Here is a 144,179-nt window from a genome sequence, read left to right as displayed (position 1 = left end):
AACACTGCTTTTCCAAATTATGTAATAGGTATGAACTATTTTTAAACTGGCATGTGTGCTATGGCTAATACACACCACACAGGTATAACACAAGCATCACACACACACAAACACGCGTACTGCACACCACTTGCACTGAACTCCAGATGCATTCACACAGACACACAGATAATCGAGCAGTGTTTCAAAAGCTGAGATACTTTGAACTGTGATGAATAAACAACTACATGTGGGTTGATGTCAAATAAAAAAAAGTCTAGAAACAAAATTAACAAGAAAAACAACTTACTTAACACTTACATGCCGCAAAAATGACACGCGCACACACACACCTACACAACACTCACTCACTACACAGCACACGCACAGCAGATACACAACACACGCTCAACAAACATACAACGCACACACAATGCAAACACAACTCACACAACACACACACGACGCCCACTCGATGCACATGCGGGTCACACAGGCACATAACACATTCATGTGTACAACCACAACAAATGCACACACGCATGTACAAGCATGCATATGCACTCACACGCACTCACGCATGCACGCAAACACATACCACACAAGTACCACACACGCACCACACAATTGCTGCACACTTGGTTGACACGCACTGAACACCATCTGCACACACATGCATTAGATGGGCAGACAAACAGACTGTGGAGCAATATTTCAGACTGCTGAGATACTTTTAACTTTGCAAAATAAACAATTGTGTATACCGTAAAACCTCAAGTTGAATTCCACCTCTAATTGAAAGCCACCTCTATTTCAACGCCACCTCTATTTGAAAGCCACCTCTATTTCAATGCTATGTCTATATGACTGCCACTAAGGTTTGAAAACAGAGCGCCACCCTCTAATTGAACACCATCTCTATTCGACAGTCACTTTGACAATTTGGCTTTTACAAACACATAATATCAAGTGATCATAGAGAGTTGTTCACAACATCGTATTAATAAATTTATACATTAATAGCAATTTATTCTTTTGTTGTCCAAAGCTTTTCGTTTCTCTTATTAAAACTTTGAAAGCAACGCCATACAAATAATTAATAGGCTAATAGTAGTTTTTTCTTTAACACCGCTTTGATTCTTCGAAGTACCACACATGTACATAAAAACATTTACACGCGCATACCTTAGTGTACATTTGATTGACAGTTTTAGGCTAAAGGTTGCATTTGGTAAACAAAACTTTTACGCGTTGCAATTGAGTTAAATGCCACGCCTAAAAGCTTTGCTCTGCAAAAAATAGTTCCTAAAGTTGAACACAAATTTTGACTAGTTCAGCAGTGCAGTAGAAAAGTTGATGTCAGAAAATTTTCCGGAAAGCATTGGACAACCAAAAGATGTTCGTTCCATCGAAGACAACAATCAGAACTCAACTAACCAAACAAATGATGCGAGTATTTCTTATTTATAAATCTTAATTTTTGTTTTTGCATGTATTATCTATAAATATGGCTCATTTATGTCACATTTTCATGATTATATATTTGTAGCAGTTGACAGACTATCATTATATAACCTGCAATTTTACAGATTCATAGCATGTCATCGCAATAATCTCATCTTACAATTGATCAATGCTCATAACTCCTCCTCTATTGCGCATTAAAAGCTAGTTTTGCCTGCAAACCGTTGCAAACATATTAATGTGTAATAAGCTTTTGTGCAACATTGTTGAACAGAAATATAAAACAAAAATATGTCTTCAAATTTCAAATGAAATAAACTCAAAAGCTCCAACTAATTTGCTAAGCATGACACAGGTTGTAGTATTATTGCAGGTTAATTGCGAGCAATGGCTATCAACTGATAGATATGTTTTTCCGCATCTCAATGCATATTTATTAAAAGATTTTTGACAAGTTGAAAGTAAGTTAGCAGATTTATTGCCTCCAAAAAGTTTATTATCGCTCTACTGGAAAAAGAGGGCAAATTATAGGTGACATTTGCTTTGACCGTAAAAATGCTAAATTTATTTTTTCAAAATTATGACAAGCTATTTGAATAACAAAACTTAGCCTTTATTTAAACGTCACCTCCAATCGACTGCTACTATAGACAAAGGGTTTAAAAATAGAGCTTCTTGGCGTTCAATTAGAGGTTATATGGTAGGTTGAGATCAATAGAAAATAGAAGCACTACACTTCTTCAACTCGCAATTGTAGAATTTGTAACACAAGATAAAACACAGATCACTGATGCAAATAAATATTGGCAACAGGTTTTTAAAAAACAAAAACTTACAAAAGCACACAACTCAATAACTAAGAGATAGTCTTACCTACTCAACAAAAATGATAACAAAATTTCATTAATGACGTCTTTTTTTCTCCTTTTAGTTGGCAGAGGAAGTCGTGCCACAGCATTTTTTATTTCTCCGTATGTTTGTTCTGAAATTTCATTCGGACAAGTCACGGTTCCAAGTTGATCGCCAGGAAGTACCAGAAAGTCAGTTCCTGGAGGCTGGCTTGGAGGTAGCGGTGCGCTAAGTATCTCATTAATCTTTTCTCTATCATATTCTATCGCATTTGGATCGGCGAGAAGGTTGACTTCACGAGAAGAAAAGCCAAGGTAATGATAGTTAAAAATCCACCGATTCTGAAACATGACAACAACTTTTTTCACTGTTGACCTTATTATTCCTTTTGTTTGACCTTTGTGTTTTTTATTTATTTTGAAGTAAAAACGACAAATAAAAAAATATTTGAACAAACTCACAAACAGCCATCTGCCAACATAAAACGCGCTGTCCCGTCTTGGTTTTAAAACTTCCTTAAGCCAATCAAGAAGTTTATCAGCATTTTTCGCATTTCCTGATGCCAGCAGAATTTCATTTGCCATAAGTGCTGTTATCTCAATTGCCTGGAATTGATTACAAAAACTTATAACAAGAATGGCGATTTGTCGAATCTTTAAGAATGGTGTTATACATATAAATCTAAACTTAAATTCTTATAGTTTAAAATACTAGTGCTGCTATCACTACTAGTACCCTTCAAGTCTAGTTTACAGTGAAAGATCATCAGGCATGCCGATAAAATGCAGAGAATAGCTATAGGCAAAATTGTTCCAAACTACCACAGGGCAGTTGATTGATGCAGGTGTTGACGTGTCTGGTTACAAAGCTGAGTGTTTCGAGTTCAAATCTCATATTAAGCAATCTATTTTTCCAATGTCCAACCGTGGCTTTGAAGAAACAGATGGCCACAACTCTCATTATAGTAAAGATTGCGTGAGAAGACAACCTAATAATTCTGGATGATCAGAATTATTAGGTCAAAGAGCTCTAGTCAATGTCTCTCAACCTCTGTAGCAAGTAATTTTAGTTATTAATTGGTGGTAATTCTAGTTTAGCTGTTTTACCTGAATTTTTGGTAAGTTATCTTTTAAGATTACTAAAACCCTAGATTACTAGCAGAAATCCTCAGGTGCTCTAATAAAGCGCAAAAAATAAGTATGCGCATAATAATTCTAAATGTCTAGAGGCTGCTGATTAGCTTAGGTGTTACAGTGTCTTACAGTAAGAGTGAAATATTTTTGTTGTTATGAAGATAATTTAGCAAGATTTTACAAAATTTTGAATTTCTGAAATGTTGAACTAAAATTCAATCGAAGTAGACTTTTTCGTGTATACAGAAAAAGTCTACTTCATACTTTTTGCCAGCATACAGAAAAGTGAGTTTATAAAAATTACAAGTTTAGTTTAAATTAAATTTACTCAAATTTGAAGTTTAAGTATTTCGTTTATAATGTCCAGGTTCAAATAGAATCATGCTATAGGGTCAGAACTAACCGCCATGATCCAGTCATCATGAGGAGGGAAATTGTCAGCACTGAGAGGGAGAAAACATAGTATGATCAGTTTCTTGAAGTTGTCTTTTTCTTTATCTTCCATCAAACCGTATAAATCCACATGATCCATAAAGAGTTGTTTTACCTTTTCAAAATTTGGATGTGATTGAATCTTCTTTCCTGAGAGACGTAAAAAAAAAATAACAAAAAAAAATAATCGCACACTCTGAAACAAATTAGTATATTAACATAAAGAATTCTTTCAAAATTATTAAATATTGTGTTACGTCTTTTGTAAAAACATTTTTGTGAAGTTATACTTTTTATTTTGTGCTATCTACATGTTTTAAATATATTACATGTTGAGCTTAGCTAAAGCTATTCCCATAACTGTTTCTGTGCTGGATGCAAAACCTTTTAAGGGTTTTTTTATTGAAAACATTGGCTCTTTCAGAAATGGGTGCTTGATTTCATAAGCCATAAGTCATTCAGTCATCCATTAAAAGTTGTTTGCATTTGTTTGATTTAAAGTACTCATAATATTTGAAACTAACCACAGACTTTAATTCTAGATTTTTCCATTTTATGTGATCCACTAAAAGTTGAACCAAGATAGAGCTTTATAATAATAAATATATAATTTTTACACAATATATTTATAAATATTTGTTAACAGACTGAGGTTTTTAACTTCTTCATTTAAATTTATGATAAAAAGTATGTAGCAATCAAGATTATAAAACAACTAATATTATAATAAACAAATGCTACCTACTATCTAATGCAACCTTTAGAGTGAAATGATGATGACATGATTTTGAACTTAATAGCCGTCAACGTTACAAAACCCTCAAGGCTGGTTCATACTTTATTGCCGTTTGTCAGCGTTTTCCTTTTGGTGTTCATCATCGATTATCTGAACTTTGAACTAATGGCATTGAAAAAGCAACGGGGGCACGTTAGAATAGTTTGCAGCTGTCAAGCTTTCCCGATATTTCGCCGAGCATCGACAACCACCTCTCAATTGTGAACCCTTTCGGCGATTGTAACTCTCAATTGCAGATAGCGTGATTTATTTCTGTTTATGAAAGTTGCTGGGAGACTATAATAGACTAAAAACAAATAAGTTTCTTCGCAAAAATTTAAAAAGAGAAATGGGAAGACTACGTCACGGAGTATTTCCTGTTACAAAGGGATAGGTTTGTGATAGTGTAAACATCATTATCATCACCGATCACCGAAATATTGTGGCATCAACGTCTAAATACATTTCAAAAGGACCTTTTGAAATGTTGACCTTTCTTATACTATCCCTGAGTTCTCACGCAGTCGGGAAAGTAAGGAAAAAGTAGAGAATTTTAAAACCTGTTTTTCACATCGGAATAATGTCAGCCAATTTTATATATATATATATACAATGTACAAAACAAGTAACTTCAAACAATTACATCATAATAAAATATTTTGATGATGAGATAAATTGTCATGATATCACATCACTGTCATTGTATCAGTTATGTTGATTTATGAGAGTTCACAGAAGTTTGTGATTTTATATCTTCTGTATATTGAATTGAATTTATTATATTGTCAATTTTAAACACAAACACATTATTATATTCCATGACTTACTAATGATATTGTTTTATGTAAGATGACATATTTCTGCATATGTCTCAATTCAGAGGTTGTAGAGCTGCAACTACAGACTGCAACTGCAGATCCTACAACTATCCTGATGGATAACAAGCCACTCACTTATTTTGCAGATTTCAAATACCTGAGTAATACTGTATGCAGTAATTCCAAAATTGATAAAAAATTTATTTAATGAATTGGAACTGTCGATTAGAACTACGTTCAAATAATTGAACCAATTAATGAACGTAGCTCTCTAATCGGTCCAATTCTGCTTCCTTTAGAACAATTAAGAGTGGCCTGTGCAGGAACAGACGTGTAGCCATCCAAGCTAAGTGTACAGTATACAGAGCTCTAACTATAATAGACCTGTTATATGGATCTAAGACGAGGATGTCTACCAAACAAAAGTAAAGAGACTGCACACAGTCTGAGACAACTACACAGCATAGTGAACTGTAAGACTGACTGGCCTCTCATCAACCGCAGATGTTCTGATAGAAATAAAGGTGTAAGATAGCTTGGACATGTGCACAAAGTGGGTCATGAATGATTGCCAAGACATTTATTATATTCACCACTTTACAAAGGAAAGAGGAATCAGCGCAGACCATGGCTATGATGCAAAAGGATATAGCTAAACGTAGTATGGCGTCCAGGGAACTAGACACAAACAGATGGTAAGAGAAGGCCAAAAAGAGCTGCATGGAAGTCAGTGATAAACCAAAATACAGTCATTGTCAAAACAATCGGCAGCAAGAAAGAGATTTGTAAATCTAGGCCGGGGGCCAGCACTTACATACATACTTACATACACTTACATTCATACACTTACATTCATACACTTACATTCATACATACTGCGTACAAAACTTATCTATAGAAAAGTCTCAAATGCAGCTAAATTGATTATTGATTATTAGCATCAATAAAAACAAATTTAAAGTACAAGTTTGTAAATATAAAAACTTACCATAGAAATCAAGGAGAACTGCAATAGCCTGTCCATCATACTGATTTGCTCTCTTTCCTCGAAAGAAGTTAAAATAATTTCTGACATTTACTCCCAGATCTGGTGAATACCTAATAATCAAAAAATTGAGCTCTAATGATAAACTTACTGTTAAAGCGGGGCTATTTTTTTGTTTATCATGGTTTTGATTTGATACCATTTGTCTAATTATATCACAAAATTTGTTTTCCAAATAGGTTTAATTTACCGTAAAAAATCTAATTAAATGCCATAGAGCTCTATTTTTAACCCTTGTCTTAAAGAGTGGCGGTCAATTAGAGGTGGAATAAGATTAACTATAAACACTACTTACATTGGAGGCCGAATTAGTATTAATTCGATTTGCTCATCAGATTTTTGGGAAGATACGTTTAACTCTTTTACAGGCCTATATTTTACACTTTTATTTGGATGTATAAATATTAATGCGATCGACTTCAGAAATTTATTTCTAACCATAAAAAGTATCAGACAGAGCTAGACAAGAAACTACTTTGATTATAAAATATCATCACGATAATGTTAAGTAATTTGATGGTGTCACTGACAAAGCTTTAAATAAAAACCTGGAAAGATTTAGTGCTATAAAATGAGCGTAACGTTTTTAGTTTTTAAAATATTTTTCAACTTTCTAAAGTTAGAATACGCCATAATAATGGCTGCTATTATGTCGTACTATGTTATTATGGTATTGTTATGCGTATTATGTTCCTAAAGAGTATTCCCGGCATTCATCAAAAGGTTTAAAGTTTTCAGGCAAGATCGTAAACCACATTGAACAAATCTGAAAACAATGAATATGGTTTAGGCTTTAGTGAATTTGAATCAAATGTAGTTATGATTGTATCGATCAGCTTTTTCAGATACACTGTCACTAAAATCATGGCGGCCGGTTTTGTGGCATGATAAAAAAACTAATTTTTATTGATGTAACCGAGTCATTACTAGTACTAATTTATGGACACTTTTTTACTGATCACTATCTATTATGGGTTTGTAAAGAAATAAGATCTTAAAGTGGTGGACAAATAGAAGTGGCATTCAATTAAAAGATGGTGTTCTATCATTCAACCGTCCTTCTATAGTGGTGTTCTATCAGAGGTGACATTCAAAGAAGGTTTTATGGTATTCTTGTTTCTCTATCTACCTCTCACATTTTTTCATGCATTATCATTCTTTTAATATTTTTATTAGCTCTTTTTTTTCGTTCTCTTTTTTTGGATGTTTTTTTTCTCTCTTATTTTCTTCGGCTTTTTTCACTTTGTTTGCTTACTCCTTTTTCCTCCTCAGTTGCATTTTTCTTTTTGTTCTGCCTCATTTGTTATTTTTAGTTTTCCAATTTTTTATTTTCCTTCTTTCACTCTTCCACTCTTTTTTTTTTGCTTCTCTTTTTTTTCTTTTTTTTCTTTTTCCCTATTTTAATATATTGCGATATTGCTCTTTATCATTCTTTTACTTTGTTTTTTTGTTCCTACTAAAATCTGAAAGTAGTTTGTACAAAACTGTAATTTTTTAAAGTCAATCAAAACTTCCAATCAAATTTGTTGTAGTTCAAGTTTTTTATTGACATATTTTGGAATTATAAATGTCTTTTAGAAAATTAATATACAGTTTATTTATTCTAAATAGTTTTACTTTTGTTAACTATTTAATGTAATTGTAGAGAGATTGTAGAGAGATTGCACATTGTAGAGAGACTAATTGATTATTTGGCAGCCTGTTAGGTTTGTCAAGTTTTCAGTACCTTTAATAAAATTAATATTTAAATTCATTTAAAATATTTAAAAAAAAATAAAAATTTGAAATAAACTGTAAGCCACTTGCAAAGAAAAATAAGAGTTAGGCCTACATTGTTCTGGATAAAATTAATCATAATTAGAGAAAAGAACAGGAATTATCTTTTTATCTGGTTCACGTCTGCAAATTGAAAACATTAATAACTGATAGCTGTTTGAACAAAAGAGTTTCATAGAAAAAGCTAAAACCTTTGACCTACTCAAAGATTACGCTGTAAACAGCATTAACTATTTTATATTTTAACAAGGTTTTTGTTCGAATAAAAGTGTGTTTGTTTAGAAATTTTGTTGGAATTCTCCAAAACCTAATGAATGAGCCTGATAACTTAGATCAGAGGATTTCGCTGGCCAGGTAAAGCCCAGTACCTGACAACTAATTAGAACTTTTATTACTACAAGCAGTATCACTAATAGCTAAAATCCAGCTGAAATACAGTAACTTTTGTTAAGTCAAGCCAAGTCAAAGGTTTACAGTGAAAGAGTTTTGCATGTATAGTATTTTAAATTAGTGATTTTATATTTATTAATTTGTTGTATGCTCTCAAACTTTGGCAAAATCTCTGTTTTGATCAAATCTTTTGTCAAAGTTTCATGAGTTTCTAATTTGGTAAAGTCTTGCATAATTATTCAAATTTCAACAAAAATATAATAAGATCCTCAAATAGTATTATTATAGTAATATTATATTATAATAGTAATATTATCAAATGATCATAAAGAATATAACAACATAAATATATGATGCCGTAAGACCAGAAATGTTTAGATTGGCATCTTAATGCAACCAGAGCTGATTTTAAGACTTGTGATTGTCTAAGACCATTTGAGGTGACAAGAACACACGTTAAAACCGGGTGGAACAATTATTAATTAGGTTACATAAATTATAACATGATGCCAAGATGACTGTAGATTGTGTTTAATAATGCTGCTTGCCTAGTAGTAAAGATCCTATATAGTAGTCAAGCTTTGAGCAGTACCTAGTCAGTGCAGTCCTCCATTATTTTGACCTTTTGACCCCTTAGGTTTCCGACCACAACAAGTTTTATCATACTGAACACACTTTTAACAGAAGTAAAAGTTTGACTGAATGTATAGAGTAGAAGATGTCATGCACATGATACTCTTTGAGTAGGTCAAAGATTTTAGATTTTTCTAAGTCTTTTGGTCAAAATATTATCAATTCTTCAAATTGTCGGAGGTGAACCGGTTAAAAAATTGACAAGCGTCTCAAAATTTGATAAATAAAAAGTCTCACCTGGTTTCTATGTGTGTTCTTATTAACTCAAACGGTTTCAGAAGATCAGGGTTCTTATAATCGGGTCTGGTTACATTAGGATGCAAATCTAAACCATTTTGTTCTCGAGGCATCATATACTTATTATATATTTTTATACAAATTTAATAGTTGAAGCTTTTATAACATTTTTATAGGAATGAAAATAATTTGGCAAATATGTTGAACAATTTAGAATTCCTAAAAATTTGGACAGAGAATTAATCAAAATAAATATTTTCATTAAAATAGAAATTTGTGAGCATACAAAGAACTTGGTGAATAAAAAATTGCAAATTTAGAAAGCTACGACCAAAAATCTCTTCCAGTGTTAACTTTTGAGTTAGCTGGTCTTTTGACTTGTCTTGCTTGTTGCCAGTGATGGAGGACAACCAACAAAAATGAAGGCTATCGCTGTAGAGACCGCAGCAACAAATACTCAACTAATTCATTATTTATGTAGAGCACAAAAAGTTTATAAATTAAAAAGACGCGAACAAATGCCTGAGTAACTTTCTCGATACACATTGCACGCTATTTACCGATATTCATAGACTTACCTACATTATCAATGTTTATGTTGATAAATATTTATATCTACAGATATAATAGATATCTATATTTATATCTATTTACATAAATTATATCTACGAGAGAAATATTTTTGGGCTGAAGCAGACGAGAGTTGTAGAAAGTTTGTTTTAATCACAAACGTATGCTATCAGTATTAAAATTATCTATTGCTGTCCAATATCGAGTTTATCACAAATTATTATCATCAGTTTTTGCTATTTATGAGTGACGTTTCATACTGTCATTGGAATAATAATATAGTTCTCTTGGTAATCTACTAATCACTGACTACACTCGATCGCTAACTTCCGAGTCAGTTGCTGTTAACTTCTGTTAACTTCTGTTAACTTCTGCTGTTAACTTCTTGCTGTTAACTTCTGTGATCTAAAGCATTCCTTTCATAGGTGTTTAGGCAAGACACAGTTGATGTGTGAGTGTTATTGTACCCAATACTACAATGACTCGTAGCATTGTAGCTTGGGTAGGATTTGAAACCTTCTAGAATGTTCTTGCTGCATCATTGATCAAACACCGTATTGAAGCTTGAGTAAGATTTTGAAACTTCTAGAATGTTCTTGTTACATTCATTTAGATCAGGGGTTCTCAATTTTTTTATTCAGTTCCCCCTTATGCCTTTTTATAAGTTTGATTCGCCCGCACTTTTAACTCACATGACTAAAAACAACTGATACAAGTTATAATCCCTTTTTATTGTACATATCTAAACATATAACAAAATATTATTAATTTTTAAACAGCACGCATACAACACACAACAATACATGACCTTTGGCAAGGCGGAGAATTGGTTTATGACTAGGTTAATCTACTATCCAATCAAAATCTGGATGGATGTGTTCACATATATCTGGGTTCTGACTAGTAGCTCATTATTAGCAACTAGTGTTATAGATAAACCAAAATGTTAAATGATGAAACCCAAAATAGCGCGGCACTGCAGGACATAATGTAAAAATTTAACAAATCAGACACCTCTATGCGAGGTGTCTAGAATTATATGTTGTCTATTTTATCTTACTCTGCGTCAACTTGGTATCCCTTTGTATTAGAACCTGATGAAGAAAAATTAGAAATATTTCAAAAATTATGCTTCAGGGTTATGCTACCTAATATCGACAGTTATGACCAGTGTTTAAATGCCCTTAATGCTGAGCAGCTGAATGTGTTTTTAGACATTTGCTGTTTAAATGCTCTAATCATACTTCCAATCTGCCAGACCATCTATAGCTAATTTGTATTGCTACTTCTCCAAAAAAATCCACCACATGATACCAAACACCAAGGCCTTGCAAATTTACATTATAGAACAGAGTTATGCAAAGAGAGCTTTTTTTTCAATACACATACTTTACTTTACTACTTTGGTTGTTTTGGTTTTGGCTTTTGTTTTATGGTCTAAGTTGCTTTAAACAGCAACCGCTATAGATAAAGTTTTTATCTATCTGTTTATTTATCTTCACTTATTAGAACTTTGTTGATGATTAGCTGTAGGCTTTTCATCTTTTTTAACAATCATTTAAATGATTGAAGTTTATATTACCAAATACTAAATGTGTTATGTAACCTTTTGATTTGTTGTAAGATCAAAAAATGAGCTTTCTTTTGTAACAAAAAATCAAAATAAACGTCTCAAAGTATCTTTTAGCTTTCTAGCTGCCTGAGGCCTAAATAGTGTTTGCTTCAGCTGTTTTGCTAGTGTCATAGTTTTTTACTGATGCAATATTTTGAGGGAAATATATAATATATTATTCTTACCAAAAGCTTTAGAACCATATTAAACCATAATGTTACAGTGGAGCCTCTACTTACTGTGTAGCTCTGGATACACAGAAGCCATCTTTATTGGTAAGGTAAACATCAAGTCATCTCTATTGGCTGAAAATAATTTTTTAACATCGCATCTGTTCAACTTAGAGCTAGTTACAACCAGTTACAACTAGTTACGACCAGAGCCAGTGACAACCAGTTAGAGCGAGTGACAACCAGTTAGAGCCAGTGACAACCAGTTAGAGCGAGTGACAACCAGTTAGAGCCAGTGACAACCAGTTAGAGCCAGTGACAACCAGTTAGAGCCAGTGACAACCAGTTAAAAATTAAATTATTAATGAAGGTATCGGCTAAAATAGTTACATACTTATTGTAGCTGACGTTGTAAAAACAGATGAAAACATTAATTTTTTTACGAATACAATAATTTATAATAATAATTCATATAAATTATAAGGTTTTGCTTTATCGAAGTTTACAAAGCTAATCAGTAAACTAAACCAACTTTTTGAAAATACTAAATACACTAATTTAAATGCAAGCATAAGGTGAGAATATTCAAAGCAAAAGAAATATAATATGTAAATAAATAACTGTTTTCAATTTACTGGATAACTTTTAAATACCAATAAACTTTCTGTTGGCTATTCACAATATTTTCAAGGGCATCTGACTACATTCAACATGCAAATGGTAACAATCTGAAACTAACGTTTACTCTATTAAATTAGTGTTAAATCTATTAAAATGGTGTTAACTCTATTAAACTAGCGTTAGCTCTATTAAACTAAAGTTAAGTCTATTAAACTAGCGTCAACTCCATTAAACTGGTGTTACTCTATTAAACTAGTGTTAACTCTATTGCTACTGACATTTGTTGCTGGTGTTGATTTGTACAAAGATAAACTTTATACTACAAAGTAACAGAGTATGTGCTTAATAGTGAATATCTTGAGGTAAAATAAGAAAAATTGCAAAAAGAGTTTGTATTGCGAGATTGTAATGATCACCTGATGAAGCGGACAAATAGTAAAACATTAGCTGTCCTTGACTTTGCTGTATACAAGTATTTTTAGGATTTGATTCTCGATATCATTTCATTTTTTGATCTTACAGATATTTTTATTAAGATTCTGTTCATATTGTTATTATTATTATCCTTATTATAATTAATATTATAATTAATATTATTATTAATATCATTATTATTACTGTTATAATTTTTCTTCACAGTCGTGTGGTGGTAGGTGACTGGTTTTAGTCCGTGTTGAGTCAGGGTCTTAATTCTTAATAAAAGGCCAAAGGATCCAACATCTTCCTCAATTCCACTAAGGAAGGGCCTTCCTCAAAATGTGAGCTGTTCCTAAGACGGCTGTTTTCTGTATAGTCTCAACAGACATGTTCACTCCCACCTCTGCCAAGTATGCTATATGCCTCATTGATATTGTTCCGAGTGCACCAATTACTATTGGTATCACTTCGGTCACCAACTTCCACAGTCTGTTTATCTCGAACCCAAGTTCTTTGTATTTAGCAATCTTCTTATTTTCTTTCTGTACTACCCTTGTGTCTCCAGGTATTGCTATGTCTATGACCTGACACTGTTTGGTTTCTTTATATTGTTATTATTGTTATCACTATTATTATTGTTACTATTATTACTATTATTACTAGAAATTCCACTGTCATACAGCCCTCTGACCAAAGAGATGGCCAGAGATATTGGCAAAAAAATAAAGGGTACTGATGGTTGAGAAATGCAATATTAGCAATCAAATGGCTCTGCAGTGCAATAGGATAACTGCAATGGTAGCTGTAATGTACTGGGTGTGGGTGTTATTATATACAACAATAAGCAATAATGAATGGAAAAGATGTTTATATTTTCCCCCTGCAATAGGAGAAATGCAATAGTGGCCAATATTAGAAGTAAAATGCACTGATATTCTTAGAATAATCAATTTTATTAATATAGTAACAATAGACAAACAATACACAATTTTGTTTACATTCCAAAACGTCATAGGTAGCAATATCGAGAAGTTGTGGTATTTATATAGGTTTTTAGAAAATTTATTTAAAAAGTGTTTGGTCATGACAAACAACAATGCAAGGAAAATATTACACGTTTATATCTCTCCCTTGCAATAGGAGAAATGCAATGTTGGCAAATATTATAAGTAAAATGCACTGATATTATTAAAATAACCAATATTGTTAATATAGTAATACAGCAATAATAGAAAACCTATGAGCGTTCATGCGTCTCGAAGATTTCTGCAAACTGCAGCAAAATAAATGCTGTTATAAAAGTGTTATAAAGCTGTAGGCCTAATTTACTGTAATGTATGTAATTCAACAACAATAAATAAATATGTTTATTATAACTCTGAAATGCAAAATTAGAAGTAAAATGGCAAGCTACTGTGTACTATACACAGTTTGAAAGTTGGTTGCGTTGAATGTAGAATGGTTTTGATAAGCGATCTTTAACAGAAAGCGAGTAAGAATATTCACGCGTATAAAACTGTAGCAAAATAAAAAATGTTCTCGTCATGAAGGGGCGTTGTAGTTCGGCCCTAGCTTGTACATAAGTTGTAAAGAATTTCGGCTAACGTTTCAAATAATGAAACCTTCGGTGATTGGACAAAAAACACAGGCTGATAAACTGTGTACCACAATTTCGTACCTGTAAATCGGTCTACACCTCAAACGGTCTACGTTTATTACAGAAACCTTCGAATAAATTCGATTACAAGTTAAAAATGCCATAGACTGATGAAATGAGCACGGTTTTCTCGTGAAATGCGCACTGCTAAATAGTTCTACTATCTGTCGCACGGCTTTATTGGCGTTTCAATTTTTGGTCTTAACTTTTATTAAACCGAGCTTTTCAAGCTTTTTGTGGCAATTTTCGTTCAAATTAATCTGTCTATTTGTGTATAATCTGATCAGATGGGTAAGTTTTAAGATATTATCGTAGGTTTACAAAGACTTGGTAACATATTTAAATAGGTTTAAATGTGTTTTGTATCGTTTTTATACTTTAACGACTTTAAATTCCGATGCTTAAATTTTTTGATGAAATTTCTTGACGAGGGTTCGTCTCATTGTTGATGAATAATTTTCGTAAGTTGTGTGCACATGCATTTATCATAAAACTCCCACACTTCCGCTCCGCTCGTGTGGTCGTGGGATTACTATTATTATAAAGTTAATCAATTTTGTTAGGCTATAAAAAATTTGTGTGTAAACTAGCTGATCTTCATCTAGTTTAAATCAATTTTTTGATGGCCAAGATTTCTCACAATCATTTTAATTGAGGAACACAGCCAAGAGACATCCTGTCTGCCAATAGGTTGGTTTCTATCAGCTATTTGGGCATTACAGACAAATGATAGAATGTAAACCTATTTGCCAAATAAACCTAAATCTTTTCTAGGTACCAAAGTGAAACTGTTTCTTAGATCCTTTATGATTGGTTGCCAAAATCAAATTGAACAAGCTTAAGCTACAACTTGTCAGAATGCATCAACCAATCAAGATACTGGTATAATCTGTGTGATCATTAGCTAGTTTGTCTACAACACAAAGCTGTTGTTGAAAAGGAAAGTATACAAATTCTCACTCACCTGCCGTGTTATGTCATCACATAACTTCTACTTTCAGACTCTCACCATGCATGTTGAGAACGAGACTTTTACTCAAATAGCCACAAATGTAGGCCAAAACACGAGCTTTTAAAAATTTATCTTTCGTAGCCTTTCATTATGGGGCACAACAATCCGTCTCCAACACCTTATTTTAAGAATGCTAGGCTAACAATCCTCTTGCTGAATTGTGTAGAATTGTTCTATTGAGATAAGCTTGCAATTATCAGAAAGCTTTAAGAAAGTTGGAAACTCGTTGCTACCAACCAAGAGGTAGTATTGAACTAGTAAATCAGCAGAGAATACCATGAAGAGTGAATCAGACAATTTAGAAGATGAAACGGAGAGAATCTTAAACAAGTCGGTTAAAGCTGAGGCTGATCTCAGTCAAAATTTTGAGCCAAAACATAACTGTATGCTGATGGCCATTCTTGGTCTGATCTTCTTCTCGTTCTGCGTTGATACGATTCTCTTTCCATTCTTTCCAACAATTGCTCGGCAGAAAGGCCTTTCACCAACCGAAATAGGGATTGTATTTGCTGTGTTTGATCTCACAAGATTTATAACTGCTCCAGTTGTGGGTTCATTGGTAAGTCAATTTATCTTATATTTGGCACAGTATAAAAATAAAATTCCTTGATTTCATTTATTTTCTTTATATTTCATTTATTAACTTTCTAAAAACTCATTTTAAAAACCTTTCTTAATGGATATTGCTATTGTTTACAATAAATAGGTTGATGCAATGCTTTTTGATCTGTGTTAAAGTTTGTTGCTTAGCTAACTGATTGGAAAATAAAATTGCTTTAAAAAGAAAAAGTAGTTTTTTTATTGAATTCCCACACGCCATAATCTTGATGCTGTTGAGTGCACTTGAAAATTCATTCTAATTTTTGCTGACTTGAATTTAAGTCGTATGATAGAGGAACTTACATGTAAATCGTGGTTGTATTTTTGCATTTTTGTAATTCACTGCTTTTAATGTGGAGAGCATATATATGTATATCTCTAAATAATAATCTCTGCGTTCATCTTCAGCTTTTTATACCATGTGCTATTAGTACGTGTAAATGTAATAATAAAATAAATGAGTGATATCTCACATAAGGTAAGTAAATAAAACATAATTTATTAAAAAAAGATTTTTATTACAAATAACTTTTTAATCACCGATGCAATTTTCTATTTGAGTTACTAATATGTTTTATTCTATTTATTGATTCCTAACCTCTAAAAACATAGAAAATGATCCTTTTTTGAACTATGTAAATATAATTTCTGATTTCATTCTTTGTCCTATAGAAAATAGTTATCTGCAGAAATATTCTGAAATGCAACTTGGGCAAATGTACATGTTTGGGTGAAAAGGAGCTGGCAAGCACTTTTATTACCAATATAACCAACCCATGCTTTTTTATCCAGTCTACTTCAAAGCTAATTAATAATTCGTTTTGGTGGCTAACCCAGGAGCTTGAAAACAAGCCTCCTTGAGTGGCACTCTTATGGCAGTAGAAAAGTATTTCTGTGCTAATGCTACTTAAGTATGAGCTTGAACAGTTAACACATCTGTGTTCTAGTTACTGTATATCCTAAAAATAGTCTGATGTAAAACCTAATTATTACAAAAGGCAAGAGGTCGGTCTATTTTGTGGTCAGTGGGTAGGTTGACTTACCACTTCCTCCAAGTCTGTTGCACAGCCTGTTTCACTCCTGTATTATATGCCATAACAATGGGCTAGCCCGGCACCTATTATAATATTACTATAATACTATGTTATGTAATAATCATCTATTATAACAGTAATATTAGCCATATGAATTTCTTGTTCTGTCATCATGAAAAATAATCAATGTAACAGATTTTCTTCAAAATAAACTGTTAGGTTATTATTTTTAATTGAGTTATTTTTCAGCCTTACTTAATATATTAATTAATAATAATATAGCAATATTAATTAGCGATAACTAATATTGCTATATTATTAATTAATATAGCAATATTAATTAATATATTATTAATATATTATTAATATTATATCAACAATATATTATTGATTAATATACTAATTAATTGTATATTAATGATATTAATTAATATGGCTGTATGAATTAACAAATTCATAAATTAATTAGCATAATAACTATTTATTAATATATTATTAATGTATAAACAGTTAATTATAATAACATTATTGTATTTTGTGTGACAAAGCTAAGTAAATAAAAATCTAGCTACCCACAGGCTGGCGGAAAGCTTGATTTCTTTCAGAAATATACTTGCCAATTTACGTTGTTCATATCACCATCCATTTGTTGACAAAAAAGTGCTGGTAACACAGTCTATTTGGGAAGAATAAATAGGTTTGCTTTTTTGGTTTTTGCTAAAGAATTGGCTGTGAAAACCACCAATTGTATGCTGTCATTAACAAAATCTGATGGTTTACGACCTTTTACAGTAAAAATCAGTTCCTAGCTTTGAGTTCATTTATTGTTACGAGTGGTTACCCACTAAATAGTTATCTACTGCAGTGCTGTTTAAAACAACATGCTATCTCTGTTTGAAGCTGACGATTTGTCACCCAAAGAAGATGTGCACTATTGGAGTAACTATAGCTGCTCTGGCATGCATCTCATTTGGGTGAGTAATACAGTTGTATTGAAGACGGAATAGCCAGAGCCTGGTAGCTGCAGAATATTTCAAGTGGTCATTGTAATTATGTGAACACCTAATATACTTTTTCCTGTACTTTGTCATTTATGATATAACTGGATAAATTCCCAGCGTTGCATGGTTATTAAAAACAGCTTATAAACAGTGGCAGGTAATGTAGTTGTCATTAGTTAATTTGAGTAAGCTAGTATCCGTATTGCTAAACTTACTAATAAGAGCCGTGAGAGCAAGCTTTAGTGACATTTTGCATTTATGCGTGTTTTAACTCAAACAATGACTATCTGCATTCATTGTATACGGTGTAGCTTATTGGGTTAGCTTGTCACCTTGTGAATGAGAAGCTCCGAGATAAAATCATTATTTTCAATGGAATTTCATGGCTAAATTTTAATCACTATAACTGAGCAAGGGGGTGAAACTAAAAAGATAAACAAACAGAGATTCATATAGAAGTAATTTTCTTTGTTATCTTGGACATACATACATACCATACTTACTATTACCCTGGCAGTGTGCCAAGAGTGTGCTAGTGTGCCAAGAGAAAACATCAGGTATACCAATAAAGAGCAAAAAGTAAGAATAGTTGCACAGCTATGTTGTAGCACGAATGTTAGTCAATTGGTCCAAGTGTAAAGGTACGACCAAACATGACGAATTTTTTGTTGGTTCTGATCGAAATTTCGAAATGAACGCAGAAAACAGTAATATTCGGCCGAAGTTCACAGAATAGTCAGATCTGTGCATGCACACCAAAATTGTCGAAAAAACGCTTTTAATTGGTTGAACAAATTATTAGCGATCACAAATTTAGCAGTTTTTGTAATTTATATAGTCCAAGACACGTATAATGACACACAATAAATCTACGATAGCAATTTAACATAGTACATACGATGCAACTGCCTAATTTGCGTTATTGTTGAGCCTTTATCATTTGGACACCATGGCTACAAATCATTTTTTTTATAATAATAACAACTTATTTTTAACAGGAAAAGTTTTGTTGTAAAAAGAGTTGCCATTTTTAGCACAATTAAGTCAGTTGCATCGTATTTGCTATAGCAATATGCGTTAATAATTTTTTTGCATGTCGCGTTATGTGTTTTGTACTATATGAATTGTAAAAGCTGCTAGAACCATGCTCGCTAATAATCCGTTTAGCTAATTAAAAGCGTTTCGTCGATGATTTCGGTGGACATGCACAGCTCTGACAGTTTTGTGAATTTCGACGGAAGAATTCTGTGTTTTTCATTCATTTCATGGTTTCGGTCAGAATCAACAATAAAATTGGCACGTGTGGCCGTACCTTTAAGGTGTCAATCTACAAATCTGAATGTGGAGAGTTAAAATCCCATACTATAGTAATTATTATTTATTAATTATTAATTATTATTTATTATTAATTATTTGAGAAACAAGTTTTGTAGATGATCTGTTGTCCACTAAAAGTATTCTCAAGAAATATAATGTATTTATTGAGCACCTTTTTTATCCTATCCTGTGATTGACTATAAGGGCTGTCCAACTAAAGCCAGGTTTCTATATCAAATGCAAAACCCGGCAGTAATCTCGCGCAGCAAAACACCTGCGGCGCTAAGCTTGCCCGCTAATGTTCACATAAAGCTGCGTCACTGGTTATCGCAGTGAATGCTAACGAAAAAACAACCGCTTGCTATGCTGTCTGAAAAGTGCTGACCTTCACATGTACAGTGCATTTTGAGAAGGCTTTGCCTGCGGCTCTTGGCAAAAGTTAAACAACGCGGAACTCTTGCATTGACTACCGGCGGTACTCGGCACGTAGGTTCACATTTCACTGCTGATAGCTCTGCAGTGCTGTCGCCAGTGCTTGCGGCGTATATGGGAATCAGGAACAATGTTAATAATACGCCAAAGATCTACTATCATATAGCTACATGTATACATATGCTCAGAAGCCATGAAAAATGTGACCAATTTTGTCAACTTACATGAACTAAAACTTAATTGCATCTTTTTGATAATGTACAGATAGTGTGATGTTACACCAAAACCTGAACAAAAGCCAAATATTTGTTGATATTTAATAACATTGATTTGTAGAACAACCTGAGCATTTCATTGATATACATATTTCCATATATCTTCTAATAAATGCTTACAGATAAACTTGCCCAAATGCATTTTTATCATGTGCAATTGTTTTTAATTTTTGAGGTTATATGACTGTCTGACTGTCAGGATGTTTTAAGATTAAAATCGACAAAACTGGGTCGCAGATAAAATTTTCAAATCAGACAAAAGTGCTATTATGTCTCTATATCTGCACAAAGACTGACACAATAAAGACGCCTAATCCTGCAACTCGAACATTAGCAACTAGTGACATAATTTTGGTACATTTTTTTCTGAGCGTTTAAACCGCGATCAAGTTTGTCAATTCTAATCTTGAAGCATTCCCAAAGTCAAATCACCTCAAACATCAAAAACAATCACAAATGATAAAAAAACATCAATAAAATCTGATAAAATCTACAAAAAACATTGTGTATGTTTGTCTTTAAGATTTAATAAGAGCGCTGTGACCCAAATTCCTTATGATTTGTATAATTCATAATTCTTCCACAATATTTTTAACACAACATTACATTATTTCTATTGGAGAGCTCTTGTAACATGAAAGTATACTGATTTAAGAAAAGTGTGTTTTGTGATCAGTTAGCCGAGTGATACATTTATGTAAAGTTACTAAAACAGTTTACCAAGCATCATCCACCTGATGTGACTATCTTTTTTTCACTTGGAAGATTAAATTAAGATTAAATTGAGTTATGCAAGTGTAAAGGAACCGACCAAGTTCCTCTACCTGCTCCACAAGAAACAAACCACTTGAGTACAAGGAAATGAATAACCTATATATTTCACAGTAAATATGTAATGATACAGTTAAACATGCAATAACCATATAAATAACTGTACAGTGTGAGGCTTCCAGGTGCTCTGATTTTGGTCGCTTTTGCGGTGTCTTATATAGCTTCTGGCTTTGGCTTGACTTCCCTCCTCGGTTGTAGGATCGACTTACTACCAACCGAAAGTACTATCGAGGGCCGACTTCAGTTTGGGACTTGGGACTTTGGGTGCTCTGCTCTTGGTTGCTTCTGCGAAATTTTTTAAAGCTCTTGCTAGTTGCTTGGTTCCGCCCCTCAGTAGCTTGCTCAACTCAGCAGCTGACCCTCGGCCAACCGGAAGTATTACTGTAAACTGTGTCATCTGCCAAGTCAGGGCACAACTGGTCATGGCATCGGTCATCTTGGCCACGCCCTCTCTCTTTGACCTGACTGCACTCAGCGATTAGCCACTACACAAGCAATATTATGTTGAATATTTTACTTCTGTAGCATCAAACAGACATTATAAACTTTTGAGTTTGTTGTAAAAGTGAAACGTTTTTTAAGAATTGCATCCAAAAAAATAAAAAACCAAATTAGTTTTTAAAGTAGTTTATTGCCAATTTTCTAATTAAAACTAGACTTTGGAGTTTTTATAGAAAAATTGTTACTGAAACTTTAGCACTGTTACAGTAATCCCTTCCAGTAACACCACAAAACATTTTTAGTTATATCATAAATATAAATAAATATATATGAATATATGTAGTTATCATGATTATAATTATAATAATTATAATAATCATTTTATTCGATGTGCCTTGTTTGGTTTGACTTGAACACCCCTAAAATACGAAACTGTCTGGCGGATGTTATTATTTAATGAAGTTATGAAGTCTTGTTTGCTCTGTATAAATATTTCTGTGCTATTGTGTAATTTGTTGTTTTAGAGTTACAACTCTTTCAAATGAACCTCGAATGTTTCTCAGCATCTGTTTGGTAATACGAGGAGCTGCAGGAGTTGGTTCGGCCATGTTGAATGTCTCAGGAACAAGCATATTGATGAAAGCATCAGGATATGAGTCGGCCAGTATTGTGGTTGGTCACAGTTCTTCTCAAAGTCTTGTAGTCTGAAAATAAAAAATTTTTCTGAGTTAAATTTTGTGAAAATTGTCTTTTCATGCTTATTCGTAGACTAATTTATTTGTGGATGAACACATTTGCAAATAAATTAATCTGTGAATGCAGCTAGCAATAGAGTAAAACCGTCACATGCGTATACCACATGTTTAGGTTTCAATTTAGCTGAAAATTTATGTCAATCATGCCAAGCTATAAAATTTTTGCTGTGTCAAAAGGTTTTCTTAAATAATCATCTATTTAGAGGTCTTGGGTGAACCAACAACTTGTGGTAAGTTATGAGCTTTTTCAACATGAACAATTGGAGAGGAGATTTTTGCGATGACGACGCCATGCCAAATTTCAAATGATTTGTGACAACCTTGAATAACGTTTTTAAAAAGTGTGATGCATTGGCAATGTGCTTAACTCAAAGCCCCAGCGACGAGTTTAAAAGAATTTGGATTTCAGCTATGTTACAAATTTTGCTTAGCGGCTAGTTTTTAATTTGAGGTAGTAGTTATTCTCCCTTGTGCTTAAAATAAAACTAATTATTCGCAGGTTTTAATAATTTATGGAAATGACTGGACACAAACTTGTGAATTATTATAACCACCAAATAATTTTATCCTGTAAGGTAACTATAGAGCTTCACGATTTCCAAAGAATCATTAGACGATTCCATCTGGTGTTGCAAATAGACAATTTGCAATATAACGTGATATAGTTATGAATAAAAAACTTGCAAATTTTAGTCAATCTTTTTTTATGTTATAACTAAAAAGGAAACTGTTTGGTCTTTGTGAAAGTTTGAAACATTTATTTCAAAAATGCAGGTGTACGCGGAAGGCCATGAAATGGGCTTATTACAAGACAAGAAAACCACAGTTTGTTTTAGTTCCACTATCACCCACTCTAAAAATCATCAGGTCTGTGATAAATCTCCATTAGACAATGATATAATTTATATGATTGGCAATATTCCTTTAAATGGTGACAGTTTTAAAATCATATACTGTGAAAATCACCACCAAACAATCATATCATTATGTAGAAAAGCTCTAGTCATAACTGGTAAGAATACTGTAGAATGCTCTGTATAAATAATACATGATTGCGCAATTATAATTATAAATTATAATTAATTATTATAATAATTATTAATAATTAATTAATTAATTATTAATAATTATTAATAATAATTGTATTTATAATAATTAAATAAGAAGGCTTGGCACTTTGACCAAAGATTCCGGTAACAAACCAAAGATTCTAAAATGTGACCAAAGATTCTAAAAGGTTCTAAAAAACCCAAGCGTAAAGCAAAGAGAAAAGTAGGCGCAGCCTAAAAAGAAAAAATAACATATAAAGAGCTCGAAATGATTGTTTGAGCAGAGTTGTACATGCACAATCTTTGCAAGTAATTTATACAACTATTTTATAAATTATAGTTTCATATTATTTATAAATACTCCCACGACCAAACTAGCGGATGTGAAGTTGGGGAGTTTTTATGATAAATGCATGTGCACACAACTTACGGAAGTTATTCATCAACAACGTCGCAAACCCTTGTATTAAAATTTCATCAACAAATTTAACCATCGTTTTGTAGATTAGTTAAAGTGTAATAACGATACAAAACACATGAGCCTATTTAAATATGTTACCAAGTCTTTATTAATTATCGAAATTCTCTTAAAACTTACCCATCTGATCGGATTATACACAAATAGACAGATTAATTTGGCCGTAAATCGTTATTAAAACTTTCTAAGCCTCACTTTTATAAAAGTTAAGACCGGAAATTGAAATGCCGAGCAACAGAGAATAGAATGATTAAGTCTTGCGCATTTCACGAAAACATAACGTGCACTTTTTGCCAGTCTATAGCATTGTCAAATTGCCGAAGGTTTCGGCGATTAACATAGGAGTACAGAAATCATTTCATTTTTGCCGATTTCAATTTTTTCATTTTCATTTTCATTTGCTGATGCATTTGAGTACTTTCGTATTCTAACTGATGTCCAACGCAGTGTATTTAAAGGAAATGACGATGATATTTTTTTAACGGTTCTTATGAGATTATTACAATAATTAATTATAAGTTTAGATGACTACAGAACAATGACTACATAGTAAAGATTTTTTTAAAATCTATATAAATATCACAACTGCGTGATATTGTTAGCTATGACGTTTTGAAATGTAAACAAAACTGTGCATTGGTTTTATATTATTACTATATTAATAATATTGGTTATTCTAATAATATCAGTGCATTTTACTTCTAATATTGGCCAATATTGCATTTCTCCTGTTGCAGGAGGAGAGATATAAACATATAATCTTTTTCTTTCATTATTGCTCTTTGTTGTATATAATAACACCCACACCCAGCACATTACAGCTACCACTGCAGTTATCCTATTTGACTGCTAATATTGCATTTCTCAACCATCAGTACCCTTTCTTTTTTTCCAATACCACTTTGGTCGTGGGCTGTATGACAGTGGAATTTCTAGTATACATTATATATTAGTTTTATTTAATTAAAAATTTCATTTAATTTATATAAATATCAAAATATATTTGTATAAACATTTGTTTACAGTGTCTTTTAATCCTATTTACTTAAAACCTATAATTGCTTAGTTCTAGTTTATATATTTTGCCAACCTTTGGTCATTTTACCTGATGAGTGCACCTACTATGCACGAAACTATTTAGTAGTAAAATGCTTTATCCATTTTAGTAACTTTACTCAAATTTGATTTTAGTCAGCTCTAGTTTTACTATTGAGCACTTTTTCAATCAATGCGATAAAATAAAATATTTAAAAAAAATAAAATAAAATATTTGTATCATTATTTTTTATTTAGGCTCGCTATTTTTATAGGATTCACAGTTTAGGTAAGAATTGTGCTTTGATATGAGCTTTGATAGAGTTATCCTATCTGTAACTATAAAATACTGTGTATTATCTTATAAAAAAGTTTTTCTTTCAGATAGTATGTAATAAAACAATCAATTTTAGAGCAACTGCAAATGAAAGTTATTTTTCTTTGATAATGTTGTGGTTTTTGCATTATACCATGTATAAAACGGTATTTTTGATTGGAAACCAGCATTTTCATTTCTGGTTTTGGAACTCTCCACTACATGACATGATGTTTATTAAGTAAAAATATCAACATGAGACCAACACAAAGAAGTGATACTCTTAAGAAAACTGGAAACCTCATTTTAAACTACATATAACTCACATGACGTGTGGTAAAGTAGGAAAACTAAAAACAAGTGTGACAACTCCAAATAGGCATAGGCGTGGCAAATAAGCAATTCTCTGGCGGGTGACACAATTCACAAACTTCACAAATATCACAACAAGCAATGGTATTTTGTAAATCTACTAATATAAGTTAATTACATGCTATCATGGTTTTATAAAGTAGTTTTTGGTTGACAGCATCGCTGTCAATCAGAATTTTTGTTTTTACGTACTGAAGCGGTAATTGGCTGAATTTTTAGTAACAAGTTTGCTATATTCAGCCGACATTTAAAAAATTTCATACAATATAATTTAAGGGCAAAGCTAATGTAAACCCTTAAAGCTATTTAAAGTTTGACGCGGTTTTCTAATTTCAAAAAACAAAATTAAATATTTTCAATTTCATTTGCGCTTTCTACTGGTAGGCTTTCTCAAGCAACCCGTCACTCTGACTGGTCAGTAATAAACTTATGACAATTTTCTGTGATGTCACAGATCTCATATTTTTAACTTACATTATTGAAATTACTTAGTGCTTTTAGAGATCATAAAGCATTGCTAATAATAGTCTCTATACAGTACTTCATCATTTTAGACAAAGAAAGTCTTGTTTTAGTCTTGGTTGGACCTAAAACCAGTTACACTAATCTACAGTTTAACTTGTTGCATCACCAAAAAATCTCTCTGACAATTTTTTAAAAATAAATCGCTTGAACAAAAATTATTATTCAAAATTTTTCTCACTGTTATAAATGAGTTGACACAAAATTTTAGTTGATTTTATCAGAAATTTTTGGTATTTTTCTACTATTTTCGATAATTTTCAATGTTTGAGGTGTTTTGACTGTCAGGATGTCTCAAGATTGAAATCGACAAAACTTGATTGTGGTTCAAAAGCTCGAAAGGAAAATACGTGCTAATTGATGCCCTGTAGTTGCTACCATAGCTGATATTTGTTATCTGCTATTGCAATCAAGTTGCAGCGTTACGCGTCTCTATTCTGTTGATCTCTTTGCAACTATAGACATCGTAATCACACTTTCTTTTGATCTAAGTCTTTTAACTCTGACTAAGTTTATTCAATTTTTTTAAACCTGGCACTTGGTGAACCTCGAACAGAATGAATCAGAAGTGATAAAAAATACTGACAATTTCTGACAAAATTTATAAAAAATTTTGCGTAGGTTTATCTTTAAATCAGATATATGTTGTCATTTATAATAACTTCAGGGATTTGTGGAGACAGTGAATATGTGTGGATACTCTGTTGGTCCAGCTATCGGGGCAGCACTGTTTCAGGTAAGTCAGCAAAGCAAATTATTAATGTTTCATGTATTTAAAAATAAAACATTAAAAATCTTCTGACTCCATATTTGTGTGGGTTCCTGGTAGATTAAATTTGAAAAATATAAACTAACTATCCATACGCTCGGCGTTGCACGAGTAATAAAATAGTTACCCAATAAATTTCAGTAATTTTGCTAGTAAGCCAGTAAAGGTAATTTCACCTTTACTAAAACAATTACCGTGTTAATTGTTAACTGTTAATGTCAAGTGTTAACTGTCAACCTTGCTAGTTAATGACCCCAAGAGCTTCAAGTGTGATTATTTTTGACATCGATGTCATAAATGCGCTAACGACCCTTAACAGCTTGGCTGTCGTGGTGTACTAGATTATATCGCTGACCTATTGACCGGGAGCTTCGGAGATCAAAGGAATGGAATTCTTATTCTTAGATTTAATCGCTATAGCAAATGATAAATTTTGAGATATATTTTGGTTTAATTTGAAAGTTTAAATATGAGTCATAAGGAGATGAAAAAACTTTGCAGTGAAGTCAGAAAAGATAAAAGAAAATGTATAGATATTTTTTCAACTTTTCAATGTTAAACAACGTCGCTCAACGTCGCTCAACGTCGCTCAACGTCGCTCAACGTCGCTCATCGTCGCTCAACGTAGTTTGTTTGAAAACATCGCTCAACGTAGTTTAAAATTGCTATTTTTAACCAAAAAAAATGAAAAATAGAAATAACTAGTATGTAAAAATGTGGAAAAAAATTTTATGCAAAAAATGGAAAGTGAAGAACTTTGGCAATTAGTATTTTGTTAATCTAACTTTTTTTATTGAGTTAATTTTTTGGTAAAATCATTAAACAATTATATTGTCTAATACAGAAATAATAACATTCAGTGCACTTATATACTGCAACTTGGTCACAATTTATCACATTTTTATATTTCTGTAATTAAATAATTTTATATTTTCAAAAAAGCTAGTATTAGTGGTTTAGTTGCATTTGATTTTAACCATTTTTTTATAAATACAGCTTTTCAAATTAAAATAAATTTAAAATTAGCTTTATTTGCATTTTTTTTAACTCTACTAACCTACTTCATTGCACGAAATTTAATTCCAAACAATATTTTATCAATTTAATTGAAGTATAAGGTTTAAGAATGACCATAAATGTTATGTAATATTGTTCCTTAAGTATGTCGGCTGTATCAGTGCAGTGTTTTGTGTTCGACTAAAATACTTTAAATGCTTCATTTTCAAAGAGGATTCTGTAACTTTCTATAATAGTCAAATTTGGGATGATTGAAACTTCAAACTTTTTAACTCAGTAGTTAAAACTGGTTTAGAAAAAAAATAAAAGTATAAAATAACCAAAATATAATTTTTTTCTTTATAAATGAAAACATTAAAATAAGTTATATTTTAAAATGATAAACTGCATTAAAATATAGTTATATCTTTGGTTTCATTTGGATGTGGGGGTGTCCTTTGTAGAAACTAACGTATAATAAACCAATCTGTCTGAAATTTTGCTTGTGGTTTTCTTCAATATTTTCCTAAGTGTTAAGCCCAAATATTTTTGATGCCACCACCTCTAAGGTGTTTGAGCCAAACAAGCCGTTTCTGCCTGCAAATGAAATTGATGTTGAATACAATTTCTCAATGACACGACTGAAACATTAGCCATTATGGAGCTTGAGGCCCTCAAAAAAATTGAGGCGATGAGAGATGAAGGTTACTCATTTTTATCGTTGTTTTGTTTTTTTGGTTGTCGTATTTGTTTAAAAATTACTAAAATAAAAGAACAAAAATTAGAACTTTATGTTGCGTTTTTGACCCAGGCAACGCTAGGCATGTCTGCTTCTATCAATCTCTATATATAAATCTTCGCAAAGTTTGTTTGTCGTCTGTCTGTCCAAATATGGCAATGAAGTTTTAGCGATGAAAAATCACCTTCTTATTGGATTAGAACTGACAACATTCAAACCACAAGTTTAATAACATACGCACGTAACCACAAGACTAGGCAGCTCTTATACTCTTACCATGCGCTCTATATCCTTTTCATGATTGAAAACACAGGCTAAACTTTCACAATTCGTTATTAATTATAACAGTGCGTCTTTGGGTTACGATGTCTTCGTTATACTATATTTTTGCCTGACAAAATAAAACACAGCGTTTTTTCCGTACTCTCCGTACAAAAACAAAAAATCTTTCAAGTTTTCCGACATATGATATCAACAAAAAATTCTAACGAAGTTCAAATTTACCAGTCGGTGTACTGATTACGTCAAAATAACAAAGATGCTGATATTCTATTTGCCAAATCCTTTTCACAATATGATGCTTGCTTTCTATTTCACTTCAACGTTATTCATTAAAGCACATAAATTACATAATTTTTTTATTATATATTTCAATACATCAATGTCTTGGCTTTCGAATGAGCCTATATTCAATACACAAAAAATAATAGAACTATGGAAAACAGGGTGTCAAAAGTATGTCCTGCAAAAAAACACTTGGTTCAGGTTCTCAAAATGTGATGTCACAATTATTATTTAGCCTTAGGTAGTCGATCCCTTTCGCTGCCATTGAGGCTGCGCTTTTCTGTGACAATCGGTGCTGTTAAACCCAGAGAGCGCTAATAACAAACTAGGATTCTAGATAATCAACAATGCCCAGGATCGTGCTAACCCCCCCCCCCCGACCAATACAAGCACATGGTCTGGGTTAATTAATTATGCTTCAATAAATGTACTGTCGTTGATAAAGGTAATAAAATCACATCGATTAAATTGTGACCTGTGCTTGCGTGGCCTTATTAGTCACAGTCACAACCCTCAACATCACAATAAAATGAGAGGGCTAGTGCATAAAATAATCGAAAAAACATAGCATGGTGCTTGCAATCTGAGTTATTTGTCATAGAAATAATCTGTACATGGAGAACTAACGACGCTGATTCCTTTGTCATCTTCATTGGTTCTCTAGAGTTGTCCTATCTTCGCCTGACACTAGCATCATTATTGTAGTTGATAAATATAAGCGGTAAGCAATAAAATAGACCGTAAGAGCACACAACACCGCTTAAGAAAGTTGTGACGTCACAATTTCCGAACGTATGCCGGTAAACATTTCTGCGGTAGAGCTCTGAGGAAGTCCTATAAACACCAACCAATGTCTGTCTCACCATGTCAAACAATAGCTCATTCAAAAGCCAAGACTCTGATGTATTGAAATATATCATAAAAAATTATGTAATTTATGTGCTTTAAAAGTTATTGCGCAAACAAGACAGAAAATAGATAGGTGATAAAATTTTAGCTGATTACAAAGTTGAAGTTTATCAAAATATTTAAAAATACATACTTAAACTTAGATTTAAGTATGTATTTAGTTAGCTAAATTCATTTAGGTTAAACTCAATTTTTATGTTATACGTCTGTCTTGAAGGCAAAGACTCCTACGTTACGTATTGCATGTAGTAGTACATTGTAATGTTAAATTTTATTGCAAATCACAATCACTAAATGCACTAAAGTTACTGCAGGTAACTATAGTTGCTAAGGTTAACACAATATTTTGTTACTAATTTTTTATATGTACAGTACGCACATAAAATTTTGATAATTTTTACTAGGGCGTGTTTGTATTAGAAAACTATTATGAGTTTGAAGGCTTTTATACCATTTTATACAACATTTGTGCAATGTGATGCCGACACTGAAACAAATATAAATTGTATAACCGTATACCAAATGATTTTTTATTGTAGTCATAGCAAAACAAACTATATTTAGCCATTACTTGCTAATGATTTCATATTTGCATTTCAACACCTTTGCAGTTGTTTTATTTTATCTAATATATTTCACTGAAACGCTATTTTATTCCAAGAACTCTAAAAGTTACAGTTGTTTGAAAAAGTTTAAAAACCTTTACAGTTGTTTTGTTCTTTTTCTCAATTTATTTGAACGGTACAAACACTTTTTTTATGGTGTGAGGTTTGAAAGTTAAAATGGTGGCTGTTGATATTTGTTAAATGAAAATAGATTTTCTGTGCAAAGACCTTTTTATTACCGAGGCAATGTTGCGCATTTACCAAGTCCATATGTATATCTCAAAGTTGGTCTGTGTGTATTTTTTGTAGTTTTGTATATTCAGTTATGGCAGTTAAAATTTTGGAAAGAAAAATCCGTAGCGAGCAAGATTTGATCTCAGAACCTCTCAGTCTCCAGACAATATGCTAAACTATTGCACTACACAAGATTCATAAAAAATTGGAGGATATATGTCGGCATATGGTTGAAAATGCGCTACGGCTTTCTATTACGGCGCAGCATCATTCTATGAAATAGTAAAAGCCAGAGATAACTTACTTTAACTAGTCATTGGCAAAGTGCCAGGCTAATGGCAAGTGGCATTGTTTATAAGCTGAGTTTATAAATGTGGCATTGCTATCACTGCTTATAAGTTGATTTTTAATACCCATGCAACACCGAGCATTCCACTAGTCTTTAGTAAAATAAGAGCAGTGTCTGTCTGTTTGTCTCTCTGTTATGTTAAAAAGATTGCTCTGCGGGAGATTTAACCCGGGCAGCAGATTAAATGGCATTACTATTATTACACCCTTTGGTAGTTGTCAGAACTCTCCATACACTGATTACTCACAATGATCTCTCACAGTTCACCAAACTGGCAAGCGTATTTGTATATATTATATAATATATTATATAATATACTACTTTAATCAGTATTATAATTATATTATGTTATAATTATAATTATAATATTATATTATAATTATATTATGTTAGTTAAATATTGTGTTTTACCCCGGCAACACCGGGTTTGTCTGCTTATATACATTATGTTACTCAGGGTTTCCCTTTTGGTTAAAATGTTACAGAAAGACTAGACTATTCATGTATTTCTTACGTCGAGTGGTTAGTTAGATGATACCATTAATTTGTTTCAGCTCATAGGCTACACACCCATGTTCTGTGCTTTAGGAGCAACCCTACTCCTTATTTTTCCCATTTATGGCTTTCTGGTTCCTAAAGTTGGTAAGTTGGCTTTCTTTAAAACTTTTATTTCAACCCTGCACTAATTCCGAGCTAGCAGGATTAATGAAGGAGTAAAAAAAATAATAGCTCATTTGTCATTAGCAAAAATAGTGTGTCAATCTAGTTTTAAACTCAGGCAAAAGTACTATTAATTTGTTTATCAAAACATATATCACAAAACTGATTAATTTAATAATTCTATTCAAATATAAAACAAAAATGTTTTGTGACTATTTACAATTACAGTAAAACATTCAAGTTATGTCGTTTTATTTTTAAACTCAGCATTGAAAAACACTCATAGCACTGGATTTGATCTCGGGACCCCCAGGTCTAGAGGAGGTGAACTTAATTATTAAGCTACATGAAACACAATGAATTAGACAAATAGTCATTACATTGGTTAAAATACTCATGCTTAAAGTGCTTGCTTGGGGTTAATAACTAGCCCTGTTGACCGTTACACGTAACGATATTCGAGCTGCCCAAAAATACAGGTCTTGTGTTAGTAAAGATTTTAATAAAGATTTAGCTTTTTAGGTAAGTTACACAAATTTATTACAAGTGAAATCAAAGATTAACTGTTTACCAAAAACAATACATCTGCTACATAGCTCAGCCAGTCTAATCTTAAAATAACCTATTGACTTGCGCTTTATATTTGGTTGCATCAAATTTAGCCAGATCTGTTTAGCATATCAGCTTTTGTAAAAAAGTTATTATATTAGTATTGTACATTTTATATTTTATATTTTTTGACCAAAAACAGGCAATATTAATGTCTGCTACAATTAAGCTGTTATAGCAAATCTCATGAACAAAAACTTTGTGTCAAATATAATGTCAACCATCATTTTGACTGTGAACAGCAAGCACTCTACCGTAAATATCAATATAATAAAATTAAACTTAATATAAGAAATTTGAAGTATGTTAATGCAAGTTAGAGTAACTTACACCAAGAATGTTTATAATTTGCTCCAAGCGTATTTGAACCAAGCGTAAACTTTGGTTCTCGTCGTCCTAATATAAACTAATTATTAAACTGTTTTTACTTGATCAACTTGTCTTTTCATTTAATTGTTCATATGATGGAAAAGTGTAAATTCATTTTATGTAGTTTGATATAATGCATTTGTTTTGATTCTATATTTAATTAGTTTTGCTCTTAAATAAGTTTTTTAAAACAACATTTTATTTTTATAAGAACGTTTGCCTCAACAGATGACCAGAGTAATATGCAAAGCAAATAATTGAAAACATTATAACTTTGGTTTGGCTGTAATTCAAATTCAAAGACATTGAAGAGCTATGCAGATCAACTTCCCTTTTGTTCAAGATAACTTACATGTTGATTGGGTACTTATCAGCAAGCCTTCTGAAAGTTTTAAAGAAAAAGAAAATACAGTTACCATTTAAAACCATTATAAAATAAAATATAGTTATCATTTTTTGTAACAACTGGTCTAATCACCTTCTTAAACATCCAGGCTTCTTATAAAACTTTTTCAATAAAAATAATAACATTTAAAAACTAATTTTTGCTACATTTGAACTTGAAATATCCCTAATATTTTGTCACAAGACAGTTATAAAAAAGTTTTTTGAAATTGTTCCAAAATTCTTTCATTCAGAAGAAACAGAGACAGCAAGGAAGCACAGTTTTTGCTCCGTATGTCGGATTCCAGGCATTTTCCTCATGTTCCTAAGCTGGACCTTTTTAAAACTTTCCTCTACTTCAAGAACAACTCAGATAAGCAGCTTTTTCATGTCTAAGGTAAGTTTACACTAAGGTAAGTCATGAAGGGGGAGTAAAAGTAGCGAAAACTAGATGTGAGTTTTGGTTACCAAATGTTGGCATGGGTCCATCATTAGTAAGATTTTGTGAGACTATTGTGATGTCATAACCAAACTCATTGATGCTCGCTCCTCCTTTGACCCAATTACGACGGTTTTGTTAGTTTGAAAAAGTTGGAGTTGTTCTCTCAGATTCAGGTAGTAACAAAAATCATTGATGCTTGCACTTCCTTTGACCCGATTACGACGGTTTGGTTAGTTTGAAAAAGTTGGAGTTGTTCTCTCAGATTCAGGTAGTAAACGCTGAGATGGCAGTTGAGAACCATTTGCATAAAGACATTAAAAATCAATCTTTGCATGATGTAAAAGTGACAGTATTTTGTAGTAAAAACACCTTTATTTTTTTTTGTTCAATCACAAAGTAGCCATAAAACTAATGGTATACAGCCACCCAAGGATAGGTGACAGCTGTCTTATGGGCAGGGTTTAATGATCGTGCTCTGTTAGGATTGTGCTAGCCAGAGTTTCGGAGCTAAAACAATTCCCGCGGGGCGATCGCGTTGCCTTGTTAGGTTTTGAAAAACACGACTCGCTTTTACCATCTCATTAGCTCGTTTAGTCACTAGGCTCCGCAATTCACAATAGCAAACCTTGAATTTATACAATGTAGGGGTAACACCTAACTAAAAATGTGGGTCCATGGAAAATAAAACATTTGAAATTATCTACTTTTACTAATGTTGAAATTGGTAGGTGTCGTAGTATGTGCTTAAAGTTACATATAATTTACCAAAAATCACCTGAACAACGGCCTTTTTTTCCTAGTTTTTGATTAATATTTTGCCACCCCTAGTATAAAATGACAGTCTTTCATCGTTGTCACATTGTTTTACCTGGCCAATAAGATGGGAGTGTGCTGTGCAGCGTAGTTTTCATACTCAAAATCTAAATATAAAACCGAATTTGGGCTATTTTACAATTGTGACTATTAATATCACAAATGCTTGTGAATGGCAACTGACTGATCATAATGGTGACAATATTGGGATACTATATTTATTTGACAACAAAATTTGTATATCATTGATAAAACCCGGTAAACTTTGCTTGGAAAGAACAAATCAATATTAGCTTACATCTACTGAAATATGTTATCGCAATAGAGCGGCATTTTTCGGTTGACACTTCTATTCTGAGCCAAGCTGCTAGTTACAACTTTTACGTACATAGGCTATATAAACTGTTAAATGTGATAACATCAAAGGTTGCTTGCAAAATAGATGTCCTGTAACTGGTTAGAGATGTTGAGCAGTCATTGCAGGGAAAGACAAATCCTGTCATCAAATTGATCAGAAGTATTAATATATATTACTTTATCGTCTCCTTTTTTGTATTTACAAAGTTGTAAGTTTTATTTTCAAAATGTTTTCAGTTGACTTTAAATTAAATCTTACATTTGGATGTAGATGCAAATTTAGCCTGTATTAAATACAAGTTCATTGAGTTTTGTTTGGGGAATTCACTAACTTCTGTTTTTAGTTCGATGTCAGTGCATCAGCTGTTGGATTACTGTTTGCTGTATGGTCCGTAATATCAATTGCCTCCTCTCTCACTCTTGCAAAGTTCTTTAATAAGGTTGGTACAAAACTTTATATTGCACAGTGTGATGTTTCGCTAAAAAGTTGGTATTTTCGAAAAAGTTTTGACTGACAGTTTTGTTGGCAGCACCGAAGTTTGCTGCTTTAAGACACAGTAAATTTTTGTATTCAAAGGTAGGTATGATGTAAATCTCACGAATACGTTGTCCTTATACTGTAGCTATATCAAATATCTTTTAGTAATATCGCTATGGGTTTTATGTGCTGCTAGTAGTAAGATCCATGTATGGTTAAAATATGGTTTAGGCATTGCACTTATGTTTAAAGTGCAGTCCAAATATGATCCACACATTGTTTGTGTATGGCTTGTCTATGGTTTGCACTTAGTTTGCACGTAGTTTGAATTTGATCTACACTTAGTCCGCATTTAGCCCACATATGATCAGGGCAGTAACAGGGTTAATAGGGCACCTTTAGCATAATTTTATAAAGTCAGGGTTATGCATATTTACTCGTAACTAAGAGTTAAAAAATTTATTTCAATTTCTGAAATAAAACTTTTTATAGCTATTTATAATACAAAAAAGGCACTAAAGCACCACATTATTTTTAAGACACCTTGTACAGTATTAAGGAACCCAAATTTACTTATTCAATGTAAAATTATTTCTTTAATTGTAGAAGTATTCTCTGTACCTTTTACTCTTCACCTGGATTATTGAAGTACCGTTTGTCTTGATGACAGTTCCTTCATTTCCCTTCACCTATCTCACCAGTGGTGAAAGGTTGGTATGCCCTCAAATATTTATAGCTTAGTATCATTTACTACAGTAATCAATGCTAAAAAACTGCTTCATCATGAAGGGTATTAGAATAGCCTAGTAATGATTAAAACTTTTTTTCGTTTGGTTGAGATGACAGTATTAGAAAAATCTAAGTCAAGTACAAAGGCTGTAGTTCAGGTCTAAAAATATATCTTAGCTTTTATCTCACCTTGCTTTTACATATTTTCAATCAATAATAGAATTTACAAATCTGTTAAATTACATTGATTTAGATCCTATTATTTACTATAAAATCAATAAATACTTCAAGAAAATTGATTTTTATAGCATTTGTTATGATTTAAATGAAAGGTAAATAGCTTAGGTAGAGTTTATAAATACCATAAAACTTCTATTTGAACACCACCTCTATTTGAACGCCACCTCTATTTGAATGCCACCTCTATTTGAATGCCACCTCTATTTGAACGCCACCTCTATTTGAACGCCACCTCTATTTGAACGCCACCTCTATTTGAGCGTCACGTCTATTTGAACGCCACCTCTATTTGAACGCCATCTCTATTTGAACACCACCTCTATTTTAATGCCACCTTTATTTTAACGCCACCTCTATTTGACCACTACTATGAAGGAAGGGTTAAAAAATAGTGTCATGGCGTTTAATCAGAGGTTTTACAGTAGTCTAGCTTTGCAAGGCAGAGCATAGTCAACAAATAAATAAACAATTGTCTGCACATGATACATTATGAGCATCACAAACTTTGGTTTTTTTTTCCACTTCCCAAACTATGGTAGTTTTGGTATGGCATCAAACTTATGAGTAGACAACCTCTATAATTTAATACCAATGCAAAAGATTTGTTGCTTTTTAATATTTTAATGGTTAATTTTATAATAAAACTTTGGCTGCATTGCTGAACCCTATAGTTGAAAAAATTAATTGAAACCAGTTTACATACATGTGTGTTGCTTGCTGTAAAACTTTGTATTAGCAATTATCTTCTTTTTTATTTTAATATGTAGTGAAGCAAGAACAGACAACTCTTTGCATTACATTTTATTACAGTTTATCAACCTTACACCGAATAGTATTTTTATGTTCTTGGACCATAAGCAGTCTGAAAAAGAGTAGGCTCAATTTTATGTATTATATTTTCATTTTATCTAACATTTTATACTGCGTTAGACTGTGTAAAACAGTGGTAAAATAAACTCTACAACTGTTGCTGGCCTTTAAAATATTTTTGAAAAACCTAATTTTACTCTTTGTCAGCATAATTTTATGATAAGGATTTCAGTGGATGATCAAAATGTAAGATTAAATCAAAAAAGAGTTGAATGTTCAATACTAGCTTTTTCAATGTGTTCCTTTACCATCAAATAGCCATAGTAGACTAGCTGTGGACCAGAGAGATAGATACGGCTCTCATTATAGTAAAGATTAAACATTGTGGACTAGTTATAAGTCTATTTATTACAGCTTTCAGTTCAGTTTAAATAGCTCTAGTAACTCAACATTATTTATTTCAGAGCTAGAAACAAACATTCAAATTATAAATATATCGATTTTTTGGAAATATGTTTAGCTAATCATTTTAAATAATGCTAAAACTCCCCATAAAACGAAAACTCAAAATTAAGCTTAAGTTTAATATGTAGTAGTATTTATATTCTATTATTTTATATTACAATGCATAAAGTTATATTATGTTATAATATATTGTTATAAAATAATATATAATATATTATACTATGCTTTTTAATACTGTAATAATGTTATAATATTATATTTTTTTTATAATATGTAGCATTATATATTATTATATATAATGTATAACGCTATATATAATGTTATTATACTATATATAATATTAAATATTATAACAAAAATTATATATTATATATTAAATTGTACATATAAAATGATATATTATATACAACATCATATATAGTATATTATATAGTAATACATCATGTTACAGCAAAATTAATGGGAAGCATATCGTGTCTTTCAGATTTCAGATTTGATGCTATTTTTAAGTTTTTTCCAATACACCGCTTTATTACAAATACATGCAATGACGAACCACAAACTAAAAGTTTTATGGACTGTTTATTCTACCTTTAGTCATTTTTGGCTGACCTTTGGTGGAATGTCTGGGCTGTCATGGTTGACGATGCCGCTCTATGTGACGCCGTTTCCAGTGGCCTTGCAATTAGCCAGGTAAGGTTTTTACAACTTCATTTAATTTCAGTTTTTATTTTTGCCAAAAAAGCTGATATAAGCTGTCATGGTTTTTATGTGCACTTTTAGCTGTGCTACGTGGCTTCACGGTTAGAATGAATTTTCTAAACTTTTGATTATTGGTGAACAAACTTAAAACTGAAACTTTGGCTATAAAATTTTTTCAATGGATATTAAAGTTATTCTTCGTGAAGGTATTTTGATGTTCCTACTTAACCGCACCCAGCTTTATTTACGTAAAGCTTTACGTATAATTTCACGTAAATGAAATGTAAATAAAGTAAATATTTTATTTGATAAAGATTGTCAAGTAGGAGTGATGCAATTTTGTACATACCAGGCATTCTGGTGCGCTGTGTGTAATAACCATGTGCACAATTATTCTTAGAAGAAGAAAGGTTGTTGAGTAGTAAGGATGGTAGCGTGTGTGGTTGAGAACCCTAATATTCAGATTCAATTCCCGTGCAGTGCAATATTTTTTCTTAAGGCTTCAACTGTGGTTACTTATTGCAGTAAAGAATCTAATCTCAGGCTAGCCTTTAGAGCTTTTTGTTGTGATGAAAAAACCCATCTGCAAAGTAATTCATTCGGCAGGTGATCGATTCCAGATCAATAAACTTCAGTTAACTTTGTGATTAAACATTTTATAATAGATCATAAATGTAATGACCTTTCGTAGGTTAAATGGCCACACAGAAGATAGCCTGCAGACCTATGGCATGTTGACAGGTCTTATGAACTGCGGGCTCTGTCTAGGAAGCACCATAGGACCAATTCTTTCGGGTGTTATTACGAGCTATCTCGGCTTTGCTTGGACCCAATTTATAGCTGCTATCTTAACAGCTTTCATGGTACGTGTAGATAAATACAAGGCTATTATTACATAGAATAATACTCACAGGCTATTGTGTCTCGTTTGAAACAAACTAACTTTACAAACAAAATTGGTAGTTTTCTCAATTTTGTTAAGTTTTTGGCTGTAAAACATGTGAAACGCTTTTCAAAATTTAGCAAAATGAAGAATAGCATAATTCTTTTATATGTTAAACTGGATTTTATTATTGAATGAATTAAACCCCATAATTCAGAAGATCCTGTCAAAGTTGAAAAGATATCATTTGAACAAATAATAGGAGAACTAAGTGTTTTATGAGCCTGTAAACCTTATCAATTTCTCTCTATTCACTGTTTACAGGCCACACTAATTGCAGTCTATTTAGCTTACCTAATATGCACCAATCAGCTATCAGCTATGGTAGGAGAAGAGAAGACAACTACAGAAGCAGTGAGCAGCTAAATTGATCAGCCATGAGATGTGATTTATTAAAATTATTGTTGTAAAATATTCTGAAATTAAAAAACTGGTACTTGATTTTTAATTTCATACATCTCTGTATATGTTTATAATAAATGGATCGTATTTATACATGTTATAGACTTTATTTAAAAACCAATGATTTAAGTTATAGACTATTGGATGCAGAGTGAAATCCTTCATGCGGTGGATTATTTTTGGACTTTTCTCACAAAAGAACAAACAGTAAAAATATTATATATATTATAATATTAATATATATAATATATATATTAATATTATATATATTATATAATATATATAATATTATATAATAATAGTAATTATAGTAGTAATTAGTATCACACATAGTAATTGACTTGGTAATTTAATTTAATTAAAATTTATTTAAAATTTAATTACAAAACACTTTTTAATTATATTGGTCATGAAGCCAAAGAACATGCTGAAAAAAGATGGTTTTGTTTTGAGTTTATTTTGGACAAAGTTGATGAAGTTGTCAAATCTAAATAGAAAAATAAGTTTTGAAAAAGCAAATTCTTGACAAAAAAATGTTTGTGATAATCCATAGAACATACACATGTACATATACAGCATAAGCAAACTGTAGTAAAAACAAGTAAAATAATAATAATAGCATAGCGAAAGTAATAATAATATAGTAAACAAAACGATAAATGAAAATACATATATTCAGTTAACATAACTCTTCTCTCCTACAAGTTTAAATATGAACATATATGAACATTACTGTAAGGCCTTTAACTTTGGCATATTCTCTGACTAATATTATAGGATAATAATTTATTATGTAAACTACTTTTAAATTACACATAAAATGTAATTCAAGTATATTCAGAAGAATGATCTTTAAAACCTTAGTTTTGTAATCCAAGTTACGTTTTATATTATATATATATATTGTATATTGTATTATATATACATTATATTATGTTTATATTGCAAGTAAACTTGCTTTTTCATTTTAGAACTCTGTATCAGAAAATCAACATTTTGAGAATTCAAATTACAAACTTTTAACATAAAAGTAAAACATTTTAAAAAGAATTTATAAAGAAAACCGCACTGCTGTTTGATTGATTAAGATGCCACTTTTGCCACTCCACACTGCCCAACTACATAATGTTTGTATCAACAGTGAAGTGCTTAGTCAGCAAATAACAAAAGGCTTTTGATCATTTTCAGTAACTCTAATTCAAGCAAAACAAATTCCAAATTTTAATTTCTAAATTCAAGTTCTCCACTTTGTTATTGCTTTTTTTCTACAATGATAATGATTATAATTAATTATACTGATTTCTACAGAAACCGCTTTTTTGTTACTGAAACATCCTGTACTTAGGCCACTTCTCGCTGCTAAATGAAAAGATGCCTGCACCAACTGTGATGGTACATCTCTGGCGTTACTGAAGCTTTTAAAAATTTAATTAAATTAATAAAATATAATATATTTGTTCTATTACATTTGTTTCTTTTTATCAATACAAACAATATAGGTGTTAATAACATTGTGGCATAGCATTCGTAGTTTTAAGCAAAACTCTCTTACATTGTAGAGGGATGACAACTCTTAACCTTATTTAACGCATAGGATTGTTTGTGAGGTGACCTTATTAGTTAGTATGCAGGTTAAAATCTTTCATGAATACCGTGACACTTGAAATAACATTTCAGTACAATTTCTATACTAACGTGTTTAGCACAATAAATATGAAAAGTTACAGTATAATAGCAAGTAAAATTACTGAACATCAACTGAAATGTGACAAGAAACAATATAACATGGTATAAACAAATAAAACAGCATATGCAACTAACTTTTAATCTTTAATAAATAATGCCATAGCAATTGACGACTTAATAATTAAGAGTAATGATTCAAGTCTGGCTGCCTTCTACAGAAGTTAGAAAAACGTCACGCTATGAGTGAAACAAAACCTTAGCTTATGACTCAACGCCTAAAACCAACATTGGTCAGTATGGACTAGGGAAATTTGACTAGACATCGGCTCCAGGAATACTAAACTAATGAACTTTTTCTACACATATTATTTTGCCTGTTTTATTTTACTTATTTTAGGTGTTAATTTTCTCGCATTTTCATATTTATATATATTACCTTCATTTACTTCATAAAAAAAAATTTTCTGTTATATTTAGTTTAATTTTTATGGTAATTATTATATTTTAATTATTTTTACTTATGTATTATTTAATTATTAATAATTATTATTAATTTTTTGAAATCTGATAAGAATATTTGCTCACGTATTTTCATTATAATTTGTTTATTTAATTTTACTTATTTTAGTTATTAAGTGTCTGTATATAGATAAAAATATTACTATTATTATCATTATTTCTATTATAATTATCACTAGTTTCATAATTATTTTATAGGTTTTATTATTATTAATATCCTAATCTTAGTTGTGATATAGCCCATCAGAGTGTTGTTCTTAGTGGCCCACCAAAATCCGCTAGCATCTTCATATTTCTTGAGTGTGTTGTGAAGATGTTTGACGAAACCTTCCTCACTATACTTTCGCTCTCTGATAATACGGTTTAAGAATTTTTTTCCATGTCATAGGTGTTAGTTTTTCATCAGTACACAGTATTCTTTCTATCTGTTCTTTCAGCTTGGATGCTCCTGCGCTCATGCCTCCTACGACCTCAGGAGGTGATTTCTTTCCTTAGATTTTGTAAGCCGGTTGCTGATATTTCTGCTGTTTTTTTTTATCTCTCATCTTTGTTTTTGTCATTAGAGCACGTCGTGTATATTATTTAGATCAGCTTCTGGTTTTTGTAATCGTTGTTCACGTTTGGTCAATAGGCAGCTTTTTCCCTTCTCATTCAGTGTCCAAGTTCCCAGTACAACTGCGTGTCTTCAATTTCCAACAGCAACCTTTCTCTGTCTCAATTTGTACCAGCATTGATCATGACTCGGCAGATATCTCGTCGCCCCAGGCAGCTAACAGAACCTATAACACTATAACACCTATTAATAGCACTATAATACCTATAGCACAATATTTTGTCTTGTCACAGATTCGTTTCCTGCATCTCAATGTTAAATGCATCACTCCTTCAGAAAATTCTCCGCGCAGGCTAAATAAACATGATTAAATGGCAAGACATTTTTCCTGCATCTATGCTCTGATCTCAACCATCTGTTCTTGCAGGTTGATAATTGCTGCCACTTTCTTTGAGTTTATATTGTAGTTCCGTTACTCTTGTCCCCTTCTTCTAGATGTTTGTAGAATTCACTTTGCATTCTTTTTATCTTGTGCCCCTCAACTTCGCCCAGTGCCCTCTGCCTCTCAAGTTCAGAATTCAGCCTCAGTCAGGCATCTTTTTACAAAATACGCTCTCACCATTCAAGGGAACTCCTTTTTATCAAAGACAGTGTTGATACCATACACAGCAAGCGTTTCTATCTCTGACAGCAAATAAAGTTTGATGTCATAATGCCATTTATTAAACGGAGAAGTGAGAGAAAACTACCAGTTATAACTACTGCCTCAAAATAAATCCTGTTTTGAAGATTACTAAATAAACTCCCAGGTTCTAATTTGGCAGTTCTTCTGTAACATTGTACTGCACATGCAGTCAATTATCTCCATTCCACTTACTAACTCACTACAGAGGAGTGTTTAAAAAAAATCTACACATAAGATTGTTGGTCAAGAAACACTGATTTTTGCAAAATTATGGCAAAATCAAACCATCAAAATTTTTTTCAGAAAGAGTGATGGTTTAAATCAATAATTTCAATTGATTGATCTTTTTTGTGCTGACTCTGTCACCAGTATTGGTGTATATACACTATTCACTCAATCAAACTGATATCTGTGTCATGCAAGTGCCAAGTATTACTGGTACTTTGCCAACAAACATTATGCTTTTTAGCTAAAGCTTTATACAAGCTAATATTATATAGTACTGTCTCATTATAGCTATTAATAATGCTTGTAGCTTTTTACAAAGCTTTTCTATGACCAAACATATAAATACTTGGGTTTTCTGTTATCAAATCAGTTGTCTCTGGAGTGTGCAATAAACCATTCCTCTAATTTAATACTCTATTTAATTGCTTCTGTGCAGAAACATAACAGAAGCTAATTGGCGACAAGGATTTCTCTTTTGAACAGTTACAAAGAGTTTTGTTCAGATTTTATCATTGATAAAATCGATACAAAGAGTTCTAGTTTATTACAAGAGTAACTGTTCAAAATTGCACCACTACAATGGCAGAAGTAGCAGACCTGATCAAGCTAATGCAGAAGCAGCAGGAGGACCAGAGACAGCAGCAAGAGGAGCAGAGAAAGCAGCAAGAAGAGCATAGACAACAGCAGCATGAGGAGTTCAAGCAGCAACAAGAGGAATACAGACGTCAGCAAGATGAAAGAATGGAGGAGAATAAGAAACTGATGGAGCTACTACTACAAAACCTACAACAGAAACAAGAAACAGCTGCAACCGCTGTTCCAGCCTTCCCAGGTTTTGACCCAACAGCAGAGCTACTAACAGATTACATAGACAGATTCAACACATTCATTGCAGCAAATTCTATTCATCAAGACAAGATTGCTGGCACTTTTCTCACCAACCAACAGCCTACACTCTACAAGCAGCTTAGTAATATGGCAGCTCAGCTTTCAACACCCAAGCAGATCAACGACCTCAACATGGATGAAATACTGGAATTTCTCAAAGACCAGTATGACCCTAAGCGCTTCATTGTTAGAGAGCGTTACAAGTATTGGAGTGACATGCAGAGGAAACCTGGAGAAACTATTCAAGAGTTAGCTGCCAGAATTCGTCAAGATGCAACTACATGTGCCTTCATAGACATTACAGATCCATTAGATGAGGCTCTCAGAACAAGATTTATCTGCTCTGTAAACAATGAAGCAGTTCTCAAATCTCTCTTCAAGGTCAAGGACAATGAACTCAACTTCAACAAAGCTATACAGGTAGCACAGGAAACAGAAGAAGCAGCTAAAGTTGCCAAAGAGACAGTTTATGGAAACTCGTCTAAAGTCAACAAGGTTGCTCAACAGAAATCAAGATACAAACCAATCCAGAAAAACAACTCTACACCTGACAAGCAGAAGGAAGGAAAGCTATGCTACAGATGTGACCGAACTAACCATACAGCGGATGACTGCAGATTCAAAGCAGCCACCTGCAGCTTTTGTTCTAAACAAGGTCACATAGAAAGAGCATGCAAGAAAAAGAAATCATCTGCAGCAGAAAAACCAGTAAAGATGATAGAATGCACATCAACCAAGATGGTGAAACTTGCTGAAAACATCAAACTGGAGGGAGACAACTTCACACTTGAACTGGACACTGGAGCATGTGACAACTTCATCTGTAAATCAATATGGGAGAAGCTAGGAAAGCCAAACCTAAAACCTACTACAGTTAACTACAAATCAGCCTCAGGACATCTCATAGAGACGCTTGGCAGATGTGAGCTAACTGCCCAATTGGATGCACAGAAAGAAGTCAGACTACCATTTGTGATTAGTGCTGTACAAGATCTCAACCTACTAGGAAGAACTGCTATACAGCAACTAGGCATCTCTATTGATGACAAGCTACAACAGAACCTTGTATCAACAATCACAGAGAACCAGCCAGATGGGAGGTTACAAATCAAGTGTAAGGAGATGTGCAAAGAATTTCCAGAAATATTCAAAGACGAGCTAGGATGTCTCAAGAACTTTGAACTAGAGATAAACTTCAAACCTTCAACAAAGCCAGTCTTCTGCCGACCCAGACCAGTTCCTATTGCCTTGACAGAAGAGCTCAACCAAGCATACGAAGCAGGTGTAGCTAAAGGCATATGGGAACCAACTCAATTCAACCAGTATGGAACACCAGTTGTACCTGTACGCAAATCTACAACAGGTCAAGCTGCAGGAAAGATCAGAGTATGTGGAGACTACTCCAAGACTATCAATAATCAGCTAGAAACACATAGGAAACCTATCCCACTACCAGAAGATCTAATCAGAAAACTAGGTGGAGGCTATTGCTACACAAAGATTGATTTAGCAGATGCCTACAATCAAATATTGTTGGCACCAGAAAGTCAACGACGACTAGCACTATCAACACACCGAGGAGTACTACTACAGAAGAGGTTGCCCTTTGGCATAAGCTCAGCACCAGGGTATTTTCAAGAAATCATGGAGCAACTGACACAAGACCTCCCAGGAGTAGCAGTATACCTAGATGATATACTAGTGAGTGGAGCCAATGCAGAGAGCCATCTACAAAACTTACGTCGACTTCTTCAAAGATTAGAAGAAAGAGGGCTCAGATGTAGAAAAGACAAGTGCTGTTTTGCTCAACCTACAGTAGAGTATCTGGGACACAAACTCACTTCAAAGGGAATCACTAAAGGAAAGAAGGCAGATGCAGTACAACAGATGCCAGTCCCAACAGACTTAACTCAGCTAAGATCTTTCTTAGGAGCTACACAATTCTACAGCAAGTTCATACCCAATCTGTCACAACTCACAGGACCATTGCACAAACTGACACGCAAAGGAGAGACCTGGAAGTGGGGCACTGAACAAGAAAAGAGCTTCAACAAACTGAAAGATATGCTATCAACTGATAGTGTCTTAGCACACTTCAACCCAGATCTTGACATTGGAATCTCATGTGATGCTTCAGAAGCTGGACTGGGAGCTGTACTATTTCATCGTTATCCTGATGGAAGTGAGAGACCAATAGCCAATGTTTCAAAAACACTGACCAGCACACAGAGGAAATATGGACAAATACAAAAAGAAGCTCTCTCAATCATATTTGCTCTAAAGAAGTATCACCAGTACCTGTATGGTCGACGGTTTATCTTGGTAACTGACCACAGACCTCTTCTCACACTTCTGGGACCTACCAAAGGAGTTCCAGCTCTAGCAGCCAACAGACTAGCAAGATGGGCACTGGTACTAAATCAGTATGACTACACCATAGAATACAGATCTACCCAGCATCATCAAAATGCAGATGTCCTCTCAAGACTGCCAGTTGGACCTGATAAAGAGTTTGATGCAAGAGAAGATGAGGATGATGTTGATACAGTATGCACTATTCACACTATTGGACAACAGCTCAACTCTACAGACTACAATGTTCTAGCAAAAGAGACAAAGAAAGACACAACACTAGCCACAGTAATGCGCTACACAGCAGAAGGATGGCCTGGTAACAAAGAGATGAAGGAGACTCAGCTGTCACTCTTCCACAAGATCTCAGATTCACTTTCTATCACTGAAGGTTGTCTTCTATATGGCAACAGAGTAGTCATTCCTGTCAAGTTACAACAGGAAGTATTAAAGATCCTTCACCTTGGACACTTTGGAATGGAAAGAATGAAGAAGCTAGCTCGAACTGCTGTCTATTGGCCTCGCATTGACTCTGATATAGAGGAGACAAGCCGACAGTGCACTGCCTGTGCTGAACACCAGAAGCTTCCACAGAAGTATCCTATACATCCCTGGATGCTACCTGAGAAGCCATGGAGTCGTCTTCACTTAGATCATGCAGTGAACTTCATGGGCAGCCAATGGCTAGTGATGATAGATGCCTACTCAAAGTATCCATGCATACACAGGACGTCATCTACTTCTACCAGAGCTACCACAGACATCTTAGAGGAGATATTCGCACACTTTGGATACCCTCACACCATAGTCACTGACAATGCTACCAGCTTCACCTCAGGAGAGTTTCAGCAGTGGTGTCAAGAGAGAAGCATTGTTCACCTCACTGGAGCACCCTACCATCCAGCTACAAATGGCGCAGCTGAAAGACTAGTACAATCCTTCAAACAAGCCATGAAGAAATCGTCACTCTCACCTAAATCTGCACTACAACAGTTCCTGATGCACTATAGAAGGACACCACTTCCTACAGGATACTCTCCCAGTCAGCTGCTGAATGGAAGACAGATGAGATGCAAGATTGACACCCTATTGCCATCACCCGCACACATAGCACAGTTTCATCAATCCAGAGAAGTCAACCGATCGGCAGAAAAAAACAGTTAGCAAGATACACAGCTACAATCTTGGAGCACCATGCTATGCCTTGTATCATGGACCTAGACGCAGCAGACAACCTAGATGGGTTCCAGCCATTGTTACTAAGATATATGGAACTCGTAGTCTCAATGTCAAAGTGGTACCAAAGGGACCTACTTGGAGAAGACATGTTGAACAACTCAGACCAAGATACTCAACAGAAGAAGATCAAGACCCTGGAGATAAACCTGATATAACAGAGGAGACAAAACTGCAACTACCAGCCCCTACAACTGTAACAGAGCAACCTCCGTCTAGAAGAAGACCACGCAACCCTCGTCTACCTGATGGAGATGAGTATAGCAGAGACAAACCCCGAAGGTCTAAGAGAACCAGAAAGAACCTTTAGCTTAGTGAGGAGGTGTCATGCAAGTGCCAAGTATTACTGGTACTTTGCCAACAAACATTATGCTTTTTAGCTAAAGCTTTATACAAGCTAATATTATATAGTACTGTCTCATTATAGCTATTAATAATGCTTGTAGCTTTTTACAAAGCTTTTCTATGACCAAACATATAAATACTTGGGTTTTCTGTTATCAAATCAGTTGTCTCTGGAGTGTGCAATAAACCATTCCTCTAATTTAATACTCTATTTAATTGCTTCTGTGCAGAAACATAACAATCTGCTTCAGCAGTAAGTGTTTGGCATTTATAATAATTACATGCTCTAGCAACATCCAATAGGCTGGAGAAGACAAAGAGTATATTGTAGCTTTGAACACAAGATATTATCAATAAGTTTTATTTGAAAGTGTTTGAATTGAACAAGTATGATTTTCTTCAACAATTCATTCAACTGAGTGTAAGCTAATCCATGAAGCGTTATAGATTTGCAAGAGGTCGCTCTTTGGGTCGGTAGGGGTCATCGAGTTGTGGAAGTTTTTTCTCATTCTGCGAGGGCATGATAAAGGAATCCGAGATAAGAGAATGGTCTTCAAGTAGATCAAACAGTGTTTTCTTTTTGATTTCATCCGTGTATTTGGCAATTCGATACTAGAAACAAAAGCAAAGATTCGTAAAAATATGGTCAGTTTAAAAAAGCTCTGCCTCAATTTTTTGTTTGCAGAAACTAAATAACTGCCTACAACTTTTGGGAACCTAAGTTTGCTTAGGGAGCATTCAAAAAGTTGTCTACTTTTAAATCAACTTTAAAATGACAAAAAAAGAAAACATTAGAGTATAAAATTTGATTGTTTTATTCAAAATGTGCCAGAACTTTGATTTTTTTGACAATTATATGTGTCAAAATTTGGTGGTTCAATAATGTTTTTTTTTATTTTTAAAAAGTCAGCCACCTTTTTTTAAACTTTCTCAAAAAAATGATTTTTTATAAGATTTAGTTTTGTAAGAGAAAATTTAGGAGCTCATTAAAAAAAAATCTTTAGTTATACATTCTTTAGTGTGTAAATTTGATTCATATATGATAGTTTCCAACTGAACTGATTGGCTGAGCTAGTAAATAGAACTAACATAGCATAAACATAGACCAAGTTAATTTACTCAATTTACAATCTAACAGCACACAGGTCTTCTGACAGACACAAGTCACTGTGCAAAAGGTAAAAACATAAACTAATGTCATTGTTCCAGTTTTGGTATTGAAGCAAGATTGCTTTCGTAGGCAGAGAAAAACAGAACAGATAAAAATACAACAAAAAATACTAGTTTCATAGATTGGCTTTACTAAGATTGGAATCATCTCGTTTTAAGTCAAACATTGCATGCTTGCACAATGCTACACCTCAGCAGCCATGGCCAAAAAAATGATGTTGTTTTTATTTATACATGTACTTTATGCTCAGCGGTTGAACGTTTCCAATTCCTAGTTTAAACCAATTGTAAATTTGAAAATCTTTGTTATCAAATTGAAAATTTCAAACAACAACATGAATCGGAAAACAAAATCAACGACATTTTTGTTTTAGATACTAAATGAAAACCTGAAAACGGAAAACTAGAACTCCTGAGATTTGCTTCAAAGTGTTTATAAAAAATTAATTGTACTTTATATATTATATGCTTCTAATGTACAGTTTATCATGTACTATAAGATAAAAACTTGTTAAAAGGCTGTTTCAGTCTTTAAATGGATTAACATTATTTTCATTTCTCATAATGTTTTAAAAATCGATTCAAACTTTCGTCAAACCATTTTTTTAAATGACGATCAAACCATAGTGCTACTGATGTTATTATCTTACAAAGCCTTCTTCGACGATGTCAGACTTGGTTTGCAGAGCACAGACAGCTGCTCGGAAGAGCTCAAAGGCGTAGCTCTCATCTTCTACTACTGCTTCATTTACTAACTCACTTGTCAGCGCACAGATCTGTAGTGAAATATTCGCAGGAATCAGTCTTTAGTCATAAGCGGATGTTTTAAAATAGCGTGTTATACGAGTCGATTTACCAGGTTAATATACATGTAGATGCAGTTGGGATAGCTACTTTGAAGATTCAATTGGAGTTGCCTTATGAAAAAGTGAGTTGCAAGGTTGATAGAGAGGTAGTAGTACTACCCTAAATATCCATTCATAGAGGTACTGCCAAAGAGACATGGTCATAAAGGCCCTGCCATAGAAGTACTACCATGAAGTTGTAGTGATAGAACTACTATCATAGAGATACGACCATGGAGAATGTTACCATAGAGATTCATTCATAGAAGTGATGCTAGATAGATACAACCATAGAGGTACTGTCATAAAAGCACTGCCATAGAGGTACTGCTATAGAGGTACTGCCATAGCCAAAAAGAGTGTAAATGTAATCAATACACCTTTTGGAGGTAATTTTTACTAGTAAGTCTTGTGTGTATTTATATATAAAATGTATTTATCATTATTATTAACAAAAACACCTTCATACAGCTTACAAGAATTTAGTCAAACAATCAGACTAATTTTGGTGTGATTCGTGGGATTTCCCAAAAAAATGTCACCATAAAAATTTCATATTACATGTGCTATCCAACAAGACTTGGAAACAAGATTTAGCCACTCACAAGCATTATCCTGTCATATAGAACTGTAGCCTCAGGAGGGAAGACATGCTGGGTTAGCAAGGATTTGTAAACTTTAACATTTTTATTGTCTTCTAACTTTTTTTTTACTCTCATCTCAATCTCTTTGTACATGTGAGTTTTGAGAATGAGGTCACCTACAACAAGAAAATGAGTTCAAACCCTAACTCAATAGCAAGCAACTACAGTACACTTTACCCAATGAAAAGCAAACAACAACAGGACTGTAGTCTTATAGCCTGGGTAGTTAAAACAACTTTTGAAGCAGGGCGGTCAACTTGTTCTTAACCCATACATAATTAGCTGTATCAACATTATGTGGTACCTGGTCTGCGCAGAGCTTACAAGATCTATATATAAAAGATTTTTGGGAATATTACAATAGAAGTTGACAAACGCTTTGTTTGGTTACATTGGGGGTTATTTGATTTTAGTTTGGCATGATAAAATTTATTATGGCACAATCAATGGTAATAAAAAAACACTAAGAAGCAACCAATAGGAATAAGAATCAACATGAAACAGCCAATAGCATTAAGAATCAGTATGAAACGGCAAATAGTAATGAAAAATCGATATCAAATAGCCAATAATAATGGAAAATTGTTAAAAAACAAAAAATGGTAATAAATAATCAGTATTGAATAGCCAATTGGAATCAAGAATCAGCATAGAACAGCCAATAGTAATAAAGAATTAGTAATGAACAACCTATATTAAAGCAAAATTAGCCTCGAACAGCCAATAGGAATGAAGGGACAGCATAAAACAGCCAACAATAATGAATAATAAGTATTGAACAGGGAATATTAAGGAAGAATTAGCATCAAACAACCAATAGAAATGAAGAATTGACATAGAACAGCCAATAGAAATGAAGAATCGACATAGAACAGCCAATAGGAATGTAGAATCTATTATAAAGACAAACATCTAACATGGATTAAGAGGATCTGAATACAGAGCTACATACTTTCTAATTAAATACTTTTTAAGATCGGATTTGTATGAATGAGATTGAATGTCATTGTTGGAGCTGGCAAGTCCTAATATACATTGTAGCAGTTATTTTACCCGTATTCAAATAAAGCTAAATAAATTTAAGGTCAAAGGAAAGGTCAAAGCTCAAATGTCTCTTCAGTTTAAAAAAAATCTACTTTTATCTTGGGCGGTGAAAATACAAGGTAGTTTGGAGGTGCGATTTTTTTTTTTTTAAATCTTTAGATAGTATTCCAGTGGAAATCAACTTAAGCTTGATTTGTGTATGTAAGTGATGAGAGGTAGGCTTACTCTTTGCTTGCCCGAAAGCTTTGCTAATCAGAGCAAACAGTTTGCTTTCAGAGCAACAAATGGTAATACCGAATTAATAAGAAACAGCCAATAGAAATGAAAAGTAAATGAAAAACAACTTATAGCAACAAAGAGTCAATATGGAACAGCCAATAGTACCAGTGAATTATTATTCAATAGGTAAGTCATTCAGAAGGTGGTTAGAAATGCAAAAATTACTGTAAAAGAAACGGACCCCGATAACTTTATTATGTGAAAAATGTTTAGTCATTGTAAAGCGGTCAGCTATTGGTCCACCAAATACTGTGTACACAGGCAGTGGTACCCCATCAATAATTTTTTATTGATAATATTTGAGCAGCAGGAGACTTGTAAGCCTAAAATGGCTGACGTTAAAATCTCTGTCGAGTTAGCTCAGATGTAAATGTCTGGCTACGTACATATGTATGTACATACATTTGTACATACATAGGTACATATGTATGTATGTATGTACAACTGTATGAATTATATAATTTTTCTTATATTAACACATTTTGGCATGTTGTTAAACTTTAGTAATGTTTTGCCATACAGCTTTGTGAAAACACTACGTGTCTGCAAGCGGTTTAAAGATATTTCGTATGCTTCTGGTTTAAAAAATGTGTCGCAATTTAATACCATACCAGCCATCAGGTTTTATTCTATAGACCTATCGCTGTCCACAACATTATTTGCTTTTATCACAATTGAACTATGTCGTTGGGGTGACTGACAAATACTCTGCCATCTTACCACTGTAACGATCACTCCAAGGCTCCCTATTGGAATTCAGTACTAACAATAATCCTAGAACTAGTAACCTACCATACTCTCTCATGGTCATTCCAAGAGGTTTATCGGAGAAATCTGTGTATACAGAGAAGGTTCGCTTGCTGCTGTATAGCGTCTTAGCTAACATCCCAGCATTTGGAAACCTGTAAGTCAATTTAATAAACCATTTTATTTTTTATTTTACCATTTAACAAAAAAGTTGACAGTTCAAGTAAGGTGCCGTAATACCTTGAGATATGAGCCAGTATGTTAATCAAATCGCATCCCAACTCAGTTTTTTTCATATAAAATAACTAAATGCAAATTAATCCGTTCACACTTTTTGAAAACACCTAAAAACGGAATATTACAGGAAAAATAGGTTTTTAACTGTTCTAATTCACCAACTATGCTCGCAAAGTAAAAATATGTATCTAGTGGTTATGATCTGTAATAAAATGTAACTTTATGTACAGTACAGTGTTTTATGTAATTGGGGATACTTCTCTCAGGCATAAAAAACTAAGTAACAATTCATCAAATATTTTTACGTACATTTATCACTAGAAATTCCCCTGTCATACAGCCCCCGACCAAAGTGATATTGGAAAAAAGAAAGGGTATTGCTAGTTAAGAAATGCAATATTAGCAGTCAAATGGTACTGCAGTGCAAATATGTTCATATTTGGTTGAGATCATTGCAAATTTAATAGTACTAATACCCTAGAAATCTAGTGTACAGTGAGAGATCGTCATGAGTGCCAACAAAGCAGAGAATAACTATAGGCACAATTATTCTGAAAAGATCAGAAGTGATCAACTAGGGTGTTAATTTACTATGATGAGTGTTTTGAGTTTGAGTCCTGTACAGAGAAGTCTTTCATTCTAACCTCTAATCCTGACTTCAGACAAACAGACAGATACAGCCCTCATTATAGTAAAAATTAAACATTTTGGACTAGCTATAGACCAGACTAACTGTAGACAAGACAGCCAGACAGACAGACAGATACGGCTTTCATTATAGTAAAAATTAAACATTTTGGACTAGCTATAGACCAGACTAACTGTAGACAAGACAGCCAGGCAGACAGACAGACAGACAGATACGGCTTTCATTATAGTAAAGATTGAACATTGTGGACTAGCTGTAAGTCCATTTCTTATAGCTTTCAGTTCAGTTAAATAGCTCTAGTGCTTCAACGTTATTTATTTCTCGGCTAAAAACAAACCTATTCAAGTTATAAATAATTATATTGATTTTTTGAGAATATGTTTAGCTAATCATTTTAAATAATACGAAAGTTATATGTTAAACTAAATTTCAATATTAAGCTTCAGTTTAACATTTAGTACTATTTGTATTATATTTTATTATATTATATTACATTACATAACATAACATTACATTGTAATATAATAGTACATAATAGCATATTATATGTTATATATTATGTGTTATATATTTATATATTGTGTGTTACATATTTATATATATTATCCCACGACCAAACACGAGCGAAGCGATTGGTTTGGGAGGTTTATGATAAATGCACATGTGCACACAACTCCCGAAAGATTATCCGTTAACGGCCGTCACCAAACCCTTGTAACGAAATCTTATCAACAAATTTAACTATTTTTCTGTAAAGTCTTTAAGTATAATAATGATACAAAACGCATATAAACCTATTTTAATATGTTACCAAGCCTTTGAAAGGTTACCGTAAATTCCTAAAACTAACCCATCTGATCGGATTATACATAAATAGACAGATTTATTTGGCCGAAAATCGTTATTAAAACTTGCTAAGCCTCACTTTTATCAAAGTTAAGACCGGAAAGTAAAACGCCGAGTGACAAAGAATAGAACGATTAAGCCGTGCGCATTTTACAAAAAAATAACGTGCACATTTCACCCGTCTATAGCATTGTCGAATTGCCGAAGGTTTCTGTAATTAACGTAGGAGGACTGAAATTGTTTCATTTTTGCTGATTTCAAAGTAACTGACATTTTTAGACACTTTTGAGTACTTTGGTATTCGAACTGATTTCCAACGCAGTGTAAGTAAAGGAAATGACGATGATATTTTTTCTAACCGTTTTTATGAGATTATTACAATAATTAATTATAAGTTGGGATGACTACAGAACAATGACTACGCAGTACAGATTTTCAAAAAATCTGTATAAATATCACAACTTTGTGATATTGTTAGCTATGACGTTTTGAGATGTAAACAAAATTGTGCACTGGTTTTATATTATTACTATATTAATAATATTGGTTATTCTAATAATATCAGTGCATTTTACTTCTAATATTGGCCAATATTGCATTTCTCCTATTGCAGGGGGAGAGATATAAACATATACATGTAATCTTTTCCTTTCATTATTGCTATTTGTTGTATATAATAACACCCACACCCAGTACATTACAGCTACCATTGCAGTTATCCCATTGCACTGCAGCGCCATTTGACTATATTGCATTTCTCAACCATCAGTACCTTTTTTTTTCCAATATCACTTTGGTCGTGGGCTGTGTGACAGTGGAATTTCTAGTGTATATAATTTTACGTATTATATAGTATTATACTGTATTACATATACAATATAGGACAAATATAATATATAATATGATATATTATACATAATATTTTATTATAACATAAATAGTATACTATATTGTAATATATTATTTTATGATATTATGTTATGTTGCAGTATATTAAATTACTTTCATAGATAATATAATAGAGATTAAATGCGCAGACAAACGATGCAAAGACAAACCTGTCAAGAACGTAAGAATGTACGATTTCCTCAATCATGCTGTTATTCTTCAATTTGCTCACAGCTGAATCCTTTGGCGCACTCTTAGGTGTTTTTGGTTGAACTGCAAAGGGGTCATGGTCAGGAAGCTCAGAACAGAGTACTGTCCATAGTCTTTGTACCGGTTTCAAAAGAATTGTTTGGTTTTCTGGTAGCTCATTTGGAAGGTCACGCTCCATGATGTCGATGATCGCTGCTTTTGACAGACCTATAACTTGACGGTCATGTATGAGAATCCTTGGACGCTGTGGATCTAGTAGGTCCTCACAGTTGGTCACCCAGCGTTGCTTTAACAAGGTACAAGTTTATATTTACCTTCTATAATCTTAAATACTTCAGATCATATAATAAAATCTTAGACTTGAAAATGTGTGAAAATACAAATTTATGAAACAATTTTGTGATATTTATGTCGCATTTAATCATATGTAAAAATTTATTTGATAATTATTTTATGCAATGATAATATTATAAACTACTTTATTTTGCATATTACATTTTCTTGGAGCACATTAAATTGTACTGCATGGTATAATACCTCATAATAATACGCAAATACAATATATATAATATATAACAGTGTAATAATATGTAACAATATATAATAATTTTTTAACATACAATAATATAATAATATAAGAAGATTTGATCTCAGATCTACCATTCACCAGTCTGACACCCTACGCAATAGGCCACAGAGAATGAGTTGATAGCTGGCCGATATAAGTCGGTATATAGGAGCACATACCCAACGGCTTTGCATACCATGCAGGGTGATTGCATAAGTAAGTGATTGTCATTTGTTAGCTTACTAATATTTTCCATTGGCAATCTGTCAAGCTAATAGTAAGTGGCAGGCAACTCTCATTACTTCACATTGTTTATAAGCTGATTTTTAATACTCGGGCAATGCCGGGTATCACAGCTAGTTACTGTATATAATGGTGACTCAGAGTGTATTGTATCGAGCTTTTCTTTCATAAGTCATTTGTATGTTCAACTGTTTATTCAAGCATTTTTTTAATAAAAATACTAGCAATGGCAACTCCATTTAGCCAAATAGCCTGCGCACTCTAGTTAAGGAGAGACTTACAAAAAGCCATGTTGCCACCCTGAAGCAATCATGTCGACGAGGCTTGGCGACTTGTGCTGCCCATTTAATGAGTAGAATAACATCTTCGGCATTTCCAGAAGACAGCAAGATCTTGTTTGCAAGGTCACTTGTCATTAGGAATATCTAAAAAAAATAGATAAATATATCTTCAAGGAGTGCTGTTATCTAGATGGTATGTTATATAGATATTATGTTATCCATATATTATGTTATCTACTGTAAATATTAAGCACATTATTATTATTCTAGACCATAAACATACTGACACCAGGCAGCCTTTTAACTGTTCATAACCTTGCCTCTTCTTATGATCTAAACAGGAGGGACTAAGAGAGGTTTAGTCAGAGCAATCATCAGCACTTTTCACAGTTACGAGTGTCTCAATAGAAGAAATTTGTGTTTCACCTCGAAAAGTTGATTTTCCTTAGTTGTATATTTATGAATTTTTGTTGCAATTCTGGCATTTTGGTTTTTATACTTTGGGATCTTTACAACCATTAGCATAACTGCGCAGGTAAATTACATACAGTATATATTTCATGGAACCATCACTTTTACATGTCGTAGTTTGGTAAGCTTTATATAACTTAGGAACAGTTTTTTTCCGAACTCAAATGCAAGTTGTTTGATCGGTTAAAACTGCCAGACTCTTGTAGACTATTATTATTAGTATTTTAGACTATATTAGCTATTATTATTTGTGGTCTATTTGTATCATAGTTGACAATGCTAGTATCCACTAACGTCCTTTTTAATGAATTGCCAAGACTGATTTGGGTGATCTTGGTCTATGTCGCCTCAAAACCTTGAAATCTCCTGAGCCAGAGCACAGCTACTACGTATGTCTGAGGGAAATGCCAGTCATAGACACTGCTGTGCAGGACTGCAAAGCCTTGACGAGGCTTCAGCTCTATTTGCATTATAACAATAGATGCTGTTACTGACATCCTGCAGCAGGGTTTGAACTACTGACTTGTCATTTAATACCCAGATTCTAATAATTAACAAAACATTTTTTGACTCAGATCTTAATCCTTGTATTAATTATAAATTAGTACTGCGTACCCATTAAGCTAAATTCAGTTCTCAATAAACTCTAACCCAAAATCTGATAACTGTTATTACATGCCCTTTGACCCATATTCTAGTAACTAGTACTGTATGTCACATGACATATGTTCTAATAATTAGGATCACATGACCTTTTGACCTAGAATCAACCCTTATTGAATGCCATTTAACCCATATTCTAGTAACTAGTATTGCATGTCACATGGCATATGTTCTACTGAACAAGATCACATGACCTTTTGACATAGAATCATCCATTATTGAATGCCCTTTGACACACATTTATAGAACTAGTGATAAATTCTCTATAATCCAAGTTCTCGGATTAATCTTTTGGTATTAGTGAAAGCTTGTCACAAAATTAATTATTTGCTTTAGAAATAGCTAATCATTGTTTGACATGATTTTATGTGACTTCCTAAAAATATCAAATTGTGATTTTTCTAATTGGTTGTCTCACACTTCAAGAAAAGACTAACAAGTGATTGATTATTTTTAATGTAAAACTAATTCGCCTAAAAACCAGGTTTAAATTTTTGAGAATTTCACTACTGGCTGATCTACAGATTCTGTGAGAAATATTACTGCTTACAGAATCTGTAGATCCTACCAATTATTATTGCAATATTATTGCTTGCAGAATTCCGCAGAAGATTTCACTATCTGAAAATATTTTAACTTACCATCATAATATGGTCATCGTGAGGCATTTCAGCCATTATAGGTAAGAAACACGCGATCAGCAAGTTTTTAAACGCTTTCTCTACTTTCCAATTCATAAAGCCGTGTATCTCAACATTCCTCAGGAATATGTCAGACACCATTGGGTACGATGAGTCAGATCTCAGCAGGGTTGCTATAACAACAAACTCAAAAATTATTTTGACTGCTGGCTTGATTGTGAGAGAGTCTATTGTATTAAAGAGGTACATCTTGTCAGAGAATTAAAATGTTTAAATTATCGTGACAGCATCGTCATGCATGCATTTTAGTCAATTAGCTTGTCAGCATCAAGACTTTCAGTGCCTGCAGCATATACATGTACATACATGTATATACATACATGTATGTACATGTATATACACGTATGTATATACATGTATATACATGTACATACATGTGTATACATGTATATACATGTGTATACATGTATGTAAATGTATATACATGTATGTAAATGTATATACATGTATGTATATACATGTATATATATAAAGGTATATACATACATGTACATACATGTATATACATACATGTACATACATGTATATACATGTATGTACATGTATATACGCATATATACTTGTATATACTTGCATATAACATTACTGTAGGTTAAAATACTTACACTTGAAGCGCTTGAGGGTTATTAACCAGCACAGGTGATCGTTATGAGTAACGTAACGATTACTAACCTGACTTAAAATACTGCTAGTATTTTGGTAAGGATTAATACTACCAATGCAAGAGGTAAGTTACTCAAGATTATTGGGTAATTATTTTATTGCCCGTGCAACGCCGAACATTTGGTTAATCTATTTATATATATAGCATTAATTAAGTAATATTTAATTAATGAATAATATATAATAATTAATCAATAAATATTATATCACTTATTTAAACTTTTAGCACACACCGAAATAAGCAAACACTTTTATTTAAAAGGTACATGTAGATGCTAAATGAATGGTGATTTTCTGTACAAAAAAGTTTTTTACTACTCGTGCAACACCGACATTCACCTAGTACAATAATAAAATGCTTGTAAATAATGTTGATGCTTATGATAACAAGTGCATAAAAAAGGTGATTTTAGACCAAAAGTATGATGTTCTATACTTTTACAATAAACTAACAGTAAACCTGGTGATGCCCGAGATTTATTCGTGTTTCTTTGATTTTTTTGTTTCAGATTGCCTGCAGGTGGGTGTTGGAGAGGCTGCTTTACAGGAACCAGGCAGAGTTTTAAAAACAAATATTTTGCCAACCTGGCAGGAGGCACGGAGCATATGCATGTGAAGTCTAAATAAAATCTCACAGAAAATGTGGAAACGCATACTGTTTATGCAGATTAACAGACACACACAATGTCTAAGTGTGATTTATTAATATGGATTCTATAACTCTAGGCTTAAACAAACAACAGGCAAACTTACCGTAATCTTCTAAGATGACACCAAGTTTTTGGTTTTCAAAGGATAAGAAAGAAGATGTTTTTGCTTCATAGTTGTATTTGACAGCGGTGCCAAGCACAGAGGGCAAACTGTGGTATAGACATAGACCGTAGACATAAGGCATCAAAAGAGTTCATACAGCTTGTATGCTTAATATCTCAGTTGCGTCTTTATTAGTCTAATCACAGGATTTAAAAGAGTTTAAAACTTAGGCTAACAAAATGAACACTAATTAAATTTTTTTAATTCGAAGTTACAATTAGTTTAATGAAAACTATGAAAGATAACTTTGCTATTTGGAGAATTAAGTTTATCAATTAACAGTCATTTTAAAATGCCAATGGAATAAGTACATGCTGACATCACTGTTTTTTATAGCCTATTTATCAATGTTTTAGTAGAAACAAAAAAATACTTTTATGAGCAGAGTGAATGTCCATTCAATTTGCAACATAATACTTTACCTATTATTACTAATATGCATATCAACTAGATTAAAACATGCTATGATGATCTATGATTACTAGTATGTATATCATATAAGCTATAATATGATACTCTACCTATGATTACTGGTATGCATATCATCTAAGCTATAACGCTACCTATGATTACTAGAATGTATATCATCTAAAGTATAACATGATACTCTACCTATGATTACTGGTATGTATATTATATAAGGGATAACATCATACTCTACATATGATTACTAGTATGTATATCATCTAAGGTATAACATGATACTCTACCTATGATTACTAGTATGTATATCATCTAAGTTATAACATGATACTCTACCTATGATTACTAGTATGTATATCATCCAAGTTATAACATGATACTATACCTATGATTAATAGTATGTATATCATCTAAGGTATAACATGATACTCTACCTATGATTACTAGTATGTATATCATCTAAGCTATATACTCTACCTATGATTACTAGTATGTATATCATCTAAGCTATATACTCTACCTATGATTACTAGTATGTATATCATCCAAGTTATAACATGATACTATACCTATGATTAATAGTATGTATATCATCTAAGGTATAACATGATACTCCACCTATGATTACTAGTATGTATATCATCCAAGTTATAACATGATACTCTACCTATGATTACTAGTATGTATATCATCTAAGGTATAACATGATACGCTACCTATGATTACTAGTATGTATATCATCTAAGGTATAACATGATACTCTACCTATGATTACTAGTATGTATATCATCTAAGCTATATACTCTACCTATGATTACTATAATGTATATCATCTAAGCTTTATACTCTACCTATGATTACTAGTATGTATATCATCTAAGGTATAACATGATACTCTACCTATGATTACTAGTATGTATATCAGGAAAGCTGTATACTTTACCTATGATTACTAAAATACAAGTAGTCTAACCTTTGCCTGATAACAGTATTGATGACATCTTGCGGGCTGCGGTTAAGCGTACTGTGCTCAGCTTTTAAAACCCGTGGGTCTTTCTCAAGATCGGGTGGCTGCTTATAAGCCATCCAGCATTTGTAGTATAGTACCACAGTGTAGACTAATTTGAGTTTAACGGCAGAAGAAAAATTAGAATTTCCTAATCTCTTTACTCAGCTCTGGTATTTGGTTTAACATATGTGATGAATTCCTTACTACTTTTTTAAATAAACAAGAATTTAGACTATTTCAGAAAGTTGAATAATCTGGAAGAGCTTGTTTATAATTAAAAGTAAAACAAAAGGAATCACTATGAACTTTATTTACAAGCAGTGCACGAAGCCAATAAGATCATAAAAATTATGACAAAGATGGGTCAATGTCATGTCAATGTCAAGTCAATGAAGGACAGAATAAAATAGTGATTTGCCCACCAGAGGAGTGTGGCAGCGTGTATAAAATGTGTCACTCAATCTTTTACAGTGACACTTGGAGGACTGACGAGTAGGAATATGTCAGCTTAAACGATGTTGTGGAGTGTGTTTGACCTTGAGCATATATTTTGCATACATCGACTCTAGATAGGTGTATAGCTATGTAATGTTTGCCATATACAACAGCTCAATATAGGATTCTATATATGGTATGGGACTCGGAGGCAGAGGCTTTGATTTATCCCAAGTGTCTTTCTTTGATAATAATGGTTATTTTAAATGATTGGCTATCATAATTTATGAATGAAAAATAATTTACTGGTTTGTCTACTGGATTCATTAAAATGAATGGACTTCACTCAAGGCCGTATCCTCCTATACTGCAGCTACTGCCATGGCAGTACCATTTTTTGAGGCTCAAAATCGCGGAATTCACGTCATTTTTGCTTGATTTTAATAAATCTTTAAAAAGCTGAAGAAACACAAAACTCATTTATGGGCGCCGCCATATTGAATCAGTATCCGTGGTAACAACAATAAGTCACGCGCTTCGCGAGAGGTATAATTGATGTCTAAATGCACTTTGCAAATTCAATTGCAACCCAAAGAGATCATTGATGGAGCACACTGTTGGACTACAGTGTTTATGCTGCGTGTGGGTCATTAATTAATTCTAAGTATTTGTGTAAATGACTCAGTTTACTCATTCTACTACTTGCTCAGTATTGTAGACTATAGTATAAGTGCAGTATTTTTAACATGGTGTTCTATTATTTTTACTTTTTAACACTACAATATTATTTAAATCATTTCATAGGAGACTACTCGTCTCCTACACCATTCAGCATTGTACCCGGCGATAATTCTACCTCATACTAGTTGTGGCCATCCCCTTTAGCAGTTCTCATTCACATTATATTTTTAATAAGCGTTAAAGACAATCTCAATAAACAGTGTTATATTTAGAAAACTGGATTATAATGTGAAATTTGCTGTTAGAACATGTGCCCCATTGGGAGCCAAGTGTGCTAGATTTGCACCATTTTTACTAGCTATACTAAAAAATTTCCCGGAGAACTTTTCCCCGGACCCCCCCCTTCACCGAGAGTGCGCTCGGCACCCCTCTCGGACTCTCCCCGCAGTACCATTTTCAAACAGGTGGATACAGCACTGACTTCACTAGAATGACTACGATATTTCCGTTCTAAGCCAAAGTTTATGTAATTTTAACTTTCAGGCTTTCACAACCTTCGTACATACTATTAACGAGATAACTAACATGTTGACCAAAATGGGCTTATACTCTTTTGTCTGAGAGGGCAGTTCGAATCGTCTTCTTAGTCTTGGTACTGCCGGTCAATTGTGATGGCTCCCCTTGGCCCGGCTAACATCCGCCACAAAGCTCTTTACTTTGATCAACTTTTGTAATTGAAGAATGAAAAATAATTTATCTATATTTGGTTTGTTGAAATGATTAGTTTTTATTGGACGGATTATAAGTTCCATAGTAACTCCTTTTATCTGAATACAGTTTATTTGAGTATTATTTAAGAGGGCTCACAGATTCGTAGTTAATAGTATTTAACATGGATTCCAAAGATGACTTTTGAATCCATGTTAAATATTCAAAAATGATAAAGTGCAGTATGGATGTAAAAGCCTTTTACTTTTGTGTTCCAAATTGGGCATACTTTTAGGTAATCACAAAATTCCATTCATGTAATCAATTTATTTTCATTTGACTTTATTATCAAGATTTGTTTCCTCTCTGCTGTATGGCACTTTAATCTGAACAAGATTTATTCTGGAATTGATTATACTGTGACCATTTGTGCATTGGGTTTAACACAAGAGCATTTGCTGCTGGATGCTCTTCCTAACACCACTAATGGCCCTTCTGTGATTCGAACCTCTGACCTGCTGATTCGAACCTCTGACCTAGTGCCAGCGCACTAACCACTGAACCACGACTGCTCCTGATTCAATGATTAATAAAACGACTTGCCGATGAGGGACTCAAGCTAATCACATTCAGCTTATTAGACCAACCCTTTAAGTCAATCCTCCACATTGCAATACCTCAGATTAATTGTGTCAATCTTTATTTCCAGTGCTTTGTGACAGAAAGGTGAACAGACAAACAGACAATGGCAGTAATAATATAGGTGTGAAGCCTAGTTGATAACACTTTAATGATATATTGACCTTTTTTGCATAGCTATTCCATTATATTCAGTGTTATTGCGATAACCTCAGATCCTTTTTGTTTAAAATGACTTCTATCAAACCTAATAATAAATATTTATTCCTCTTCATATTTCTGTTATTTATTTTAGCATATTCTGTGCTATTTTTAAGCTTCAACCAAACAAAACCGCTGTAACTTCTGCCCTTTTTAACAAAATTCAACCATATCAGCAAAACTTACTGAAGTATTGAATATTTTAACCACAATTATATAATAATTATTATAGATTCATCCGTTTCATACCTAGTAAGACTTAATACTCATTACCCTATTACAAAAAGGTACTCAAAACAAGGCATATCGTTCATACAATTTCACATAAGAGAGTTATGTGCACCTGTAGCTTTCTGTGAGAATAACGAGACAAACTTTAAGCGCACCAAATTCAGGCTATTACAGCTTAATGCAAGGCTGTATTTTGATATATCTAATGTTTTAGGTTACATTTAAAATTGTGCTGATCCATAGCCTGAGGTGTTATATTGCAGGTAGGGTTGTACTTTAATCTCCATGTCCAATAAGGTACATCGCAGGCAAATCTTATGCCAACTTGCGAAGCTTCATGCTAGAAATAATGTACCAGCATTTCCTACCAGTCCTTATTCAGCTATTTTCTTGTAAACCTGACGTATGTTAACTTACTATAACTTCTAGCAATTATGACGTAAAGGTTTAATCACATACACACAAAAAAGGCCGTGAATTTTCTTTTGGGTATCATATATGAATACGAGTCTTTTACCTGCACAAGCAGTGAATAGGTAAAAGCAGCATGCATCAGTTCGTCAGCGAATCAAATCGATGTAGAGTAAAAATAATACAATTCAACTTTCTTATATTTTATCACCTCAATTAACTCAGTGTGGCAGGTGATTTTAATTAGGCCAACCGACATAATTAAGCCATAAGAAGAGTTATCTTTCCTTCTGTAACTATGGACTAGAGGCCTGAAATGTAAGGCTCTAAATATTACTAAAAGGAAAAAGAGGATGTTATAAAACTTTGAGCTGCGTAGGAGCTAACTGAGCAGGAAGGACAAGGTGACAGCATTATAATAATAACAATGAAAAATGAAAGTTAAGCATCCTGTAGTCTGCTCTGGTGTCAGCAACTGAATCGACATTGACTAAACTGAAAGCAAATGCTATTCTCATTGTTATGCAATAAACAGAAAACAATGTAACAAGTATTCTAGTATACTGTGTCTTACTCTATTAAGGAATTTGGTACAAGCACAAGTCATCACATAATTTCGGAGTTATACTCTTCTCAATAATGAGAGGATAACTGCAATAAAGCAGAACAGCTCTTCTATAAATAATATATATATTTTTCGGGCACAAATATTTAACAAAATTGAAGTGGTGAGCTTAAATGGCTCTAGCAAAAACCAACGAACATCGGAAAGGTTCTGACGACCTGCAAAAAAAACATCGCTGTGGCGAACAACTCCCAGAGTTCAGTCTTCATCGCTGACATCATCAGATCTCTCGCTAGCTCCACTCTCCATCTCATCATCACCTTCCTCTGTTTCCTCCATCTCCGCTCCATTCATTGTCCCTACAATGTACAGTTGCAGTTACTTAACTGGTGATAATTATACACATTATATACAAGTTCATTGTACACTCACATAAGTACTATATACAAGTAGGTACAACTCTATTAGAAGATAACTCTATGCGTACAACATCTCTATATGCAAAGGATGAACCAATAAAATCAAGTACATATATGCTGGTCTCAAGTGACTGTACAAACAGATTTGATGTAACTCCATGCATGCCTAACTCTTTCAACCCTGACAGTCGGTATTCCGACGTCGTGTAGCATGTGTCAGAAACCCTGACGGCCAGTTTACCTGCATCCACATGGCTCTGTTTACAAACACTGTTTCTAAATAACAACAGAGTAAACCAATCAAATTAATTCTTCAATGAAGCGTTATAAAATTTGACTTCCTTGGTTTTACCGTTTCCAAATAACTTTCCCAGCTTTCTTTGTTTGTGGGGAAGATATCGCAAAAAACTTGATACAACTCATTTGTTGGTATGTGATAGGGAATTGTGATGTAGATTAAGAATTATGTGATAATTACTATAATTTTCCAGATTATTCTGATTCAGAAAACGATGATGATGTGTGCTCGATAGATATGACGATACGACAAGAATTTTTAGAATTGTACAAATTTTTACATTTTTAGCTCAAGGAAACAAGAAAAAAAATTTTATTTGATGGCGTTTCCTGTCTGGTGTTAGACTTGTTTTTTAATGTTTCACCAAATATCATTTGATTAGGTGCATCTTTAGATATGTTTAATAAAAGTTTCAAAATTTCTAACTGTTTGACAAATAGCTCAGGAATTCTGACACACAAAGACGAAACAATCTTGACCCTTTGAACCCAGGGTTCAGCGAGTCAAGAAACTAGTAATCCGAGTCTGTAGAGCCTGTTAAAATGTACAATATTGCGCTCTCAAAAAAGGGTAATACACAAGCGAGTTTATCAAATAGGCGCTTGAATTGAGCTATACCACACGAGTGAACGCTGCAGCGACAACAATGCATCTGTGTTAGTGTTTTAAACAGCCCTAGTTCATATTCCTGCGACAACTTACATAGGAACACCTGCACCGTTGCGAACACCTTATTAGACACTGAAAATGGCTTGAATAAACCGAAGCTACAAGATATGACCTGCTCAAGGGGTCATGACCTTCGGAGAGTTAAAATCTGGGTCAAGGTAGCGATTGATTACAATAAGAACTAATGTATGAAAAGAAAGACTAGAAAAACAGTAAAAGTGAGAGCTTTGACCTACGACCTGACCTATTAACTCTTTCACTACTGCATTAAAATCTTACCAAATGAATATTCTGCCCGAATTATTAAAACGAATTTTTCGAAAAGCCGATATACCGCTAGTATTTAAGCAATATCTCGAGAAAAAAAACAGATATCGTTTTACTATAAAATGCATCTTATTCGAAACAAAATTTTCTACAAGATTAGTACAAAGTGAATTCCATTCTTGTACAATATCCAACGTTTTATTTGCGTTGAACGAATGCGGTGTTTTACCTTGCCATGACGATAACGATCTGGTTTTGCCATTTGAAAAACAATTAGAAATGGAATCGTTGAACCAAAAAATTTTCTTTTAGGTGCACGTGATTGGCAACAAGGGTTGTTTCACTGGAGACAAATTTTGATTGGTTTAGCTAATGTGTGGGCTTCGTAATGAAAATAAAAGTGAAACCCTATTGATAAGCTGATACATCGGCTCAAGGTCTGTACTTGTATTACCGCGAAAGCCGATACATCGGCTTACGGTAGCGAAAGAGTTAAGGTCTATGACCTACCATAAGCTTGACCCGGGAAAAGGATGACTTACTAAAGGCCATGACCTACCAACAAAGATTCCTTCTGGGGCCTTATCTACAAATGTTGCCATCTTCCAAAGGTGTGACCTACTGCAGAGCTGACCACCGAAGGTTCAGACCCACCCCACCAAAGTTTGTGACCTACCAAAGGTCAAGATCTAAAAAGGTTATAAACTATCAAGTGCGTAACCTAATGAGAGTGTGTGCTGCTATTGTTGTGACCTACTGAGGATGCGGTCTACTGAGGCAAGAGCTACTGAAGGCATGACCTTCCGAGGCCGTGACCTTCTGAGGGTATGACCTACTGAGGCGTGACCTTCTGAAGGCATGACTTACTGAAGCGTGGCCTACTGAGGGTGTGACCTTCTGAGGACATGGCTTACTGAGACGTGAGCTACTGAGGGTGTGATCTACTGAGAGCATAATCTATGGATGGCGTTACCTACTGATAGCATGACTTTCTGAGGGCATGACCTACTGAGGCATGGCCTACTGAGGGCGTGACCTACTGAGGATGTGTGTGACCTGCTGAGACGTGAGCTACTGAGAGCATGATCTATGGATGGCGTTACCTACTGATAGCATGACTTACTGAGGGAATGGCCTACTGAGAGCGTGACCTACCGAGGACATCGGTGAGATCAAATACAGAAAAAGCTTCATCCTCTGCAGCTGGTTCACTTATTAAGTTAGCAAGATCCGTGAGAGAACAACTCGTAGACTGCTTTAACCTGTGACCTGTCAGCATGTGTATACGCTGGTCTTGAGGCCTCAACACGCCCTTCAACTTTTCAGTCTGAACTAAAGCGGCGAAGTAAGGCTTGGCAAAGTTATAGCCACAATCCTACAAAAAGAAATATTCTTGTTTTACTCACTGTGAGCAGATAGCCTAAAGATAATACGGGATTTAGTGAACAGTTTATTGAATACTTATATTAAACTGTTATTAAAGTATTATACATAAATCCCCAACTTTGTTGTCGTTTGTATTTTGGTCTATCCAGCCATAGCGATTAGTATCTAGCACTGGCAAATCCGTAACGCAGATTTGATCTCCGAACCTCTCACGTTCACCAGGTGATAGCACTCTGCTTTACGCAACGTCACTAAAGTTTGCTCTCACAGCTCTTATTAGGAAGTTCAGCATTATGAATACTAGATTACCCAAATTAGCCATTGGCAATGTGCCAGGTTAATGGCAAGTGGCAGGCAACTACATTACCTGCAACTGTTCATAAGCTGTTTTTAATACACATGCAACACAGGTAATTCGGCTAGTCTTTACTATAACAAGAGCGGTGTTTGTCCGTCTGTCCGAGACCAAGGTTAGCATACAAGATTGTACAGAACTCGAACACACCACATTAAGTTTAGTAGCTCAGCACTCTAACACATGCGCTAATCAACCACATTCCAGTCTTCCAGAGCAATTGTGCAGCTCCTTATTCTCTGTACATTATGATAGAAGCGAATAGAAATAATATGAATGGAGTTCGAAAAAAGACCTATTAATATATTTTCACGGCGCACTAGATGATCTCCTATATCACTCTAAACTGTCAGTGTACCGTATTAATATAACACGCGAGTAAAGGGCATTCAGGTGAAGTATGACATAGCAAGGTTCTCACTGCTTGAAAACAGGGAAACAAATAAAATGAACCTGTAAGATAGAGGTGTATAAAAGGTTAAAATTTGGGTCAAGGTCGCGATTGCTTACAAAAGAATAAGCAACTTAAAGAATAACATCAAAAGTGAAAACTATTTATGTCCATGTCATACGAAGGGAGTCATCTGTTCTACCAATAGCTTGAGCTACTAAAAGGATACCCTCCCAAAGCAATGGCTTACCAAATGTGCAATGTGTTTTTTCAAAATTAAAGTTGATGAGAAGACAACCCTAAATAACTCGTAGGGAGGGAGTCGTCTGTTCTACCAATAGCTTGAGCTACTAAAATGATACCCTCCCAAAGCAATGACTTACCAAATGTGCAATGTGTTTTTCAAAATTAAAGTTGATGAGAAGACAACCCTAAATAACTGGAGAGAGAGTTGTTGATGTTTGTGATTTTAAAACTTGAAACAGTGAAAATTTCATGCGCCTTCCTTTAGGATAACATTAAAGGTTGACTTGCAACAAAATTCACATTACCGTTATTTGATATGAAAAGATTCCCCATGTCTTACTCTGTTGTGTTGTAAGTGCCAAATACGTGGAATTGTGATTACAAGCTCTTAAAATTTCAAAAACGAAAAGCCGCCGTAGATTGGAATCTCTTTATTTCGATGACATAACCACGAAATTTGGTTATCGTCTTGTCACGTATGTTCTCACGTGAATTGAACGGCCAATACAAAGCTCAATATAAAACTTATCGTAGTACTAGTTTATGACAAACACTTCAGGTTTTACTGAAGACCCCGTATCAAATATAGATGCTCGCTACTTTGCAGTTTTGTTACGGCATTATTCAATCGTCAAGTCATAATCTGATCATGTGACCCAATACTTCACAAATAATTTTTGCAGCACTTTTCGATTATCACAGGTGATCAACAGGCTTGTCATGATTATCAGACAATGATATGTACTCCTTCGAGCTAAGGTTAAAAAGTTTAACGATTTTCTATGGTAAGTTATAAGATATCAGTGCTAAAAGTGACAGCATTACAATGACGATAAAACAGACGCGTAAGAACAATAGACATAGTTTTATTGAATGCGTGAAGTATATTTGTGAAAATATTTCAACGAATAAGGTTGCATGAAAGTGTAAACAGAAATCATCTCTCACAGCTACATCACATTTGAGCCGTGTTGGAAAGGGAATCCAAACTATGGCAGTTTCGTGTGGCTGCGATTTTCTGTTCGTTTTTAAGCTTTTAAGAGCTTGTAATCACATTTCCATATATTTTGCACCAACAACACAACAGAGTAAGACATGGTGAATCTTTTCATATCAAATAACGGTAATGTGAATTTTGTTGCAAGTCAACCTTTAAATATGCTCAAAACCAGTCAACTGAACAACTTGAAGGTTGACTTGCAACAAAATTCACATCACAATTATTTGGTATCAAAAGATTCACCATGTCTTACTCCGCTGTGTTGTAGGTTCAAAATATGTGAAAATGTGATTACAAACTCTTAAAAGCTCAAAAACGAACAGTTAATCGCAGCCATCACGAAGACGCCGTAGATTAGATACTTGTATTTCTTTTGTATACTCAACTTTAACAAAACTGTTTGGTAATAAAGCCTGGTTTCCATATGACAACGCAATGATCGCGCGCGGCCCAGTGATCGTGCGCAATGCATTTCTTGGGCCGCGAGGCAGTGTTTCCATATCGCGCGTAAGCTCCATGCTTGCATTGGACAGGGTGGATATTTTCCTTACTTTTTCGTAGGAGAGACATATTTCTTCGGAAAAACTGACCTCCGTTGCGAAATTACGCTGTCATATAAAAATCAGGCTTACTCTTTCGTACGGGAGACCGATTTCTTCGGAACAAAGCCTTTCGCTGGAATTGTGGGATAGGTTGAAAAGGTCTAGCGGTGTATTGTGGGATACATAATCGCACGCACCCATCGCAAGGATCCATTCTGTTGGATACTTGCGATCAGCGTACGCACGTCGCGCGACCGTCGTACGTTGACGTTTCCATATCACAACTGGCCTACGCACGACGTCGTGCGCCTTGTTGCGCGCCTTGCGCTGTCATATGGAAACCAGGCTTAACTAGAAACATTTCATAAATGCCCGAAAGTGCGTGGAAGGCCATGGAATGGGCTTTTTAGAAGGCCAGTACATTTTAGTTTTATTATCGCTCTTTGAAAACCGTCAGATGTGAGATAAATCATCATACGATTATATCGTTTATACGACAGGCAATATCTCTTTGAATGGCAGTGATTTTCAATTCTTCTACCTTAAAAATTGCCTCCAAACTATTAAATCGCCATGAAATTAACATGCCAAGGAGCTTTACTCACTCGTACAGCAGCACTATATGCCATACAACAATCATAGACACTAATAAACACTGACATATACATACAAAGATCTCATCAAATGCGCTGAACTGTAGTGTCCGGAACTTGTCTATTGGAGGACGAATATATTCACACAGACCACTCCTACGAATGTGTTCCAAGTTCTTCTCGCATGAGATATAAGCCAGTCGCGACTGGATCTCATCCATGGAGGGCACGCGCACCTGTAAGAAGAAATGGCATAGCAGGTGCTTTCTACCGTACTGATATTTTGGCATCAAATAACACTTTTGGCTCAAACAATTTTACAGAGATGCTACATAAACACACTACTCTATGGGGGCTTACACTCTCTGAATATCAGCTATTACCTCATTATGAACTATGTTTTCATGTCGCGCATGATAAGCAATCTTGAGCCAATTCGCAAGTTATTCACATCATGGAAACGGCATAAATCCGCAAGCTAAGGGAACTTTGTGATTGGCAAAACTTTATCGAATCCATCATACTTGCGAGTAATGGAAACAGCAGTTGTGAATGATGCGCATTAAAATAACGCGCCAGCTATTCAATTTTAAACATTTTCATCACTACTGTTCCCCCTCTCTCGATCGAGTTTCTAGCGTTTGCGTTGCTAACCAGGGCGTTGCTAATTACTGACTTATAGCGTACAATTCTTTACCTTTTTTCAACAAGGCGCTGGAGTCAATCCGCATCATGCGAATGCCCATAAAAAAACTTAATTCACATGGTAACACAACTCCAAATTTGCGTGATGTGATTCATGGAAACCTAGTGATTGTGATTCAGTTGCGCATGTTAACTTAACACTCAATATATTCTATTAAATTACTACAGAGATAAACCAGGTAAAGGTTCAAGACGTAAGTCACTTACGGGTTGAGCCCATGGATACCATTTCTTATATAAGAGCCAGAAACCGGAAAGGTGGTCTCCATAGTTGGTATAGTTGGTATCCTCGATGGCCCCGACATCGACAGCGAATATTAGTGATGCACCCGAAGACTTCATGACGTCAGCTATAAAAATAAGGAAAAGAGTGTTCCATTTGCTTTAGCTGGAATATGTGAAGTTTGGTCTTGCCATTTCTATGAAAACATCGGATTTTTTTCTCTCAATTTTATGAAAAAATTATTTGAAACTATTTTGAAAATACAAGCATGAAAAAAAATTAATCATCAACAAAAGAAATATGTCAGCCTCTGAATTCTGGTTAAGCAGCTTCTTAAAATAAATTTCACAATTATAAGTTGCACGAATATTTTAACAACTGACGTCCACATGTAATCTCATCTCTGATTGCTTAATATTCGACAAGTTTGAAACCGCTAATACCAGTAAAACTAAACGGTGCTCACAATTTCAAATCTCAACTGTTATGCGTGTCATAACCGATATATCAATATTGAAAGGTTTCAGTACATGATAAAAAATGACGAGCTACGACGGATCAATTTACAATCTATATATATATATATATATATATTTCTTAAAATTTGTGTATATGCGTGTTTTTCCAGGTATAGTTATTGAATTCTTTGAATAACGACTCCGTATCACAGAAGATTTGATCTCGCACCCTCCCTTCGCCAGTCCGATGCCCTACTAAGTTAGCTACACGAGCTTGATATGTTCGCTAGGCAATATATGTCACTATATGGGCGCAAATACTCTACCGCTTTAGGTCACGACGCATGGTGATTGCTCAGTGTCACGAGAAGCTGATAGCTCTTATTAGTACATTTACTCAAATTATGCATTGGCAATGTGACAGGCTAATAACAAGTGACAGGCAACCCTCATTACCTCTTTGTTTATAAGCTGATTTTAAATGCTCGGGCAACGCCGGGTAGCACAGCTAGTCTTTATATGAAAAAACGAAAATGGGGAATTCTCCATTCTTAGCTGATTTCAAAATAGAAAAACAATTTTTATGTTTCAATCAGATATTATATGAAGTATTGCCTTGGTAGCAATAAAATGCGTACATCTCTTCACCACAATGAATGAGAATCAGACAAAGAGAGACAAATCAGAATTTTGTAGAATATCGTATAGTCAAACCTAAACTTTCCAAAATGTGATAAAATTTGAGGGAATATTTGTCTCAACATATAAAATAATTTCCAACATACAAGGCTTGAAATTTTTCAAAGAATAAAAATTGTTGATACAAGTACAAAGACTACCAAATGTTAACATAAAGCATGACAATAACAAAAACTATATTACTCACTATTGCATTAAACCTTCACATTGCCTCTGTTCTGGTATCTTAATAGTGAAGCAATAATAAAAAAAACTCGTTTTACTGATCATTACTTTATTAATTTAATTTTACATATAATTTATATATAATAACTTTACATCGGTTTATATAATGCATTGTTGCAATGCTACAAAACTCAAAATATTTATGATTGTTTTTAGAGGGCGAAACGAATCAAGCCAAACACAATTCATTATTATAATGCTGCAACGTACGACATTATAAATATACTAGGCGGATATTAACTCTTTCACAACTGGGCTTCGCTATTCTGACCATATTAATTCAAACAGATTTTCGAAAATTCGATATCCGCTAGTATTTATGCAATATCACGAAAATCAAAGTAGATACTGTTTTACTGTAAACTGCATCTTGGTGAGAACAAAATTCTCTACAAGATGAGTACAAAATTGTTCGGTGAATCTCATTCTCGCAAATTTCTGACGCTTCCTTTGCATTGAACAAGCGTGGTGAATTTATTTTTGCCATGATGGCAGCGATATGGTTTTCCCGTTTTAAAAAATCAGTGAAATGGAATTGTTTAGCCAAAAACCTTTCGATTGGTTGCACGTGATTGGCAACAGGGCTGTTTCTTTGGCGACAAAACTTGATTGGTCTTGCTAGAGCATAGACTTCGTAATGAAAAAAATGTGAAAACCTATTGATTAGCCGATTCATCGGCCCACGGTCTGTACTTCTATTACCGCATTTGCCGATAGGACAGCGCACAGTAGCGAAAGAGTTAAGACGGACTGACTTGGTGTGTCGAGGTTTGACCCTATTGAACCTGGTAAAACTCTCTTATCATGAAGAATTTAGAATCTAAATGTAGTCAGTAAAAAACTAATTACTTGTTTGGGCGTGTCCCAAATATTTTCTTGGAAAAAATGTCAAGAATATGTCAATCACTCAATGAATTGTCTTAAACATGCATCCAATCAGAATCCAATGTCAATTATAATCAACATACACATGCAAATTTTAAATTAGATCAACGAAGTTTACAAGAAAAAACAAAAAAAATTGTAGAATGCTGAGCCTTACAGCCTGAACAAAGACTGAAGTAACGAGCCTATCAAATACACAACCTAAAGAGTGCTTTATCATGTACAAAGGGCATAACTGTTTTGTTTTAAAAACCCAAAAACTTCAAACTACTAGCCTAGGTAGATGTACACGCACTCCACTTACTCAAGAGAAGAGAGACAATCTGTGGAGATAGTGAGAAACAGAGTTGAAGCGGCAGCAGGCCATGAGCTAGCTGATAGGAATTTGCCATGCTGCTGTCTATTCATAGAGTTATCAGCATTTAATACCATAGAATTAGTAGCTAAGGATTAATGATATAGTAAGTCAAAGGATCATGCTAATAGATGTGTACGGCTCATAGAGTATTTCTATCCATAGATCTATGAAACTGTTTGCATGTATGATGATGAATGAGAACCACTGACATTATGGAAGTGGAACTCTTTTTCTACCACGAGTCGTGCAGCTCGGCGTCAGTAGGCTGCGTACAAAACATTTCTGATTATTCAGTAGTTAATTAACTAAATTAGTTAATTAATTAGTTAATTAAATATGAACTTTCACAAATTTTTGGAGATTTTATTTAAATATTTAAATTTTATTAAATTTAGTAGGTTTTATCAGAAAGTTTTTTTTTTCATTTATGATTGTTTTTAATGTTTGAGGTGATCTGATTGTCAGGATGTTTCAAGATTAAAATTGACAAAACTTGATCATGATTAAAATGCTCACAAGAAGATACGTGCAAAATGATGTCACTAGCTGGTATCGGCTATTGTATTCAAGTTGCAGCGCTACACATCTTTATTCTGTCAGACTTTTTGCAACTATAAACTTCATAATCGCACTTTCAATTGATCTGAGCGTTTTCATCACAAGTTTTGACGATTTTAATTTTGAAACATCCTGGCAGTCAGGTCACCTTAAACATTAAAAACAATCATAAATGAAAAAAAAAACAAAAACTTTCTGATAGTCTCACAAATATATTATAAACTTTCTGATAGTCTCACAAATATATTATAAACTTTCTGATAGTCTCACAAATATATTATAAACTTTCTGATAGTCTCGCAAATATATTATAAACTTTCTGATAGTCTCACAAATATATTATAAACTTTCTGATAGTCTCGCAAATATATTATAAACTTTCTGATAGTCTCGCAAATATATTATAAACTTTCTGATAGTCTCGCAAATATATTATAAACTTTCTGATAGTCTCGCAAATATATTATAAACTTTCTGATAGTCTCGCAAATATATTATAAACTTTCTGATAGTCTCACAAATATATTATAAACTTTCTGATAGTCTCGCAAATATATTATAAACTTTCTGATAGTCTCACAAATATATTATAAACTCTCTGATAGTCTCGCAAATATATTATAAACTTTCTGATAGCCTCACAAATATATTATAAACTTTCTGATAGTCTTGCAAATAAATTATAAACTTGCTGATAGTCTCGCAAATATATTATAAACTCTCTGATAGTCTCACAAATATATTATAAACTTTCTGATAGTCTCACAAATATATTATAAACTTTCTGATAGTCTCACAAATATATTATAAACTCTCTGATAGTCTCACAAATATATTATAAACTTTCTGATAGTCTCGCAAATATATTATAAACTTTCTGATAGTCTCGCAAATATATTATAAACTTTCTGATAGTCTCGCAAATATATTATAAACTTTCTGATAGTCTCACAAATATATTATAAACTTTCTGATAGCCTCACAAATATATTATAAACTTTCTGATAGCCGTACGAATATAGTAAAAACTTTCTGATAGCCTATTGTATCTGTACCTTAACCAAAGGAAACCATCATATGCCTGCGTGGAGCCAATACAAAATATCTTTGCAACCAATCGTGAGTGTAGTTTCACTTTGCAAAAACTTTATTTCTTATTGCCATTTTTATTTAGCAATGACCAGTAGTGTCGGACGCATTACTTCTTTTTAGCAATGACCAGTAGTGTCAGACGCATTACTTCTTTTTAGCAATGACCAGTAGTGTCAGACGCATTACTTCTTTTTAGCAATGACCAGTAGTGTCAGACGCATCACTTCTTTTTAGCAATGACCAGTAGTGTCAGACGCATTACTTCTTTTTAGCAATGACCAGTAGTGTCCGACGCATTACAGCAATGGAGGCTTCACTAATTATAGATCGATGGACGTGGACGATTTTAATTGAACAGTAGTACTACTGAGAGTGATTATTTTATTTTTAGCATTAATAATAATGCCATAAGCTGTAATAATATTGATAACTCGTTTGACTTGAAAATAGCCAAAAAAGCGTTCGAGTTCATTGTGCATCACATTTGTGGGAATTTTCATGGTAATATTTTATGCTGACTAAGTTGGTATTACAAGTTTTTGTAGACCATGTGGTTTAAAAATTATGGCGATCTGAATGTGTTCTCGTCAAATATTAGGTTTTACCAAATCTGCCATTATATCTTAGTAAATAAATTAATTTGGTAGCGAAAGAGATGATAGCTTCCAACATTCAGTGGTACCTTTTATGATGCACCTGTCAGGGTTGTCAGTAAGAGATATTGGTAGTCAACGACACAGAGATACTCTAAAGCTCATGACTTGATAATCATAGCTGATCTGATTATTAGTTGATGCTACAATACTGACCTAAATATGGGCTATGAGTGTTTTACCTAACATAGATATCAGTTTCTCTAAGAGCTTCAATGCATAGCATAACTAAATATTAGTGGATGAAGCAGGGCTGACCTAAATAATGTCAGTGGCCAAGATATTGGCAGTGATAAATATTTCAAGGTGACCCAGGGAACTAAAACTAGTGAGTGAAGCATAGGTGATACTGTCAGTGATGCACAGCGACTCAAAACATACCATCATAAATTACCTAACTTGGCATGTCTGACCTAATTACCTGGAACATTATTAACGTAGCCTCCATCGAGCAGCAAATGTCCATCTTTGGGGTCGCACAACGGAGGGAGATAACCTGCTAAACTCATGCTCGACCTCACATATCTCCACAAATCGCCTGCCAAACAGTAAGAACTGAAAGGATAACAAAAGGCTGGAAGCACTAGGGATACCCATGACTCACACCTCGGGATTTCCATGACATAAATCATGGGAATCCCGTGATTTAAATCATGGGACAGCTGCGACTCAAACCTGGGCAGTTGTTGACAAAACAGCCATCGACGAGGAGATGACCATCACTAGGATCACACATGGGTGGAAAGAGAGTGGGAAATGTCATGCTAGCTCTCACAAGCCTCCATAAATCTCCTGTAGGTATGCACAACTCCCCATTATATCAACTTCATTTCTGTGGCCATTATAGAAACAGAGCGGCTAAGGGAGTACAATTTGAAAGCAATACAATGAATAGACAGACAGACAGACAGACACTGTGACTAGACAAAATTAACAAAATAAAGCAAATGAACTTCAACTTTTGCTAAACAAGTTTTCAAAATATTTTAAACCAATAAATTTTCATTGGAAAGCCCGTATTTCTATCAGCTAAACCCTAATAATCTCCACTGACATTCACTGTATATTGTACTTATTGCAACAGAAGACTAAGACATACTAGGGTAGCATCCACTCAACTAGGAAAGAATATTTAATGTGTGACTCACTACTATGTTGGTAAAAAGCAATATATAATTGAAACAGTTTCACTTAGTGTTATTAGCCCATAGCGGAGAGCCAATAATTATTATTAGCCAATAGCGGAGAGCCAATAATTCATCTCCTTGTATCAGGCTGTTTCAAGTTTTCTGAGATGTGAAAAGGGTTAAACTTCACATTATATTTTATCTATATACAAATATATATATAATAAATATATATAAATGTATAAATATATATATATAATAAATACATATATAGAAAATATATATATAATAAATATTGTTATATATTCATACTGTAACACGTTCAGGAATAAAGAACCACAGGCTAAATAGACTGCTAGAAGTTATAGCTACTGGAAGTAACGGCTACGGCTTAGACGTCTAGGAGACACTAGCCTGTCTTGACAAGCTGTTGTTTTTGCGTAGTTGTCCCCCCGTCGAGCGGCGAGCAACAACAGCTTGTCACAAGACGTACTGCACCTGATGCATCAGCTGCACTTATAAGGAGTTGTTCTCTTCCGTCTACGCGGCTCGGCTGCGATGTTATTTCGGTCGCTCCATTGGTAATCATAACGGATTTCACGCAAAAATTTATGTAGAAAAATTAAGATAAGAAAGTTTAACTGGCGACCCCTCTCTGCAGTAAACTTTATTAGAATTTGAGAACTTAGGCAACAACAGCGACTAAACATGTCGTTATTTGTGCGCTCAGCCAGTTTTATTTCTATTTTTGTATCAGTCAGTTTTATTTGCTCTTATGGATTTTATTTTGAGTTTATTTTATTCTTAAGTTCTACTAAAGTTTATCACAGAAACTGGTCTTTGGTTAAACGTTGTAATCTTGTTTGTTTTTCTACATAAATTTTTGCGTGAAATCCGTTACGATTACCAATGGGGCGACCGACATAACATCGCGGCCAAGCCGCGTAGACGGAAGAGAACAACTCCCTATAAGTGCAGCTGATGAATCAGGTGCAGTACGTCTTGTGACAAGCTGTTGTTGCTCGCCGCTCGACGGGGGACAACTACGCAAAAACAACAGCTTGTCCAGACAGGCTAAGGAGACACGTGACCCCCCAATCGATATATAGTGACCGGAGACAAAGCTGACAGCCTCTTGTAATCTTGAGTTCACGGTGAGAGATTAATTGCTCCCTTGAGCAATATAACAAGTATATATAAACATATATGTATAAATGTATAATAAATACATATATAGAAAATATATATAATAAATATATATCATATACATATAACAACGTATATATATATTTATTTATTAGCATCTATAGTGTATATAGTATATACAATATAGTATATATCATAAATATATATAATATATAAATATATATTTATAAATGTATAATTAATATATACAAATATATATATTGTAGATTTATATATATTTATATATACATACATATATCTATATAATAAAATAGAATAAAAACACTTGCTATAGTCATTTATTTTTAAAAATAAACTCCTTTTCTAAATAGTTACGCTAAACAAAATTTAATCGCTAGCAACAATCACTATCATCTATTAGTAGGTTGGCTGTGAAAAAATCTATTTAGTCATTACAGCATGATTGCTGAGAAAAATCGAAGGTTAATGAAACTTGAACACTCAAACAATTTACATGAAGAGGTTTTGTCATGAACAACTCCGAAGTCACTCACAAAATTGTCAGTTGCAATCGTAGCTTTAAAAGAAAAGCGAAAATGACAAAGTCTGTGCGTTTAGCGAAAATCATTACAGAAAAGGTAACATTACTCAAATCCGAAGTAAATTCCTTTTGCAATAATTTACAATCAATGCAGTAGGTAGAGAGGCCCAATGATACATGTGAATGAATTGTTGTAATGCACCCAGACTATCGACTCAACTAACCAGACTAACATGATTATTATCACATCGTTTTCTTTTATTCAAAGACCTTCAGAACTTTGTTTAAAATCACCGAACACTTGGAATGTAAACAAACATTACTACAATTATTGTTGTAATCTCACACCGATGTCCTGATGTGTATCCAAAATGAGCAGTATTATATCATTATTGTTAAAAGCCAACAAAATTTAATACCTTTAATTTAATTTAAAAGTTGATAATTTTTTTAATTTTTGTCAGCTATTAGAATCTATTTTTTCAGCTCCCTTGAAGCTATAAAAACTGTCCATTTTTGTAAACATTTGCTAAGAAGCAGTATAGCAGAAGCAATATATAGCAAGAATGCTATATAGCAAGAAGTTATATAGCATCCAAGTGTACCAGTAAATAAAAGTATTAAAAAAATTAGTAAATTGAATCCTTATAATAACCTAGTGTCATGCAAATCGGATATTAGAACAGTTATTTTGCTGTCATATTTTCTTGTTCAAGTTATTCAGTTTTTTATTAGGTTTATTTTTCTATTATGTAGAAAATTTAAAATTTAACCAAATCTTTCCATTATATAATCACACAAGCTGGTGGAGTGACATATAGATAGTTGTTTCCTTTTGCCACTTTTGATTGGCCATGAAGGGAAACTTTTTATTTAGCTTGTTCATACAGGAAGCTCTCGCGACACAAGATGACCCTTTGCTAACCGGTGGAGATAACAACCTACAAGACTGGAGCAGACAAGTAAATGACTCTAGAGTTATCTCCCATGACGGTCCAAATGTGAAAAAAAATTAATAATGCACAAAATTTATAAAATTTCCGTATCAAGTAATTTAGTCAGGTGAAATCACGAAGAGCGTCTATGAAAAAAACTCGATTACCAATTGCTGAGATTGTTTAGTGTGTGATCAGTGAATTTCATTAGCGGTGGAGTAGGAGCAAGACACTAAAATTCCTGATTTCATTTTTCTTACCATGGTGAGCACAACTCCCAATACCCTAAAACTGGCAGCCCTATCCTACATGGGCCTAGACAAAATCATTTTGAGAACATTGCCTGTTAATGCTATGTGTAGATAACATTATTAGTAAAACCATAGATGTATCAGACCAGCTTTTAGTCAACATCAGAAGAGCTTTCCACCAATCCATGGTAATGCCATAGACCTAGAAATGATTGACGTAACATAACCAAGGACAGGTGAACTACATTAAAGTGGTAATGTATCAATAAACGGAACCCTCATAGACATATAAAAGAAAGACTGACCACTAGTGTGGACTCTCATCTTGCTAGCAGTGATGTCTGTGGTAATGTTGAAGTAAGGAATCCATAGATCCTCAATCTGTACGTCACCGAACACATCTTCCAGACTCCGATTGAATGAGTACCCTGGGAGCATGCAATAGAGGGCCTTTAGGGCAGCAATGTTCATTGCCAACGCCTTAAAGGTTGAACAGAGGCATTCTGCCTAAGCATAGCAACGTAAAAAATGCTGTTCAGTTATACGCTTTGAAATTTTGACTGGTTCTCTAAAAAAACTTCCAACACCCAAGTTTTGAGCCAGTTGCAATGTAATCACCCTTACAACAGCTCCCAGACCAAGGCTATCCTACATACATATTGGATTTCTTTTACTAACACAACACAGACTGCAAAGTGGCCGCTGAGGTCATGCATTAAAAGCCATGATTCTGTAAAAATAGTGGGCTCTAGTAACTTTTAAACATGACAAAAGTGTGCTTATCTATAACAAAACTAGCCAATGAAATGCGAGTGATGCAGAGGCATTGCAACCAGAAATTAACAATGATCCCATTGGTAGTATGCATCAAACAATTTCCATCAAGCATTCTCTATGATCACCAGACAAGTAAACGGATTATCAAAATGAGAGGTTTATGGCTTTTTGTACGATATTTATTAGGATACAATAAGCAAGTTCTTTGCTAAAAGAATTAGCTAATGAGACAGGAATACGGGTTAAGATGAGCCTGTTATACAACTTTTTTTCGCTCTGCGATGTAGAACGCGATAATTTTTGTCTATATAAAATATTTTACGTCATGCGATATCAACAAAAATTTCATTCAAAATTCAAATTTGGCAGTCGGTGTGCTGATTACGTCTGAATTACAAATATGCCGATGTGCTGTTCAACAAAATCCCTCTAACAACGAACAAAAGATATATGATGCTTGATCTCGCCCAGTTCAGTGTTATTTGTTATTAGTTCTTGTGAAAACAAAACGAAAAACAGATATGTGATGAAATTTTAGCAGTTCAAGTTCAGTAAAATAGTTAAAAAAACATTCAAACTTAGACTGAAGTATGTTTTTAGTAAGCTACATTCATTGAAGTTAAATTCAACACTTACATTATATGCCTGCCTCGAAGGTAAGAACTCCCTACGGTACATACTGCACATAGTACATTGTAATGGTAGAAGTTACTGTAGGTAACTATAGTTACTAAGGTTAACATATTATTTTGTTACTAAATTTTAATATATACAGAGTGTATATAAAATTTTGATGATTTTCACCAAGGGTGTTTGCATTAGATATTTACTATGGGTTTCCATACCTTTCTATGTGACATTTTCAGCAACAGCTGGGAAGCGATTGATCGGTAGAAATGTTTCTAATTACGAAGCTAAATGTATTGAGTTCGAGTCCCATCGCCAGCGAATCTTTTATCCTAACCTCCTGGTCTTGGATAGGCAGACACACCCCTTGTTGTAGCAGAGGTTGAAATATTGGCTGAGCAGGTACCAGAGCATCTTTCATGATACTTAACGAGTTTTATTATTGAGCTAGTATCCCATAGACCTATTTAACTATACTTAATAGTATAGTTAATAGTATAGTTAATAGTATAGTTAATAGTATAGTTGATAGTATAGTTAATAGTATAGTTAATAGTATAGTTAATAGTATAGTTAATAGTATAGTTAATAGTATAGTTAATAGTATAGTTAATAGTATAGTTAATAGTATAGTTAATAGTATAGTTAATAGTATAGTTAATAGTATAGTTAATAGTATAGTTAATAGTATAGTTGATAGTATAGTTAATAGTATAGTTAATAGTATAGGTAATAGTATAGTTAATAGTATAGTTAATAGTATAGTTAATAGTATAGTTGATAGTATAGTTAATAGTATAGTTAATAGTATAGTTGATAGTATAGTTAATAGTATAGTTAATAGTATAGTTAATAGTATAGTTAATAGTATAGTTAATAGTATAGTTGATAGTATAGTTAATAGTATAGGTAATAGTATAGTTAATAGTATAGTTAATAGGTCTTTGTAGTATCCTGACAGTCGGGTGCATTGCCAGATGTAACAACTATACAAACAATTATTCCAAAAAGCAGCAACGTTGGTGAAGATAGTAGTTGTGCCTGGTCTGAGTTTGATTCCTGGGTGATGCAATTTTTTTTCAACATCCAGCAGTGGCAACGAACCGACATGGGCCTTATTATGGTTGATCAGTACTGAGGCAGACACATGCGCTGTGAGAGATCGTCATGTATCGTATGTGCGCAACTATTCTTATCCATCATTTTTTTGACGTCACCAAGTCGTTTGCACATGGTCTCATTCACGAAAAAGCTGCCATATTTGTAGAAAATGATCGTTATTCTTTTATTTAATAGTACTTTTTAGTGTTGTTTTGATACTATAATAAAAAAATTGCAAAAAAATTCATCGTTTTCAAAAATTCATTGCAAAAGCTTTTGTGTTTTTAACGATAAAATTGTCTATAAAGGTGGCCGACAATGATGAAATGACGTCACGAAAAACCGAAGGATAGGAGCATGGTAGTGTAACTTGGCTGGGAAGCCGAATATTTGGGTTCGATTCTCATGTGGGGCAATCATTTTTCCTAATGATCTTAGCATGGCTACGGACAGGTGGACACGGATCTTATTATGGTAAAGATTATCAGAGGCAATCTCAAGGTTGCACCCAAGGTGTATGCCTTCTATAGGCTGGTTCGCATTATATCGCTGTAACTCAACGTTGATGCCACAATACTTCGGTGAACATCGATGATAACAATGTTCACTCTATCACAAGCCCTTCCGTGTTTGCATCAGCAAATACTCTGTGACACAGAATTCACATTTTTCTTATTAATTTTTTACGAAAAAACCTCTTTGTTTTTGCATGACTGAAATCAAATACTAGTCCTGCAGCAATGATCATAAACAAAAATAAATAAATCAAGCTATACGCGAATTATTGTTGTCGAAATGGTTGACATTGTACAGGCTGTTGATGCTCGGTGAAATATCGGGTAAGTTTGACTGCTGCAAACTTTCCCAATGTATCGGCGTTGCTTCATCGATGCTATCGATCTCCAGTGCAGATAGTCAATGATGAACGCCAAAAAAATAACGCCAAAAAAAAACGGCGATAGAGTGTAAACCAAGCTTATGTAGCATATACCTGTGCTCAACATAAGCTTGTGTACCCCAGGCCTTGCAAAGAGTAATACGTATAATGAAATAACAAACCGGTCATCATAGAAGTAATAGGGTAGGTCAGATCATATATTTTCTTCCAGAGTGAATTCATATTGCCAAACCACTGCCTTGCTCGGTGAATCACTGGTGTCAGATTTCTCTCTTCACACCAGAGGGCGCCAACAAACGATCCGATCGAGGTGCCACCGACCATGTCTATGGGAATTCCACACTCAACCATAGCCTTGATTAGGCCTATTTGTGATGCTCCTCTGTAACACAGAAACAGGAAGTCGACATGTTACGAAATAGTGACAGATCATGTACAGATGCATTGAGCATTTCTTCCTATAGTATAATCTGTGGTAAATTGGTAAAGGTGTGACTGTAGTAAATACTTTTTCTCACTTTTTTCAAAAAGGTTATGTTTTAGACGTAACTGAAGAAACATAATGACTGTAGTACACTGAGTCTGGTAGAGAGTGTAGAATTACTATGAATAAAAAAACTAGTAGTTTTAGTGTAAAGTTCGTGTAACTAAGAAGTTTTTTAACTTTGTCTATTTCTACGTTTTTAATTACCAATAATCAATAATCAATAGTCAATCAGAGTGTCATTAGATACTAATATTCGGCCAGCAGCCATTTTTAATTTCTCAGCCGATTAGAAGTGGCCTCGGTATTTTGGCGATATCTCAAGATTTGTTACATTTGTATTTTTTTGTTTTATCAAAAACCTTCAACTTTACTAAAGACCTTAACCCTTTGAACCCTACCCGTCCTTGTCAATGTGTGTCAGTACTCCTGGGCAATTTGTCCAACGATCGCAAGTTCTAAAACTTCCATTAAATATATCTAAATATGCTCATAATGCAATGATATGTGATAAAACACTAGTAAAAAAGTCTAGCAATACACAGCAAATGTCATCAACAAGAAAAAAAGTGTTTCACAGGTCTTCATGCTAAACCATAAAAACTCCTACGATTTTAAAAACTTGTAAAGTTGTTTACAGTAGCATTACATCCATCAACTACAGTTTCATTATCGTTTTATGACTCAAAACGATCTGGAAAATTATAGTTTGTATTATATAATTCTTCATCTGCATCACAATCATCAATGACCTACCAACAAACGAGTCACGTTTTTGTGATATCGCTTCATAAAATTTTCTTAATATATTGAAGGAAGTAGATAAAGATATTTGAAAAAAGTTGAAAATGGAAGAGAAATTTCTGGTCCAACGCTCTGGGTAAGAATTAATTTGATTGGTTTACACAGTTACTTAGAAACAGCTTTGCAAACGGAGCCATCTGAATGCCGGTGTTCCGGCCGTTAGTTTTTCTGACGCAGCCTACACAGTGCTGGAATACCGGCTATTAGGGTCCAAATATACAAGTCAAAATAAAGAAACATATCACATGCAGATTAACACTTGAAATGGTATGACATTTCATTGTAGATTTTTTGCATACTTTTTTAACTGTCTCAGCGTAGACATAAGCAACTGCTAGTTCCATAGACTTGAAAGCAGACTGATGAATAAAAGGTGACTCGATATCCCAAACAATTTACACACAAGCAACTTTTACAAATCGTCTGTTGCAATCATAGCCTTGAAGGAATAGTAAAAACAATGACAAAGTCTATGCATTTAGCAAAAGTCATCCCAGAAAAGGTAGTATTACTTTAATCAAAAGTAATTTGCTTTTGCAATAACTTATAATTACTTGGCATGCGGTAGGTAGCGAGGGCCAATGATTGCAATGTACCCAAACTATCGACTCAACTAACCAGACTAACATGATTATTATCACATCATTTTCTTTTATGCAAAGACCTTCAGAACTTTGTTTAAGATAACCAATTGCTTGGAATAAAAACAAACGTTACTACAACTACTAGCCGACAATTAACGCAGAGTGTAGCGCATATTTTATCTGACATAATGATTCATATCACCTAATGAATGCATTGTGTCTCGCGTAGCTTAATTAGTTAGGTTATTGCCTGGTAAATGGGGAGGTTCTGAGATCAAATCCAGGGTGAAGTGAATCTTTCATCCCTAGATTTTAATAGCTATAGCTGTACACCGAACAACGGCTTTTGAAGTTTGTATATTTAGAAGATTGTTGCAATCATGCCTTTTAACGACCTTCAACCATCAAAATTGTTTCATGAACTTGAGAGAATGAGAAAAATGCTAACAATTATTAAAAACTAACTTAATTAGATATGAGTTTATCAGTTTCCGTTTCACGGAGTTTCAATTTTTGCGGGGGAAATGAGAGACTAACATACATTAAAGCAGACAAATGAAAATACTAGAATAACCCAGCCAATAGTAGTGCTATACCTAGCTCCGCCTCCGCCAAGAACAAGACCAATAGCAGTGCCAGTAAGAAAGCGAGCGATCCTGCACATATCAGAATTGATGTCAGGCTTGCACTTTGTCACATTCTCATATAAGGAAAGAATCTTGTCAGGTGACTTGTTCAAGAAGACTCGGTTTGGACACCTGAAACACAAAAGAGAATAAGTTGGTGACCTAGCAGCAGGTTCTATACTGGCAACCTGTTTTATCTAGCCAAAGTAAAGGATAGCTGCACATGATAAGATCTCAGACTAAAGTGTTTGGCATATGCAGTAGTATTATGCTCAGTTGCTAGTGTTTATTCTAAACTTCTTGGCAATACTTGCACCTGATTGGCCAATTCAGTTGACAGCGAGTCAATTTTTACATTTTGGTATGCTTCAAGAAATAATAGGGCCACCATCGATGTAACATTTTACGTAGTAATGTTAGATTTAACCCAGCTTAGGGACTCAATTTCATTGGTCAATGCAGTTGCCATCCGAGTTAATACACGCACGACATATGTCCGCTCGTATGTACTTACGACCAGTTTAGTAAATTTAGTCACTTAACTTGTTGAATAGATATAAACCAGAGGAACATGTTGACAGGAAAAAGTAGATGATAAAGAACAGTTAAAGAAAACACATAAAGAATGTAAATGATGTGCAACAAACAAGTAATTATAATTTTTTAGTTTCCTTTACATAAGTATTTTTTGTTTATGGTGTTGATTTAAATTTTTGGTTCCTAATACGGAACATTCAAGTTGAATTGGCATTTTGATGTCCTTGAGCATACACTTTAAATGTATATAGAATGAGTTACGACTGTTTTGGTTTACCAATAGTTGGCGGGAACAGATCTAGGTCGTAACTCGAATAGTGAGTGTGTACAACTGGCAAAGGTATGGCCATAATACGAACAACATCATCATCAAAAAGGGATCTTGACGATGCTGCCTGCTGCACATGAGTACACTTGAACCATCGACATCTAAACTTCCTTTAAAAGATGGTTCTATTAGGAATGTTAACTTCCATGATTATTGGCACAGGTAAAAACTGGCTGAATTTTCACCAATGCTGATTACCTGACATGGTGATGAGAAAGACACCAATCTCTAGCATTCAGCCAATCAACTGTGTTTTGTGGCCTGGTAGCATCAGCTCTATGTAGAAGGATGAGCTCTTTTTGTGACCGAATGGCAATCCCTTGCAAAGCATTTTCAAGCTGTTAAGAACGAGAGAGAGAAGACAATTACAGCATTCACAATAGACTTAGAGCAACAATGCACTCATTCATAGACAAGCATACACGACCATAAAAACCCTGTTAAAACTCACATAGACCAGCTGCTGTTGTTCAAATAGTATTCTCGACTTGCAATTTGCAATCAAAAATATTTTGCAATTAAAAATATTCAAATACCGTCTAATTTTGCTAAAGTTTTATTATTTTTCAACTAGCATTAATGCAAACTAATTTATTTCAATGACAGTCTATCCTTTAGGATGATCTTCAACATGATTCAATCATCATTCACTAATTATTAATTCCATACAAACCATGCATAGAGATACAGAATGTACACTCATAGTTCATCTATATGTGACAGCGCGTATGATTTTCAATACAAACGCGGCATTTCATATAACGCACAATAGGCTCTCAAAGTGAAACTTGTCCATGCGGCTTAGACTTTTGTAATTTGAGGTCATGACTTTTCTAGGGCGAATCATATGTCAGGAATTATTTTCTGAGGTGTTTGATTAGCTAGGATGCTTTATTAGACTGTTTTGCAGACTTTAAAGTGGTTGCTAAGGACGACAAAAATGGCGATCTTTTATTTCCGGTTATTCAGTCTACGTATCGCGTTTTAAAATGTCTCACTGCGATATCGGTGGTGATGACTTTTGGAAAGAATTTGAGGAGGTCGATGTAGATTATTTAGATTTATTGTGTAGAGAAGCAAGTAATAGTGATTCTCGAAGCAGTAAGATAGATTTAGATCTTGAGAATGATGGATTAGATGGAAAGTTTCAGCTAAGTTTTACTGATAACAGTCGTAGTTTAGGGATCCTGTCGTCACGACAATATTTAACAGAAGGTTCTAAGCTTGGTACCAACACTCCTCTGACTGGATCTTCTGTTGCTCACTATGGCTTTGATTATGCACAGCAGGTAGGTCAAAAACATTTTTTTAAACATTTCTTGTTGCTTGTTACAAAACGCAAATCTTATTTTATATTTTCGTCAAAAACGCACACGCAGCCCAAAATATAACAATAATTACTCGACTATTACAAGGTATAAGGCTATGAATGTAGTGTTTTAAGTTGAAACATTGATGAGTTTTAACAATTTGCAATTATTAATTGCAAATGCTAATTAAGATTTATAAAAACAATCAAATTTATAAATCAAAATGTATATTTAAAAATTAAAATATAAATAGTAAATGTACAATGTACAATGTACTTGCATGTCTATAGCAAACAACAAATGTTTGTTTTGTTTAATTCTTAGGTCCACTACCCTGCCAACCCACAGCAACTTGAGCCACTCTATTTCAAAACCCCTCGGATGTGTGCGCTATTTGGAGTGGCCTGTGACACCTTCCCTGCACAAGTGAACTATCTGATTGATGAGACTGCCTGTGCGACAAAAGGAGCCAACAGCGTCGTATCCTATTTTCATCACTATCTAGAGACCTATGGCCTTGGTGAAAAGAAAACTTTGTTCCATGCTGACAACTGTTGGTATGCAAGCAACAACCAATGTTATGAAGTTTCATGTTTGTATTGAAAATGTATTGATAAAATTATGTATACATATCAAACCCTTTTTAGTGGCCAGAATAAAAACAACGCAGTAATACAGTACATGGCTTGGCGCGTTGCAAACGGGCTGCACAAGGAGATTGAACTGAATTTTCTCGTCGCAGGTCACACGAAGTTCAGCTGTGATTACTGCTTTGGCCTGCTTAAAAGGAAATACAGAACTAACAGAGTTCCTGTCTTTCTCATATAGCCGAGGTATGTTTCTCATTTTGTCAGTTAGTGAAATAAGAATTTGCAATTCTTGAATGCGCTATTTATACACAAACTATCTAAAGGTTCTTGGTTACTTAATCTGAGTTGAAAGTACAACATAGAGAAATTTGATAATGTTGTACAATAAATGTAATACTAATAGACAGTGTGTGCAGTAAGCGTTGTTTTGCTGCAGGCAGTGTCCAAGTAAAAAGCATGCCAATAGCGGGGAGAGTGAAGATATACAGCTTATGTCTGCAGAGTCAGCCAGGTCAGGGCGGCCTGAAATCATTCCGCCACCTTGTCTGAGTGTTGAACGTCGGCAATATCTTTTCGAAGAAATCAGATTTTATGCTATCAATTTTATGCTCAAAATAATCAATTCAATGTGCAGCACAATTTGGTAGTAACTCCTTTACTGTGTAATAATGTGTTCCTTTCCAACGACACAACATGTGACCTTGACCTCACTGTTTTTATGTATTCGAGTTGAAGTGACATCATCGGGACCCATTTCATATCGTTCGCCATGTTCTCTTCCCTATAGATCTCAACATTCATGAAAATATAATGTCTGTAGCGTGCAGTTGCTATGACATTCCAAAACGTCAACAAATAATACTGTTTAAAATTCAGCCAATCAACTTTAAAGACAAATTTCTCAGTTTGTGGTGATGACCATATTGACCAACACCTTCTTCGATAAAAACCTGTACCTCAGGTTAAGTTCCTTCGATTTCAATTCCGAAAACAGTTTTGAAAAGCTGAGAAATTTCTCTATTGGGCTAAAAAACAATTTTGTAATCTGACCTCGTTTGTATTGAAAATGACACAACCTGTCACATATATACATTTCTCAAAGTTGGTCTGTTCATCATAGTGTTTGTCCAGCTATTGTTATTAAAATCTTGGAATAAAGAATTCGTATTGCAGAAGATTTGATCTCAGACCATCCCACTCATCAGTCAAACACCTTACCAATTCAGCCACACCAGCTTTATTGATTTGTTTGGCGATATATGTCACTATATGGGAGCAAATACGCTACCGCTCTCCATTGCGACGCAGCGTGATGGCGTAACGTCATGGAGAGCAGTAGCTTTTATTAGTGAGCTTACTCAAATTATCCATTGGCATTGTGCCAGGCTAATAGCAATTAGCAAGCAACTACATTACCTCTCAATGTTTATGAGCTGATTTTTAATACCCCGGCAACGTCGGGATCCAGCTCGTATATTTATATAAATAAATATATATAAATATACTAGCAGCATGCCCACCATTGCACAGGTAATGTAGGTGCCTGCCACTTGCTATTAGCTTGGCACATTGCCAATGGCTAATTTGAGTAAGCTAGTTAGTAAACTTATTTGTAAACTCACTAATAAGAGCTGTCAGAGCAAGCTTCAATGACTTCCGTAACGCAGTGCGGTATGCATATTTTCACCCACATAACAACATAAATCGCCCAATTAATCCATCAATCTCGCGTAGCATAATTGACAAGATATTTGCCTGGTAAATGGGAGGTTCCAAGATCAAATCCAGTGCAAAACGGATGTTTCATTCCTAAATTTTAATAGCTATAGTGGACACACGGAATCACACACATACTTTGAGATTTAAATAAATGTCTATATTTATGTGAAACAAGACATTTACATTTATAGGCATAAACATTCACAGACTGGCAACCAGTTTATTCACAAAACTGTAAATTCATAGACACACCCATCCATAGAAATTTACGTCTATAAACATATTGCACACAAAACTGTGCACAAATATGTTCACTGGTATATATTAGGCACATTCACCAACAAAATTATGTTCATCTTTAACATTGTGCATCCGTGGACATGTTGACCTGTATGTCTACCCCCAGATGAGCTCTCGCTAGAAGTGTACATGTAGGCTTATAAATATGTCGGTAACTTTGCATTTTTTATTCATAGATATGATAGCAATTAAATTATGCATCTACAGATACTTCCCTGTAAACCTATGAGATAGCACATCCATAGATACATTCAACAATAGATACATTCAACAATAGATACATCCAACATTAGGTAATTTTACTCATAGATATGTTTGCCCATAGACATTTTAGTCTATAGACATGTTTGTCCATAGATCGGTTTTCACATAGCTATGTTAGCCCATAGATACATTCGCCCGAACAGACGGTCCCCAATAAATATGGTCTTTCGTAGACATGTTCGACCATAGATATGTTCACCCATTTATCAGTTTGCCCATTGATATGTTGACCCATAGATACGCTCATCCATAGATACGCTTACCAATATTTACGCCCACCCATAGGTACATTCACATAGACTTACATGACCAGGCTTGGGCTGCTCCTCAGCAAGGGCGACTATAAGAATGACATCGGACTGACGTATGCAACGCTGAGTCCATGGAGTGAAATGGTAGTCACATTGGTAGATCACTGTCCTGTGTGTGTCCTCCTGCATCGCCAGCCAGCTCGAGAGTCTGTACTCGCTGTGTCTGCAAGGCAAGTGAGCATTTAATGATTAATTGATTTTAATTGATTAAAATTTAAAATTAATTTATTTTAATGAAAATTGACATCTTTAAAGATGAACTTATGCAAAATTTTAATAGATTTTATCAGAAAATATCGATATTTTCTATCATTTGCGACTGTTTTTGATGTTTGAGGTGATCTGCCAAAATGTTACGATTAAAATCGACAAAACTTGATCGCAGTTAAAATGCTCAGAAGAAAAATATGAGTGAAATGACGTCACTCGTCGCTATCAACGTTAGAGTTGATATCAGCTATTGCGTTCCAGTTTCAGCGTTACACGTCTTTATTCTGTCAGTCTCTTTGTAACCATAGAAGTCTTAACCGCACGTTCGTTTGATCTGGGCGTTTTAACTGCAATTCAGTTTTGTCAAATTTAATCTTGAACCATCCTGGCAGTCAGAACACCTCAAAGATCAAAAAATCACAGATAATAGAAAATACTGATACTTTCCGAGGAAATCTTCATAGATTTCATGCAAGTTCCTCTTTAGGCTGTAAGTTTCCACTAATCTACCGTTAATATAATGAGTGAAACTTTGCCTTTATATCTGGAGGTCAAACTAGAGGTCATGCAGAGTATCCTCGAAGATCCTTAAATTTGATAGGCTATCCACATCACCGGTTAAGTTGGGCATCATCTGCCGCATTACGTCGATAAGTGGTTGAAATACTTTCAATAGTGCGCAACTAAAAAATTGTGGTCTAAAGCAGATGTCAGCTACCTTTTTTACTAACTATGTGCTTTGAGTTTTAAATTATTCATCACGCTCATGATATCTACAGGACAATTTCGAGTTGTCACCCACTTCCTGATAGAAGATAACTCCCTATTACATGTTTGTGATAGTGTTGAAAATGGTTTACGTGAAATCAGTGAAGTGCAATATGGCGTTATGTGGTTGCCGACAGAAAAATAACAAAAGATAATATTTCTTCATGATAAAACATTGAACATCGATTATAACAATCGTGAACGAGGCTTAGTAATAGTGAAATGAGTAGTAGTAATGAAATAGTAGTAATGAGTGAACAGCGACTGTTTAGGAACTATTATGACAATTATCGACCATGGAAAGCTAAAGATTTGTACTCTAATAACCAATTTCAATGGATTTCAGGGGTCAAAAACTTTATCCCAGACAGTGATGCATCCTCCTAATGAGTTTGGTGGAAAGCCTGGATGGACAAATTCAAACATTTTGCTGATACAAAGAGTTTTCTTTGATGATGGATGCACAAGCGGCAGAAATGTCGGAAAATGACAAGATGCAATAATGGAAGACAAAGACGAGCTTGTCGTGACCCTAATAAACTTGGAATCCCGGCGCGTCATTAAAAATTGCTTGCCGTAACTCACGCGGCACACGTGTGACACACGTGCCATAGGTTGCCGACCTCTGGTCTACAGCAGTTGATCTCTGCTCACTAGGTTGGGATTTGGTTCCAAGAAAGGTCACTGGCAGTGGTAAGAAGGGCATACGACGTAAAATTACGTTCTCTGATAACTCAAGAATCCAGATTAGTTCATTTCGACTGCCTCGATAAAAGAGATTTGCCAACAGAGAAAAAAAAGACCGAGTTTTCTCCCTTTCCGTAGGGTCGAGGATAACTCTCGGCTTACGAAATTATAACTCTGTTTTATTATCATCATCTACGTATTATCATTAATTACTTTCGTAGAGATTAATTTCTATGGTTGAAAATCAGATTGACACGAACTAGACTAACAATTATGTAAACTTATCCACAGCAAAACAGGTTGAGGACAACATAAGTACAGCCACAGCTCAAACAAGTAAAAAGCCTCTGAGCCGCAGAATTAAATATAGATTCCAGAAACCAATACCGCTGCACTAGCTCATAGTTTCCTAAGGCTACTCAAAGTCAAGCGTCTTCTTCACCCATGAGCCGTATAGCTTCGCAGAGTCCAGCGACCAAAACTGGAAACAAAAACACTGTTTCCAAACAAACCCGATCGACATACCGATCTCTAATGGAATATTCTTACCTCGCTCTCAATACCTCACTTTTTTGCATTTACAATTTTACAAAAAAATATTGGTAGTTTCTTGTGGGGAATTTTGTCCTTTTTCAAATGGTGTATGATACAACAATCAATTTCAGAGCGACTGCTATTGGGAGTAATTTTTGTTGGTTAATGTTGCGGCCTCTCCATTATAACTTATATAAAAATAGTGGGCGTGGCCTGTTTGTTTAGAAATGAGCGAGCTCCCATATACCAGTTTTAACCAGTTTAAACCAGATTAAACCGAGATCTCAGGCAAAAAAACGCTATGCATTAGGTACAAGGTCTCAAAATAATTATTCATTTTTTTTAACTTAGACAACGTAACGCTAGACGCGCCCCACACTAACCTGTCCAAAGCCCATGTTCCCAGTTTCTGCTTTATAATATCTGAGGTAAGACGGAGGCTGTGACAGATAGAGCTGAGGGCATGCTGCAGCTCCAATGTGAAGGCTGTCAGTGGCACACTATCACTTGCTGGCACCACAGCCACTAGACAAGCAAAAGACAAGCTGATGCAACATTTCAACAACAATAAAATCTGATTTGAATTAAATAAATTCCTCAATCTAGTTTTAAATGAAGTGTTATCTAACAGGTGTTCCTTTAGAGTAGATTTACACGGGCTGTCAGTCTGCCGACGCCCCGACTATCAGTACAAGTATTTATAAAGAATCTCATTACCATTATTATCGTTACTATTACTATTGGTATTATGACTATCATTACTATTACTATCATTACTACTACTATCATTACTACTACTATCATTTTTATTACTATCATCTCTATTACCATCGTTACTATTATTATCAATACTATTGCTATCATTACTATTACTATCGTTACTATTACTATCATTATTATTACTATCGTTTCTATTACCATCATTATTATTACTATCGTTTCTATTACTATCGTCACTATTACTATCGTTACTATTACTATCGTTACTATTACTATCGTTACTATTACTATCGTTACTATTACTATCGTCACTATTACTATCGTTACTATTACTATCGTCACTATTACTATCGCTACTATTACTATCGTTACTATTACTATCGTTACTATTACTATCGTTACTATTACTATCGTTACTATTACTATCATTACTACTACTATTATTACTATTTCAATCAGAGTTACAACCTGTGCGAAATACGACCACATTCAGCAGATTTAGTCTCGCTCAACCGGTGAACAGATATCATCATGCAAACGTGTAGGGACAAACAGAAAACAGTGCACCCATGAAGAATGTGTAGACAATGCGCAACCAACAAGTGTATTTTAGTTTTTTGTTTTTCATATACATATTTTCCGCTTTTATAGTTTGTGATAAATTTTATTTTCAACAGCTAACACGAAACACTTGAGCAAAATTTACATTCTGCCTAATATGTCCTTAGCAAAAATTTTGACTCTATGTGGTCCGAATTAAGACATTGTCAACTTACGACCAGTAGGTCGGAACTTGCGTAACGTGTAGGCTATATAGCAAAAGTCAATCATCTGTGTTTAAACTATATCTCGTGCTCTGGTGAGTGAAGTATTTTGTGATGCAAGCAGTAAGCATAAACTACAGTCAAAATCAGCAACTTCCACAATCATGCAGTGAATGACAGACAATGTGATTATGTGGTTGTGAATTCCACTAAATAAACAGTGACACACATGAGGTTGACAGCCCCCCATTCCATACCTGTGCTAATATTCGCTATAGGTGATCTAGGATCTGCAGCTGGATTTTCTCTCAGTACAGCCTTCTCATCCATTCTCATCTGCATGCCTAGCAGCCTGTCACCTACAAACAGAAATTAGTGCATCATACTTTGGAGTTATGCTCTCATGAACAAAGAGAACACCACAAGAGAAGACAAGTTATGTTAAATTCAGAGTCCAAATATGCTGAGACTAACAGTATAGGAAGAACTATGTAACTGACTGAGGATTTTATCAACAAATTAAAACGTTCGAGTTTTAATCACAAAGGAAAGATTTCAACAAAGTTTTTATTGATTTGCGTAGCCAGGCAAATAGCCGTTATCTTCAAGTTGAGGAATGCATGATCTAAATACTATGTCCTTTACTTATGAACGACACACATATATATATTTCTCAATGTATGTCCGTGTGTCGTATGTCTGTCTGCATTCCGGCTATAGCTATTATTAGAATAACTGTAGCTGGACAACAATGCTGACACAATGTCATGGAGTACTGTCATTAGAAGCGTAGCAGCTTACTGCAATTTTCTATTGGCAATGTGCCAGGCTAATAGCTTGAAAGTTACAGTTGTTTGACAAAGTTTTAAAACCTTTACAGTTGTTTCATTTTTCACTTAATTTATTTCAACTACACGACACACTTCTCTCATGATATGTAGTTTAAAAGTTAGAGAGGCAAATGTTGTTATATGTTAAACACAAAACAATTTTCTGTTCAAACTTTTTTATTACCCGGGCAACGCCGGGTAGCACAGCTAGTACAAATATAACCACCATGTAAGAACGTTACCAACAAACAATCTACTAAGTGTAAATAGTAAGTCGCTAGCAACAGTACTTTGGCTAATAAAACATTACCCATAGTCCTTAGCAATGTTGATGTAGCATATTTATTTGATTGTAAAACACCAAATTATGTACTGATAGTCGATCAAGAATTGAGAGTGTGCGATCACAAACAAACACATACAAGCAGAAACATACCTGTTGTTTGATAAATCACTATCCTGGCTATAGCGCGCAATGCACTCATTATCAAAACAAGATGTGCAGTTTGCTCATAACAACTCTACATACAAGTAAAGCAGTTGCTTGGAATACACATTTAGGAAATTGCTAATTAATACGCGTGAAAATGATTCTGCAAGTTAGCCTTTGCCGCTTTACTGATAAAATGATGAACAGTGTTTTTACCAATGTACCGTATGTTGTTAATAATCTTTTGCCATAGCCTCAGATCTTCGACAGTAGTTGTTACTTTCTACCCAAGGTTGGAGTTGAGAAAAGTGGAGAGAAATTTTATACCAATTTCCATTCGAAAATCAAGGTTGCACGTTATACTCAAACAGATATTGTTTTTGAACTTTCTTGAACTGAGCTATACAGTTTCAAACAAATGGGGTTTTCTAAATTATAGTTTATCAACTGCCACCTGATACAGTGCCAGCAAAAAAACCTTTCCACTTTGATCACCCAGACGCAAATATTTAATAATAGGATCCTGGTTATTAACAAAGCTGCAGCTTTTTTCAATGGATAAATGACCTCTCTTGTGACCCCAATATCTCTGGCTACAGCTATCACTGAATTTCACATTTTCTGCTAAATCAATGCACGCGTTTTTTTTTCAACTTGCAGCTTTTTGCGACCAATTCTACTACCTGAAATCAATTTTACAACACCTCCAAATTTCAGAGGAAAAAAAAATTTGTTTTTAGGGACCAAATTGTTTTTTATTGTTTTTTGGTATTCACTAAGCTGCAAACCAACATGAGCCATGCAGAGCAGTATCTGTGCTAAGAAACATGGGCAGACAAATTCTGAGCCATTTAATCACAATCAATTTTATCGATTTTGATCTAGAAACATCTTGGCAGTCAGATCAACTCAAACATTAAAAACAATCGCAAATGGTAGAGAAAATACCTATACTTTTGGATAAAATTTACTGAAATTTTGTGCTAAGTAAACTTTAGTGAACAATAAATCTTTTCTGTAATAGAAGCTATAATCGTCGGTGAACACAGTTGAAATTTGTGAAAAAAGATTGCACCATTCTGGATTCGAACTCCCAAATTTTAGTTTTGCAGTGCGACAAAACTGATATTTTCTGATAAAATCTACAAAATGTTTGTGTTAGTGGATCAATTACCTACCTAAAAGGTGATATAGTCTGGTTATTATTTGAGGGTAGATCTGCCGGATGTGCTCGAGCAACTGTGATGGAACCTGGGCTAATTCTGTATCCCTTACGGCCATAGCAGTCATTCCCCTGCAGCAGATAACAGCAGTGTCAGTCCAGAGCTCCAACAGTAACAGTTGAAGTACCACAGACTAGTAATAGTTAGAGCTAAAGAGGTATCTGGTATTAGAATAGAACAATGACAGCTACTAATATAATCACTGGCTAATAACGTACTTTTCTGACTATTAGCCGTACTTTTCTGACTATTAGCCGCTACTTTTTTCTGACGATTTGAGCCATGCGGCTTATATAAGGATGTGGCTATTCTGTGGCTTTTTCTTTCACCGCTAGGGCGTGTTAACCAGAATCTCCGGTTAGTGCAACTCTAGCGGTGAAAGAAAATACAAAACAATGCCTAACGGTACTGTTCCGTTAGACACGAAACGCTTAATACGAAACAGTGCCGTTAGGCACTGTTCCGTTTTAAACAGCAAAGTTGTTGCCGCGTTAAAAAGCACTGTCCTGAGTTCTGTGGCCTATACAAAGGTGCGGCCTATGTATGGTTTTATTATGTTTTTTTGGAAAATAAAGCAGATGTGGCTTATATAATAGGGGTGCGATTTATAGTCCAAAAAGTACGGTAGTGAGGGCAGCAGTATCAATCTATACATATGAATCTCAAAGTTGGTCATCGTCTGTCATCCTTCGGTGTCTGTCCAGCTACAGCGATTAAAATCTAGCTAAGAAAAATCCGTATTGCAAAAGATTTGAACTCAGGACTTCCCGTTCACAAAGCGACAAGCTAACCCATTAAGCTACACGGGATGCAATAGATACATCGGGCAATATGAGTCATTATCTGGGTTGAAATACGCATAGCGAGTCTGCACTATGCCCAACATCACCAAAGCTTGCTCTCACGGTTCTTATTAGTAAGTTTAGCAATACGGATACTAGCTTACTCAAATTAACCAATGGCAACTACATTACATGCGACTGTTTATAAACTTTTTTTAATACCTGAACAACATCAGGCATTCGCTAGTTTTTACTATAATAAGAGCAGTGTCCATCTCTCCGTGGGTCCAACGCCGCACTGATAGCGTTAAAAAAAATATTGCACCACACAGAAATCGAATCCAAACAATCGGCCTCCCAGCCAGGTACACTAACGTTTGCGTCATTCCACTACCCTACTGCATCATTGAATAATTGTGCAGATACGAGTAGTTGAGAAAAATAATAATTTTCCAATAACTAAAAAAATTAAACAATCTAAATTTAATCCCATGAACCATGTTAAAGTTTGGGCTTATATTGCAAATACTTAAAAAGTTTGTTTAAAATTGTTAAAATTTTGTTTAAATATCGAGAGCGGCCCCCAAATAAGAAAAGGTTGTGCACGGCTGCTTTTGAACAAAAACAATTGTTCAATGTTGACTGGGATATCTATGCTGACCATCAGAATTACACACTTGAACAACTTTTAATGAGCCTATCTTACTGCTATAAGTCATATTCTGATATGGCATCATTTTTCTTATCTTTCAAAAATGCAGAGTAAGCTCACTAATGAATCTAGTCACTAGTATGATGCATAAACCCTGAACAAATACCGACACGCTAGCAAAAATTTCAATGACAATGGAAGCACTTGTAGAATATACTAGCGTACCAGTTCAAAGCATCAGAATATCCAGTGTAGTCACTCTTTAGGAAATAAATATTTTTTTCAACTAGTAAAATCAGCCATGAATTCGGTTAGAGTTGCCTTACCTTTTCTGTCGAGTGATGACCTCTGCGATTCCAATGAGCTCTCCTTTACCGTATTCTCCACTCACTGAATTCTGTCCCTCATTACCCTCCATGATTGTCCTGATACGGCCATTGAGTATAATATAGAGGTGATCACTCATATCCCCTGTAAAAGAGGTTTCCATTGTCTACATCTGTGGTGTTTGAGATTTGACTCATTGTAATGCTTTGGTAGTGTAGAATTTTTAATACAGTTAAACCAACATACGATTTAAATTTTGATCAAAGATATGACTCTTTGCCGAAGCAATTTCCAACATACGACAGTAAAAGCTTTTTAAACCAGCAATTTTGTAAATTCTAGTGAAGAAACTGATAAAGCTTAAAGGTTGACTTGCAACAAAATTCACATTACAGTTATTAGGCACGATATAAAACTTCTCGCAGCACTAGTTAATGACAAACACTTCAGGTCTTATTGAAGACCCCGTATCACATATAGATGCTCGCTACTTTACAGTTTTGTTTCGGCTTGAACTAATCGTCAAGTCGGAATCTGATCATGTGACCCAATACTTTTAAAAGCTTGTAATCACATTTCCACATATTTGGCACCTACAACACAACATAGTAAGACATGGTGAATCTTTTGATACCAAATAACTGTAATGTGAATTTTTTTGCAAGTCAACCTTTAAGAACGAAACAAAAACAGGAATAATAATAAAACCAGTACAGTAGATGCTCCAATAATAAATGATGTAATATGACAAAAACCGCCTTTTACATGAATTCTACTTAACATAACAAATTTATGTAAATTTTCTGCTTCATATTACTTAAGAAATTCCATATGACATAAAGTGCCAAGTCGGTGAAGTTCGGTGCAAGGAATAATGGTCAATACCGACCTTTCTTAAAGACAGCCCTGCCCGACTCAACCTGCATCCAGTCAAGAGCAAAGTCTATCTGCCTGACGAATGGAGAGAGTCTCATGACTAGGAGATGCGCCGCAGGTAAGACTATTCCTGGCTGTTCCTTCATCATGGCATAGAAGTTACTCTAATAACATACCAGAAACCGCAATGAGAAAGCAATAAAAAGCAGTCTGAGAATATAATAGAAGATAGTCTGAGAATATGATAGAAGATAGTCTGAGAATATGATAGAAGATAGTCTGAGAATATAATAGATAGTCTGAGAATATAATAGGAGATAGTCTGAGAATATAATAGAAGATAGTCTGAGAATATGATAGAGGATAGTCTGAGAATATGATAGAAGATAGTCTGAGAATATAATAGATAGTCTGAGAATATAATAGATAGTCTGAGAATATAATAGAAGATAGTCTGAGAATATAATAGGAGATAGTCTGAGAATATAATAGAAGATAGTCTGAGAATATGATAGAAGATAGTCTGAGAATATGATAGAAGATAGTCTGAGAATATAATAGATAGTCTGAGAATATAATAGATAGTCTGAGAATATAATAGGAGATAGTCTGAGAATATAATAGAAGATAGTCTGAGAATATGATAGAAGATAGTCTGAGAATATGATAGAGGATAGTCTGAGAATATGATAGAGGATAGTCTGAGAATATGATAGAAGATAGTCTGAGAATATAATAGATAGTCTGAGAATATAATAGATAGTCTGAGAATATAATAGGAGATAGTCTGAGAATATAATAGAAGATAGTCTGAGAATATGATAGAAGATAGTCTGAGAATATAATAGAAGATAGTCTGAGAATATGATAGAAGATAGTCTGAGAATATAATAGATAGTCTGAGAATATAATAGGAGATAGTCTGAGAATATAATAGAAGATAGTCTGAGAATATGATAGAAGATAGTCTGAGAATATAATAGATAGTCTGAGAACGTAATAGAAAATAGTCTGAGAATATAATAGTAAACCTAAAAACTTAACAAAATTAGCCTGAGATTATAAAAACTGGTTTGAGAATGTAAAAGTCCAGAATATAAGACAGTTAGACTGAGAGTACAACAAAGCAAGTATGGGAACATGGCCTAAGTTAGTCTGGCAGCATAACAGAGATTGATAACATGATGTAATACGGTCAGCAAATATAATAAGAGCTAATCTATATACTTCTCAAAGTTTGTCGTCATTGTTGTATATGTCCAGCTATAGCTATTAAAATCTTGGAATAAAGAATCCGTAAAGCAGAAGATTTGATCTCAACACCTCCCATTCACCAGTCTGACTGCCTTATCAATTCAGTCATATGAGCTTGATAGATTCACTAAGCGATATATGTCACTATATGGGAGCAAAGACTCTACCGCTTTCGGTCACGACCCAAAGTGATGGCTCAATGTCATGGAAAGGGGTAACTCTGATTAGTACGCTTACTCAAATTATCCATTGGCAATGCGCCAGGCTAATAGCAAACGGCAGGCAACTCTCATTACCTCTCATTGTTTATAAGCTGATCTTAAATTCTCGGACAACACCGGGTAGCACAGCTAGTCTGTGAATAAAACAGAGATATTTTAAAGAAGTATTTGCCTCTCACGCATATAACAGTATCGAAACACTCTGCTTACCTTCGAGATATGAGCCACAGTTGTCTTCTCGCTAGTCTTTATGCCAAATATTGATGGTTCACCGCTGAGCGTGGCCAGCATACCGACCATCTGTAAGAGTTACAGGAACGAATTAACTGCCTTGATCTCTTCTGTACATTCAAAGAGGGGTCAAATGACCTAACAAAGCTACTCGTCAACAAATACAGCGTTTATGTAAAACAATGCGGAGCAATAATATACAAGTAATAGATTAACTAACCAACCCGAGGGCATCTTAGAAAACTAGTACTAACTAAAACATCTAGCAATAGAGTATTTTATTGGTTTATATGGTTTCTGGCACATTTACATGTACATAGATGTGAGTTGCCTTAAAATGAACATAATCTTTACTGTAATAAGAGCCGTGTTCATCCGTCTGGAGGTTGGAATAAAGATTGCAGCGTACCGGATTCATACCCGTGACATTTAGCTTACCAGCGTGACACTACCACCTGCGCTAATCGTTCGTCTTCCAGCATATTTAGAATAGTTGTGCGCATACTTATTCCCTTTGCTTCATTGGAACATCTGATGACTTCTCACAACACACTAGTCAATATTGAAAACTAAATAGTGATTAGAAACAACAATAGACTCATTTCTTTGCAATTTATTATAACAGCGGTAGTGACATTCACAGATGTCTAATTATTCTTCGAATGGGAATTACGCAATGATAGAGTTTTCATTTTCTGGTCCTTCTATGTGAGAGTTTTACAAAGTTCTTCATTTTAAACAGCCCTTAAAGGTCACCTTATATGTGCGATAAGCTAGCACATGATTCTAAACAGTATGTTTTTTTAATAATAGCAGAAACCCAACCATTCCACATACTGTTGATTCTCAGTCTAGCTGAACTCCTTGCCTGCCCTACAGATAGCCTCAGAACCTACCTCGCCTGGACCAGCGGTGAACATGGGGCAGTCTTTCTTTTCAATTGTTTTTTGTGACACGAGCACATGACCTTTAACAACAAAGGTCACATCAGCATCGGCGTCTCCTTGAGCACAGAGAACCGCACCAGCTGGGTAGTGGCATATGGTGATCTTATCCTTGAGCACCGATGGGTCCTACAACATCCAACACTTCGTACAACAACCATTTATGGGCCAACCCGATGACTTCAAGGGCTCATCTATATAGCTTATATATGTGACTATATAGCTTATGCAGCTATATAGCTTACAATGACCTTGCAATCTAATGAGTGTTGTGTTGAGCTTTGGTATATAATCGTTATAAACGCTCTGAGCAGTTCAGTGAGGCTAGCCACTTGTCCAGGTGTATTTGAACAACTCAGTAAGAAAACAGGAAGGAGAGCATAACAGCTATATTGAAAGTAATTAGGATCAAAAGGTTAAGTTTGGTTAAACCAAGTGTCAAGATGGAGGACAGTTACCGGCAAGGTCATGGACATAAGCAAATTATAGCCAGTAGTATTTCAACAAGTTGCGCTTTTAATGTAGCCTGTTGCCCCAAACAAGGACTAACACGCTATTTTCATGAGGCAGGTTCACAGTATATCGCTGTATTTCGGCATTGATGCCACAATCCTTCAGTGATCACCAATGATAACAAACACACTATCACAAGCCTATCCCGCTTGCATCAGGAAATACTTCGTGACGTAGTGTTTCCATTTCTTTTTTTAAACTTTGCAAAAAAATCTCTGTTTTCGCAAGCTGGAATTAAATACTAGTACCGCAGCGACTATCATAAACGGATATGAATAAATCACGCTATCCGCGACCGCAAATTACCATCGCCAAAATAGTTCACATTTGGAAGGCAGTCGTCGATGATCGGCAAAATATCGGGAAAGTTTGACAGCTGCAAACTTTCCTGACGTGTTCGCGTTGCTTCGCCAATGCCATCGGTTCACATATCGACGATGAACGCCAAAAGGAAAATGCTGACAAACGGGGATATAGTGTGAACCAGCCTATAAGAATAAATTGTTATAAAATGCTCAGAAACGGAAATAAGGCCCAATTAGAGCATTTCACACTAGCTGACTTGTAACCTTTCTCCATATAGGAGAATTGTGAGAAAAACTCCGAAAAATCTTACTTCCATTGAATTTGGCTTAATTTAAGCATCTCGCAAAATATGAGACCTGACCTACCTATTAGCATCCTAAAATATGAGACCTGACCTACCTATGAGCATCCTAAAATATGAGACCTGACCTACCTATGAGCATCCTAAAATATGAGACCTGACCTACATATGAGCATCCTAAAATATGAGACCTGACCTACCTATGAGCATCCTAAAATATGAGACCTGACCTACCTATGAGCATCCTAAAATATGAGACCTGACCTACCTATGAGCATCCTAAAATATGAGACCTGACCTACCTATGAGCATCCTAAAATATGAGACCTGACCTACCTATGAGCATCCTAAAATATGAGACCTGACCTACCTATGAGCATCCTAAAATATGAGACCTGACCTACCTATGAGCATCCTAAAATATGAGACCTGACCTACCTATGAGCATCCTAAAATATGAGACCTGACCTACCTATGAGCATCCGAAAATATGAGACCTGACCTACCTATGAGCATCCTAAAATATGAGACCTGACCTACCTATGAGCATCCTAACCTTGATATTTATCAGAGTACAACACGAGCCAGACGGTAGAATATTACATGACATACTGGTGAATATACTCACATCTATTTTCAGGATTTTGGCTATGTCATGGACACAGAGATCCTTGATTTGCTGGTCATGCTCGCTTGAGCCGCCTATAGAACTTGATTTCTGTAAGGAGCCCACAAAGAATTACCAGCAAAATTACAAAATATTCAAGAAAGTGCCACGACTAAGCCTAGACATTTATGAAATGGTTACAATACAATTCGGTCATAGTTCGGGAGTTATTTCCTCCTTTTTCAATAAACTGGCATTCACACATTTCTTTGTATCTAGTGCATTCAGGAAACCGACTTGGGATGATGAAAATGCAGATGATCTCTGTTGTTTGCCACAAATTAGAGACTATTAATAACACATGGTTTACTGAACATGAGCAACTTGTATGTAGCGTACAACTTGTATGTAGGGTACAACTTGTATGTAGTGTACAACTTGTATGTAGCGTACAACTTGTATGTAGGGTACAACTTGTATGTAGGGTACAACTTGTATGTAGGGTACAACTTGTATGTAGCGTACAACTTGTATGTAGGGTACAACTTGTATGTAGGGTACAACTTGTATGTAGCGTACAACTTGTATGTAGGGTACAACTTGTATGTAGCGTACAATTTGTATGGAGGGTACAACTTGTATGTAGGGTACAACTTGTATGTAGGGTACAACTTGTATGTAGTGTACAACTTGTATGTAGCGTAAAACTTGTATGTAGGGTACAACTTGTATGTAGGGTACAACTTGTATGTAGCGTACAACTTGTATGTAGGGTACAACTTGTATGTAGGGTACAACTTGTATGTAGGGTACAACTTGTATGTAGTGTACAACTTGTATGAAGTGTACAACTAGTATGTAGTGTACAACTTAACACTGTAGCTTGAAATAGCAAAAACTCATACATGACAAATTTCCTTGCAGTTTATTTACTAATGTCTAGCTAGGCCAAGGTCAAACCTAACTAGGCCAAAGGTCAAATCAAACACATAAGAATGACACCAACCTGGAGGGTTGAGATTCCATGAGAGGACAGCATGTCATGAACACCTTTGGTGTTTTGCTACAATACAAGTAGAACTATGAGCTACAGTCAATACTATCACAGTCCTTCCAACCGTTACCATGACAGCAATAAACATCGAAATGAGTTTTATAAATGTTGAGCAAGGTTTGTGGAATCATCAGCAGTAACCTCTTGCCTGTCATTGTAGTATCCACGCACACTTGCACTAAAGCATTGACAGCAGTATAGCCTGGTTTACATTTCGATTGCGAGACTCCGGGGATGATATTGCACAGCAAAACACTTGCGACGCTAGGCGGCTTCTGTTCACATAAAGCTGCATTGCCAATAATCGCATAAAAATGTTCGCTCGCCATGCCATTTCGATTATGCTGACCTTCACCTGTACAGTGTATTTCGGGAAGGTTTTGCCTGCGACTCTTCGCGAAATTTGAACAGCATGTCAACTCTTGCGTTGAACAGCCGATGGTCAACTCTTGCATTGATCACTGGGCAACGCAAGGTTCACATTTCACCGCTGATAACCTGCAGTGCTGTCGCCGGTACTCGCGGCATACATGGGAACCAGCTTATAGCTGTTATACAGCATTGTTGGATGCATACATGTATATAGATTTCTAGAAATAGCCTAGACTTTTTTCATACCTGCTATAATTGTAGAAAAAAATGGTTGACTAACATTTGTGACAGTTTCAAGCAAGTTGAGCACCATTCCAATTTAATACTATTTTAAAATATATAGAACTATGGGGGTCCTACCACACAAAGTTGTCGTCAGAATAGTCACTTTTAAAATCGCTGTCGTCACTTTTAAAATCACTGTCACCTTTTTCAAGTTGGCAACCAAATCAACCTTTTTCTTCACATTCGTTATTTTAATACAAATATCTATTCTGGTGGCACTGGGTTGAGTTAAAAATCTGAAACTCGCTCAGTTTGAACTTCTGCTAACCAAAAGCATGGCTCAACCAGCGACCTTAACAAACTTATTAGTGATGTTTGTGAGCATTGCTGATTACTCCGCGAAGAGTGACAGCCGTGTTAGGTTTTTAGGGCAACATTTCTTGTACTGAAAATAGACCGAGATTGTCTTTAATAATCACTGTCAGTCACAGACTTGGAAACGGATTTGCTGTCAATGTCGTGGCATTTCATTGCTTTAATTTTTGGCAGTCTATAAATGCTGGACCAGATGTTTCAAACCAAAACTAGTTAAGTTTCGGTTGACCGTGGTGATTTATGAACAAATAATAAGTTAGTAAAGGTACGGCTACACTTAACAAAATTTCCGTTGGTTCTAACCAAAATCACGAAAAGATTGAAACACACAGAATTATTCTGCGCTGCTAGAATCGTGCTAGCGAGCACGATTCCAGCAGCTTTTGCAATTAGAGAGACGTATAATGACGTCCAACAGACGTACAATGACACACAATAAAAGTATAAGTGCATTCAACGTAGTACACACGATGCAACTGCTTAGATTGCGTTATTGAATGTATTTATTGTTTGGACGCTATAGCTACAAATTGTTTATTTTTTAATTATAATATTATTTCCTTTTTAGCAGCAAAAGTTTTGTGGTAGAAAATGTTGACATCTCTAGCGCAATCAAGTTGGTTGCATCGTAATTACTATGGTAACTTTCTGTAATATTTTTCTTGTGTGTCGCATTATGTTCTCGGATTACATATCTTAAAATTTGCTAGAGTCGTGCTCGTTAACCAACAATAGCGCGACTTAAACAGTTACATCGTGTGTTTTATGTTGAAATACTTATGTATTTTTATTGTGTGTCGCGATATATGTCTTGGACTATACTAATTGCTAAAGCTGTTAGAATCGTGCTCGCTAATAATTTGTTTAATCTGTTAATTAAAAGCGTTTCGTCGACGAACTCGGTGGGCATGCACAGCTCAAATAATTCTTTGAATTTCGACCGATTAATTCTGCGTTTTTCGTGATTTCGGTCAGAACTCAGAACCGACGAAAAATTCGTTACGTTCAGCCGTACCTTTAGTAATCCTACTTACACAATCATCGTCACCTCGTCACCTACATTGATAAATGGTCGTCTCGTCTGTCACTTTTTAAATATCCCTGTCGTCGGGTCGTCAGAATCGTCACAAAACATGGGAGGACCCCCAACTATTATGAAATATATACATATTATAAACTATGTAATTACTATTAAATGTTTTTTTTAAATACACAATAACGTGAAATTTGCAAATACTATAAAATCCATATTTTATCTTATATTTAGTAAATCATATTTCATTTTTTATACTTCATCTAATTGTATAAAATGTATAACAACTAAAAACATGTATGCAACTGTATAAAAATATATATAAACAATAAAATATATAACTATGATAAAGTATATATAAACAATAAAATATATAACTATGATAAAATATATATAAACAATAAAATATATAACAATGATAAAATATATATAAACAATAAAATATATAACTATGATAAAATATGTATAAACAATAAAATATATAACTATGATAAAATATATATAAACAATAAAATATATAACTATGATAAAATATATATAAACAATAAAATATATAACTATGATAAAATATATATAAACAATAAAATATATAACTATGATAAAATATATGTAAACAATAATACATATAACTATGATAAAATATATATAAACAATAATACATATAACTATGATAACATATAAAGCTATTATAAGAAAACTCATGAGCTGCACAATTAAATAATTAATGTAATTTTAACTGCTCAAAAACTTGTTACAATTGTCTTTACCCACTACAAACATGAGATACGGTAAAATTAGCCTTGAAGTGTTAAACAAACTGAAGCGTAGAGCCTACCCTGGTCCATGTTTTAGCTTCATTATATTTTCATAAAAAATGTTGAATAATTGCTTCTAAAAGATTTTGATTAATATCTTCCTTAGAAACTATTATTATTATTGTTTTTCTTTTTTTCAACACGCTGCAAACAGAAAGTGATATTAACTCTGTGCCTATAATTTATCCAAAGTATACACCATTTTGATGCAGGTGAAGATAAACCATATCTGACGGCTTAATAACAAAGGTCGGAAGAGTGTAGCGGTTAGAACATGTGATAAAGTTATACTGTAATTGATTAATTTAATTTTTATTTTTAAAAAATCGAATTTAATATTGAATAAATTAAATTATTTAATATTATAATTTTCCTTTTATAAAATTGTTGTAAAACTATTCCACCTTTAGCTTGTTAATCAGGTTAATGAGGAACCTGTAAAAGAATATTTAAACTTGAAACAGCAGTTACATAATATGATTTTTTATACACAATAGTTGTTTATTACAAACTTTGAAGTCAAGTAAAATTCGAAATTTGGACATTTTAGACTTAAGGAGACAACGCTGTGACACGTAATATTACATAAAGTAGACTATGCAAAATCCTTGAGCTTAAAAAACATCAAAAGCATTGCGTTGCAGTCAAAAAATGAGAGACTCATTTCTTCATTCAATGATATGAACTGTGGTATGATATATACGATATAAATTGTGGATTTAAGATTTTGCAAAAATAAAGGAAATATGACCAATCAGATCGTGCATTTATGTGATCAAGCGTTTTAATTGGTCAGTGGTCACAGCGAATTATATTTTCCCACAACCAAACAAGAGTGAAACGATTGATTGGGAGAATTATGATAAATGCACATGTGTACACAACTCCCGAAAAATTATCCATTAACGGCCGTCACCAAACACTTGCAACGAAATCCTATCAACAAATTTAACTATTTTTCAGTAAAATCGTTTAAGTATAATAATGATACAAAACGCATATAAACCTATTTAAATATGTTACCTAGCCTTTGAAAGGTTACCGCAAATTCCTAAAACTAACCCATCTGATCGGATTCTACACAAATAGACAGATTTTTTTGGACCAAAGTCGCCACAAAACGCTTGAAAAGCTTGGATTAATAAAAGTTAAGACCGGAAATTGAAACGCCGGGCGACAGAGAATAGAACGATAAAGTCTTGCGCGTTTCACGAAAAAAATGTGCATTTTTCACCAGTCTATAGCATTGTCGAATTGCCGAAGGTTTCGGCAATTAACATAGGAGTACAGAAATCGTTTCATTCTTGCCGATTTCAATTTTTTCATTTTCAATTTCATTTGCCGACATATTTGAATACTTTCGCATTCTAACTGATGTCCAACGCAGTGTCAGTAAAGCAAATGACGATGGTATTTTTTAACGTTTCTTATGAGATTATTACAATAACTAATTATAAGTTTGGATGACTACAGAACAATGACTACGTAGTACAGATTTTCTAAAAATCTATATAATTATCACAACGTCGTGATATTGTTAGCTATGCCGTTTTGAAATGTAAAAAAGATTTTGCCTTGGTTTTATATTATTACTATATAAATAATATTGATTATTCTAATAACATCAGTGCATTTTACTTCTAATATTGGCCAATATTGCATTTCTCTTTTTGCAGGAGAGATATAAACATGTAATCTTTTCCTTTCATTATTGCTATTTGTTGTATATAATAACACCCACATCCAGTAAATTACAGCTACCATTGCAGTTATCCTATTTGACTGCTAATATTGCATTTCTCAACCATCAGTACCCTTTCTTTTTCCAATATCACTTTGGTCGTGGGCTGTATGACAGTGGAATTTCTAGTTATTAATATATGTTTTATTATATTTACTTTTAATCATTTGATTATATTATTTTATTTTAAAACATAAAATTTATGCCTTAATAATTAGTTATCATGCTAGCTGTCAGCGGATTTGGACTTGTGCACACGTTGAGTTACTGTGCGATGAGTGTTTCGCGTTAATTTTTGTTTCGCGTTAATCTGCATCATGCGACATTCGCATGATGCAGATTAATGCCAGAGTTTAAATTAAAAAGTAAATAAAGCTACAATGCGGATTACCGCAAACTTTTTATTAAAAATCTAAGAAAGCTACAAGACTGTGTCTCTAGTTATTGACCCAAAGGTCAATAATTAGAGAGACAGTCTTGTCAAGCTTGGCACAGTGGAACTGTTGAAATCGAAATAGAAACGATTGAAGCGAAAAATGTTTAAAATGGAATAGCCTGCGCAGCATTTTTTTGCAAGCACAATGTTTCCATCACTCGCAAACATTCAATAGAATAATAAAACTCTCTTGACTCGCGAATTTTGGCGGTTTCATCTTGCGAATGATTTGCAGAATGATGCAAACATGTTCGTCGTGGAAAATGTGATTATCTGAAGTGACCATTCTGAGACATAAATGGACTAGTTTAAGTGAGTGTAACCAAGGAGAGGGCATACCATAAGCTCATGGTCGAGTCCGAGGTAGTTATGTAGCGCCCAGAAGGTAACACGGATGAGTCGAACCATGATAATCTGTACCATACGAAGCATCGACTCCGGAGAAGACTCGAAGGCTTTGGCGAATGACTGACCGGGAACTTTGAGAACTGTTGAGTCCTGGACAGCACGAGCAGAGACCGTCTTGTATGGAGCTTCATGGCCTAAAAAATATCCATGGTGAAATGCGACATCAGCATAGATATGCAGTAATTCTTCCTTTTTCATGACTTAAACTATCGCAGCTTCAATGTGTAGTGAGTTTTCACTGGTCATCATTTGGATATGTACAGCAATACAATGCCATTTTCATCATTAATGCATGAATGTAGAGTGTGCAGTATGTTAATATGAAAGTTCCAACAAATTGTTTGCAGACAGCGATAAAAATAAAATATCTTCTAAAAGATTAAAAAATTTTATTATACTATATATAACATTATATAATTAACATATTATATTCCAAAAGCTCGAAACACCTTTTCAACTACTGAATGAAAGTTGACCTTCATTCATCTACAGAGTTGGAAATAACTGTTTCCATCATTTTGTTATCTTGATGGTGATTGGCTAAAGATCGCCAATCAAAAAAGATGGCCTCTTTGATTCCAATTTATGTACTTTTTGATCTCTTACATAAATACATTAGATTTAGTATTATATATAATGTACTATGCAAGTATATTACATGTACAAGAGCACACACCTGTAGAGTAAGTGTAAAAGTTTCACAAGCAATTTAACTCCTTTACTACTGCGCTAAATTCGTTATTCTGACCAAATTAATTCAAACGGATTTTCAAAAAACTGATATAGGCCTATATTATTTTATGCTAGTATTTAAGCAATATCTCGAGAATAAAAACAGATATCATTTTACTGCAAAATGCATCGTATTCAGAAGAAATTCCTCTAAAAGATAAGTATAAAATTGTTTAGTGAATCACTCTCGAAAAATTTCTGCCGCTTCCTTTGCTTTGTACAAACGCGGTGTGTTTCTTATTGCCATGACGATAACGATCTGGTTTTCCTGTTTTGAAAAATAATTAGAAATGGAATCGCTGAGCCAAAAGATTTTCTATTGGTTGCATGTGATTGGCAACAAGGTTGTTTCATTGGAGACAAAATTTGATGGTCTAGCTAATGTGTGGGTCTCGCAATGAAAAGAAAAGTGAAACCCTATTGATAAGCCGATACATCAGCTTATAGTAGCGAAAGAGTTAAGTCTTTTGTAATGTAACCCCCCCCCCCAGTGAAATAGGAGGAATTACTACAGAAAAAAATAGCATGGCAAATATAGAATATCACAGACAAGAAACTAAAAATTAAAGGTTACCATCCTTAAACAAATTTGGAATGGAGTATTATGCTAAAAAGAACAATGACAGAAATCCAGAGGATAAAGGAAAAACAAATACGCTATACATGTAGCTGCCCAAACACAAAACAAGCCAAAAGACTAGAGCAAAAATATTTGCAGACAACATAATTTTTACATATGGAGAAAATTACCACCCATTAGTGCACATATGTGCTAAAATACATTGCTTGGATTCACATAAAACATGAAAGCAATTTCATAGAGCCAATCCCCAGGCAATAGATATCAATAATGTCCCGTCATGAAGAGAACACAAGGTTAGTAGATGAGTAATCTATACGCATTGATCATAGATAAAATTTACATAATGCTGCAGATAATAAAGAAATGCATCCTCTGAAGACTTGATGATCTGGTAACCATCAAATGTTTGTAATAAAAGTCTTTTCAACATCGTTCTAACGTTTTGAAATCATTCAAAATTAAATTAGTATATAAACAGTGTTATTTAGAAATCATGTTATACTAAAGGTCGATAGGCATGAATGGGCCCGTTTATCAATCAACACCATGCTTTAATTGGCAGGCAACATACTTGGTAAAATCCTGTTGCGGCACACATAAAAAATGGTAAATACAATTTATTCAGCAAGACAGACAACCCCAATATTATAAATCTTGATTGAATTCCTATTGAAATGCAACAATATTACCGTATATCCCCGCATATAAGCTTACCTCACAAAGCCAACCCTAAAAAAACAGCCATGCAATCAGGGAATTTATAAGAATTCGCATCTAAGCCGACCCGAGAAATCCGTAACACGCTGTACGTATCAACCAGAGCAAAAGGTTGCGGAAATAGAGTGGCTTTTGCAGGTTTAGTACAAAATGTTTCTGATTGGTGAGTAGTTGTATAATTAGCCTATCGTGTCTCCACTTAATCGAAAGAAAACAATCATCTGACTAGCCATGCTATTGCAAATTATGGGCTTCATCGCTCTTCCTGTTTTCTTCTTTTGCTTAACTAATTTTGCTGAAAATAAATCACAAATCACAAATCAAAATATGTTTGCGTTGAGCCAATGGAAAAAAAAACATTTTCACTTTGCAAAAACATACTGTAACAGCTATCGTACTTTTCGGACTATTAGCCGCGACTTTTTTCTGATGATTTGAGCCAAGCGGCTTATATAAGGATGCGGCTAATCTGTGGCTTGTCCTTTCACTGCTAAGGCGCATTAACCAGAATCTCCGGTGAGTGCGTCTCTAGCGGTGAAAGAAAATACGAAACAATGCTTAACGGTACTGTTCCGTTAGGCACTAGGTTAAAAAGCGTCGATTAATACGAAAAAGTGCCGTTAGGCACTGTTCCGTTTTAAACAGCAAAGTTGCTGCCGCGTTAAAAAGCACCGTCCTGAGTTCTGTGGCCTATACAAAGGTGCGGCCTATGTATTGTTTTATTATCGTTTTTGGAAAATAAAGCGGATGCGGCTTTTATAGGGTTTACAGTTCGAAAAGTATGGTATTTCTTCTTCGTGATGATAAGATGCTTTACAGCTATGAAGGTTTCACAAAATGTAGATCAATGGACTTCTGACGATTATCTATTGAGCAATAGTAAGAGTGACAATGAGTATTTATTTTAACTCATTCATATCCATGAGCGAGTTAACTCGCGTATTTATAACGTTGCTAAGCACCCAACGCGAGTTAACTCGCGTCTGAAATCTACCAACTCCTTGCATCGTTATTTTTAAATTATAATAAATAATTTTTGATTAGTTAGAAAGAAAAATGTCTGGCCAATCAGACAAACTTTAAATTATGCCTCTATGATGTCCCTGGCAAGAGTTATAACCAAATTAGTACACCCATCTCAATATTTACCAAAACCGGAAATCACCGTGCCGACTTGAAATTTTATCAATTGCAATAACTTTTTATCAATTCCAAAAGTAAATATGCAGATTGAGAAGTGGTAAGACACTGAAAGACTGCATAAATCAAATTAAAACATTATTTTAATGTTTCAAAGTTTTTATCAACTTTGAACGTCTGAACTGCCAGCACCAGTCAGACTAACGTTATTATTCAGTTTCGATAGGATCATATTGATTCTTAGAGCTGTCTATGAAGTCTGAAAAGTCAAGAACAGAGTTGTTGAACATATTTTTATTATTTGAAACATTTTCATAACGTTTTATTTGAGTTATATTGGCATATAGATTTGCTATGCTTTTGTTTGAAGGAGGATACTCATGAGGAAAAGTTCGAAGTTAGAGTTTCATGATTTTCATGTTCATGACTAACTGCATATGTATAAATAATACTCATAACTATGTATTGTATGTAATAAATAAGTAATTTCAGTCAAACTTTGTATATTTTGCAACTTTTATGGTGCAAGTCTAACTTTGTTTCAGCAAATGACAATTTTTTCAAAATTGGAAATTTCCTGAAACTACCTTCTTTGAGTCACAGATCTACATAAAAGGGATACGAGTCATCTATATGAATGTAATATAATTTGAAAGAGGAGACTTGGCTGGTTCTTGTGAAATTTGAATGAGTAAATTATCTCAAGTCTGTCTCCTGTAGTAGTAATTTGAATTACGGCAACTTCCTGAAAAATTAGCGGTTTCTGGGGTTAATCGCCTAGAAATTAGTCCGGTGTGAATGAGTTAACAGTAATAATAATAATGCAGTGAGCTATAGTAATAACTACATGATGATGATGATAATAATAATAATAATACAGTGGTAACTCGTCTAACTCGGAACATGCTTAACTTGTCAACCACGGTAGGATCATGGTAGGATGAAGAGGACAAGTGTCCAAACTTATTCTGCAACACATGTGGAGCCTTTTTATGGCATCAGATGCTGTACAATTTTATGCTAGCTAAATTTGTCAAATGTTATGACAACTTATATGCACCAAATATATAAATAATAATATAATAAACATGCAGCAAATACTTGGCTTTGTCGATATTTAATTGTCTGCGTAAAAAATTTATTTAGTTGTCAAAAGAGTTAATGATAGTGGGTAGCCAATACTGTTATGTTGTACATAAACTTCTATATATAAATCTCAGTGTTCGTATGAACAGTTATAGCAATGAAAATCTAGCGATGAAAAGTCCGCTGCCAAGAAGATATGTTCCCAGAACCTCCAGTTCTGGAGGCATTGGGCTTATTCATTAGACTACGGCGTTTGACCAAGGGATCAACAATGGTGAAGATATTTATTAGTGGTTAAAATACGCATGACGATGTTGCGTCACACGTAATAATTACCAGCTGACGTTGGACTGGTAATTAAAAGAGCTTATAATCAGTTGCAGGTAAAAGTAGTGTGAAAGGTAATGTAGCAGGTAATGCAATGTTTATAATTTGATTTTTATTACCCGTGCAAGGTCTGGCATTCATCTGGCAATAACCTAATAATAATTGCATTAAGCTACCTTATTATTTATTAATAAAGTTGGGTCAATCAAGGTTTAAGTCGTTGTTGGTGAAAATAAGGTATAATGTCATGTCATTTGCTTTCAACCAGTGCTAGGTACGCATAAGCAGGACCCCTTGTTTGGTAAAAAGAATTTGTGTTATAGAATCAGCTTATATGCGAGAATATATGGTAAATATTACATATTGCGGCAAAATACTTTACAAACTATAAAATCATAGAGTGGTAGACATACAAAAGACTCGTAGAGTGATAGACATACAAAGGACTCATAGAGTGGTAGACATACAAAGGACTCGTAGAGTGATAGACATACAAAGGACTCATAGAGTGGTAGACATACAAAGGACTCATAGAGTGATATACAGAGAAAGGACTCATAGAGTGGTAGACATACAAAGGACTCATAGAGTGATATACAGAGAAAGGACTCATAGAGTGGTAGACATACAAAGGACTCATAGAGTGATAGACAGAGAAAGGACTCATAGAGTGGTAGACATACAAAGGACTCGTAGAGTGATAGACATACAAAGGACTCATAGAGTGATAGACAGAGAAAGGACTCCGAGTGATATACAGAGAAAGGACTCATAGAGTGATATACAGAGAAAGGACTCATAGAGTGATAGACATAGAATGGACTCATAGAGTGGTAGACATACAAAGGACTAGTAGAGTGATAGACATACACAGGACTCATAGAGTGATAGACAGAGAAAGGACTCATAGAGTGATATACAGAAAAAGGACTCATAGAGTGATAGACATAGAAAGGACTCATAGAGTGGTAGACATACAAAGGACTCGTAGAATGATAGACATACAAAGGACTCAGAGTGATATACAGAGAAAGGACTCATAGAGCGATAGACAGAGAAAGGACTCATAGAGTGATAGACAGAGAAAGGACTCATAGAGTGATAGACAGAGAAAGGACTCGAAGTGATAGACAGAGAAAGTACTCATAGAGTGATAGACAGAGAAAGGACTCATAGAGTGATAGACAGAGTAGATTAAACCACCTGTTAGTAGATCGAGGATGCTGAGCAGACTGTAGATGGAGTCTCCAGGGAGTACTTCCTTGACCAGCACCTCCTCTCCATTGCCTTCCTTTATGTAAACGTTGAGTGCACCACTAGTAACCACATATATGCAGTCATCAGGATCTCCTATCTGCAATACACACAAGCAGCGTATGACAGTTTGTGTATGATGACAGTTTGTGTACGATAACAACTTCAACTAAGTTTTGTTTTGCAGAGTGAGCGCGTTAGCAAACTAAAATTCAAGTGAACTCCATCTTTCAAAACAGCATTGAGTGAATGATTTTGAAATCACGGAAAAATGCAAATATTGTAATCTTGGAAGGAAATATTTCCCTAATACCTCTAAAGCGTATTCAAGGAGACACAGAATTTACGATGTAAATTCTATTTAAAAATGTATACACCATAGCTGTATACATTTTTAGCCACGTGGTTAAATATGAAGCAAGGACTATGATTTTTTATTTCTGTATTGTCTCTATAATATTAATAATATATAATAATATAATATAATATTGTCTCTATATAGAGACAATACAGAAAGTTTGTTTGTGTAAATATGGAAATTGTGTGGACACAAAAAAATCTAGACCTCTAACTTGTATATTCTTGAATGTATATGAGTCTAAAATTGGCTAGATGTGCCCTCAAACTCGGGTGACAAATGGTCAAAGTTCAAATCCTCATAGCACCTGAACCGATGACCCTAGAAAATCAAAATTTGGGATTTAATCGTTTTTCAACATGGGCAACAACATATTAAAAGATCATCAAAATCTGAGACTGAGTTTTTTTTCAGTTACATTTGGTGAATTCTGTGCCAGGAATTAGTAATATTCAAAGAAATCATCCGCTATCAACGATACCTAGTTTAGATTCAGAGCATAATGTAATCACTACTCTGGTCACTTCCATTAGTTAGTTTAAAACGAAATAACTTAGTAAAACAACTGATCATTTTTAAATGATCAAATTAAAATAAGCTTGGAGTCCAACAGTTTTTGTTAATCGATAAGCTGTAGGCTGGCTCATGCCCAGGACTTCTTTCATTTTTAACCAGATAGTCTGCAGGTGGGTGTTTAACAGGCTTCTTCTCAGGAAAGAGACATGGAGTTTCAAAACTAAATATTGTAGCAACCTGGCGGAATGTATGGAAAATATGCGTTTGAATGAAGTCGACCAAAAATGTGGAAATGCATAGCTTTTCACACAGACAGACACACAGACAGACACACAGACAGACACACAGACAGACACACAGACAGACACACAGACAGACACACAGACAGACACACAGACAGACACACATGCAATGGCAAAGTGGGATTTATTAACGCAGATATTCAAACAGAACATTTACGTTGTGAACTGATTGAGTTTGCAATATGATGATTTCCAAGTTGAAGAACACTCGCTACTCCCACACTTCTCCGATCGCTAACCAAGGAATAAAACTGCGTCATGTATATTTATAAAACATGGAACAATTTGGTAACTTAGTTTCAATAAACAGGAAGTGCTTCGATTATGCAGCTCAGCTTGTTAGTTGTTCAGGTTTGTATTCAGTACTTGTCAGCTTGAACCTCGGTTACCGACAGACCAGCATAAAAGTACGGCCACACGGTAATGATTTTTCTGTTGGTTTTGACTGAAATCACGGAATGAACGAAAAACACAGAAATATTCGGCCGAAGTTCACAGAATTGTCAGAGCTGTGCATGCAAACCGAAATTGACGATGAAACGCTTATAATTGGCTAAACAAACTATTAGCGAGCACGATTCTAGCAGCTTTTGCAATTTATATTGTCAGAGGCACATAACGCGACATGCAAGAAACTACTAACACAATTTGCCATAATAAATACGATCCAATTGACATGATTGCACTAAAGAGGGCAACTCTTTCTACAACAAAACTTTTTCTGCTAAAAAAACTGCCATTGTTAAAAATAAATGATTCGTAGCCATATGTCTTAACGATAAATAACCATTTATAAGGCAGTTGCATCATATATACTATGTTGAATTGCATTGGTACTTTTATTGTGTGTCGTAATACCTGTCTTGGACTCTACCAACTGCGAAAGCCGCTAAAATCGCGCTCGCTAATAATTTTTTTTGCCAATTAAAAGCGTTTCATCAACGATATTGGTGTGTATGCACGGCTGTGACAATTTTATTAATTTCGGCCGGAACCAATGAAAAAATCAGCATGTGTGGCCGTACCTTTTGGCAGTACAAAGAGGTATAAAGCCAAACAAGAAATGGCAAACAACCAATCAGGTTACAGTGCAGGTGTTACATTATTACTCTTGCAGGTTAATAAGTAGAGCAAACAGCAATAACCATTGCGGCAGACATTGCGTCGCCATCCTGATTGTGTATTATCAATCTCAACACAACGTTACCGCTACAACGGAAAAGTCTGAACAGATTCCCTGAAAATGGCTAGATGATATACAAGATGTTTGACCTGAAAAACGGACTGGTTGGCTCTGTAGTTGACCACCTGCATGGTTCTGTTAATCTCCAGGAAGACCTTCTGGTCCAAGTGTCCAAACACTTGAACATTTCTGTAATCAGAAAGATTTTGTCAGAAATAGAGATTGTTATCTCCCATGTACAAGCCCAGAGCTGGCCATATGGCGGTCGAAGCAATCTTTACAATGTCAGTGAATTACAATAACAACGTCAGGTGGATTGAAATACTTCACACTAACAAAATTTTAGTAAGGCTCACTAGTGAAGGACAAGAGAACCTTGAGTCTGATTGGATAATATGTTATTAGCGAATCCAATTTTCACTTTTATTTCATCACCACTGGTTTACATTTGTTTTCTATTTGAAAGCAAATAGCAAGAAAATAAAACAGATAATAGGACTGACGCTTTTCCTCTAGGGTGCAAGGCGTTTCAACAATTTTGATTAGATAATTTGCAGACTGTTATAGAACAATATACAGTATACCCTCACGATACGATTACCCTGATATTCGATTTTTTCACCTTACAAAGTGAAACATGATGATTTCATCTCACCATACAAATCTTATTTCACCATACGAATTCAACAAAATTTTTGTCTGTGTTCAAATTAGACAGTCGGTGTGTTTATTACTTAAGTCAAAATAACACAAACACCGAAATGCTGTTCGTCAAAAATATTTTCACAATGCCTGAAAGGGACATGATGACCTATTTTTCTCAGTTCAACAATCTTTATACGTAAACCGATAAAAATTTTCTCTTCAAAACCATCAGCAAAGTTGGAGTTGCGATTCCCTCCCCACAGAATGTCAGTGGACAGACAACTTCTCTTAACCTGCTAACAAAGATTCGCTTCATTACGAAATTAGCATCATTTGGGTTTTCTTGCTGAATTATGTTGAAAAATGTTTTAAACGTGTCAACAAAAAGTTATATCGAAAACGAAGACAGAAACTGACAAGTTATAAAATGTTGAAATTCAATAATAGTTAAAAATACATTCTAAAACTTAGCTTCAAGTGTGTGTGTGTTTAGTAAGATGAACTGATTTGAAGCGAATTTAAAGTTTTTGTTATATGTGCACCTGTCTTGGAGGTAAGAACTTTCTACGGTATGTAGTACTACTCATAGCACATTGTAACGTTACATTTTATAGCAGATCATAACCAATAAATCCACTAAATGTAAGTTACTGTAGGTAACTATAGTTACTAAGGTTAACATACTATTTTGTTACTAGTTTTTAATATTTCCAACACGTATATAAAATTTTGACAACTTTTACCAGGGAATGTTTTTATTATATGGTTTGTATACTCCTACAATCGATTTTTTCACCATTCGATGCCAACTCTAGAACGGATCAAAATCGTATCTTGAGAGTGTACTGTGTATATATTAGATACTCATTGGTAGATGAGTAGACAAGAAATTTAATGCCAATAAGAAAAGAAAATATTCTATAAAAAAACTGTTAATTAGCAAATGCTTACACTAAAATAATATTTAAGATTTTTAATAAAATTTTAGTTGGGACTGTCGGAATTATTTGAAGCATCATTCAATAGTAAACTATTAACCTTTAACTTTATTTAATCTTCAAACTTATTTAATCTTATTTAACCTTTGGCCTTATTTGACCTTTAACCTTGTTTAACCTTTAACCTTATTTGACCTTTAACCTTGTTTAACCTTTAACCTTGTTTAACCTTTAACCTTGTTTAACCTTTAACCAATCATAACATGTGTATTCACCAGGAACTTGATTCGTAAATAAACATGAGGGGTTCGTGCAGAGTTTTTTCAAGAATTTGACACAAAACAGCCTGTAAAACTTTCCAAATTTGCAGTTCTGTTTTAAAGCAGAAGCTAAACATGAACCTAGAAAGAAATAAAGTGAAGAACAAACAACTCTTAAATAAGTAAGTTACATGTAGTTAAAACTCCCCTAGTACAAGTAACAGTGAGTTACGCTGTGTGTCTCCTCTATCCCTACCTGCACCTACGGACCTACACTTTCATTTATTTGCCTCTGAGATGATGTAAAACTAGACACCCTGAGTGAATTACACAGTAATCTCACAGGAAAATTTGCTCTAAATAAGAGTTCCCATAAAGCAGATAGTCACATTACTGTATATCCCAGCATATATGCTTATCTCACATATAAGTCAACCCTAAAAAACCAACCCTGCAATCAGGGAATTTATAAGCCAACCCTATAAATCGTAACACACTGTACATACTCATCAAAGTGAAATGTTGCGGAAATGGAGTGTCTTTTGCAGGCTTAGTACAAAGCGTTTCTGATTGGTGAGTAGTTGTATAATTAGCCTATCGTGTCTCCACTTAATAGAAAAGAAACAATCATCTATTTGCGTTGAGCCAATAAAAAAACATGTTTGCATCTCAAGCTGACCTTAATTTTATTATGCAAAAACACATTTTTATAGCTATTTCTTCATCACGATCAGATGATCAGACGCATTACAGCTACATAGTTTTCACAAATTGTAGATCAATAGACTTTTGATGCTTCTCTATATGGCAAAAGTAGTAGCAACAGTGAGTATTTATTTTTAATAATAATAATAATGCCGTAAGTAATAGTGGTAACTGGTCTCGCTCAGAACATGCTCAACTTGTCAACCATGATGGTATGAAGAGGACAAAAAAGTGTCCAAACTCATTCTGCAACACGTTTCTAGCCTTTTTACGGCATCAGATGCTGTACAATTTTATGCTAGTTAATTTTGTCAAATATTATGACAACTTATATGCGCCAATGTCAAATATTTGGTCTTACAAAATATTTAATTATCTCCCTAATCCCATAATTGGTAGTCAAAGACTTAAACCATAGCTGCCGCGTACAACTTTCATCGTAGTTTCTAGGTAAATCAGACACACTGATTCCGATTTTGTACTCAAAACAAAGATTGGTCCACTAACTTTCAAAGTAATGAAGGCTTTTTTACAGTGTTTTAATATCCGTCTCGAAAACAACACAATCGGCATAACAAGCTCCGCCCATTAATATGTGACGTAACCTAGCTTTTCAGGAACGAAGTTAGGGATGTTTAGTTCGATTTAGAATGATAGAGATGGATGTCTCAAAATCCATTATTATCTAAATTCAGCCTTCAAAATAATCTCAGTCTTTTCTGAAAGGTAGATGAGTTATTTAACATTGCATATTTAAAAAGGAGCTCAAAAAATCGCGATAACAACGCTCGCTTGTGATGAAATCGCGCATTTTTGAGCTCATTTTTCTTGGCATTCAGCCTATTAAACATCATGTAACGAGCTACAAGCAGTTTTAAATAGTTTATCTACCTTTTATAAAAAACTGAGATTATTTTACAGGCTGAATTTAGATAATAATGGGTTTTAGGACACCTATCTCTATTATTCTAAATCGAACTAAACATCCCTAACTTCCGTTCCTAAAAAGCTAGGCTACATCACATATTTATGGGCGGAGCTTGATTTGCCGATTGTGATTGTCTTCGAGACGGATATTCAAACACTTTAAAAAAGCTTTCATGACTTTGAAGGTTAGTGGACCAATCTTTATTTTGAGTACAAAATCGGAATCAGCGTGTCTGATTTACCTAGTAAATACAAAGTTGTACATGACAGTTACGGTTTACTGGTAGTGGGTAACCATTATTGTTATGTTTTGCTACGTAGTCACATCAACTCTGTTTCTAGAGGTCTGACTATAAGGCTATTATTTTATGACATCGGGGGAGTTTGCAAACAGTAATATTTTAACATTGGAAAAATTTCGAAAAGCACTTGCCTGAGAAGATATATGAATTCTGTAGGTAGCCTGAGATCTTCATTGGGACCAAGGTCGGGCACAACAAGTGCTCGGGGCAGGTCCTTGTGTACTAGCTGCCTTGATCGTTGTCTTATTCGTAGCAGACCTTTAGCTAGTTTGAGAAATTCCTGCCTGGTTTGTGGAGGACGGCGAGCTTGGTTGACAACTTGCTTGGACTAAAGATTGAGACAAGGGCAGATAAATCTAATCTAGCAAGTGCGTATTGTAATAAAGCACACACGGTTACAAAGAAACCTGACATGACAGTGGATGGTCGAGTGACCTTTGTAAAACTTGTCCATTTCATAATAACATAATTCTTTTCAGAATGATGTAAAAAAAGTTAAAGAACACAAACAAATGGTAAAAGTTGCACAGGCCAAGAAGACCAGAAAACTAGTCTAGATCTAATCCAGCAGGTAAGTCTCCAAAAACTACATGTACATGTATATAATGTAAACTACTAAAAGAGTGCAAACACCGAACTAAGTACAAGGTCTGCAGGTAAAATATACCTATCATATCAGCTACCTGAACCAAACTAGATCCATATCATTAACAGAACAATTGAATCACCTTCCAACTTTTCATTACAAAACTTCAGACAAAAAATAATAGGTTAAATGACATGCAACTGATGGGTCATGTAGGCCCAAATACTGCACAAGCAATTTGGGGCTTTACTGCCAATATTAAATATATTTTCAAGTTAATTTTCAAAACTCTAATTTTCATCCAAAGCTGTACAAACAAATATAGGATCTTCGGGCATCGCTAATCACTGGGTGTCTATAAACCATTGTTTTTAAAATAATAATCTACAATCAGATAAATAACTCATACATGAAAAGAAACTAATTCAATTCCTTTTCCGACCATTCCTTCGGGAAACTTTTTGGAAAACTTATACCCTAAACACGCATTTCTTGAATACTGAACAGATTGAAAGAGAGCGTCAGTTGGTACCAAAGCCGAGTAGTCGGGTTTCCACGGATTGTCCAAATGAAAGGGTGCTTTATTCAGCATCCGAAGCAAACAACCTAGAAATTTCTGCTCAAATTCCAAACTGTTTAAGATGTGAGACACTTGGAAACCGATGATGAACTAACTATGAAAGTATATATATACTACTAGGTGGAGTTATCCCATTTTATTGATTTCTTAACCCTTTGAATCCTGACGGCCGGTTTTCCGGCCTTCACATGGCTTTGTTTACAAAAGCTGTTTCTAAGTAACAGCGTAAACCAATCAAATTAATTCTTGACCAGAATTTTAGACCAGAAATTTCCCTTCCATTTGTAACAGTTTTCAAATATCTTTACCTACTTTCTTTGTTTTAATAACAAATTTTATTAGAACGATTGCGGGAAAAAATCGATACGACTTGTTTGTTGGTAGGTTATAAATGATTGTGATGCAAATAAAGAATTTTATGATATTAACTATAATTTTCCAATTTATTTTGTGTGAAAAAATGACGATGAACAAGTGCTAAACAGATATGCTGCTACTGTAAATGTTTTTTATGAGTTTTGTAAAATCGAACGAACTTTTATAGTTTTTGCCCGAATAATAGTGAAGTACTGTTTTTTCCTGTTTGATGACATTTACTATAGATTGCACAACCTCTTTTACTAATGTTTTACCAAATATAATGGTATTATGAGCACGTTTAGATATATTTAATGAAAGTTTAAAAACTTTGGATCCTCGGACAGATTGCCCAGGGTTACTGACACGCATTGACAAAAATGGCCAGGGTTCAAAGGGTTAATATTAAACACTCCATAAGACATGAATATTAATACTTCAGCCAGCAATTTTCTTTAATTACACATTGCATATTTACAAGATATCATCCATTGGAGACTCACTAATAGGACAACCAGCCAGTCAGTAAAGAAGTTGCTGACACCAGCAGCGATGAAACTACCAAACTAATAAGAATTGTAGAATAAAGAACTCACCTTTCACATTTGATTGTGAAACACTACTGATTAAACTAATAAACCACGCAGGTACACACAAAAGAGTTATATGATCAAAAGATTGAGTTGTCTCTCTCTGGACAAGAGTGAGACAACTCCTAAATGAATTAGTGTAAATAGCTAAAACACTAGTGTGATGAAATCACTATTAGAGCGCACACTAATACAATGACAAATGCTTACGTCTACTGAAAACTGCAAAGAAAACCAGCAAAAGTTGAGCAACGGCGAACAATTTTGAGTTAAGAGTTGTCCTTTCATGTTTCATCACCATCGAGCAATTGTTTTACAATATAGCTAATATTTCATACATTGTAGCACTCTCCAGTAACACATGTTGAGTCACCAAGCAAGAATAATTCATATAAATCATCAGTCTTGAACATGGTTGGCCAATATGAGTTGGAGTTATGCTCTCAGAAAACTAGACTACACCAACCTTCCTGAAGATTTTCCGAGCATAGTACTGAACTTTATCTCTTTTCCTAAACCTTGGCCTCGATGATTGTCTTTGGGCAACAACCAACACTATAAACAGATAGATACAACCGCTGTAACAGAGGCTACTAATTACTACTCTTATTATGCCCTTATCTTTATCTTTTTATTATTCGCACAAGTTAGAAGAACTCAGGCTATCACCACCAGATGATTTGTAAGCCTAAAATAGATACAGAGGCAGCATGGAATGATTCAGTGATTTGTGAGAATGAGTTACAAGAATTATTAGTTTTAAACTAATTGCACTCTGACCATCACTGCTGTCCTCTAATACCAATGAGTCAGACTGCAGATTAATTTACACGCAGTTTGGGCAGAGAGAACAATTTAAGATCAGGTGCTTTTCAAGTCACCATCAAGGAAACCTTTCTTTTTCAATTGAACCTTGACCTGCTGTCCACACGACCCGATGCTCTAGACACCGACTGCTCTCTCGCATATATTTTTAGTTTTGAATTATTATAACTAGTACCCTGACAGTCTTGCTGGCCATGAGAGATCGTCAGGTGTGCCGATAAAGCACAGAGTATAAGTATGTACACAATTATTCTGGTGTGAACAACAATGCTCAACATTGATAAGTAAGCAAAAACCAAATCAGCGATCACATTTTAACCCATATCATCGATAAGGGAAACATATGACGCCATAAGGCATGTTTAAACCGAAAGTTGAAGTGTAAACGAAGCTTTGGAAACTTTTTGGCATCAATGAAAACTAACCTGACGAATGGAATCTAGTGCTGCGGATGTCACATGACAGTGACAACGCATAATGACCTCATTAAATGAGCGTACAAGTACTGCGTATTACCTAACATCTTATAATCTTATTGTTGAATAAATCATTTTTAGCATTTTCGCAGTCTAAAAGGTACTTTAGCCCAGAATGCAGTGAGAGGTGTACAAATATAATTTTTAGACTGCCTTTTTAAATAGCACCCCAAACTTTCAAACAAAATTCTGCAAGTAGGTTTACAGGTAAGGCTTAGACATGAGGAATTACAGTAGTTAAAAAAATTGAAAAGGAAGAAGAGTTTAAAGCTGACAGGTGATGTTGATGGAGCAGCATCAATGGCACTAGTAGAGAACAACAAGGATGTCTGGCTTTGTTACAATGTCAAGTGCTAGTAGTACTATGAGCTCCTTTAACATAAATTCGAAGGGGTTAGAAAAGATCTTTTACGTAAGAAAAGTCTAAGTCTAAGAAAAGTGTAGTGGCAGCCAGCAAGGCACTAATACCGAGCAGTGGGCTGGAAGGTCACGAAGAAGTGGCATGACTTATTGCGTAATGTGCTAACAGATTCTGTATTTATGGTTATCTGACAGCAAAATTTTTATTGCATTAACAGTAGCAGATAAAATTAGATTGGCACTTGAAAGATATTTTTGGGTTTTTGAGTAATTCGGACTGAATACCAGGTTGTAATAACATTTTGATGTCGTGTAAATAAAATATTGGCTGGAAAAAGCTGCAACACTACATAATTATTTTAAAATTGCTCCTTTTTCAACTAGATTATCTAAACATCGTCCAATCAAAATCCTTATCCATACAAGTAAAGCATGCAGTAATACGTTTTGTACAAATAATTCTCGAAAGATGACTTTCGAGAATAGCTAATTTTCATAGACAATGTTTTGAATTGCCTACTTGCCACATAAGCCAATTGATGTAATTCTATAGCCACTGCTCAAAAGTTAATACGGGACATTTAAGTACTTTTTTGGTACTTGTGAAACCTACTTCGACGTTGCATTAGAAATATTTGTAATGTAGGGCAACCAAAAGACAGGGAAATGTATTATAATGACAGCCAACTAGCGTTTTTGTGTCACATTCATGCATTGGCGAATTGTCGGCGTTGACATCAGATATTATGTGACTGTTTTAGCAAAAAAGTCACAGCTTGGAGTTAACATTACAAGTATTTTCGTCTTCAAAACGAGATTTTTGATCTTATAACATCAAAACCATAGCAAAAACGAAATATTATGATTATACTTGCATAAACATAAGTGCAAATGCTGTGAATTTTAAAATCCAGTCAGTCAACCTTTACACCAGTGTTAAAAGGCGCTTTTGAATTTTACTCACGTACATAAAGGGGGCACGCATGAAACATTCGAATTCCAATTACGTATTCGCCAGAATTCTAAGAGATTTGTGGCCGTGTTGGCCTTGGTTAAGGTACAGCAGGGATGCAAGAACCAAGTCAGGTGAGTTTCATTGACAGTAGAGGATATAGACATTAGAACAATAGATCTACTGTTCATTAGACAGTAGATTATCATATGCATGTCTATGCAGCATTGAAAGCTGTAGTCTAAGAGCTATATAAATGGGCAAGGCCAGGCATAGTGTCACGCGCATAGGCAATTTTTGTATACCTTTTGTGATTATAATTTTCTGTCAATTAGTAAGTAAACATGTTCAGACATACAGGAACATGAAAATTTTTATAACGACATCCTCTCTCTTGATGATATGGGGCATGCAAGTAGATTTTTATGGTATCGTGTGTGATGCGCTTGACAATTATAGGTCATCTTCTCTCAAACTTTACCATCCATTCTGAAATAAATTTTGCTTTTCATTTATAATGAATACAAGAGTAGATTTTTAGCCCAGGTGTTTTTTCCTAACAAATGCAATTTTTCCTTACTATTCAGGCACGCAAAGAGTAGTTTGTCCCGCGAGTCACATTTTTAGTGCATTTAGTTGCAGCCTATTCTTCCTAAGCTATCTGAAGCAAAAAATTTGTATCTATAATTCGATTTTGGGCTGCTATGCCTCGGCCAAACTCCAAACCAATTAGAAATTGCCAAGAGTCATATTCACACATGCTTAAAAAAACTTCCACCTGTATTAGCTTGAAAATAATTTAAACTTGGAAAGAAAATCACTGGTTTGTCGAGATACTACTTAAAATACATCTGGTAAGCCATTGGGAGCAATTTTATGACGATCTGGCATGATTTTAGCCATCACACAGCATCACGCAATTCATCACACAATTCACGCATTTTGCGTTCACGCATCACGCGTTTTACTAAAGCCAAACACCTGCGTTCAGTGCAAGTAGAGAATATTCTATTGAATTCCTTCACGGGTCCTCAACAGAGTAATATTCGTGTCTGTCACATGGAGTTAAAAGAGCACCCTAAAGCCTGTCTTACACTATATCGCCATATCTCGGCGTTGATGCCACAATAATTCGGTGATCGCCGATGATAACAACGTTTAGAATATCACAAACCCATCCGCATTTGGATCAGTAAATACTCCGTGACGTAGTGTTATCATTTTTCTTTCTAATTTTTCGCGAAGAAACCTCTGTTTTCGAGTACATGAATCAAATACTAGTCTCGCAGTGACCATCATAAACATAAATAAGCTACGCTATCCCCGACAGCAAATTGCTATCGTCAAAATGGTTCACATAGTACAGGCGGCTGTCGATTCTTGGTGAAATATGGAGAAAGTTTGACAACTGCAAACTCTCACTGTGTATCCGCATTGCTTCGTCGATGCCACCGGTTTACGGTTCACATAATCGACAATAAACGCTAAAAAGAAAATGCCGACACACGGCGATATAGTGTGAACCAGCCTCTAGATAACCTGGCTATTGCCATATTGATAGCAATCTAGCTGATGTTGTTTTGACTCATCTTACAAGTTGATGCAGTAGCACTACTTACATCAGCAACAACGGCTGACATGACTATTATAACTGTCAAAGGCCAGTGATTTGTCAAAAAAATGCATTTTGCAAGAAATTGGTGACAAGGGTGTAGCCTTATCATACTGAGGCCTGTTAGCTTCATATCTTAGCTACAGGAAGAGCAACACTCCATTGCGACTGATTCCTAATTCTCCCATGGTGCTTTTGGAGTCACAAAGAGTACCCAAGAAGTGCGAGAATAATAAACTATCTACAAATTTGATGGTTAAATAAGGGTACATGACAATCATTAATGGCTTCGCACAACTGTAAACTTGGAGATTACTTTTGCTTTTAAAGAGATGCAGACAACACTGTATTGCTCTATCAATTAGAGAAAACACTTTGGCAGTCTTCAAATGAGTATATCATATAACAAGCAAATCTTAACTATTTATAAAGAAGTTTCAGTGATACAGAGACAGAAATTTTCTTGTCAATGAAGCCTAGCTGATTCAGATATATCACAGCCTCGTGTACCTCAAACAAAAAAAGAAAATGGGATGTAATTCTTCCACAATTGTGAGGGTATGCGATTGAAATGTGTACTCCAAATGTGTACTCCCATATGTGTACCCCACATGTGTATTCCATATGTGAGCCCCAAATGTGTACGAGATGTGTACCCTAAATGTATAACCCAAATATCTACCACCTAAGTGTATCCAATATGGGTACCCAATATGGGCACCACATATATGTACTCCAAATGTGTGCCACCTAAGTGTACCCCATATGTGTAGCACCTACATGTATGGAATCCAGAAGCGACCTAAATTGATAAGCTCTCAGCTAATGTTTCACATCAATACAATTTTATGGCAGCTTTTATACAACTTTCGAAATTGGGTTTTTTGTTAGTGTATGGAAAATGCACTTGAGCTAAAATATGTCATGATTGTTTGAAAGCTTTGTCGATTCTTCAAATATTTTTTCTCATTCATGACTTCATCTGGCATATAAACTCTACGAAATACTCAACGATTTTAAACTGGTTTAAAAATGCAAGACGGCTACTTACCTTTAGGTCGGAACAGGAAGTAGACAATGAAATACGCGGCACAGACTGTGAATGTTCCAGCTAAGGCATATGTGGAAAAATTCTACAAAAGGTAATGTCAAAATTATTTTATCAAAAAGGCAAAGCTGAGTTTCTTACAAGAAATATTATTTGCATATTATTAAAATAGGCTGTATAAACTCCCCATAGCAAAGCACTATGTAGGAGAAACTGATAACTTCACCATTTCACTATATTATCTTTTATTGAGTTAGCCTTCAGTGTTGTCTCATTGTGGTCTTACAGTCTTAAAACAGTAAGTACTCCCAAAAACAAATGTTTATATGGGAGAATGAGTGCCCACTTATTCATTTTGTAATTTTACAAGCATGCTACAATTGCGAACGTAATGGTCATGACTTGAGGAATTTTCTTTGGCCACCTCTTTCCATTACAGAAAATCAGGTCATTTTTCGCAAGACTGGAGAGATAGATTTAAAAGTTTAGCCATCAAAGTAGTACAAATAAGCAAATTAGCAGACGCAACGTTACGCAGTTATGAAAAATATAGTAATCAAACAAGGGTTAATGACAAGTTTATTGAAACGCGCGTGCACATAATGAATAGGTAAAAGGCTGAACAAACATTGAAATAAAAAAAATTCATTGATACGATAACAGTTTGAAAAGGCAGAAGTGAGGCAGCCCTGATGAAGTAAACTTGTAGAAATCACTGGAGGCTGGTTCATACTATATCGCCATATCTCGGCATTGATGCCACAATAATTTGGTGATCATGGGTGATAACAATGTTCACACTATCACAAACCAATCCGTATTTGCATCAGCAAAAACGGATTGGTTTGTGACAGTGTGAACATTTAGTAGAATAGAATACAACGTGACGTAGGTAGAATACTACACAATGAAGTATTTGTTGATGCAAATACTCTGTGATGTAGTGTTTTAGTTTTTCTTTTAAATTTTTCGTTCTAATTTTTCTCGAAGGAACCTCTTTGTTGCCGCATGCTTGAATCAAATACTAGTACCACAGCATCTATCATAAATGAAAATAAATAGATCACGCTAACCACGACAGCAAATTACCATCGCTGAAATGGTGCACATTGTACAGGCTATCGTTGATGCTCGGCAAACTATTGAGGAAGTGTGACAGTTGCAAACTTTCCCGCGTATCCGCGTTGTTTCGTTGATGCTATCAATTTACGGTGCACACCATTCGACTATGAATGACGAAAAAACAACGATGAAATACGGCTTTATAGTGTGTGAACCAGCCCTAGGAAAGATGGAGGAGCTGAAGTAGCAAGATGTATATTTGCTATGACAATGGGAGCAACGCACTTTCCAAAGACCGAAGGAGAAAGGATAGTACAGATAATATAATTAGCATAGATGTTAACCATTTCAGCGCTAGAAACAAACATGGTGAAAAACAATAATGAGGTCCAAAAATAGTGAACTAAAAAGGCTGCCGACCTCACACTTGATACTAGGACCTAAGTTTCGGAGTAACTAAAAAACCAATTGGAAGGTTAGAATTGCAACTAAAGAAGCCTCCGGTGGTTTAACATGGAGCTGAAATAGAGCCTTGAGCCAAATCCACCATTTTTGCTAAAACCCATTGATGTTAGGTTATAAAGTTTTGTATATTGTTGAACTACATACAGCATATATGACAGATAAATCGAGGAGTTGCCAGAATGGTTGTTTGGGTAAAGTTATGAAAAACAGAAAGGCAGAAACAGCAAACAGTGCAAAAAGTAGAAACAATCATGTGACAGAGAAGGACAGCAGAACAGGAGCTGAGAGGAGTTGAGAAATATGTGGTCAACAAATAAGTGGCAGAGAATTGGTAAAGCAAACAGCCTATAGTAAATGATAAGGGTGTAGGTTGTGGTGCACCGTCTGCAAAGCCAGATGCGGCCAGTTACTGTTTTACCAATGCAAATTAATGTCAGGACCATTGACAGAAAGACTGCAAGATATATTCTTGTCATTGATGTGTTGAAGCTGGTAGTGGTTGTAACCACAATAAGAAAATGTAAGAGTGAGGACTTCAATAACAGAAAAGAAGAAAATGCAGCCGAAATCAAAAGAAGGGTTAGACCCATAAGCACTGCGCTAGTGGAAAGAGTTATATGAAGCTAGCGGTAGTTGTAAAAAGAAAGTCAAGGCAGTGCCAATACTGGAAAAATTCGGCACAATTTATGCCAAACTTTTTAGTGGTGAAAAAAACTAGAGAGGAATAAAAGTGAAGGGAGGGATGGTTTTAAAAATATTTACTGTCATTTGATGAACTTCACAGTTGAGTTTGCATGAAACAGATTTATACAGAGCATGCTCAAGTTGGCAGCTAAACACACGGCAGTAGTTACATAGTCTGTTAATTCTGATGCATTTAGGCCAGCTATTGAACTGTTGGAGAAGATTCAAATGAGGATTGGAAAAACCAAACCTGTATTATCCTAGAAATGACTTCGTATGAATATGCCTGGGTCTACGCAAACACCCAGCTACGTGACAGCATCCTCTGTACAGCCACGAGTGACCGCACAGTACTTATCTCCAGAACGTTTATTACATCCGTGCATCTCTTAGTAAGTGCAGTCATAGTTGTGGAGTGAACATTGACTCAACTTTCTGGTTATATGATGGGAGAAAAAGGTGATAGGGGCAGTGAAGGAAACAGGGATGGCAACAATAGCAACGTTTGCAGTAGTTCAGAATTGATCAACTAGAGGAGTTGATGACAAATCAGAGAGGCAGCTTATTGAGACAAACCAAACAGTAATTAAAAGTAGACAGGCTAGACCGGTAACAACGGTTAAAAACAACCCGTGAAACGGTTAAAGTATGTAACCAACTACCTTATGTCTACTTGAACGCCAGCTCTATTTGAATGCCACCTCTAATAGAATACCACTACTATAAGACAAGGTTTGATAAATACATCCCCCGCCCTTCAATTGGCCACCACTTTGATATCTTTACGAACTCACAATACAAAGTGATCCGCAGAAGTGTCCACAAAATAGTACTAATAATGACTCGGTTACATCTAAAACAATTAATTCTTCCGTTGTTGCTGTAGTGGTTGCCATGGGTTACTGACAGTATACCTGAGAAGACCAATCGTTACAATTATCAGAACTACACTTTGATTCGAAGTTACTAAGTTCTAAATCCGATCAATTGTCGTAGGATTCATACACAATGTGGTTTACAATCTTACCTGAAGATTTTAAAGTATTTTGATGAATTATGAGAATATTTTTATGAACACTCTACGACATGATAGCCGTCATTTTAATCACGCATCGAAGTCTATTTTCTAACTCCAAAGCTTCACAGTTTTTTCTTTAAAACCGACTCCATCAAAATAATTAATAATTGTATCCGGTTAACATGTTTTACTCAAGGTAATGACTTGTCTAACTCGCTCTGATACTTAGAGGTATATGAAAAATGGTTGAGCAAAATTGTTGAAACCAGCAGCAATGATGTTGCTCCGCGTGATGGAGAGTGCAAAACGTAGACAGTGCAAAACGTAGACGACATTAACATTGGTTCACCCGTAAAAGGGTTAAATTTATTTTCCAAGTGTCTGACAGCGAGTTGAAAAATACAGCGCCACCCTCTATATGACCGCCACCTGTAGTAAAATGCCATTATAGGGGAAGGGTTGAAAAATACAGTGCCATGGCATTTAAATATAGGTTTACAGTATAAGCCAATTTTGCATTAATTGAGCCATCTAGGTCTCAAAGATAAAAAAGACATGTTGAAGCATAGGCAAAATTGATATTAGAAGCTACAGTAATTGTGGAGAGTCATTCAAGTTACAGATGTCATAGGAAATAGTACAGGGTTAGTGTAGAAGTGCAGGAGAAAACAAAGGTTTTTTAACGCTGTCTAGCAAACCTTTGGCTAAGTCTACCAGAGGAAGGCCACATGTGAAAATAAATGTTACATACACTGGTTAATGCCAGTATATTTACTTATTTTTAGCAAGTACAACTAGCTATACAATGGGATGCCGACAATTAAGCACGAGTCACCTATTGTGTAACCTAAGAGCTGGTCACTAAGAATATGCACTAATCCTATGGAGCCTAATTTTTTTGCAGTTAAAATTTGCAATAACAATGCTAATCTTACAAAACAGTAGCCATCAAAGATAAGGACATCGTTTTTAGTTACTTTCGGCTGTGATTGATCGATTTCTGAGCAAGCCGACAAATCAGGAACCCATCCCATGTTATAAAGTGGTACAATTTTGCGGTAACTTGGAAATTTAATAAAGAATCTAGAAATTTTAAAAAAATATTTGCACATAGATAGCAAAGACCGAAGTGATCAACGGTTGCAGTTTGTCATTACTTGCCTCTGACTGATATATTCTGTGGCAACTAAATGTTATGTCCTCCCATAGTGTCGATAATATATTTGGCGAATCAAGGTCTTCTCGAAGATGAGAGTTTGACGACATTGTATTAATTATTATAAGAAAATAATTTACACTTGTCTGAAAAATAGGTGCAGCCACTTGGTGACTTTAATGGCCGCATCTGTCTAATTACTAATGAGCTGGCCGCATTTCGTTGCCCTGCAAATGAGAAGCACAATTTCTGTTTTAGGTACAAAGGTCGTTGTATAGAATGTTGGTTTGTGCGTGTGTACTCAACAGTATTCAATTATTCGATACGTATTGCTTGCTACATTGTTTCCAAGGCTACGCAGTCAATCATTGCTCACTTCCATAGAGTGATTGCGATAGCAATAATATTTCATCAACAAGTTCTAACCAAATTATTTTAATCCAGTCAAGGACCCTCGTTGGCTAAAATGTATTAGCTTAAAATTTAAGGCTAGATATCCAAACTGTAGACAAAATTTAGCCTTTATCATGGGTATTAACGCGGGTTGCAATAGGCCATCATCGGAACACGCGTCGAGCATGTGGCCGCATCGCAATTTCGCATGTTTGAAACCACAGGTGTCCTTTAGCGGAGATATTGCCGAAGCCGAGACCGGTCCGTAGTCTACACACACAAAAAACAACATAGGTCCGCGTAGTTATGAGCAAAAACAAAAGTATCCACCCAAATATCTCACCAATCCGATGAGCAGCACACACAAAAACTAAACCAATCGACAGAGCCACCCATCATGTCAGAATATTTCAAGTTTCAAGTCATGTCTTGCACAACTCACCTTATAGTTTGTCAAAACTTGTCCCAAAGTCCCTATTAATTTGAGACTGTCCAATATCTGTTTTAGAAATGGTCGCCGCTAGCCTAACCTAACGTCCTGATTCAACATTTTACTAACTATCGGGGCAATGCTGAGTGCTCCCGATCTTTTTGAGTCTCTCTTAAGCATGCAAGAACCAATCAAAATCGGGTTAACACTATTGTAAACAAAACTTAGGAGGGTTTCAAAAAGATCGGGAGCACTCAGCAATGCCCCGATAGTTACTAAGATGTTGAGTCAGGACGTTAGGCTAGGCTAGCGGCGACCATTTCTAAAACAGATATTGGACAGTCTCAAATTAATAGGGACTTTGGGACAAGTTTTGACAAACCATAAGGTGAGTTGTGCAAGACATGACTTGAAACTTGGAATATTTTGGCATGATCGATGGCTCTGTCGATTGGTTAGTTTTTGTGTGTGCTGCTCATCAGATTGGTGAGATATTTGGGTGGATACTTTTGTTTTTGCTCACAACTACGTGGACCTTTGTTGTTTTTTGTGTGTGTAGACTACGGCCCGGTCTCGGCTTCGACAATATCCCCGCTAAAGGACACCTGTGTTTGAAACATAATAAAAAAATCTTGTAAGGTTGAGGATTATGTGTTAGGTTGCGCCTGTATTTGTCAGATCAGATTTTTTGCTACAAAAAAGAGCAAGGGTTGTTAGATTGTTTGTTTGAGGCTGTTGTGCATTAATTCTAGCAGAGAAACTATTCAGTTTAATAAATCAGAACACTCGTGATTTCAGTTTAGACCTGAACCCTTTATTTTGTACTGATCAAAATAGTGGACTCGCCACAAATACAACATCTCACCCCGAGATTAATATGAAGGTAATAAACAAAAATAAAACAACGAATAATTGATTGTGTTCAACGTCTCAGTGTTCAATGGCTATGCGCGGCTCATCAGAGCTGATAGTCCGAGAGGTATGGCGGGGTTTTAACGATTCTACCGGATCGCGAGACTCTCGTGACAGTAGGTGAAGGGGTCTCATGATTAGCAGCCAGTGAGATAATATCAGAACGGTTGCGTCGTAGGCGACTACCATTATTCATCTGGACCACAGCAGATCTAGTGAGATCATCGAACGGAGTGATGACAACTCCTTCACCACGAGTGGCTCTCATTACCACCGAAGCATCCTTGTTTACCGGGCGAAGCGGAATGTCTTTGTGGGCATCATCGTGACAGGCTTTCGAATTCTCCTTATACTCATCATTTCTAGCCTTGAACACCTCGTGGTCTGGAAGTTGAGGTCTTAGATTGTCCGGATGGGTGACCACAGTGGTTCGGAGCTTTCTACCCATCAGTAGCTCTGCAGGAGAAAAACGCTCTGTATGACAACATTGCCAGATATGGATCCGAGTCTTTCTGAAGCATCCTCTTTATGGTCTGAACTGCACGCTCAGCAGCTCCATTACCACGGGCATAGTGTGGGCTGCTAGTGACATGAGTGAACTTATACTCTGCAGCGAAACTGGAGAATTCTGTGCTAGCATATTGCGGACCATTGTCCGAGACTACTGCATCCGGTATCCCATGCCGGGAAAAGAAGCTCTTTAGATGGGTGATGATCTTTCTAGAGGTAGTACCATCATCGAGGAGTGCTACTTCTGGATACCTGGAATAATAGTCGACTACCAGTAAGTACACTGCTCCTTTGAACTGGAACAAATCAGTTCCTACTATTTGCCACGGTCTATCAGGAGTGGCGAAAGGTCGCAGTGGTTCAACTACTTTGTTAGCCTCAGTTTTACAGACCTGACACTGAGATACCATGTCCTCAATAGCCTTGGCCATAGACGGCCACCATACACTGTTTCGCGCTCTAGATTGACACTTGGTGATCCCCAAGTGGCCCTGGTGAATGTCCTGAAGCACCCTGTAACGCTCCGAGAGAGGGACTACAATCCTACTTCCAAGCATAAGGAAGCCCTTATTCACTGTTAGAAGTTCCTTGCGATCATAGTATGGTCTCAGAGCGCTGTCCACTGAGGACAAATAGTGTGGCCATCCATCTTTCACCAAACTGACTACCTTCTGGAGCCCCTTATCATCCCTCTGAGCAGCCTTCATCTCCTCCAGTCGACTATCTAGACCGTTCACTACCACCGTTTCGTTAACAAAGTGTGTGGCCTCCTCCTCTCTTAGCTCATCAACCTCTTCTCCTCTTGAGATACTAAACCTAGACAGCGCATCAGCTGAGGAGTTACAAACACAAGAAATATACTGGATAGTATACTGGAAACGTTGCAGTCTCAGCTTGAAACTCTGGATTCGGAGAGGTAATTTGTCCAAGAATCTGTTGCCAAAGAGACTGATCAGGGGTTTGTGGTCTGTTTCGATAACCACACTCTTCATACCAAGTATGTAATGCGAAAACTTTTCCATCGCCCAACATACCTCAAGCGCTTCTTTCTCGATAGCAACATAGCGCTGCTCTGTCTCAGACAACGACCGACTCGCAGCTGCAACCAATCGTCTTGAACCATCATCCTGAACTTGACTCAAAGTGGCACCCAGTCCATGATTACTCGCGTCCGTTGATATGATGGTTTCTCTATGCGAGTTGTAAGCAGCTAACACAATAGGCTCTTTGAAAAGCTCCTTGATGCCTTGGAAAGCATCATCCTGTGCCTTTCCCCATGTTCAAACAATGTCTTTCTGTAAGAGCTCACGGATGGGTTTGCTCACCTCTGCTAGGCGGCAGGAAAACCGAGCATACTGATTCACTAGGCCAAGAAAGCTCCTCACACTTTTAACATCGGTAGGCGTTGAGAAATCCAAAATTTCCTGTATTCTAGAGCCAGCGTGTATACCTTGCTCATCAATCAGATGCCCCAGAAAAGACACACATTTCACTCCAAACGCGCACTTTGACTCGTTCAATGTGAGAACTGCCTTTTCGATTTTACCCAGAACCTCTCTCAGCCTCGAGTCATGCTCTTCCTTAGTCTGACCAAACACAAGAATATCATCCATATGAATGACTACGCCTGCTATATCCTTCAGTATTCTGCTCATCTCTGCTTGAAAGATTTCTGGTGCACTACATAAACCTTGAGGTAACCGAAGATATCGATATCGTCCCTGATGAGTCAGGAATGTTGTAAGTTTGCTGGACTCTGCATTCAACGGAATCTGCCAAAAGCCACTATTGGCGTCGATCTTGGAAAAGATCTTCGCCTGACCAATAGAAGCCAGACTATTTTCGACAGTGGCCATGGGGTGAATTTCTCTCATAACAAACTTGTTTAGTTCGGTATAGTCCGTGCAAATTCTAACCTTGTCCTGACCTGGTTTGGGTACTACCACCATCGGCGCTACCCACGGGATTGATTCCTCCACAGCTGTTATTACACCCTGCTGTACCATATCTTCTATGGCCAGTTTAGCTTTATCCCGTAACGGAAAAGGCACAGGACGGGGGACATTGATAGTAAAAGGCTTTGAATCATCTTTCATAGTGATAGAATACTCTCTAGCGACTTTTCCTAGACCTCGGAACAGCTGTTTGCTCACGGTCACCGATTCAACTGCACACTTTTCCTTGTCTACTGCAATCAGCTGAAGGTTCTCACAGGCCTTTCTACTCAGAAGCGGTACAGTCTGATTATCGACCACGTAGATGTCTTCTGAAAGAACACGATCACCTGTGCCGACAAGAGAACTCCCAGACATTTCAGTGGTGTTCGACCTGGTCCAAATAACCTTTTGTTAGTCGGTTTCATCTGACCAATCACATGTCTAGGTCCACATACACTCAACGCCGCACCAGTGTCAAGCTTGAACTTAACAGACTGCTTAGACTTCTCTCTCGTACCAACATTGAGAACCGAATACCACGAACCTGTGTCAACATTACCTATCTGCACTATTTCTCCAAAATAGACCTCTTGAGTAGAATTATTCTCATCCTCAGACAACTCATCAACAGCTGGTTCACTTCTGCAAACACTAGCCCAGTGGTTTTTTCCTTTGCACTTGTAGCACTTAGAACCAAACGCAGGGCATCTGTTTGGGAAATGCTCTTTCCCACACTTTCCGCAGTGTACCTTAGCCTTTCTTCAGTCCATATTAGTTGGACGACCTGTTTTTGGTCTACCTCCAAGAGCAATCGCATTTACATCAGCAGACAATTTCTCACTCGACTTTGCCACCTTAGCTGCCTCAGCTACTCGAATAGCCCTGATAACGAAATCTAACGAAAGTTTCTCATCGGACTCTCTCATCAATTTCTCTATAGTCTTGCTATCATCCAGTCCGAACAGCAGCTTGTCTCTCACGAGGGAATCACGTTGATCACCAAAATCACAACTTTCTGCCAAACGCCTCAGCCTCATGAGATAAACATCTACAGTCTCACCATTCTGGGAACTGTTATGGAATTCATACCTGGAGACTACAATGCCAGATCTTGGGTTACAGTACTCACGGAATCTCTTTAGGACATCCTTCAATTTCCTGCCTTCTGTACCCTCATCTATATCCTTAGTCTCACCATCTCCCACCTTAGTGAATTCCATTCGACTGTACACTTCACGTACATCTTCCCCACCGACATGGCAAAACAAAGCTAACTTTCGTTTCTCAGCAGCCAAAGTCCCTGCCGCCACATCAATAGCAAGAAGATAATCCTCAAAAGCCCTGGACCATTTTCTCCATTCACCAGCAATGTCCTTAGATCTCAAATCAAGCTGACCCGGAGGCAAAATACCATCCATAATAGACGAGTGGGTAACTATTTACGCTGCCACCATGTTAGATTGTTTGTTTGAGGCTGTTGTGCATTAATTCTAGCAGAGAAACTATTCAGTTTAATAAATCAGAACACTCGTGATTTCAGTTTAGACCGGAACCCTTTATTTTTGTATTGATCAAAATAGTGGACTTGCCACAAATACAACAAGGGTGTTAATATTTTAACAACCAAAAGACAGTCTTAGTTCATACTCAATGTATCAAATACCGTAATATTTTTAAATTAAAGTGTTCGTAAGAGTCTCCAGCGATAGGCCTATGCTATTGTTATGGGTGGTGTTCATACCTGCCAACTCTCATGCATTGGGCGTGAAACTCACGCAATTGCCCCATGCCTCATGCATCTCACGCCCGTGTCACGCAATTGCCCCTTTTACCCAAGCAAACCTGTTTTTTGCCCCAATCTTCGAGTAGTAATCATATACTTACTACTAATAAACAACTATGTATAAATATATTTGTGGCATTCACATCTATCAATAACCTCCACGACATGTGGTTTCCATATGGAGTCATATTATCTTTTGCTGTGGTGTTTTTTTACGCTATGAAAGTTTACCCCACTTATCAAATCTTCGCGTTTTCATTGCCCCCAAAATAGATTCTCACTCCTTTCCCCATTCCAGGGTTGGCAGGTCTGGTCACTGGTGTGTTTTCACTCACCACAACTTCTCACCCTTGTAGCAGGAAGAATGCTTCTTATACACCCTTCTCCTTATCTAGTCAGCTATTTCTTAGCTTTATCAATAAACTGAGAAAGCTACATAATCCTGCAAGCCTGTCTGAGAGGCTTTGTCTCTCAAAATCTATCTGGCTTTCTTAGCCCAAGTTCCTGTAACATAGTCAGATGCACAAGAGACATCTGCATATACAACATGCCCTTTTTCTTTTCTTTAAAGCCTGAACATAGCACCTGTAACTTTTGGGGTTCAAACATAGGTTTAACCGCCAATCCTGTTGGGAGGCAACAAGCTTTGTGTCTGACATGCATGTATACTATCCTCTGGTACTCTAATAGAGTCTGCATCATCATGAGCTCGTTAATGTGTTAAATGGGAGCTTAGCAATTATACATGAGCATGAGGGCAGCCTGTGAACCAGATGTTAACCAATACTAAATCAAAAGTGGCCTTACCTGTATGGGGGGAGTCATCCTCACCCATACTTTCTCCGTGACCCATAGTGGCTCTCGCCAGTCTAACCTATCACCTTCAGCTTTAACCTGCAAGTCCTGAGCACATACCTGTTCTTGTTTTCACCTGCTCTCGTGTCGTGACTAGGTATCGGGGTCACCTTCTTTAACTGACGTCATCTGAATCACATATGTTATATATCCCAAACTCCTCCTCAGTGCCTGACATACCCTTCATCAGGGCCTCTGCTTCATCGACCGCTTTAACCCCAGAAGACTTTCCCTGGGTTACCATGCCACCTGTTTTGTCATGGCTAGTACAGGTTACTGTCGAGACAGGAACCTCTACACCTCCCTGTTTCGAGGTGTGGGGAGCCAAGTGGGCCTCCCCGCAGACAGACAGCTGGTTGCCTGTAGGTGGTTTTGACTGAGCCTTACTAACCTTTAGGCTAGAACTGGTTACTGACAAAGCAGACCCTTCTGCACCTCCCTGATGGGGAGTGTAGAGAGCCAAGTGGACCTCCCCTCTCACAGACAGCTGGTTGTCTGTAGGTGACTTTACCTTAGCCTGGAGAGCAGGGAGTCTAGCGTCCTTCAGAACCTTGTTTTTCAGGGTAGCCAAGTTTGTCAAGTCAGCCTTGAGTTCCTGCTCATTCTCGATTTCTGGCTGGAGCTGGCGCTCGTCAACCTGTACAGCGGCAATAGCCGTCCTGTACTTCTCCTCTATCCTGAACCTGCGTTCAGCAAGGGCATGTTTACGCTGTAGGATAACCTCACATGACATGAAACCAGACTTAACCTCATGAAAGAAACTGCTCACCTGATTCCGGAAAGGTGGTAGCTTATCCTGAGCTGCCTCTGCGTAGCTGGTGCTACGACCATGCACCTTTGTTTGTGGAACAGCTTTTTCTGAGCTTGTACCATCCCTCATTGGCAACTCTTCTGGTCAACCTTGCTTCCTGCCCTTCCCATCTCTGGGACCTTTATCTTTTGTATTAGACATATTTGTCAAGTTTTGCAACTTGCCATCATCTGAAAGATGCCAACATACACCAGCAGTAACAGGTCTAGGAGGCAACAATGTAACTGGCTTAAAACTTTTCATACATAATGCATTTAAAACAGCTAATAATTTTAGCTGCCTCAACTCATGTATGCCTAAAAAGTTGTTGCTCAATCATTTTATAACATGAACCTGAGTGACCGTAGATCTGTGTTTACTTCTCAGCTGAACCTCTGTTTTACCTACTACTTTTAACTCGGAACCATCTACTGCAGTCAAAACAGTTGATGGCGCTGCTAACTGTAAACTTAATCTGTTGGCTGTTTTTTCGGTTACTGTTAAAACCTCAGCTTCTGTATCGAGCACA

At 35.0% G+C, this 144,179-nt stretch overlaps 3 protein-coding genes across 4 annotated transcripts; 1 reads left to right on the top strand and 2 right to left on the bottom strand.

The window, feature by feature from the left end:
• The first annotated feature begins 15,867 nt into the window (after window positions 1-15,867).
• On the top strand, window positions 15,868-43,031 carry LOC137397994 (MFS-type transporter SLC18B1-like). Its single transcript, XM_068084094.1, has 12 exons — window positions 15,868-16,149; window positions 21,279-21,463; window positions 22,046-22,193; window positions 26,716-26,784; window positions 31,768-31,855; window positions 33,490-33,632; window positions 35,192-35,287; window positions 35,932-36,035; window positions 38,167-38,262; window positions 38,963-39,134; window positions 39,479-39,568; window positions 42,870-43,031. The coding sequence occupies exons 1-12, from the start codon at window positions 15,868-15,870 to the stop codon at window positions 43,029-43,031; spliced, it is 1,635 nt and encodes a 544-aa protein (XP_067940195.1).
• A 21,933-nt stretch (window positions 43,032-64,964) lies between these two features.
• LOC137398829 (patatin-like phospholipase domain-containing protein 7) lies at window positions 64,965-136,249 on the bottom strand. 2 transcript variants are annotated; one of them, XM_068085004.1, is made up of 26 exons: window positions 136,046-136,249; window positions 131,659-131,740; window positions 126,849-126,937; window positions 124,401-124,597; window positions 120,582-120,681; window positions 118,083-118,233; window positions 112,226-112,428; window positions 106,842-106,898; window positions 105,857-105,946; window positions 104,061-104,237; window positions 103,144-103,233; window positions 101,472-101,622; window positions 100,582-100,726; window positions 98,777-98,892; window positions 96,596-96,697; window positions 95,238-95,379; window positions 92,650-92,818; window positions 88,360-88,499; window positions 87,267-87,428; window positions 84,960-85,180; window positions 81,701-81,823; window positions 78,071-78,187; window positions 72,452-72,594; window positions 71,617-71,775; window positions 68,182-68,401; window positions 64,965-65,732 (listed from the first exon to the last, which is right to left on the bottom strand). In XM_068085004.1, the coding sequence occupies exons 1-26, from the start codon at window positions 136,148-136,150 to the stop codon at window positions 65,632-65,634; spliced, it is 3,552 nt and encodes a 1,183-aa protein (XP_067941105.1). In that variant the 5' UTR covers window positions 136,151-136,249; the 3' UTR covers window positions 64,965-65,631. The 2 variants fall into 2 exon arrangements, with proteins under 2 accessions (XP_067941105.1, XP_067941104.1); XM_068085003.1 differs by lacking the exon at window positions 78,071-78,187 and adding an exon at window positions 77,817-77,933 and having other exon boundaries at window positions 64,966-65,732.
• Window positions 136,250-140,983: 4,734 nt separating this feature from the next.
• Window positions 140,984-141,640, bottom strand: LOC137397992 (uncharacterized). The gene has a single exon (XM_068084093.1). It carries the CDS (start codon window positions 141,638-141,640, stop codon window positions 140,984-140,986), a length of 657 nt encoding a protein of 218 aa, XP_067940194.1.
• Between the last annotated feature and the right edge of the window lie 2,539 nt (window positions 141,641-144,179).

Source organism: Watersipora subatra, chromosome 6 (genome assembly GCF_963576615.1).
Source record: "Watersipora subatra chromosome 6, tzWatSuba1.1, whole genome shotgun sequence".
NCBI lineage: Eukaryota > Metazoa > Bryozoa > Gymnolaemata > Cheilostomatida > Watersiporidae > Watersipora > Watersipora subatra.
This window is presented reverse-complemented; position numbering and strand designations above follow the sequence as displayed.

Bases quoted from the DNA above. Each gene is read 5' to 3' on its own strand.
- LOC137397994 (XM_068084094.1), top strand. From the start codon at position 15,868: ATGAAGAGTGAATCAGACAATTTAGAAGATGAAACGGAGAGAATCTTA. The intron at 38,263-38,962 runs GTAAGGTTTTTA...GACCTTTCGTAG, and splicing joins GTGGCCTTGCAATTAGCCAG to GTTAAATGGCCACACAGAAG. The intron at 39,569-42,869 runs GTGAGCAGCTAA...CCCTTCTTCTAG, and splicing joins AGAAGACAACTACAGAAGCA to ATGTTTGTAGAATTCACTTT.
- LOC137398829 (XM_068085004.1), bottom strand. From the start codon at position 136,150: ATGTCGTCAAACTCTCATCTTCGAGAAGACCTTGATTCGCCAAATATA. The intron at 120,682-124,400 runs GCAAGTGCTTTT...TTCTGATTACAG, and splicing joins GAATTCATATATCTTCTCAG to AAATGTTCAAGTGTTTGGAC. The intron at 68,402-71,616 runs GTATGTATATGT...TTCTTTTTGTAG, and splicing joins GCGCATTTGATGAGATCTTT to GATTGTGGCTATAACTTTGC.
- LOC137397992 (XM_068084093.1), bottom strand. From the start codon at position 141,640: ATGGATGGTATTTTGCCTCCGGGTCAGCTTGATTTGAGATCTAAGGAC.